The sequence below is a fragment of the Sminthopsis crassicaudata genome, chromosome 4 (assembly GCF_048593235.1).
Source record: "Sminthopsis crassicaudata isolate SCR6 chromosome 4, ASM4859323v1, whole genome shotgun sequence".
In the NCBI taxonomy this organism is placed as follows: domain Eukaryota; kingdom Metazoa; phylum Chordata; class Mammalia; order Dasyuromorphia; family Dasyuridae; genus Sminthopsis; species Sminthopsis crassicaudata.
Genome location: NC_133620.1, coordinates 294,414,189 through 294,556,731, shown reverse-complemented (window position 1 = coordinate 294,556,731; position 142,543 = coordinate 294,414,189). Strand labels below are relative to the sequence as shown.

Genomic DNA, 142,543 nt, shown 5'->3' with positions numbered 1-142,543 from the left:
ATGCAAAACAATTTGACTTGAAATGATTCCTTCCCTGGTGTGATTCTTCCTCTTAACTTTCCTCTCCTAGTATCCACCTGTTTCTAATAAGTTTAATGTAGTCTATGCTAACTTCTTTGTGTGTGATGTGTTCACTCCTCCTTTGTCAGGTTCAGATAAGAGTGAGGTTTATCTGATGCCCACTCCTTCCCGTAACCCTTTCTCCATTTTTCTCAAAAATCTCAGTCATGAGAAACTTCAAGTACCACCCCATTCTTCCTCCTTTATACAATGAATATACTCCTTTTACTCTCCTCTTTCTTCCATCTATTAAAATCTTAAGTGGGAAATCAGAAAAGGCTTCCTGCATCACATGAAATTTTAAATCGGTTTGGAGACCAAAAGATAGAGATGAGGAAGGAGAGCAATCCAGGCATGATAGATGTCTAATGAAAATGTTAGTCAGGAAATTGAATTTCCTATTTGAGGAACAATAAGAAGACTAGTATCACTGGTGATGTATAGATAGAGCCCCAGGTCTGAGGTCAGGAAAATTCTTTTTCTTGAGTTTAAATCAGGCCTCAGACACTTATTATCTATGTGACCCTGAGCAAGTCACTTAACTCTGTTAGCCTTAGTCTTCTTATTTCTAAGTGAGCTGGAGAAGGAAGTGGCAAATCACTTCAGTATCTTTGCCAAGAAAACTCCAAATGGGGTCATGAAGAGTCGGCCACAACTGAAATGGCTGAACAACAAATCACTGGAATGTAGAGTATGGAGCCTGGGAAGAGAAGAAAGTCAAGGGTCAAAAAGAGTTTATTTCTATCCTGAGTTTATTGAGTAGAGGGGAGTATCATGGTCAGACCTGTGATTTAAGATCACTTTAACAGCTGAGTGAAGAATGGACTGGAGTGGAATAAGGCAGATCAACCAGCAGACTATTGCAGTAGTTCAAGTGGGAGGTGATAAAGGCCTGTATCAGGGTGTCTCAGAGAAGAGAAAGAAAGCATATAAGAAATGTTACAAAGATAAAATCAAAAGCTAGACCATCCCCTATGAGGATGACAGAAGGTAGAGTTGAGGATGACACCTAGATTCTAGATTCTAGATCTGAGGGTTGAAAAGATGTTTTGTTTACCTAAATAAGATTTAGTTTTGATTGGTGTCCTCCTTTCCTATTACCCATAGAACTTCTGGCTGTCTTTTATACAGATTTGGGGTAGAAATAATATATTAGAAATTCTTATTGGAGTTTTTATCATCATGCCATCTGGTATAATTTTTAGGTTTGAACTAGGTATATGGGAACTGGGCTGCTTGTCTCTGGCAGTCATTTTGATTTGAAGTACCCCTCTTTATAAAAAGGGGAAAAAATTGAAGCCCAGAAATGTTAAGATGAATTAAGGTTTCATGGGTCATATAAATAAGTGTTTGTGCAGTATTTGAAATGAAGTCCATTTATTTTATATTCAATGTCTTTTCTACAATATGATTGAGATAGAACCCTGGGCTCCAATATCAAGGAATGATGATGGAATCTTGGAGATCAAAAGAACTTCTTAGATCATCTGCTCCACTCTGGACCTCACAAAGAATACCCTCTATGATTTCTATAGCTAGTAATCTTCCAGCTTTCACAAGAAGACGTCTAGGGGAGTTTACTGTCTTATGAGGAAGAAAAGAAGGAAACTTAACATTTATTAGGCACCTACCACAATATGTATGTAGCACTGTGCTATGTGTTTTGCAAATATATCATTTGATTTGAAGTTGGTATTATTATCTTACATTTGAGGAAACTGAAGCAGTATGTGACTTATCAAGGGTCACACAGCTAGGAAGAATCTGAATCCACTTTTAAACTAAGGTCTTCCTGATTCTAGTTCCCATCTCCACTAGCTACCTTTAGATAACTTGCATGGGATGGAAGGAGGGTTGCTAGTAGACAGCACTAAGGATTGAACCTGATCTACAGACATCTTCCCCCCATTCCTGCAAACCAGCCTTCTTTTTACTGTACTGTTCTGTAGGTTGGATTTTCTGGGGGTCTGGGGAACACAATATGATGTGGTGAAGATAGTTCTTGAACTATTGTCTCCAAATGAAGCCTACTCCATCATGAGGAATTTGTCATCTTCAAAACCTTCCTGACCTGCTTTGGATATGGGCACTGCCTCCTAAAAGAACTATGTACAGTCACTAACCTTCGTAATTTCATCTCCATACCAAACTGACATCCCTTTTGGCTTTTTCCTATGGGCAAGACTAGGCTAATCTGCTAGCAGGAATACTGCTCTAGCTGTTCAGGGATATTGTGCCCTATGATGGAAGAAAAGTTTAGTCATATCAGTGGCACAGCCAGGACAACTCTTTACTCATAATCTCCTACTAGAAGAGGCATCTAGGTGGCACAGCAGATAGATTGCCAAGCAAGGAAGTTTTAAATTCAAATCCACTTTTACTACCTGTTTGCTTCAGTTTCCTCTTCTGTAAAATAGGTATGATATCAGCACTTGGCAAATGAGATAATTTTTGTAGTGGATGGCATGAGTAGATGCTTAATGAGTGCTTATTTCCTTCCTTCTGTCAGAGGGCTAAACAATGGAAGTTATAGGAAGGCAGCTTTTGGCCCACTATAAGGACAACTTCTAAGGATCAGAGCTGTGCGACAACAGAATAGATTGATTTCACTGTGATGTTTCTATTACAAGAAGTATTCAACCAAAAGTATATCGATCATCTAGGAAATTGTAGAATTAGTATTTGCACTGGGTAGAAAGTTGACCTCTGAGGTCCTTCTCTTACTCTCACTTACCCATCTGTGAAGTGGAAATAATATTTGCAATAAATCTCCTGGTTTGCTATGAGAAAGGTGCTTTATAAATCTTAAAGCAATATGTAAATGTGAATGATGTTATAATTATGACATATCTAAAACTGAGGGTTTGAACAGAGATAACAGAAATGGATAACAATTTTCTGAGGCTATAATTTACATTAATGATCTCTATCAGTGGATGGATTTCCCCACATCAATGAAATCCCAAGTCTGAAACCCTCCTCCCCCATGGGGGGAAAAATATTTGCCGTTTGAAGCACAAGAAAGTATGGTGGCCCTATTACCAGAAGAGGGAAGTCAGGAAGAGGTTTCAAGGCATGTTCAGTTTAAGGAACTTGTGGCTTATCCAACTACTTATCTAGTAGTTGGAGTTATAGGACTGGAAAGACTCAGAAAATGTAGATTTGGATGATGAGCATTAGAGGGGCAGTTTTTGTTGAATGGTGAATAGAGGAGTAAACGGCATGCTGGTATTGTGGAGAGCCAAAGGATGGAGGGAAATTTTGTTTTAGAGTTGAGGAGATCTGAGAATGTTTAATGGTGAAAGAAAAGGAGTGGAAATTGAGAAAGAATTGAGAAAGGGAGTGATTTAGCACAAAAGAACTCATTTCTTTATAAGAAGCAGATATCTAATCCTTTAATGATCATCCTTCGCTCAGAATCCAAGTGTCTGCCCTTCAGCCTCCTTTTCTCCACAAACAGAAGTATCAGTCTGCTGGATCGATTCTCAGGTTCCCCTGGAATGACTGCTCTTTCTCACAAGATCCGAGATATGTTCTCCCATCAGAAGCTAGACCATGTATGGATGGATACTCATTATGTGGGGTTGAAATTTCCAGACCTGTGAGTTGGGAGGATGTTAGACCTGATCAGCTTTGCTCTGAAAGAGAATATGGTCTGGTAGAACAATGGGGACTAGGAAGAGGGTGAGGAATGGGAGGATTCCTGACTTTTTTCTCTTTATAGGATACGGCCAAACACACTGCATTGGGTTGATGGGTCTGGCAAAGTTTTGGGAGAGTTACATTTGGAGGATCCTGATGTCTATTATCCCTACAGTGCCAAAGGCAGTGCTATTGTAAGGGGATTTCCTGGGGCCCTGATGTTTCTTTCCAGCCCCACCTACATCCCTTTCGTTTCCACCGATTCAGACAAACTTGTTCTCTAGACTCCCTAACCCTCTCCTGGTGCCCTTTGGTCTCTTTTGGGCGCAGAAGTACTACCCTCTAGTTCTACATCTTTCTAATCCCTTATATGAGGGCCAGGATCAGGGTGGGGATGGGAGAGGAAGCTATTGATTTGGTTGCTGTTTGCCTTGCTGGACTCTGCAGGGAGGACTCATCTATGCCAACTATGGGAGACTGAAGGATATGGAAACTCTCCAAGAGAAGGATTGGACCCCAAAGGGCACCTGCTATTGGTGCGAATAAGACATGTCAACTTTGCAGAGAAGGTGAGGGATCTCTCTGAGACAGTGAAGACTGAAAAGGGAGGACAAAACCAGGCAACAGAGACAGACAACACAATTCCAGCAGCTTCTATTCCCTCCCAAAAAGTTTGCTAGAATTAGAGTTCTTATCATAGAAAGCTAGTGGAAAGTAGAGGGTGGAAAGAAATAAGAAAGAGCCTTGGACTTGGAATCAATAGACTTAGATTTGAGTTTCAACCACCAGTTGTGTGAATTTAGAGAAATCTAAGTTCTAACTTCTTTGAACTTCAATATCCTCCTCTGTTAATGAAGAATAACAACAATCCTCACAGAGTTCTCATGATTGCAGATGTGAAAACACTCTATAACCTTAAAGTGCTGCATAATGTGAGCTATTATTGATTGTTGTTTTTAGCAGGAAGTAGGCAATGGAAGGAAAATAGAAAAAATCAAAAAAATCTCTTTAGAAAGAGGAAATAACTTATGAAGAAAGAGAGAAGTAGTGGCTGTTAGAGAAGTAGGAACTATATAGAGAAACTGGAAATAGATTTTTTTGAGAAATAAATATGAGGAGTACAGGAAACAGGATGTGGATTCTTGAGGTTCAGAAATGGAAAACATGGGGATATAGCAAGGATTCAAAAGAGTCTGAGGACTGGGAATTTGGATGCAAGCTGATTTAGGAAAATTATGTTGCCTTATTTTTATACTAGGTATTGAATGCTGAGGCCTTTGGGGCTCTGGGTGTCCTCATTTACCCAGATCCTGCTGACATACACCTAGATACTCACAGGAAGCTAAGGCTGTCTAACCACACAGCTGTGTATGGGATACCTAGGAATCAAAGGATCATTCTTGCTTTTCAGGACCCTAACATCATCAGAAAGGAAGACCAGGAATGAGGTCCAATGCTCTCTAGATTCTATGATTTATGGAGGAGGAGGAGGACTGGATGGGGAATGGGAACAGGGAGATAAATATAAATATATTGCTATATAAATATAATATAATAATATATTATTATATAAATATAAATATATTATCAATAAATAGGGAGATGCTCAGTTGTGTTTCTATACTTATCAGATATGCCTCAACTCCCCCAACAGGTTCACTTGGGAACAGGGGACCCCTATACACCTGGCTTCCCCTCCAGTTCCCACCTGTGGAATCCTCTGGCCTCCCTAGTATCCCAGTACAACCCATCAGTGCCAACATCACTGCACAGCTGCTAGGGTGAGTAAGGGAAAGTCAGGGAGGGAAAAAAAAAGCCTTGATTTCTTCCTGGTCACAAGGATGACAAGACCCAAAGACAGAAAACATCTGTCTTTTCTATTTTTCTCTTCTTCTCAGTCCCACTCCATCCCTACTTACCCTCTGTGTCCCTGTGAAAGAGGTCAACTACTCATCCGGCTCAGCCATGATCACCTACTACCCTTAGACTTTGGCTGCTATGGTGATGTCATCTTGAAGCACATTGACAGACTCAATGAGTTTTCTGGAGATCTCAAGGTTAGATATTAGTCCCTGGCCATTGTTGAGATTTCTTCACTGGATCCTATATTTCCAACTTTCAGTCCCTTTGGGACTTGGTTCTGCCCCTATTTCTATTTATTTTCATTTTTCTGAACTTGTGTCCTGATCCCCTGCCTTTACCTTCTCTATTTCTTAAAGGCCCTAAATTATACTTCCAACTTCCTTAGCACTCTGGCACTATTTTTAGCCCCTTTCTACTCTCTAGGCCCGGGCCTGACTCTGCAGTGGATCTACTCAGCACGAGGAGACTACATCTGGTCAGCTGAGAAGCTGCAAAAGGAGATCCACAGTTCAGAAGAGAGCAATGAAAGATTGATTCGAATGTACAATATCCGAATCATGAGAGTGAGTCAGATTCACATGTTAGCCTCATTCTAATTACTAAAATAGGCAGCCTCAACCCCAGCAACCTCAGTTAGAAGTATTATTCTTTGACAACTTTTGCTGTTAATGCTTCTCTTCTCTGCTTTTGTGTCTTACATCCCAAGTCTCTTCCTCTGACTTTTTCCTATCTTCATTTCCTTTATTGTGCCTAACTCCAATCCCACCACTATCACTTCCCTGTTTTGTTTCCTGCTTTTATCTCCCCTCCCCTTTCCCATCTCTTTTCTCCAATTCTTTTATTCTTTCTCCTTTCCCTACTTGAATATCTTTCTTCTCTCTCACCTGGGATCACTAGAGAAGAATGAACAAAGAGAAAGAGAGTCAAGGATTAAAAATTGAGATTAGGGGAACATCCAGATTTGACAGGGATTAAATTATGGAAGTAGAGAGAATATTAAGAAAAAAGAATCAGGGAAAGACACCTACCCTTAGGCAGGAGAAAATTAAAGAATTAAAGAAAATCAGGAAAGAATAATGCCAAAGAAACCAATGGAATTCAAAGAGGATAAGGAATGAGAAAAGGCCATTGGATTTTGCAGCCATTCAGGGAAAAACTGGTTTAGAAGAGTAATAGGAGTTGAGCTATGGTTAATGAGGGTTGCCCTGGAAAGCTCAGATCATTTAAGGATGTGGAGGGGGACATTAAATGGAATTGGGAAGTGTTAATGAGGAAAATGGGAGAGAGGGTCAGGGTAGTTATAGAAACAAGTGGGGAAATGAGAAGTATTTGATTACCTTATGTGACACCAGGCAAATCTTTTTACCTCTCTGGCTTCTTCATTTAAAAAAAAAAAAAAAAAAAAAAAAGGATTCTGCTAGATGATCAATGGTTTTTTCCAGCTCTAAATTCTAAAAAAAGCAGGGGAACTTGGGAAAGATAAAGAGTTATGGGGAATTATTGGAGGAAGTTGGGAAAACTAGGCCTAGGCAAAGAGAAAATGACTAGGAATGCCTGAGAGGGGCTAAAGCTGTGATATTGATGGGGTGGTTAAAGTAAGGTTCAAGAAGAGAAGTGATCCTCTGCTTTCTTTCTGATCATTCTCTATGCCCTTGTGGCAGATAGAATTCTACTTCCTATCCCAGTATGTCACCAGCAATCTACCCATTCCGCCATATCTTCCTTGGTCAAGGGGACCACACTCTGAGGCCCTTGCTCGAGCACCTGCAGCTCCTGAGGGGTAAGAGGGCTGGGGCTGGCTCCCTAACATATTCAAGACCTCGTTTTGAAGAGGGTCTATTTGTTCAATCATTCTTATGTCCACTTTCCCTTTCCCAAGTTCTTGGCTTCCTCCAACCCCCCCAAAAAAATCAGAGGAAGAGGATTCAATTTCCAACTTGAAATCCTGTTTTTGTGCACTGGACCTTCTCTTGAGCTTGGAGGTCCAGGTCTGCCAATACTTTTCCTATGGAGAGAATCTGAGGATAGTCCTGCCTTTCCAGAGAAATCACTTTCCTGGCTTGCTTAGAGCTCTCCCAACAAGCTCTCTTTTCTCCTACCTACCTTCATTCCTTTTCTTAGGAAGCATTTCTACGTTTAATTCCATGGACTTATTCGATGACTGAGGATTTTATTTTATTTTTTTTACTTATAATTTTTTTTCACAGTACATATGCATGAGTAATTTTTTAAAATAACATTATCCCTTGTATTCATTTTTCCAAATTATCCCCTCCCTCCCTTTACTCCCTCCCCTTGATGACACGCAATCCCATACATTTTACATATGTTACAATATAACCTAGATAGAATATATGTGTGTAAATACCATTTTCTTGTTGCATATTAAGTATTAGATTCCGAATGTATGAGTAACCTGGGTAGATAGACAGTAGTGCTAACAATTTACATTCACTTCCCAGGGTTCCTTCTCTGGGTGTAGTTATTTCTGTCCATCATTGATCAACTGGAAGTGAGTTGGATCTTCTTTATGTTGAAGATATCTACTTCCATCAGAATACATCTTTATACAGTATTGTTGTTGAAGTGTACAGTGATCTTCTGGTTCTGCTCATTTCACTCAGCATCAGTTGATGTAAGTCTCTCCTAGCCTCTCTGTATTCCTCCTGCTGGTCATTTCTTACAGAACAATAATATTCCATAACATTCATATACAATAATTTACCCAACCATTCTCCAATTGATGGACATCCATTCATCTTCCAGTTTCTACAAAAAGAGCTGCCACAAACATTTTGGCACATACAGGTCCCTTTCTGTTCTTTAGTATTTCTTTGGGATATAAGCCCAATAGCAGCAATGCTGGGTCAAAGGGTATGCACAGTTTGATAACTTTTTGGGCATAGTTCCAAATTGCTCTCCAGAATGGCCGGATTCTTTCACAACTCCACCAACAATGTATCAGTGTCCCAGTTTTCCCACATCCCCTCCAACATTCATCATTATTTGTTCCTGTCATCTTAGCCAATCTGACAGGTGTGTAGTGGTATCTCAGAGCTGTCTTAATTTGCATTTCTCTGATCAGTAGTGATTTGGAACACTCTTTCATATGAGTGGATATAGTTTCAATTTCATCATCTGAGAATTGTCTGTTCATATCCTTTGACCATTTATCAATTGGAGAATGGTTTGATTTCTTATAAATTAGGGTCAGTTCTCTATATATTTTGAAAAGGAGACCTTTATCAGAACCTTTAACTGTAAAAATATTTTCCCAATTTGTTATTTCCCTTTTAGTCTTGTTTGCATTAGTATTGTTTGTACAGAAACTTTTAATTTGATGTAATCAAAATCTTCTATTTTCTGATCGATAATGATCTCTAGTTCTCCTCTGGTCATAAATTCCTTCCTCCTCCACAGGTCTGAGAGGTAAACTATTCTCTGTTCCTCTAATCTATTTATTATCTCATTCTTTATGCCTAAATCACGGACCCATTTTGATCTTATCTTGGTATATGGTGTTAAGTGTGGATCCATATCTAATTTCTGCCATACTAATTTCCAGTTTTCCCAATGATGACTGAGGATTTTAAAAAATTCTTCAACTAAAAATCACAACACTTGACAAAAAGCCTGGAATAGGGAAGGGAGCAGGGCAACAAAGGAAGTGTCTTTCCTTTTTTATTTCAGTGACTATTGTGATTAAATATGTGTTTTATACATGTGTACATCTAGGTAACAAAATTGGCCATGAATAGCCCTCAAACAAAGGTTATTATTATCAATTCAATTTCAATGAAAGCTTATTAAGCCTTATGCCTGGGGATAACAAAAAAGAAGAATCCCTGTTCTGTACTCCAGGCATGATTTGGACAGAAATCCTTCCTGTGAAGCTTTGCCTCTAATGGGAAAGAAGTTTGGCTCCCTTTTTTTCATCAAGGGTTTCCTCCAAAAGGGGAAGTTTAAAAAAAGAATACTCAGTTACAATGTGAACTGGGTAATTTAATCCTTTGGCCCATATAAAAGAAATGTTAAACATAAAAAAAAAATTTTTTTGCATTTAATAAAAGGACTTAAAACAGGATTCTGTAAAAACTTAGAACTACTATTAAAATCTGCTGAGAGGCTGAAACTGTAATGCTGGAGAAACTGAGGCAAAATAGAGATTGGAGAGTTTTTAATATTTTGTTTGAGAGGGAGAGATTGTGCTGTAGGCAAAATAGGATCTATGTTGCCCCAGGACTGGATTGGACTCGCATCTCAAAGAATACAGCAAGGAGTGAAGAATTCCAGGGATTCTCATAGGGCTTCAGCAATCATTGGAACAAAGCAGGGTGGGGTAGAGCTCTGTTGAATGGAAACTTCCAGGAATGGACCATAATTCAGTTCTGACAGGTTGGGGATGAGGACCATAAATTCTGATAACTTAGAAGGATCTAGAAGCCAGGATGTCTAGTTCAGAGGGTCCCACCATCTTCATTTTATGGCTGTATGAAATGCTATATTAGTCAGGACTAGTTATTTCTGTCCTAATTTATATCAGTTGTAATGGTCAGGAAAGGGGGTTGCCATTGAGGCAGAACAATTCAGGGAAACTGAAGTAGAACAATTTAGGGAAACTAAGGCAGAGAAATTAAAAGAAACTGTGGCATAACATTACCTAACCTCAGAAGGTAGAAAACAGGTTTTTAGGACTGTTAACTATGGGTTTTTTTTAGGGCCACAAGGTGGCACAGTGAATAAAACATCCACCTCTATTTTCCCTAACCATCCATACCCACACCCTAGTTGGGGAGGCCTGAGTTTAAATTCAACCTCAGACACTTACTAGATGTGGAACCCTGGGCAAGTCAGTTTACCTTGTTTGCCTCCATTTATCCATCTATAAAATGCACTGGAGAAGAAAACGAACGGCAAAGCCACTCCAGCATTTTTGCCAAGAAAACCCCAAATGGAGTCACAGATATAACTAAACAACTGTACATTGTACTTTTATTTAGTATCATCTCCCAAAAACTGCAAAAAAGGGCCAATTTTCTCTAAGAGAGCCAAAAAGGTTGCCATGGACTCTGCTCTTACCACTATTCAGTTCCATTTCATTGACTCAGGAACTCTATCATTTAGAAGATTGCCTCTGAGCCATTGTGGGATAAATATTTGCTTTTCCTAAAACCAGATAAGAATACACATACAAAAGCAGTCTAAACCCTTAGGCTTAGGCAAGAGAGACATTAGAAGCCATATGCTCATAGCTACATGGAAGTCAAGGTTGGAGTTAATTTTAATCTGCCTATCCCACAGAAATGACATGATTTGTCAACTAAATGGAAAGAAATGAGGGGGCAGTCTATCCCTACGTTCATGGTGTCGTCATCTCTTCCAGCTCCATATCTAATAAAAGGACTCATTTTCATTTCAAAGTGTAAGCCCTGAGTCACAAATAGCTGGAAGCAGGCTCCCAAAGTTTCCATCTGGTCAACCAGAACCAGTAATGGCAACTGAGCATTCTCTATGGATTAACCCCATAGGTCAATTCAACCTCACTACACACAGATGCACAACATAATTTGAGAGAGAAGAACACTACTAACTAGGAGATTTGGGAAAGCTTCCTGGAGGGTACAGTGACTGAACTATGTCCTAAAGAAAAATAAAGTTTCTGAAAATCAGAAGTAAAGAATGACAAGGGCAGGGGACAGTTTGTGAAAATGCATAAAGGTAAGCATGTTGAGTTTGTGGAGAGGTACATAGTTTATTTTGGTTGAAAGGTAGTAACTGTTTAGATAAAAAGTTGAGTCAAAGCCAGATTATGTTAAATGTTAAGGATAGAGGGTTTCTATTTTAACCAAAACATATTAGAGAGCCATTATAGATTTTTGGCTAGGGAAGTAGCATGGTCAAATGGTATTTCAATAGCTATGTGAAATAGATCCTGGACCAAGAGTGGAAGTTCTGAAAAAGAAGAGATTATGAAAGTATAATCAACCTGAACTTGACTGCTGATTGGATATGTAACGTGAAGGAGAGTGAAGAATCAAAGATGATGCTAAGACCATAAACTTTGTTGACTGAGAAGATGATGGTATCCTCAACACAAGCAAGGAAGTTTAGGCTCTTCCCCATTCCCTTATTTTTCTATGTGCTTATTTTTAATATTTTAAAAAAATTTTGTTTTCCAAATTTTCTTTACCCATTGAGAAGAAAGCAATATGCTATCAATTATACGCATGATGTCACACAAAACATAATAACCATGGAAGGTTGGTGGAAATCCCCTGGATTTGGGGCCAAGAGGGGTGAGGAGAAGCTAAGAGTTCCATTTTGACATTTTGAGTTTGAGATATTAATAAAACATACAGTTGGCATTGTAAAATGACTGAAATTCAGGAAAGAGATTATGACCAGATTTAGAGATATATCAAATAAAGGGATATATAAGTTTCCTGAACATTAACAAGAATTTAACTTAGGGGGAGTGAATGAGATCACCAAAAGACAAATTACAAGTAGTGGGTAGGAGAGGCATATCGAACATGCCAAGAAAAGAGAAAATATTTAGGCAAAAATAAGTCTGCTACACTTGTGTGGCAGGGCCAACAAAACAACTGTTTCAATGCTTTCCATAATGTCTGATTTCTGTAATTCTTTCTATACCCTTTTAATTATGATTTGTATTTCGTAACTTCTAGTTACACTGCCCAAATCTGTCATACTGCTATTCAATCTGGATGCAGATTTCAGCATCTGCAGCAGCCTACTCCCATCTCCAACTGCCTATTTCATAACCTCATCCTAAATGAATTGCTTGCTAATAACAAAAACAATAACAACTAATATTTTTATATGGCTTTAAGGTTTGTAAAACATTTTAAACATCTCATTTGTTCTTGTGGAATACATGCTGCTATTACAGCTAAGGAAACTGAGGCTAAGAGAGGTGGAGTTATTTGTCCAGGATCATATAGCAAGTAAAAGACTGCAAAGCCTATACGCACACATGTTATATATGTATGCATATATACAAAGAGCTACACATTATACATAACTATATTAATAAATCATATTTCTTTGTATATGAGAAGTTTATTCTTTCTCCACACCCCAATCCACATGAATTAACATTTCACTTATCAAATCCCCAAGGGGATAAAAATTGATAAGACATTTGTATGAGTGCTCCATAAGAGAGGAATCCAAGGCTGTTTTCCTGGCCTTAATTGGCATATAACCTGTGTTAATTGCCCCAGATTTTTTTGTTTCCAACCTTGAAATTAGCTGAAAGGTATCTCCATCTTTGCCTAGCAACAAATTTCCTGGGCCCAGGTAATCTCATAGCCCCTGGCATGATAAATAAGAACTTCCTAACTAGCCTTGACTAAAGGAACATTTCATTCCTATGTTCTCCTCCTCCTTAACTGACAACTATACTCCAAATTGTTGCTCTGGAAACAGGAATGGCAGATAATATCTTGGTCTCAACTAATCACTATCCTGACACCCAAGAAAAGGAGGAAATGAGCATGTCTAATACATCACAAAAATATGACACTTCCTATATAAAAATGGAAAGAGAAGAAGCTATCTTTGGAATAGCTACATTGTTCAAATCTGGGGTACTGCCAAACTAGTTACTCAATCTGGATGCATCTGCAGCAGCCCACTCCCATCTCCAACTGGCTGTAAAGAAGAATATATATATGAAATCTCCTTGATTAATTGAATTTTCATTATATTAGCAGGTGTAAAATCTACAACCAAAAAAATTGGAATAAGAAAGACCTCTGTGAAGTAATATAATTAAAAATCAACAAAACTCAATTTATGTACTCACATTTATTTCCTACTCTCCATTCAACCATCACCCTATTTAGACTCCCTCTTACTTGAACTATAGTAGTGCCTAATTGGAATCCCTAATTCTAGTCTAACTATCTCCCATCCCCATACCCTCTCTCCAAAACATTTGTGCTTTCTTAAGGCACAAATATGATCATGAATACTCTCAGCTTAAAAACTTCAAATGTCTCAAGGATTATTAAAGTATAAAAATATTAAGCAGCTACAGGTACCATGTTAGTGTTGGAGATACAAGTACAAAAGTGAGAGACTCTCACTTTTTGATCCTACAGTTAGATAAGAACTACGGGAAGGAAAGTGATATGATTAGACATATGTGTTAAAATAATATTCTGGAGAAAATGTGAATAAGTACATATGTTCACTTTATTTTTCCTTTTTGTTTTTTCTCTTAAAGCTTTTCCCTTTTGTTCTGATTTTTCTCCCCTCACACACTATTCATACAGAAATGTGTATTTTAAAATGTATGTACATGTGTAACTAGAAAAAAAATTCTCATAGTTCTATGGAAGATGGAATAGAAGATGGAGATAATGGATGCAAGAAGAACAATTGAGTAGGCAGTTGGAGACATAACACTGATGCTCAGAAGAGGGGTGAGTGCTAGATGTATATTCTTCATAGGTGATAGTTGAATCCATGGGAGTAAATGGGATCACTAAAAGAGAGGCTGTTCTAAGAAGAGAGGGCCAGAACAGACCCCTAGGTAGTATCCTTATACATGAGAAGCAAGAAACAAATTAACCATCTAAAAAGATAATGGTTTCAACAGGTAAAAAAAAAAGAACTATGACAGAACTTTTTTATAATAGGTTTTAATTTTTCAAAATACATGCAAAGATAGTTTTCAACATTCACCCTTGCAAACCTTATGTTCCAAATTTTTCTTCTTCCCTTCCTCCCACCCCCCTTCTCCTAGACAGCAAGCAATCTAATATAGGTTAAACATATGCAATTCTTCTAAACATATTTCCACATTTATCATGCTGCACAAGAAAAATCAGACAAAAAAGGAAAAAAAATTGAGAAAGAAAATAAAAAGCCAACAACAACAAAGAAAGATGAAAATACTATGTTGTGATGCACATTCATTCCTCATATTCCTTCTTCTGGATACAGATAATTCTCTCCATCACAAGTCTATTGGAATTGCCCTGAATCACCTCATTGTTTAAAAAAAAAAAAAAAAAAAAGCCACATCCATCAGAGTTGATCATTACATAATTTTGTTTTTGCTATGTCTAATGTTCTCTTGGTTCTACTCACTTTACTCTGTCCAGAGATCTATTTTTGCCTTTGTTTGACCTAAGATCAGGATTGCTACCTTGATTTTTTTTTTTTTTTTTAATTTCAGCTGTAGCATAATGTATTCTACTCCGGCTTTTTACCTTTACTCTGTATTCACTCTCCTTTAAATATGTTTCTTGTAAACAACATATTGTAGGATTCTGGCTTTTAATCTAGTCTGTTATCCACTTCTATTTTATGGGAGAGTTCATCCCATTCATATTCACAGCTAAAATTACTATTTCCTGCCATCCTATTTTTCCCCAAGTCAAACTTTTTTTTCTCCTTTTCCCTCCTCTCACCAGTAATTTATTTCTGACCACCACTTCTCTCAATTTGCCCTCCCTCTTTTTTCAGTTCTTCCCTCCTTTCTTATCCCTTTTCCTCTTTTATTTCTGCCCTCCTTTCTATTAGCCTTCTCCTTTCCTTTCCCCTTTCCACTCCTACTTTACTATAGGGTGAGATAAGTTTCTATAAAAACTAAATATGTACGACATTCCCTCTTTGAGCCAAATCTGATGAGATTAAGGTTCAAACAATGTTCCTCCCCCTTCCTTCTTTCCTTCAAATATAATAGGTCTTTTTTGCCTTTTCATGTGATGTAATTTACCTCATTTTACCTCCCCTTTCCCTTTCTTCCACCCCTAGTTTCTTTTTTAAAGTTTTTTAAACTTTCACATTAAAGTCAATTTATGCCTACACCCTCTACCTATACCCTTAACAAAGATATAGTTCTCAAGAGTAACACATATCATCTTCCTAAAAGATGTAAACATTTAATTTTTTCAAAATGGAGTTTTTCTTTCCTTTTTATCTTTTTATGCTTCTCTTGAATTCTATATTTGAAAATCAAATTTTCTGTTCAGCTTTTTTTTTTTTAATCAGAAATACTTGGAAATCCCCTATTTCATTGAATGTCATTTTTTCACTTGAAAGATAATGTTTAGTTTTGCTGGGTAGCTGATTCTTGGCTATAGTCCAAGCTCCTTTGCTCTCTAGAAAATATTGGGTCCTTCTATGTTCTGGATAATCCTGATTGTAGTTCCTTGATATTTGAATTATTTCTTTCTGGCTGCTTACAATATTTTCTCTTTGATTGATAATTCTGGAATTTAGTTACAATATTTCTTGGAGTTTTTATTTTGGGTTCTCTTTTAGGAAGTGATCAGTAGATTTTTTAAATTTTTTTTTAATATCCTCTTGGTTATTGTTTTCCTTGATGATTTCTTGAAAGATGTTGTCCAGGCTCTTTTTTTCCATCTTGATTTTCAGGTAGTGTTATTAAATTCTTAGATTGTTTCTCCTGGATCTATTTTCCAGGTCAGTTGTTTTTCCAATAAAGTATTTTACATTTTCTTCTATTTTTCTTTTTTCTTTTTGGCTTTGTTTGACTAATTCTTGATGTTTCATTGAATCATTCACTTCTGTTTGTCCATTTCTAATTTTTAGTGAATTATCTTCTTCAGTTAGCTTTTTTACCTCCTTTTGCACTTGGCCAGTTGTACTTTTGTTCATTGCATTTTGTTTTTTTTTTCCTATTTCACAATTCTATTTTTCAAATAGATTTTTTTTTCCATTTTTGCCAAACCTATTTTTTAAGAAGTGTTTTTCTTCAATATATATATATTTCCCCATTTCACCAAATGTGTTTTTTTTGTTTTGTTTTGTTTTTTCTGAGGCTGGGGTTAAGTGACTTGCCCAGGGTCACACAGCTAGGAAGTGTTAAGTGTCTGAGACCAGATTTGAACTCTGGTCCTCCTGAATTCAAGGCTGATGCTCTATCCACTGCACCACCTAGCTGCCCCCAACCAAATGTGTTTTTAAAGGAGTTTTTTCTTCAGTCAAGTTCTTTGTTTCTTTTTCCAAACTCTCCTGCAAAGCTCTCATTTCCTTTCCCCATCTTTCTTCTCTCTTTTAAGATCCTTTTTTAATTCTTCCAAGAGAGTCTTTTGAGTTGGAGACCAGTTCATATGCCTCTTTGAGGCTTCATTTGGAGGTGTTTTGCCTTTAGTGTCCTCAGGATTTGAGTCCTGTTTTTCCCTGACTCTATAATAGATATCTATGGTCACATCTCTTTTTGCTTTTTTTTTGCTCATTTTTAAAGGTTGAAGTCTGCTTCTAGGATATAAGCTTTCTCTACAGGGTGACAGGGACTCAAGCTGCCCTAGAGCTGGTGGTGCTGCAGGGTTCCCCCTTGTGCTGCATGAATCAAGGGCTCATTATTTGCCCTTTGTAGTCTCACAACTAGTTTGCTGATCCACTGGTCTTCTGAACCAGGACAGAGTAAGCAGCACTGCTGTATTTTGGCTAAAAGCCTCCCAGTAGATTCTCGGTGTGTGTAGCCTCTCCATCCTGGGCCTCCTGTGCTGGGCTTTGTCTCCCCCACACACACACACACACACAATTGAGACAAACCTCTCCTGAATTTCTTCCAAGAGATCTTCTGCTAGAAATTTGTTACACTCCAAATATTTTTGGGTTGTGCCACTTCAAAATCTGTTCAGAGGCTTGATCTTCTAGTGTGGATTCTGAGGGAAGTCAGGAAGAGCTCAGGTAAAAGTCCTGTTGACGTCTACCATTTTGGCTCTACCCTGCTAAAAGAATGGTAATAAAAAATCAAGGGAGAAGATAATTTCTTAGCCAAGTGTTTAAGGCCCTTATAATCAGAGTTCCATTTTTTAAGAAAAATATTGTTTTATCTGATTCCATGCATTCATGTGAACCTTCCTCACCCTCCTACCCCCAATATCTGGTGTTAACTTCCACCTGTCTTATCTTTCAATAAACAAAAATTGAATAAATCTTTACTATGTATAAAGGGATGAAACTCTGAAGAGGTGCACTGGAATCAGACAACCCAGCACTTAAGGCTAATTACCTATTGGACAATAACAACCATATGCTTGGGAAAATGGCCCTTCTCACTATTACGTGCTGGCTTGATCTTTGGTGTGTACACATAATTGTAGGAGGGATTAGAGGGTGGAATGAGACAAGTCAGAGTCACTTTGGAGGAGAATGAGGAGAAGGGAGGTTGGTGAAGAGCTTGTGGCAGTTTTGTCTATCCCCTTCACTTTTCCCCCTGAAGACAAAGGACTTTTGCTTATCCTGACTCCGGCTGATTCTGAGCCTCCAGGGAGCTAGCCTGGACTTCACAACTATGGGCCAAATATTGTATTAAATGCTAGGGATACAAAGAAATGAAATAACACAGTCCTGGCCTTCAAGGAACTAATTTTTTAATTGGAAATATAACATGCAAACAACTGAACACAAGATAAATATAGCATAAATGGAAAGTAATCTCAGAGGAACAAATACTTCATGGAGAATGGATGGAAAGGGAGATGAGGCAGCAGAGGAAAACTAGGAAATTGCCTTGCAGAAAGTGGAATTTGAGTCTTTGTTTTGCCATATCTTCTCTTAAGCAAGCATCTCTTAATTTCATGGCTGCAGTTGACATCTGCAATGACCTTTAAGTTCAAGAATATAAAATCTAATACTGTTTCCATTTTTTTTTCACCTTGATTTGCCAAGAAGTGACAGTTTTTTTTTCATATTAAGCATTAAGCCAGTTTTTATACTCTTCTCTTTCACCTTCTCTGAGAAACTTCTTAATTCCTCTTCATTTTCTGCTATCAGAATGGTATCATATCTAATATTATTGGTATTTCTCCTAGCAACCTGAATTCCGGCCTTTGATTCATACAGTCTGGCATTTCCTATAATGTACTCTGCATATGAATTAAATAAATAAGGTAACAAGATACAGCCTAGTATCCTCCTTTTCCAATCTTAAACCAAGTCTAATCAATTGTTCCATGTTTAGTTCTAACTGTCGCTTCCTCAGGAGACAAGTAGATGAATTTTTTATCTTCCTAAGTTCAGCAGTCTCTATTCACAAAGCCAGATTCTCTTTCATTTTTCACATGATACATGCTAATAAATTTTTATTCTTTTTGATAAGACAAATAGACTACATATATATATATATATGTACATATATATATGTATATACAAATATACAACACTTGATTTAGAAGCATCCCCATGGGAAAGATGTTTTTAACTTTTTTGTATCATGGACCACTATGAAACCCATATACTCCTCACAATGTTTTAAAATGTGTAAAATAAAATATAGGATTTCAGAAGGAAACCAATTATATTGAAATATAGTAATAAAATATTTTAAAAAGAAATTCAAGGACCCCAATTAAAAGAACCTATAGAATCTTGAAGTGACAACTTAATTATCATTTTATGAGTTATTTGTGAAGATTGTTTTGTGAAGATTGACTAGACTGAGGGAGGATCAGAAAAAGAGAAAGTCTTTGAAGAACTTAATTCTTGAGAAGGGATCTCTTGAGGTAACAATCTCTGGATTATATGACATAAATCAAGAGAAGTCAAGAATAACAGTAACAGACAAAGATAACTGACTCTGATCTTCTCACAGTTTAAGCATTGCAAATAAATCTAAGAGATTAGGAGTTTTGATACAAGGATAAAAGTAGCTGTTTATGTAGAGAGGTTTCTCTAGTTATTTTAGACAGACTACACAGATGAATTTTTTGGTGTATTTTTTGCTGTATAATTCTGCTTTGTTAAATGTTAAAGATTTCTATAAAAACCTAACTCCTGTAAAATGTATTCTAAAGAGATTATTAAAAAAAAAAAGAGAGAGAGGAAAGGACTCACATATATAAGCAAGCTCTCTTTGTGGTGGCAAAGAATTAGACATCAAGGGGATGCTCATCAATTGGAAAATGGCTGAACAAATTATGGTATATGAATAGAATATAATACTATGGTTCTATAAGAAATGTTAAGCAGATTTCAGAAAAAGCTGGAAAAGACTTATATAAATTGATGCTGAGGTAAATGAACAGAATCAGGAGAACATCATACATAATAACAGTACCATTGTTCGATGATCAGTTTTGAAAGAATTAGCTCTTCTCAGCAATACAATGATCTTAAGACAATTTCAAGAGACTCATGATGGAAAATGATAGCCATATCCAAAGAAATATGGAACCTGAACAAATGAAGCATACTATTTCACTTTTTTGTTGTTTTTCCTTTCATGGGGTTTTCTCCTTTTGTCCTGATTCTTCTTTTGTAACACTACTAATGTGGAAATATGTTTAATATTATTTTACATATATAACCTAACAGATATCATATTGCTTACTGCTATCTTGTGTGGGGAGGGAAAGAGAAAAAAATGGAAATCAAAAATCTTATAAAAATAAGGATGTAAGGATGAATATTGAAAATTATCCATGTATACATGTTTTGGAAAAAAAATTGGAAAAAAGAAGTCTTTTATAAGTACTTCCAAAAAAAAAAAAAAGTTGCAAGTATTGGAATAAAGGCTCAAAGCCCCCATTGATGCTAATATATAATTTGTAGAAAAAACAGTGTAGATAGAAAAGTGAATTTGATGAAAATCTTCTGTACCTCTGATATAGTCCAGAATAAATGTAGTAACGTTCATGTTTATGCAAAATATACCTTGTGATATATTCCAAGTGTTGGAAAGGGTTTGGAAAAAAAGGACTGTAGAATTCAACAGATAGTGAATATGGACTAAGTAATCACTGATTATTTTACTGCAAAACTTATGCATTTTAATGATGTGATCAAAACCTTGCAGCTTTTAAAGTTAGAAAAATTTTATTATAATCATTCTTATATTTGTCATTGTACATGTACGTAATAAACTACTGTGATTTTGTTGGGCTATTATTGTAATACTTCTACAATGAAATTAAACTTTTTTAAGAAATAAAATTGTGCCCTTAGGAAGAGGAAATTGAGGTTAGTTCCAGTGAAAATTGTTGAACTTGAAGGCAAGAGATAAGATTCACACTCCGGCTCTGTCACTGTCTATTGGACATTGCATAAATCACTTAACCTTTTCTTAACATGGTTTTCTTATCCATAAAATGGGTATAAAAGTACTACTTATATCCTATGGTAGTTATGAAGAAAGTGCTTTCACCCCAAAGTCCTCTATAAATTTATTTTATTGTTCCTGCTAAGGATGCATATTCTTTGTATAATACTGTATATCATTGGCATGAAGCAAACACTGAAAAATCTGTAGCCCAGTTCCTTCGACTATATCAACATATTTTGATATTAAAGTACTTCTATAACCTTTAAAAAATAAACAACTAAATATTGACAATTTTACATGTAATAAAAAAATAAAATATTAAGTATAGAAAAAAAGATAGTTCTCCCCCCCTCCCAAAAAAAAAGTACTGCTACCAAAATTATCCTGTATACTTTCTTTTTTTCATATCCTCCCCAGATTTAATGGGGGAAAAAAACCAAAAAAACAAAAAAACAAAAAAAAACAAAAACAAAAACAAACTTCCTCCAAGTATAATGTAGGTGTACCAGTTCCTAAATCTTGTTCTGATTTCACTTTATTCAGACAATCCTGATGGTTGAGAGCTTATCTTGTGGGATTCTCACATGCTCCTAGTGCCTTTTGCCCTGGTCCTGGAGATAGTTATGGGTGAGTATTAAAATTCTTACAAGGTGCTAAGTCAGTGGAATTGATAGGTTGTTTAGCAGGGTGCTTTAACAGTTCTCTAGATGTACTTAGTACTTCTTAGAGTTCTGCAAGATTTACACCTTTAAGAGAGCATGTATAAGGAGGAGCCCACAAAAGGACAAGCCCACTCTCGGAGGTGGAGTCAAATTCATTCCATATCCCACCTTTGTGCTGGCTGGAGATTCCAAGGGAGCTAGAGGCTGAAGCTGGCAGAGGCAAAGGACTAGCAGCAGGAACCAAGGAAGAGAGATAAGCCTCTAAGAAAGCTACGGGGCCCAAGGAAGGAAACAAGACTTAAAAGAAAATAATAAAGGATTTGGATTTTAACTCCTGGCTGCATTTGGGGTGATTATAACACTGAACTGAAAGGAAGGCTGCCTCCAGAAGTCCCTCAAGATCACAGAGAATGATATTTTAGGTAAGAATATTCCAGGGGGGAGTAGGGAGAGGTAATGGCAATGAAGCCAGAGAGAGAGAGAGAGGTGGGGGGGGAGGGGGAAGGGAAGGAGGGAAAGAAGGAAGGAAGGAAGGAAGGAAGGAAGGAAGGAAGGAAGGAAGGAAGGAAGGAAGGAAGGAAGGAAGGAAGGAAGGAAGGAAGGAAGGAAGGAAGGAAGGAAGGAAGGAAGGAAGGAAGGAAGGAAGGAAGGAAGGAAGGAAGGAAGGAAGGAAGGAAGGAAGGAAGGAAGGAAGGAAGGAAGGAAGGAAGGAAGGAAAGGAGAGAGAGAGAAAAGGGAAGGAGGGAAGGAAGGAAGGAAGGAAGAAAAAAATGATGAAACATTTTTAAAATATGCAAAAGAAATCACAAAACCATTTAGAAGGGGACACAAACAAACAGGACTAGTTAGGACTTCCATGTCAAATTTAATAGAAATTTAAGAAATTCAGAGTTTCATATTCAAACCTCTTTTTCTGTTCTTTGTATCTATATTTTTCTAGATATTTGTCAAGTTTATTACAAGAGAGATTAACTTACATTTACATAGTGTTTCAAAGTTTTAAAGGTATTTTCCTTCCAACCTAATAAAGGTAGTTATCTTTGTTTCACAGATGAGCAAAAAGAAATCACAAAACCATTTGGAAAGGGACACAGACAAACAGGACTTGTTAGGACTTCCATATCAAATTTAATAGACATTTAAGAATTCAAAATTTCATATTCAAACCTCTTTTTCTGTTCTTTGTATCTATACTTTTCCAGATATTTGTCAAGTTTATAACAAGAGAAATTAACTTACATTTACATAGTGTAAAGTTTTACACTTTAAAAGTTTTTAAGGCATTAAAAAGTTTTAAAGGCAGTTTCCTTCCAACCTAATTATTAGGTAATTATCTATTTCACAGATGAGCAAACTGATGCTCAGAAACATTAATTGGTACAAGTCAGTCAAGCAGTTGCTGGGATTTTATGTCAGATCTCTCTGAACTTCAAGTTCAGTGATCTTTTTATTCTTTTCAATATACTATACTGGTTCCTCTGAAAATGTCTACTGAAACTATAATATGTCATTTGCTTTATCTCAATTAACAGATATGAATAAAATGTCCTTGCTATGTGGGGATTCACATAATATTTTACCTATTAAAAAGCAGGTTTCTCATATTAAAGTTAATATTCTTTATTACAGCTTCTTAAAACCTTTTCTATTCTTCACCCCTTTGTGTACAAGAAATTTTTACATGACCCTGGACATAAAACTGATGAGGTTATAGTGGTAGTAAAAAGGTGAGAGAATTGGGGTGGGGAATCCTCTCTGGTCAGCCCAGGTCCAATTTGAAAAAATTCACAAACCCAAAAAGTGTGTGTGACAAAAGGGATTTTTATTGGCACTGAGAATCCAGCTTTGCTAGGAAGAAAGACTTCTTGGTGGGTAAAAGGTCCTGTTAGGGAAATAAAGGTTAACACTGAGAAGAGAATATCTTCACAGTGGGTAAAAGTCCTGGCAGGCAGCCTTGCCAAGAAGAGAGCTTCCTTGGCAAAGCAAATTCCTGTTTCAGACTTCTGCAAAGATTTGAGGTTCAGCATTGTCTTTTATTAGTAGTCTGAGGCTTGGGCTTCAATGCCCCAGGCTTATATTTCCAATTGAAAAGAGATTACTTATCTTGGAACCTTCTCAATAGGACTACTAGGCTGAGATCTCCAACTGAATAAGACCACTTAACTTGGGGAGGAGGGCATTGTCTGGGAAAGGTATACTTTTCCCAGGGGAGATCTTGAGACCCCAGTCATCTTTCTTTTACAGATTAAAGGGAACACAGTTAAAAGGTTCACTCCCATCATAACTATATAAAATAGATCTCCAAATCAGACATTTACTGATAATCATAATTTCTAGCCCTCACACATTCAGTTATGAGACCCATGGAACAGAATCACAACCCACAGTTTAAGAAGCTGGATTATAGATGAAAGCTCTACCTGAATAGCAGAGAGCTGAAGGCAGAATTTTAGGGTTAAGGGCAATTATGTAACATAGCTAAAGTTGGGCTCAAGTAAATTGTCCTGCTTCTGTCACTTGCTGACAAGGTAATTAGGGAAAGCCACTTAAAAATATTTTGCTGATTTTAAACTATGTTGTTTGGCTTTTTGTTGTTGCTTAACTTTCTCTTTATATAGAAGAAAACTGAGATTAATAAAGTAGAGGAACTTGCTAAAATCATACAAGTAATTCAGCTTAGGTCAACTGACTCTCCCAAATAGGAGCTCATTCTAAGAGTCATTAAACATCTAGATCTCAGGGACACTGAAAGGCAGACTATATTTCACTAGAAAGAAGAAAAAGGGTAAGTATAGGAATGGAAATAAGATTTTCTTCACATTGACTTTTTATATTTTTATTATTCATTCTGTAAAATTATTAAAAATTATCAGGCTCAAGAGATGTTGGGGAGGAAATACCTAGTACATGTCTGAATGAATAAATCAAAATGTCAATGTCTCTGATTGTTCTCAAACTCTACACCCAAAATAGAAGGGGAGATCTACATTTCAAAGAAAGCCACCGAGAAAAAGAGCAGGAAAGAGAGGCAAAAAAAAGGAAAGGGCATCAGAAGTCAGTTCCTTGCAAGGATTCAGTGTCCTGCCCACCCTTTCCAATCCCAACTCAATGATATTGAGAGGCTATTACTAGCATTCAAGACACTAATATTTGTCCCAGAGAATCATGTAGGATGTGGGGGGAGAAGGGACTGAATTGTCCATGCAGAAAAAGGAGTAGAAGTAGGTCACATATAGACTGTCAGAAGGTAAGAGAAGATAGATACTGGGGCTGAAGATGTCTGGGATATTCACTGTTTGCAGTTCCACCCGTTCTTCCCTTTCTCTTCTCCCCAAATGAGGCACTGGGTCCCAGAGATCCTACTCCAAGGGGCTCGTTGACTGACAGAATTCTTTATTTTTTTTTATTTTATTTAGAATTTTTTTCCACAGTATATATGCATGAGTAAATGAGTAATTTTTTTATATATAATATTATCCCTTGTATTCATTTTTCCAAATTATCCCCCCTCCCTCCACTCCCTCCCACCGATGACAGGTAATCCCATACATTTTACATATGTTACAATATAACCCAGATACAATATGTGTGTGTAAATACCATTTTCTTGTTGCACATTAAGTATTAGATTCCGAAGGTATAAGTAACCTGGGTAGATAGACAGTAGTGTAGTGCTAACAATTTACATTCATTTCCCAGTGTTCCTTTTCTCTGGGTGTAGTTATTTCTGTCCATCATTGATCAGCTGGAAGTGAGTTGGATCTTCTTTATGTTGAAGAAATCCACTTCCATCAGAATACATCTTCATACAGTATTGTTGTTGAACTGTATAGTGATCTTCTGGTTCTGTTCATTTCACTCAGCAACAGTTGATGTAAGTCTCTCCAAGCCTCTCTGTATTCCTCCTGCTGGTCATTTCTTACAGAACAATAATATTCCATAACCTTCATATACCATAATTTACCCAACCATTCTCCAATTGATGGACATCCATTCATCTTCCAGTTTCTAGCTACTACAAAAAGAGCTGCCACAAACATTTTGGCACACACAGGTCCCTTTCCGCTCTTTAGTATTTCCTTGGAATATAATCCCAGTAGTAGCGCTGCTGGGTCAAAGGGTATGCACAGTTTGATAACTTTTTGGGCATAATTCCAGATTGCTCTCCAGAATGGTTGGATTCTTTCACAACTCCACCAACAATGTATCAGTGTCCCAGTTTTCCCACAACCCCTCCAACATTCATCATTATTTGTTCCTGTCATCTTAGCCAATCTGACAGGTGTGTAATGGTATCTCAGAGTTGTCTTAATTTGCATTTCTCTGATCAATAGTGATTTGGAACACTCTTTCATGAGTGGAAATAGTTTTAATTTCATCATCTGAGAATTGTCTGTTCATTTCCTTTGACCATTTATCAATTGGAGAATGGTTTGATTTCTTATAAATTAGGGTCAGTTCTCTATATATTTTGGAAATGAGACCTTTGTGACTGACAGAATTCTGAGACAAGCAGTTGAGGGTTAGAGAGTAGAGCAGTCAGAGAAAAGAGGGAAGGGCCTAGCACGTTAGCATCATTACTCACCTCTTGGGGGCAGGGCCTACCTCTTCTGGTAAATGGCAGGACCTTAATGTTTCCTGATTAATTCATCAGCCTGTGGTCTAGGTCAGATGGTCTGTGAAGTAACTTTCATATTGACCCTTTCTCCAACCCCACCTGCTTCCAGCATCTCCATGTACACCCTCGCTGCCAAGAAACTGGTAGGTTTGATAGGGATAGTAGGTGCTGATCAAGTATGTGGCCTTGAGCATATCCCTATATGCTCACCACACAGGCTCCGGTTTCAACCCTAGGTCCCTCTCCCCTCCCCCCCATGGTAATGCTAGAGATGAGGACCGGATGATATACTATATCTTTCAAGAGGAGTTGAGGGGAGAAACGGGGATTAGAGAAAATGACAAATGATGGCTGTGGAGAAGCTCTAGAGCCTTCCAAAGAGTCTAGTGACAGGAGCTTGACACAATTGCTTCCCTGTCACACAGGAGGAACCGATAGGGTTACCTTAAGAGGCGATGGAATGTATACTTCAAAAGTCGATTGGGAACTAAGAGTCCCCACATCCTTCTGTCCCCAAGACTGTTGTCAGCAAAGATGGCGCGCTAAAACAGATCCCAGCTCAACCAAACCCTGGGGCTACGTTTCCAAGCAGGAGAGTAGGCTCCTAGTGCCTGCATGCGCAGTATTGCCGCCCGCCCCACCCTCACAAGGGAAGCGCAGGCCCGGAGGGGCCTCTCCACAGGCACGTTGGAAAGCCCAGTCCGGCAGACCAGGACCGGGACCAGGCGCCCGGGGAAGGGAGAGGAACGCCTTGGGCTCAACCCCAAACTACTGCAGGCACGAAATTTGAACAACAGAGGTTCCGGGAGGCCCCCATCCAGATAGAACTGATAGAAAGGGGGCGGGTTTAAGGATCAAATATTCTGATTGGGGAACGCTAGGGAACGCCCAAACTGGGATGCTAGCGGAGGGACGAGTTCAAGGACCAATGTCAGGAATGGGTGGAAACTACAGGAGGAGGATGCGCCTTCTGATTAATGGAGTTTGGCAAATGCGCGAGACGCCCTTCTGCAGAGGCCTCGCTTCTTCGGCTCCTAAGTCTTACCTATAATGTCTCGCCACAGACAATCCCCCCTCCCTTCTTAGACATTGGCTCAAGAATCTCATCCTCGCCCCTTCTCTCTAAAATGTCTCAGGTTATACCCTTTTGTACTGTCCGGCTAGTGGATTGACAATTTGGAGCCGTCAGTGACGCTTTTGTTTTTCCGGGAGATTCACCCCAGAGTCTCCAATTCTGTCTGTATTGTCAGACTCCGACCTAAGACTAGGGTTCAAAAATATCCAGCTTTAGTTCCGGGTTCAACCTTACTGGTTCACATTGGCTAAGAAAGCCGCCTACCAGCCCAGAGGGCCATTCAGCGCTGTTCGTCCCGTCCCTCCGGGTCACAGAACTATGCCTAGTGGTTAATAGAAAATTCCGAATCTCTACGTCCCGCCTAAGGGCACTTTTCATTGGCTCAAACACACGTACGTGGCAATCATTCAATTGGCGTCTGCTGGACGGGGAACGTAGGTCTTGGACTGTCCTGCTGGGATCGAGTGGAGTTCTAGGAAGTGACATTCGGCCCCTGCATTGACTGAACCTGACCCAGCTGGGGCATCTCCACGGAGAGGGGGCGCCTGGCCCGTCTTCCTTTTCTTTTAGGTTTCCCCTAACTAGGCTTCTTGCTGAGGTCCCCACACTGTCTTCCTTTCCCCCTAAGCCTAAGTCCTGAATCCAGCTGAGTTGATCTGGAAGGCTTACTCTGGTGGAGAAGGGATGAAAACCAATCAAGAGTTAACCTTTTTTTTGGGGGGAGGGGGGTTTAAGTTTCAGCAAACTAAGACGACCTTGACTTCCTCCCCCTTTGCCCTCCTCTCCTTCCCCCCAGTCTTCACCCTGACAAGTTCTGATTCTTTTTTTTGTCTAGGTGAACTTTATTTGTATTTATTAGAGAAAGTTTGGAGGTAAGGAAGAAATTAGGTAATAATTTGGTGCAGATCATCTCAGGCCCTGGCTGGAAGCTGGGACGGACACTTCTTTTTGCTCATGTTGGTAAGGATCTGGTCCTGGTTTGGTCGATAGAGTACCACAAAACTGTTGGGGTGGAGGACTGCGCTTCCTTCTTCATCCACACTACCCATCAGCAAGTAACTAGCCCCTAAAGGAAGAGTTGGAGAATCAGGCAAGAGGTTCTATGTCTCCTTCCCGTTTGTTCTTGGAACCCACAATATGTTATCCCCCACCCATACTTTATTCAGCTCTTCCAGAAGCTCGCTTACCTTTCTTTATTGGGGGACACTGCCGACAGAGTACATACAATTTAAGTGGGGATCCAGTGGAGGTGGAAGATAGGCCAAGAGCCCCTGCCTTGTAAACACCCGTGAGGGTGATGGTAACAGTGATGCCTTCCCCAGGACCTCGAACCATTGACTTCACTGTCCCTGTCACCACTTTAAAAAAAAGACAGGAAAAGATTAGAAAAATAAAATTTATAGGGAGGACTCATTAGGAGGCTCCATATGGTGGGCAGTATGACTAAAATAGCTCAAGTTAACATGATAGACCAAAGGTTAGGATGCTATTTTGTAGTAGGAAATAAAGCTTGGATAGGGAGGATATAAGGATTGGCAATGGAAAACGGGAGAGAGGGGAGGGGGGAGAAGAGGGGGAGAAAGGTGAAAGAGAAAGGTATTGAGGAGGGCAGGAAGACAAAGTCTTGCAAAGAGCAGGAGAAGGCTCCCGTCAGGAGGTATGAGGGAGTTCATTCTTGGCTTGCTTACCAAAGTCACTGGCACAGAAGTTGCTTTGTAGAGTGCCTGTTCTTCTGCATTGTTTTGGGCAAGGAGTCTTAGGAGTATCTATGGAGGAAATCAGCCTTATGATTTCCTCATCCCACACCCAGCCTTGCTTCATTCTTTCCCAATCCTCCAAGATCTAAGTTGTGTTTATGTGTCCAGTATCGAGACCCCAGATCCCTGTTTTATACACCTTCCTTATCCCCCAAACCCCTGCTCCCTAAACTCTGGTATTTAACTTAATCATGCTTACCGGACTCTGTGGCAAGGGTAGGTTTTAAGTTCTCTTGGACTGGGGTCTGGGGTTTGGTAGGTGGTTTGACTTTAGGTCGTGGTTGTGGAGAAGCTGGGACTGGTTGGTTGTTCCCCATGGAAATAATGCCCTCCTTCCCACCTCCTCTGGGTTGGGCTTTATAGGAGGCAAAAAATCCATCAGCAGTGACACTGAGATCAGAGACAAACTGGACCAGGAGTTCATTTCCTTCTGAAGTGATGGAACTGAGGGAAGGGAAGTTAGTAGGTTATCAGGGGAAGGAAGTGCCCAAGCTATAATGCCCTCAAAGTTTTCTCCAAAAGCCTCTGTTCCACCACTTCTCTTTTCTCCCTCTCTTCCTTCTAAACTTACCCAACCCATTCAACCCTCTTTTTAAGTCATGGTCCTTTCTATTTGATCCAACACCCCCCCCCCCACTTCATCCCAGCCACTAAAACTTGCTCTTCTAATGTCCTTACCCACTCACCTTGGGGCAGTGTCCCCACAATATTTCCCCACTCTTTTTGAATCATCACTTTGTGCTCCATTGAAAATGCTGACTGAATCATATCGGCAATAAGTGTCTGGCTCCAGGTCAAATTTCCCAAAAGTCAGAGAAATCACCTAGTAGAATAGAAATTAACTGGCTAACTAGATACTTGGGTTTCTAATTAATATAGCAGAGAGGCAGATGTTTGAGTTCCCCATGAAGAGCCTAGGGAATGTTGTTACCTGTTCTGGGGGAGCAATGATGAGCCAGGAACAGCTGACTCCAGGAGGATAATCAGATTCAGGCCAGTTGGGTGTGGTCAGGGTACCTTGGGGCTTCTCCAGCCGACCCCCACAGAACTGATGCTCTGGATAGAGAGATAGATATGGGGTGGGGGCAGGGAGAGGGAAAACTAGTGTTCAAGGATGGGGGGGGAGGAGGAAGATCAAATATATGGATTCCTGAATGGAGGAGGGTTGGGGGGAGATAAGGAGAGGGGGAAAATTAGCAAAAAGAGAGTAAAGAAAAGTAGGGACCTGGCTTTCAACATAAAGGCACCCTCAAATTTTCCCTACTTCTCCATCCTTAGAAAATGATAGGAATTAGCTGGAGTATTCTCGGTTCACTTCTCAAACTCGCCCACTTCCCAAACTCTCCCTCTCCCCATAATCTCCTCCTCTCTCTTATTCCCACTTTTTCCTTCTGTAAGGGAAGTCTTATACACCAAATTTAACAGAATTCTTCCAGATTTTTTTTAGTCTTCTCAGTTGGAAGTTTCACACATTTGAGGGCTCTCTCATCTCAAATGGGAGAATGCCTTTTCTAATGCTTCTCTCTGATCCAAGTGGTCCTCACATTTATTTTAAAGGTTGTTTTCTGCTATGGGAAAAGGATGATAGGGTCAGAATCCTAGGACTGGGTTTGGGGGGAGTGATAATTTAGGACAAGGGGAATATATTCATCTGCTTCCTCATCTCCATTCTCTCCATTCTCTCCCTCTTCCCACCTCTTCATTCTCTTTCCCCCCCTCCCCTCCCCAGCTAGGTGAGTTCTAACTGCAGAGGACATAAAGGGCTAAGGAAATTACTCACCATCCCAGTAACCCCACGCCGCCCAGTCCACCCGTGGGTCTGCGCCCCATTTCCGCCTTGCACCTGGGGGGGTGCCTAGAAGAGGGGGGTGGTGGGAGGGAGGGAAAGGAAGGATAGAAAAGATGGGGAGGTGGGACTGAAGGAGCAGTTAGTAAGGACAAAAGGAGAGGGGAGGATGCAAGGTGGAGGATGGGGATTAAGAAGAATAATAACCTGGAGACAAGGCCCTCTATATGGTATGGGATATACTAGCAGGGATAGGCTTCAGCCTCTTGGGAGAAGGGTTTGTATCTCATGGAGATGGACCTGTCTTTCTCTTTGGATTTTGGTAGAACCCAAGATAGAGGGTGGCAGGGCATGTGTTATACCCATGAGTGAGAAGTGAGGAGAGGGGTAATCTCACCATTGCCATTGGTAGCCCGCCCACTGTACCACAGCAGGAAGCCTCGTCCTCCTGTCCCCTCATCAGCCCTCATCCTCAGTGTCACCTGGTTGCCAGGGGCAACCACAGGCCCTGGCCTGAAGGTCCCACAGAAATGTCCAAGACGCTGGCCTGATGTCCCTGCCCCAGCAAAAATCTCTAGGGAATCATAGCGGCAGGAGGGATCCAATTCCAAGTCAAAGACTCGGAAGGAGAGAAAAACAGTCTGACCCTCAGGGACCTAGGGAAGAAAAGAAAAGGACAAAGAGGACAAGGGTTACACTTCAAGATTTAATTTCTTTTCATACCTATATTCCCAACTTCACCATTATTGAGGAGCTTTGTCCTTAGCTATGTGGAGTCATATTGGGAGATGGAACAGATTAGGTGTAGTTCAGGGAAAGAAGCAAAAATTTCCCTCTCTAGCAGTTAAGCCAAGGTAATATAGGGGTCCCAGGGTCCAAGATATAGAGAAGGGATCCCTAGATGTCTTTCTTTGGCCAGTGAGACTTCATTTTTGATAGGGATGAGGCTTGTTTTTACTCCCTTGATCTTGTTGCCCAGGAGTATTCTTTAGCAACAAGGCAAAGAAGAGCCATTACTTCTATAAATTCAAAAGCTTCAGAAAAATAAAGGACTCCAGAATCCTAAATGAGGAATTATATGCTAATGGAGTGCTAAGGCCTAGATTTAATAGGATATATCAAAATAAAGCATCATCTTTGGAGTGAGTGGGTAGGGAGAAGGCAGTAATCAGATCTAGTTTGATGATTAGCAGAGAGGATGGGGATTTTCTGGAACCTGACTGGAGGAAGGATCTTTAAGTCTTAGGGGAGGACTTGATCCCAAGAGAAGCTGTCCTGGTTCCAGAAGGTAGGAAATGGTTGAAAAGGCAGAGCACAAAACAGAGGGGACCACTCACCATGATTGTCCAGATGCATTCCTTGTTAGGGGGATAGTGATTGGGGAAGCCCTCACTTGCCACGTAGCCTGATTCCCCGGTCACATCCCCTCCACACAGGAACACGGGTCTAGGGGGTTGGTCAGACATAAATGAAGGGGGTGGGTAATCAGTATCAGTGAGAGTAGGCAGAACAAAAATAATGTATTAAGAATGGAAAGGTCAAGCTTTGAGGTACTAGTATACAAAGAAATGGGGATGAAACTCAGATGCAGGAGAAAGGTTGCAAAAGGAGAGGTGATAATACTAGAGTTTTTTCTAGAAATGGGTAAAAAGTTTGGCAAATGAGCAAAGCAAATGGCATTACAGCCAACTGGGATAGGAAGCAGAGGAAATAGTTTTGACTAGCTATTCCCAATATCCTTTCTACTCCCATTCCCCAAGGTCCTTCACCCCTACCCTGGCTAGAAGGCTGGAATTCTTGGAATTCTTTCCCTTTACCCTGCCTAGCAGCTGACTTAACTAGCACCAGATGTGTGGATATAGCCACAAGTCTGCTAAAACGAAGGGATAAGATTTAAGGGGAGAGGAAGCAACAATATCTCAATCCAGCCATCAAACTCCCCTTAACTACCACACTTGTCTCAGCTTCTGCTGAAGTCTGGGATTTGGGTATCAATTCCTCCTGACCCTCTAACCCACCCATCCCCCTTCAAAAGTCCTCTTAAATACTTAAGTTCCAATCCTCTAAAAGTGAGGTTGCTCCTTTCAGGTCACATTAATTGGAATAAGGGGTTGAAGGATAGAGAAAAAGAAGTAGAAGACAAAAGGCTCTGTGGAGAGGAGGGAAATTTCAAATGGGAAACTAAATTTAAAAGAACCAGAGAGCCAAAACAAGACGAAAGAGCACTTAGGATAAGTAATAGCCAAATAGGATGGGGGTGTCAAAGTGTGTGTGTGGAGTTAAGGGGTGAGACGGGGAAAAAAAAAAAAAACCTAATGGCTTCCCGGCAATATAAAATCCATAAAGCAGAGTTCCTTTATTGGATTCTGTGGACATTGGGAAGGGTACATTAAGAGTGGAAATAGACCTACCTGGTGTAGTTGGGGCTCTGGGCAGGAGCTCCCTGGGCCTGGGTGAGGGATAGCAGGGTGAAGGAAGTAAAAAAAGGCCCCAGAACGAAGAGTGGGATAAGAGGCAGCATGGCTAGGGGGAAGAGATGTCGGGGTCCCTGAAACAGAGGCAGCGGCTGAGTCCAGCAGCAACAGGATAATCAAAGCCAGATGGGTTGGCTTTGAGTGTGTGGGCGTGGGGACTGAACGAATTAGGAAGAGGAATGGGGGAAGGGAAGGAAGACAGGGATGTGAAAAAATAAGAGCCAAGTCTGGGGGCCTCTCAGGTCCAGTACACACAAATATTGACTTAACCTAAGTGACTGGGGTGGAGAGACGAAGTGGAAGCACCCTAGCTGTTGGCCAAGATCCAAATCTCTTATTTTACCACAAACTCATGTTGTTCTTTGAGGACTCCCCCATTCAGTTCCTATTTGGGACTCCTTCCTGCCTCATAGTTCCATCTGACTTCATCCCATACTAGCTCTTAATTCTACTTACTCCGATTTTCTGTTCCTTTTTTCCCTGCCCCCATTTCTATTCCTTGGTCCCAGGAATGGGGCTCTCCAGTCCAAGTCAGGGATAGGTAAATAGCTCCACCACCACCAGACAAGTTGAATATTAGGAGACAGAAAATTACACAAGAGTGGGAAGAAAGTACTATATGAAAGATTATATATTTGAGAATGACAAAAAAGTTAAGATAGCCTGAGTATATGGTGATAGAATCTGAGGAACAATGGGTGTGAGATAGATGGATATTAAAATTAATGTGAGCAGACAGGAGACTTTGGGGCAAAAAGATAAAGGATCTAATGGGGGAATCAGATGATGAGTGTTTTAGAATATAGAGTAGAACCTCAAAGGAATAGCATTTTCCCTACCATCTAGATCTTAGAAAGGTGCTTGCTGTGGCATAGGTAGAGTTGAAGAAAAAATAAGCCACCTCCTCTGACCATCTCTGCTGACCAGGTCTCCTACCTTCCCTTAGATGATCTTCCTAAGCTTCAAGCATTCTATTCTCAGGTTCCCTGCTTTCTCCTCTTTGAGCCCTTATTTCCCATGGGCATCCAAGGAAACAGTCATTACTATTCCCCTCCTAGGACCCAAGTATCCAGGGCTCTGCTGCAGCTTCTTTTATTGTATCCATCCATCAAATTTCTTTTGTCCATGATGCCCAGGTTGGGGGCCCCTCCTGGGAAATCCCCCCAACAATTTTACAAAACAACCCCGTCCCGACCCAGTGCGTGTCTCCTGTTCCCTCCCCCTTCCCCAAATCTCTCACATATATATAGTACACGCTTCAGCTCTTCTCTGACCTGGCCTGGCCCCTGGCCAGTCTCTCCCCTTCCTTTTGGGGGAATAAAGGGGGTCAGCTTTCAAGGGGTGTGGGTCCTGGGCCACTTCCCCCAGCAGCCCTCTGCAGCATGTCCAGTGCTTCCCAGAAGAAATCCTTCTGTGCAGCTAGCAGAGGCATCCAGCCCACAATCTCCTTCATCTTCTCCATCCGGTCCTGCAGGGTGGGACAGCTGTGAATCTGGCTCAGATACTCTTCACAGGCTCGGGCTGCCCCCCCAGGATCCTGGGATGTCCCCGTCCCCACAGTGGGCTCTGAAGTCCCTGTGGCCCTGCTGGCTGGTAGGTCACGGTAAGTGGGGCGGCGTTCAATGTCATGGCTGGAGAGCATGTAGAGGCATTCTCTCGTGGAGCAAAGAGAGCAAGCACAAAGAGGGACCTAAGTAGAGAGAACATGGTAGGCATCTGAGGCTAGAAGAGATACTAGGGAAGATGACTCTGTGTGTGGAGGAGGATGATGATAATAGGGGCCAGCTTCTTAAAACTGGTTTATGACCTCATATAGGGTCTTGTAATTGAATGTAAAGGGTCGAGAAATTATGATTTGTTATCAGTAAATGTTTGAACTGTATTCTATTTTATATACTTGTCACGTACAAATTTCTCGGGTGAAAAGGGATCGCGAGTGAAAAAAAGTTTAAGAAGTCCTGGGATAGGGCTGGAGTTTTGGAAGGGAAGGTGAAAGGCCTGGACTTTGGGAAGTCTGCTTCATTTTCCTACAGAGTCAACTAAATAGGAGAAACTAAATAGGCGTGGGGGAGGGACCAGGGAAGAATGAGGATTATTGGGTAGGGCCCCCATAACAAATGGAATACAATAGAAAAGGGATCAAGAAATAAGAGTTATGTGTGCATGTATACCACTTGGGGCAGGGAGGGTAGAAATCAAAAAAGCCTACTTTCTTGTTATCTATCTTGACCCGTACTTTCTTGATCCCTGATCTCAAAATCCCCCTCTGCTTCCCCCACCATGATCCCGACCTTGACATGGAGCTTGACGAAGGAGGCGCTCCCCTTGGGCCAGCCAGGGAGCCGACCTCCAGCTCCACAGCCACAACCCAGCAGCTCCTTGCTGAAATCCGAGCTCTGGCTCAACACGAGGGAATGATTCAGGCCACACCAGAGGGCAATGGGGCGCTGCAGGTAATGTACCTGGGGACAAGATGTCAGGATCCCTGAGGTGAGGAAAGACACCAAGGATTCTTGGGTTGGGGGGCAGGGAGGCTTGGGGAGTGGGAGGTAGGAAAGAAGAGACTTTCAGCTTGAATCCCACCTCCTGTGTGAAGCTTTCCCTGACTTGCTCCATATTTCCTTATCTTGAATTATACTGTACTGCAATCTGTACTACAGATTGGTCTAGAAGTTTTTGCCATTCTCCAGTTTCATTTTGTTTTTTTCTCCTCAATAGATTTTAAGTGAAGGAACCCTGACTTCTCCTTTTTATACTTTCCCTACATATCCCTTTACCAATACATTTCAGTTCCTGTATTCATCTGCTCATCTTAAACTTCAATCTTCTAGAAATAGGTGATCTGTTTTTAAGGTTTACCATACTACATATTAGTACAGTCCCTGTGACAGACTATAAATTAAAATCTTACCCCTCTTTCAGCTCTTCTTTTTCCATTGGCTTCTTTGCTGCTTCCTAATATGCCTTCCCTTGCTTCCACACAAACCTCTCACTATCTCCAGCTGCCTCTTAGAGTCAAATAAAGTGAGAAAAAGCTCTGGATTTGGAATCAGAAGATTTATATTTTAATCATGCCTCTAGGATTAGTTATCTGTATGATATGTGACTTTATCACCCTTGGGTGATAGTTTCCTCATCTTGGAAGATGAGAGTTTGAGACCAGGGGGAGAATTCTCTTTGGCTCCTCATGTAAGGCCAGTCTGTGGTCTTCTGATCCAAGTGCTAATACACTTTTATTATATTACTAAAAAATTACAAAAAAATTCAACCACTCAGTTTCTTCGAGCCTGTACTCTATTTTTTTCTATTATACAAAAGTGAAAAGATTAAATATTGTCCTGGATTGGTCATTCTGGTGACACTTTTTGCCATTCTCATTTTGCTAGAACTTAGATATACATAAGAACGTTGTCCACCCTGTTCTGGAAACTATTTCTTCCCTTAGCTTCTGTAATATCATCCTGGTTCTCTCTTTCTGCCACTCTGCTTTAAAAAAAAAATTTCCTTTTTTCTTCTTTAGTTTGTTTTTAGCTGCTCTTTTTCCTCTTTTCTTCCCCCCTTTTTCTCCCTTCTCCCTTTTTTCCTCTTTCGTACTTTCTCACCACTTCACTTATCACTTCTCTAAAAAGTAAGGTGGGACAGAAAAAAAGAAAGTAGATTGGGAGTCTCAGTTCCACCATCTGCTCACTAGCACTGAGATCTCTGACCATTCATTTATAGCTTCTTCAAACTTGTTCCCTCTTTTGTAAAATAGGAGAAATGGATTAGCAATACTGTCACTGTTTAATTCTTTGAATTCCTATTAGAATGAAATGAAATAATGTATATAAATGTTTTATAACTATCAAGTGTTCTCTAATCTAGAGTTTGCTAACTCTGTCCTGTCACCCAAACTGCAGGCATTATTTTTAATTACCTGCTAACACATTTTTAGTTAGCCTTCATTGTTAACTTTCACACATCCAAAGTGCAGCATTTATCTTTTAGTGCAGCTCATCTTTTCCCCCAAACCAGTTTTTTCTCCCAATAAAAGGAGGTAAAATTTTATCTCATAGTTACAGTTGAATCTTAGTGGGATAAGACTTCCTGGAATATGACTCTGGAGGAGTATACATTAAATCACTTAACTCTCTCTAAGCTTCAGTTTTTTCATGTGTAGATAAGAGGGAGATATCAGATTAGATGGCCTCTAAAGTCTCTTCTAACTCGGACTAAACCTTTCTGTTAGATGAAAAGGCACAGATTGGGGCCCAATAATATTGTATGTATATTAAGAAATTAAACTTGTATGAATAGATGCAAGATTTGCTTCTCTCTGGAGAGAGAAGCATAGTAGAAAGCATTCCAGTGAGGATATCAAGAGGCAGAAAAAGAAACAATATTGTCACTGAAGTATACCATAGACTACCAGGAAAGAAAGGGGACAAAGATGTGAATGCATGATATAGTGGTGCCAAGAACCTTTAGTTATCCAGATCTCAAGATGATCTTTTACATTTGAAGACAGAAATAAAAAGGCAAATAGGGAAATGATAGCCCTCTAAAATGGAGAGATAGTAAAAGAACACTTAGCTGATCTTGATGAGTTCAAGATTAAATGCTCAAGACCAAGTTCAACTGAATTACATCACTGGATACTGAAAGAAATGGTAGATAAGACTACTAATTCACTAAGTAAATGATCTTTGAAAATAATAGAGGGGCAGCTAAGTAGATAGAGCACCAGCCCTGAAATCAGGAGGACCTGAGTTCAAATTTGAGCTCAGACACTTAATACTTCCTAGCTGTATGGCCCTGGGCAAATCACTTGATCCCAACAGCCTCAGCAAAAAACCCCAAACAAACAAAAGGAAATAATGGAGAATATGAAATATCATAGGACTGAAGATAGGTTAATGTCTTAATTTTTTAGAAAGGGGAAAACTGAAATCTGCAAATCATAAGGTAGTGAGCTTGACTTTTGATGTCTGGCAAAAATCTGGAATTTTTTATTTAAAAGATATATAGTTAATGGATATCCAGAAAAGGAAGCAGCAATCACAAAGCACAGCTTAGCCAAGAACAGGTCATATGAGATTAACTTAGTTCCCTTTTGTGATAAGATTACTAAACTGTTAGAGGAATGGTGTAGGAATAGTTTACTTAGATTTTAGCAATATATTTTATAAAATTTCTATAGATTATACTATAATATAGTCAAATATTGACTGAATAGTCAGACTGAAATATCAGCTTGGAATATCAGTTCCATATCAGTTTTGAAGAAGAATTCTATGCAATTGTTTGGCCTTATTTTTAGATCCATTCATTCAACAAACATTTATTAAACACTAATTATGTGGCAGGCAGTTAGTTAGCTAGATCCCAGACATACGAAGATCTAGTCAGTTCTCATAGGTTTAACTCTTCATCCCTATTTAGATGACTCCCAGGATCTATGTTTCCAGCCCAAGTATTTTCCTCTAGTTTTGCATTATCAGCTATTAGACATTTCCAACTAAGAATCCCAGACATCTTAAATTGAACATGCCTTAAAAAATAACTCATCAGCCTCCCAAAACTCCTCCCTAACTTCCCTATTTCTACTGAAATTCTTAGTAACCAAGGTTTTCAACTTCAGTCTTCTTTGTTTTGTTTTTTTAATGTTATAAACAATAAATTATCAAGTCTTGGCAAAGTCTACCTTAGTAACATCTCAAACATCTAATTCCCTTTCTCTTCATTCATCCCTTATCAACTCCTATTTATATTATTACAATAGTCTTCTAATTGGTTTCTCTGCCTCAAGTCTCTTCCATTTCCAATTAATCCTTCAGACAATTGCCAAATTGATATTCCTAAAGCACAGATCTGACTATGCTACTCCCTTGCCCAGTGGTTTCCAAGTGACTTTGGAACCAAATACAAGACTCTTGACATTTAAAGACCATTGCAATGTGGCCTATTGCACATTATTTTCCCTTCACAAACTACTTTCCAGCCAAAATGCATGTTCTCCATACATGTTGTTATATTTCCTATCTTTTTGCCTTTCTATAGGCAATTTTTTTATACCAGTAATGCTCTCCCTTCTGTCCTTAGATTCTTTTAAAACTCAGTTCAGATGTCTCATCTTATAGGAGTGGTTTATTCTGATCCCCATCCCCATTCCCAGTTCTAGCCTTCTTTCCAGAAATCATTTTGTATTTATTTTCTACTTAAATCTAATACTCTTAATAGTATGCAAACTCTAAAAGGTATAAACTGCTTCATTTTTTGTTTTTGTAATGGCGCCTAACCATGTCTGGTGTTTAATACTTGATATACCCATTGATTAAAGAATGCCTAATCCAGTGTTTAACAGAGTGCCTGGTAGACTCTGAGCTTTTAATATGTACTCTATGTGAGTATGTGTGGTAATTTGGGTTAAGTGACTTGCTCAGGGTCACACAGCTAAGAAGTGTTAAGTGTCTGAGGCTGGATTTGAACTCAAGTCCTCCTGACTCCAGGAGCAGTGTACCATCTAACTGCCCCCCATTTAATAAATACTTGATTTGACTTGATCAAATACTGGTACATGAAAGTAATGGAATATTACTGTGCCATAAGAAATGAATATGAAGAATTCAAATAAGCATGGGAAGACTTGGGAAGACTTATATGAACTGATATAGTAAAGCAAATAGAACCAGAAAATAATATATATCACTACAACAATATTAATGGAAAGAAGAAAATGGAACTGAACAATATATATAATAATCAACTTTGGCCCCAGAGATTAGAAAATGCACCTCCCTACCTTCTTTGCAGAGGTGAGGGATTGTGGCTGTGGAACACTGCATATGCTGTCAAATATGCTGGCTAGTTTTGTTGAACTGCTTTTTTCCCTCTTTATTCTTTGTTACAAGGAATAGCTTGATGGGTAGGGGAGGGAGGAAGGATATATTCATAAATGAAGGTGATATAAAAATGAAAGATATCAACACAAATTGAAAAAAAAAATTTTTAATACTTGTTGGATGAGTGAAAGATCAAAACAAAAGAATCCCTAACCTCAAAGATCCTTACATTCTACTGTGGTAAAAACAGTACATATATAAAGAGATACAAACCAAAAAATATACATCATAATTGTATATGATGGGAGAAAGGTAGCTAGCAACTTTACTATGTAACATTTTCAGGAGAGACTGAAATATCATGTTTCTCAAACTAGGAAGCAGATAATGACAGATCAGAATTGTGAAAGACTTTGGCACAGACCATATCATAGAAGCAACAGGCTTGTTCAACTTCTTTTTATGGAAAGGGACAGGCAGGTGGTACAGTGGGTACCAGACTTAAGAGTCAGGAAGACCTGAGTGACCTAACTTCATATACAACTTTATTCACTTCCTACCAGTATAATCCTGATCAGATCACTTAATCCATTTGCATCAGTTTTCTCATCTTGTAAAATGGAGAAATCACCTACTTCTTAGGGTTGTTGTGAGGATCAAACAATAACTGTAAACCACCTACTTAGCACATTATCTGTAAATCTTGCCTCTTGAGTACCTGGCACAATCAATTGCTTAATAAATATTTATTGACTGACTGACTAGATGTGTGACCCTGAGGCAAATCATTAACTCATTCTGAGGGATTACACTCAGTGGTCTCCCATATGCTCATTTAGCTCCAAATCTAAAATCCTATGAACTAATAAGATGACATTTAATAGCAATATATCAAATTTTATTTTTTTGGAAGCTTAAAAAATCAAGTGAAAGTTGGGAGAATTATGGCTAAAATGGAGCTTACTTGAAAAAAGATCTCAGCTTAATATGTGTGATCAGTATAATGCAGATTCAGAGAATCTGAAGCTGTTTCAGAGAAGCATATTCTCCAAGATTAGGGAGGTGATGCTCCTGTTGTACTCTGTCATTGTAAGTCCATATTTAGAATATTGTATCTGGTTCTGGATGCCAACTGTTGGAAGGACATCAATAAGCTGGATAGCACTCAAAGGAGAGCCATCAGCATGGGGAAAGGTCTTAAGATCATGCCATATGAGAATCATTTGAAGGAACTGGGGACATTTAACCTAAAGAAGGAAAAGGTTATAATATAGAAGAAGGAGGATTAGCTTTCTCTGTACGGTGTGAGGTCAGAATAAGGAACAGGCAAATTTAGACTTGATATAAGGTATAACTTTCTATCACTTAGAGCTATCTAAAGAACAAGTTGTCTCAAGAGGTAGTAGTTTTTCTTTTTCATTGAAGATTTTCAGATTTTTGTTCAGATAGTGATTAGATTTAATAATTTCTAAGTACCTTCCAAATATTAAGATTCCATCTCTCTGTTGAAGGTACTATCAGTCTGAAAATCTTATTCATCTATACATTCATCTCTTGTCATATAATCAGTTACAAAGACATTTTTAAAAATATTTCTCACAATACTTCACTTATATTCCTAATGCCTTCCACCCTAGTCTAGGTTCTTATTAACTAATGGATGAATTATTTTTATGGACTTCTAGGCCCAACTTGAAATGTAACCTTTGAGTTCAAATTTAGCAAAAGAGACACTGCTATGTGACCCCAAACAAATCAATTAACCATATGCTTCAGTTTCCCCATATGTAAAATGGGACAAATAGCACCTACATTCCAGGACTGCTGTGAGGATAAAATATCTGTAAAGTGCTTTGAAAAATTTTAAATGCTCTATAAATGCTGTTATCATTATTAGTTACAGAGAACTTTTTTGGGATAGGAGAGCTTTCTTTGTACATCCAGCACTTGATACAGTGCCTTAGCACATAGTAGATGCTTAATATGTGGTTTTAACTTGATTACCTAAGAACCTGTACCCTTCTACAATGATGGAAATGGCACTTATATTAGGACTCTTCAGGTTCAAAACTAGAAGGGATCTTGGAGGTCATCTAGTCCAACCCTTACTGATGAGCAGACTGAAGCCCAAAGAGGCTAATCATGGGGCCCCCCCCCAAAATCACCTGGGGTAAATAATAAGAGTCAGGATTTAAATTTATTACATCCTATGTTACAAATTGTTTGTCCGTGTTTTATCTCATCTGCTAGAATAAGCTTCTTAAAAGCAGGGACTGCATCTTAATCCTCTAGTATCCTTTACAAAGCTCAGGGACATGAAATACTTAACATTAAAACTATAAAGTTGTAAAGACCTAAAAAAATCATACATTTGTGGAATGAATGACTTCCCTGACTATTCTTTCCCCTTTAGCAACCCATTTTTCTCACATCTGCCTGACTTCCTTTCTTTCTTTGTGTCACTTAAATTTTTTTAATGATATACTTTGCTTTTATATGACCTTCATTTCAGATATGTACCCTTCCTCCACCCCCTCACAAGCCATCCCCTTTGTAAATTTAAAAATGAAGGGGGAAAAAAAAAAAAAGCAGTTCAGCAAAACCAACCAACACATCAGTCACAGACTATTTCTTCATAAGAGATTGTGTAGTAGAATGGAAAGAGTACTTATGAATCAGGAGACAGAGGTTGTTCAAGGCGCAACCTTAGGATCCTGGAATGTCATAATTTCTTTGAGCTTGAGTTTCCTTATTTGTGAAAAAGAGATACTTGCTTCTGCCTAACATACAGGACAGTGAGAAAAGCATTTTGAAAATCAGAGAGTGGTACAGGAACAAATTATTATGAACTACCACTTTCATCACATCATGGCTCTACTTTAAAACCTCTGATGGTCACTTTACGCCACCATAAACTTTGTTCTTGGTCCATCATAATTTGGCCTATTCATTGCTGATTCAATCTTATTTCCAATGGACAATGAAATGAATTTGTGAGTCATAGAACCCTCTGCTGCTTATAAGCTACTCGTTTGACTTTAGGTAAGTCACTTACCTCTCTGGGCTTCAGTTTCCTCAACTATAAAATTGGGGGGGGGTGTAATTAAGTAGCCTCTGGCATCCTTAAAGCTCTAGATCCATGAACCATCGCCCTTACAAATCACACTTGTAAAAATGTCATGTCTTGTCTATTATTTCTTACTTGACTGTAAACCACATGTGGCCAAGATAGCCTGACTGATGTAAAATTTGTCTTCCTCAGAGCTTAGTACAAAGTTGAGTCACATATAAAGCACTGAATGTTTGTTCAATTGAATATTATCTTATACTGTTTTTCAGTTGTTTCAAGTGTTCAAAAATCTCCTACTTGGATTGTAACTCTTAAAAGACAAAAGCTTTTCCTATTCTTTTTTCCCCCCACAATACATTGCCATCCATACACAAGATTTTCAAGTAAATATCTTTTCATAGGTTGATATGATTAATGCTGTGCACAGAGAACAAGAAGTGATATATACCCCACTGAATTATTTCTTGCTTAGTTGGAGACTAGTACTCAATTCTGGGAGTATCTAATGGGAAAAGCAAGAAACCTAGGTTCTATAACAGAAGTCAGTAAGAGGGTGTGCATCCAGACACCTGGGTCAGCTATCCCAAATTTTGGGCATGGATCTCACCTGAGTCGGTTCCCCACGGTCCATCTTGTCCCCTGTCCCCAGCTGCCCGTACCGGTTGTTTCCCTGCATGAATATTCGTCCGAATTCATCTACCAGACCAAGATGATTGTAGCCAAGAGCACAGAATAATATCTAGAGAGGAAGATGAAGTAGAAGGGACAGTAGTAAGGCCAGGCATTGTGCTCCTTTGACTACAGTTCCCAAAACCAGATCCCTTTTTTTTTTTTTCTTTCCCATTTATTTTTAAGTTAACACCTCCTTAATAACTCCCCTTTCCCATTCTGAACAAATCTTTTTTCTCCATTTTTTCTATTACTTCTGCTTCCTAGCTCCCCCTCCTCTCCCCTTTAGAGGTTCTCCTACCTTAGCAGGTAGTGAGAGGGCAAGTGGCATCTGTTGGTCCAGAGGATCAAAGGCATGAAGGGTCCCAAAGAGATCACGATATACTCCAGGAGTGTGTACCTCAAAATACACTCCCCCCTGGTCTGGGGGGGTGGGGATTCTCAGCACTGAAGCTCCTAAAATACCCACATGTCCCAAGGGCAAGACTCCCATCCCTAGATGAAGGCTATCTCTAGATAAGACTGTTGGAGAAATGCAATAAGGGAGAAAGGGGATGGAGGACAGGATAAAAAAATTAGGGACACTAGTCCTTGGGTGAGTGGGGATTTTTAAAGTCTGTAGCAATACCAGGTACAGTAATGCTCAATTTACATATGAGTAATAATAACAATTAACTTATTCATAGGACCATGGGAGAGGGGAATGAGGATTTGAACTAAGCAAGGTTTTACAATGAAGTGGGGCCCTGGGAGATGTACCCGTAATGTAGAGTGTGCTGCTTTGATTGGAGGCCATTCGGGCCACTCGGAGATGGGGCAGACAACGAGACACTTTCCTCAGTGCCAGTTGCACTGTGTAAGACCGAGGCTGGTCTAGCTGTGTTTCATTCACCACGAGGGAGTAAATCTTTCCTTCCTCTGGAGAATGTAGGGGGATGGGCCAGGAAGAGGTTGTTAGGAATTTTGAGGGAATAGGAGATCCCCACTCCCACACCATTCAAACTGACCCTTCAAAACCAGGGAATAATTTCCTTTCCTATGAGATGCAAGATATGGCACACTAGGAAAGAGTGACTTAAACAAGTTCACCAAAGATTCTTCCCATCCTCCCCCCAACCCTAATTTGACAGTCTTCTCAAACTCAGTTGAGTTAGAAGGTTGGAGGCAGGGAGAATTTAGGTGTAACTAAATTGTCAAGATCCATGCTTCAAGGAATTTGAAGCAGAATTGAGGTCTAAATGGGATAATATTTAGGAACCTAGCAAGAGTTAATGATCTTTTTGATCAATCCATAAGCAAACATTTAGCACTTCTTGTATGCCAGGCAACTGTTAGGCTCAGGAGATACAAATATAAAATGAGATAATCCTTTTATCTAAGAAGCTTATGCATTTAAGTACTTTATTACATGCTTATAAGCACTTTGGCTTTTTACATTTATTTATTTTTGATGACATTTTGAATTCTGATTTATCTCCTCTCCTTCCCAACCCAGCTTAGAGAAGACTGACATTTGATATAGATATGGTTGCATAAATTTTTTACATTTCTAAGGCATTTACTTATCTATGCTTGTCTCCCCCAGTACTTAGTACTGATTTGTGATAAGTGTGGGCTTAACATGTCTATTTATTGGAATTATGGGAAAAAGAGACCAGCATGGCCTCTCAAAGTGCCCTGGACCAACTATCTGGATGTCTGATTCAGACTGTGTAATCTTAGGCAAATCACTTCCCCTCAGTTTTCTTATCTACTTAAAAATGAAGGAGAAGATAGAAGGAACTCCTAAGGCCTCTTCTGACTGACTGACATTCTGCAAATTTAGATTTGGGAGACGATGGTAGGACCCTACCAGTAAGCAGTAACAGAGCCCGCTGAGTCTCCTGACCAACCAGCACAATCTGCTTGAAGCGCATGGAGTGGTGGAATGTCATCTTGAAGACACGCTGCCCGCTGGACTGCAGATAAACCTCCACACAGTCGCAGGCTCTTCCACCAGGTCCCCCCAACCCTCCTGGCTGCTCCCTTGTGGCCAACACATACAGGTATTTACGATAGACAGTGTCACTCCGTGGATCTGAGGCAAACTAAGGAAGACAGGGATACCTGGGTTCCAGAGGGCACTTGGCAAAATGGTAGGGCAATTAGGATACCTTAATCTCAGAATAGGTAGAAATTACTAATCCCGAAGTCCTAGGGCTAGAAAGCAGTGGATTGGAGCTAAATTCCCACTTGCCTAGATCTAAGGGACATCAGTAGTAGCAGGCAGAAAGGGGACAGTCTACTTGGGTCTTAAGAATGAGTAGGAGAATTTGGCAGAGGGTCTGTAAGGGTCTCATTCTCTCACATCCTTGGCTCCCCGGCACAGCACAACATAGCGGCATGCCCGTTTCCATTGGATCTGGCCAAGAGTGGAAGACACCAGTGCATTCTTGAGGAAGAAGAGAGTCCCAGCATAATCAAGAATGAAGACATGGTCCTTGGTTGGCAGGAAGCGTCGGTATCCATGGGCAAGCAGAGGGGCCACGCTCTTACTGAGGCAGCGGCGGCGGCCCCCAAACGCCTGGAAGTATAGGCCTTTGGTGTCTGGGGGAGGGGGAAATTATATATGGCAGGGGGCAGTGGTTAAGAGTTGGGGTAAACTGGATTCTGCAACTCCATGGTTGTTAACTCCCTACCCCCCTCCCATTTATAGGATTAGGAATCATTTAAAAATCCATACCCATATTTTGTAATTCTTAGGTCACAGGCCTGGGCACTTCCTTCTTTCCCTTTCCCCCATGCCAAATCTCCCTGTCCCCAAAGACATGCTTAAAGGCTGCCTGTCCAAAACCCTCATACATACTGAGCCTAGAGTTAGAAATACAGAACCCAGGATCCTCCCCAGATTCATCCCTCAGAGAAAAATGGGTGAGAGAAGCAAAGCTAGAGATTGCCAAGGAATCTTTAGAGAGGTTTGGGCAAAATCTTGGATAATTCTATTTGTCAGAAATTTAGGATTAGTGATCTTTAAGTTTCTCTGGGAGAATGCTAAATTTCTGGACTTTTTAGGAGCAGGGAAGGAGAAAAAAAACAGAAGAAACATGTTATTGGACTGGATATTCAGAAGCAGGGCTTAGTGGATAGCCAAGAATTTTTAGATTACAGAAGGATTTTCTTGGAGAGCTACTAATTTCTACAATTCTAAGGCATTTAATGGCATTTCTAGGGTAAAGAAGTGGAGTAGGATTGAGAGGGCATACAGCTGAGTTCAGTAAATCTCTTCTAGGATATCGCTTAAGATCTTGGGAATCGTAAGGTAGATGGACTAAGAAAAAGAGCTTAGGGCCAAGCTGTAGGAATGGGGTTTGCTAGGGGTGGGGAATTCTGTTATTGAGTCATACAGTTTAGGATAGCAGCTCTTTTCCAGGGCCGGGCACCAGCACCCTGCTCCCTGAGTCGGGGGCTGAGCCGGCGACAGATTCTCCTCCATACACCCTCAGCATCACATACTTCCTGGAAGTAGCGACAGGTCTGACCCAGGGCCACAATGTCCCGGACTGGGAGGAAAGAGATAATATGTTCCACCTAGAGGATTTAGAGAAAGAAAGATATCAGTTGAGACATGTATGCCTGGCCCCAACCTCAGCACCAACCTTTCCCAAAGTCTCAGGCTCCTAGAAAAGTCCCTCAACTTACCAGCTCAGGGGGGAACAGCTGAACAGACACAGGGTTCCCTCTGCCCTTCTTCCCACCACTTCCAGGCTCTGGTCCACATGGGGGGCAGCTCCGCTTTACCTACCCAAGGAGAAGAAAAATGTCAAAATCATTTAGTCATGTTACCACGGTTTTTCTCCTTTATTTTCTTTCTTGTAGCTCTTGCCTGTTTCTTTCTTATCTTTCCCCTCTCTAGATTCATAGTTGTATTTCCCTCCCATTATGTCTATCTGTCCTTCAGGCCTGTTTCTGTGCAGAAGACATAGTTATTTCCCCACTACCCTACGCCCTGCCCCTGTCCCCCTCACCCTGAGCCCCTCCTCCCGACCGCACAGCCTTGTGAATCTCTGCAGCCTCCTTCTTCGGCTCCTCCTCACCATCCTGACCCCCCTCCCCCCCCTGCTCCTTCCCTTCCTTGGCCACCTGGGCCCCCCCCCTGCCCCCTTCACTCAGCTCCTGGGCCCCACCCGTGCTGCCCTTCCCACACCATGCCCCCAGCCTGGGCTTGGGGGCCCTTTGAGGCCCCTCCCCCTCTGCAGCCCCTCCCCCACATGGAGCACCAAGCAAACAAACTTCTCTGTGACCTCACCATCCAGCCACTGTGACCTGTGTACCCAACCTTACCCAGAACTGTATCTCTTAGCAAGCCCCTGGTAGTCTGACCAATATCTTACCTTATGGCCTCAGAGGACTCACAGCATGATTCATCAATAAAGGGATACTTCTTTCTTCCAGGATTTATTCAGGAGCAGTAGCCGAGATCTTCCTACACCACAACTTCCAATCCTCTAACTTCATACTCCAGTAATGACTAGGACTATATATCACAGGCCTGGGATAGCTAATCTCTCTTTCTTGCCAACTTTTACTGGGTTCTGGAAAATGGAGTCTTTTTGGGTGGCATGAGGGAGGGTTTTTTCCCCAATTCAGAAACATCCTAATAATGCTCAGTATCTGCTCCCTGTGTTGGCTAGCTGGCTCAATGGTTCATGGGTCCTGACGACAAGCCTAACCCAGCTAGCTTGGAGCTTTTGCTAAAATCAGTCAGCCTCACAAGAACTACCACCAGACAAAAACAAACCAAAAGTTCTGGATTAAGCTTTAGCAAAAACATCTTCATACCCGAAAGCACAGCTTTTTTTTTTGGGGGGGGGGGGGGAGAGAGAGAGGTAAGAGGGAGAAACTATGGAGATTTTTCATTCCTAATCCTTTTATCCAGTCCTAGAGCTGTTCCCCCGACTCCTGGGAAGCCTCTTGAGGGAATAGGTCATATGGGGAGTTTTCATTCTTAGGAGAAAGAAAGCCAGTTCAGCAGGAATAGGGATTTGTAGCCGGAGCTGGAAAGGAGAACAGCTTGGAGGCGGAGAATTCACCTGCCTCCTCTCCCTTCCAAAGACTGACAGCGGCAGCTTCCCGTGCAACCACCGTGGGCAGCAGCCCGTGCACCCTCTCCGTGTCTCTCTCAACACCTAGACCCTCATACTCCCCGCCCTTTGAGTTGCTTCAGGTCTCTGGCATTTTCCGGACACGCACATACACGTACTCTACCTCTACGACCTTCTCACAGGCACGCTCACCTCCCTTGCACCCTTAGATCACTGCCTGAGGAGTCCATCCGACTTTTGCACGCTCGCTCTGCCACACTCGGGCCTCCTTATCTGTAGCCAGTCTCCAGCACTTCTCACCAGTTCCTGCCCCTTTCGTCCCCCTGCTCCTCCTCTTTCAGTCCGTACATAAACCAGTCATCCTCCCTGGGCGCTCCCAACTTTCTCTAGCTCGCTCATCTTGCCCCCTAGTGGTAACAACCCATAGCTTCTCTCACATCCGTCCTCTTCCAAGATTAGTGGAACCTCAGCCTCCACCCAGCTTAACCCTGGCACCGCCCCCTTCTATTACTATTGGCCGGCAAAAACGTTCCTCAGAGCAGAGGCCACGCCCTCAACTCACGTCTCTTAGTTTTCTTCCTGAGGGTCTTCTGATTGGTTTGTTTGTCAGCCACTCGCTCACTGCTAGCCTATGATTGGCTACTGTGAGGAGAAGGTACAGCCTACTGTGTTCGCATCGTTTGACGTACCATTTTACTCAAGTGCTGGAGTCCCCGCCTTCTCGCTGGACCTGATTAGCTCTCCGCTCAGTTTCGGGCGTTATGATTGGATGCAGCATCGAGGGGTGTGACAGCCTCGAGCCGCGGCCGTTGGCGAGCACTCCATTCTATCCCTCCTCCCCTTCTCTTCTCGCTGAAGGGATAGAGTCATCTCCCCGTAGTCAGTCCTGATTGGCTGATCTCACCCGTCCCGCTACGGCGATTGCTCCGCGAGGTTTTTGACCCCTCTCTCTCTTCCCCGAGAGACTACGGCGGCTCCGAGGAGGGGGAGGGAGAGTCAGGCCGCTCCCGTTCTTCAGACAGTTGTGAAAATCGCCGGGAACTAATGGCTGCTGCAATTATAGCCCCACTTGCCGTCGGAGGCGAGGAGACCACGGCAGCGGCCCGGGTTCCGGGATCTATGGGGTTGCCGGGGAGCCGTAGCGCCGAGCGGGCTCTGGAAGAGGCTGTAGCCACTGGCACATTGAACCTGTCGAACCGACGTCTGAAGCAATTCCCCAGGGGCACGGCCAGTGGCTACGACTTATCTGATATCACCCAAGCTGGTAAGTGCACCCTTGCACCAGGCTTGGGACTGGTGGGTCCTTAATTGCATAACCACGCCCCTTACGTGGTTTTTCTCTGGAGAGCTTCTGCTCGTTTCTCTTTTGCATAGCTACGCCCCTCTGGCTTGGCCTGGGTTATCTGAGCTCCCTTTGCGTAAACTTTTACCACCTTCTTTCCAAACCTGGCACGTTTGCATTTGCTGTTCGTTTTTGCATAGTTATACTCCCAACTGGCTAAATTCTAGTTGGAACTTTTTGACCGCGCCTCTTGATTTGCATAACTTGACGTCCACTGCTTTGCATGGAGACTTGTCCCCTCACTTAGAGCCGGAAGAAATCATCTAACATCTCTTCCAACCTGCTCATTTTTTAAATGTCTCCTCATTTCGAAGTTCTGACTTTAATGACTTCTGAATACTTTTCTCTTTCCATACTAAGCTCTCATCTCACCCGAACTCACTTCCTTCTCCCAAGGACTGAACCTCTCGTTTTCTTGCAGGAATTTTAACACACTTCTAACCACCAATTCAATTTATTAAGTAAGCCTAATGGTAACCTTGTGAATTGAAGCCACCTTATCTAGACTTACCTGCCCTCTCCTACCCCGGGTTTCTTAATTGAGCTTCTCCTGCCCTCCACCCCTGAAGTCATTGAGAAGAGCCTGTGGCCTCAGAGGGCTCACAATTCAAATCTTTATAATTTCTGCTTTACTCACAAGTGAGTTGGAAGGTCGTTAAGATTAAAGTTAGATGGAGAAATCAGGTTCTGTAGAAGTGAGAGGAGAAAAGACTCATACTCCCTGTTTCTTTCCTGATATCCTTTCTTAGTTAAGATTCTAATATTTCACAACCAGGTCCTCCTTATTTTACAAATGAAGAAACAAAGCCGAAAGGAAAGTTGCTTGCCCATAGTTATCCAGGTTTACTACCTTTGTGTAATAGCTACTAGTTACTTACCAACTGGGATTAGAACCCAGGCTTCTTAACTCCATGGGCAGTCTAATTTCCGTCACATTACCTTCTTTCTCACACTTAACTCATGAGGAATAGACAATATTGCCTTCTAATCATAGTATCTGCTGAGCTGTTGGTAGCTGGGGAAACAGGGGAGCTCAGACCCAGCTGCTTGTTAAAGCAGGCTAGGACTTAGAGCTGTCAGCTGTCAGAAATGTGCATTCTTGGAGTCCTACCCAGGCCCAGCCTAGGGTGTAAAGAGCCAAGTCATCTTTCTCTTATTTTGATTTTAATTTGGGGCATCCTATACTTACTGAATGAGAAATCTTGCCACCAAATTCAAGGAGCTCCCCCCCCCCCCCCCGCCCCTTCCCATTTCTGAACTATAAAGAACGAGTGTGTCTCTCATTTCTTCAGTTTTCTTGGATATTGAGTGGCTGGTAGGCCCATCTCCTTAAATTAGCTTAGAGTTATCTGTCTTCCTACCCCACTCCCACCAATTCCTACTTTGAAGACATCTCTCATTATCTGTGGACCTCCTTGGCCTGTATAATAATAAGCTTTGTTGTTGTTTAGGAAATTTCCAGTCCTTCATAACTCCATTGATCATAGCTATCATGGGCATTTCTTGGCAAAGATATTGAAGTAGTTTATTATTTCCTATTCTAGTGAATGCTTTTGACAGTTAGAGGTTAAGTGATTTACCCAAGATCATACAGCTAGGAAATGTCTGAAGCTGGATTTGAACTCAGGTTTTCTTGACTCCAGGACATGCTTTATCTAGCTAACAGCTGTGTCTCTATTTTTCACATTGTAAAAGACCAAATGTCATCCATGGGTCTTGTTGGTGAGTTTTGTTTTTTTTTTTTTTTTGACAGGAGGCACTGGAGGTAAGGGAGAGAGGGAAGGGCCATTTAGAATCCACTTTCACTCTTTTTCCTTTTCTTTTTACCAGTTATTATCCGCTTTCTATACTCAAACAGCTCTCCCACTTCCCTCTTAGTCTTTTATCTGAGACTTCGGAATGTGTATCCACAATTGTGTGGCAGCTAGAGAGAGTGAGAAAATCTCAGCTCTCCTTGTAACAATTTCTCCTTCAAATACACCACCACTTGAATTCCTTCTGGTAGTTCTGTACGTACTAGACTGATGCTGCTATATCCAGGGTTCTTTCACAGACTTGGAAAGTAGTGTGGAAAAGGAAAGTGTCTAAAGCATTAGGCTTCTTCTTCCCTTTTTTGGGAGGAGAGAGAGGGAGGTTAAGTGACTTGTCCAGGGTCACACAGCTAGGAAGTGTTAAGTGTCTGAAGTTGGATTTGAATTCACCTCTTCCTGACTCCATGGCTGGTTGCTCTCAAGCTTTAGGCTTCTTAGAGGTAAATATCATATCATAGGATCATAAATGTAGAATGGAGGAACAAGTTATCTAATTTAATAGAAGCCCAAAGAAGTAAAGGGATTTTATGACTCTCAACATAGTACTCTTCCTAATATGTTTTCCTTCCTCATTTACTATCTTCTTTTATTTCTATTTCTCTCAACTCCCCAATTTCTGTTTCACAGACAGGTGCTGTGATTTTCCTCCAGGTTTAAGGAAGTAATTGAGGCCTCTCTGACCCTCCTTGGGAAGTTCTACATGTAACTCTGCCCTTTCCCCCATCAGCTTTACTCTTATGTTATTCTTACATTATTATTATGACAAATAAGCAGTCACCATCTCCATAGAGAAGAAAAGTAAACCTTACTTTCTTCAGAGATTCCTCTTAGAATTATCCCTTCTTTACTTTTCTTGACTTGAAAGCTAGAATTTGATTTTTGTCAGCTCTTTTGGAACCCAGAGAAATGAGTTCCCCATTTCTCTTGTCTTCCTCAAGCCCATCTATCTCAATACCTCCCTCTTCATACAGGAGAAATACTTTTATCTCCTCATTCCAGTGGATTCTCTTCCTTGGGGCCTAACACAAGGATGAACATGAAGTGGGGTTTGGGGAATAATTCTAGAAAAAGAGAAGTTGATGGCAGCTTGTTGTTGACCACATCCTGTCTTTGCTTTGCCCTCCTCTTCTCTTTCCTCCCCCCCCAAAAAAAAAAAAAAAAAAAAAAAAAAAAAGACTTGGGCTCCTTTTTCCTTCCTACTTTGAGGAGTTTTTTTTCCCCTGGCTCATCAAGCCAGGGGGTTGAATGAGATGGGAATTCTAGGTATTTCCAGAAATGTCTTCTCAGATGACACATAGCTTATCTTATACTTTGTGGAAACATAAAGCTGAATCTTCTGAGGCTTTCCCCTTCTGTTTGCCCTGTGAAAAACTGAGATGGTGGTGGATAGATTTTTTTAAAATTTCACTTTGTTATGAGGCCAATTTCCTTGGGAGTTAAATGTTCCCCTACCTCAGGAAAACTCTTCTTTCAGCACTGGAGAATGGGGGTAGGATAGAATCCCGAGAATTGTCCAAACCTTCCACTCTATATCCTGGCTAACCAGTAGAAATAAAAGGAGTTCTAGGTTTCTAGATTTCCTAGAGTTGGGGGGAGTCTGGCCTAAGTGAATTAGCTAGCTGATTAGACTCAAGTTAGTTAGGTTCTGCTGGGTCTTCAAGTTGAGAGAGATGGTTTCTGTGAAGACTAAACTTCTTCACATGGCAGGGTCAGGTGAAAGAGGAAGTGAAGCTAGTTATACAATCTTAACTGGAGAGGGAGGGCCAGACTGGGGAATGGGGATTGTAGAGAAGTAGCCATGTTAGCTTCTCTGGGCAAGCAGCCATCTGGGGCCAGTCTGGAGGGAATTGATTGAGAGGAAGGTTGGGGTTGTTTTGTTTTTTGTTGGTTTCATTTTCTTTTTTTAACCCAGTGGATCCTCACCTCTTAGCTCATTCCTGCTTGGAGAAGGAAGTACCTTTCTATTCTTTCTACATGATCAGCCCCAGGACACAGAGAATCTTGGATTCCCCTGAGATAGGCTTAGCCACCTCAGAGGGATGAGGTGAAGATGGAAAAGAATGAAATATAGAGAGATAGAGAACCCCTGTTTCCCTGTCTCAGGCTCTTCCTGTGCTCCCCTGCCAATAACCTCAACATTTTCTGTTTCCCTTTAGTATTTCATTCTCTTGCCTTCTCCTTTGTGGAGCCTAAGATATGTTAGGCTTAAGTAGTCATCTTCTTTTTATAGTAAGAGGTGGAGATACTTATGCTACCCCTGGATAAGTCAGGAACCTTGTTATATAGAAGATTGGACTTTCCCATAGCTATCCCATACTCTTAACTGATCCCCTCTAGACCTGTCCAGGAACCGGTTCCCTGAGGTGCCAGAGGCAGCATGTCAGCTGGTGTCCCTAGAGGGGCTGAGCCTCTATCACAACTGTCTTCGGTGTCTGAACCCAGCGCTGGGAAATCTTACAGCCCTTACTTACCTCAACCTAAGGTACAGTGGTATTTGGGGAGATCTCAGCTTTAGAAGTGAAGGGGAGTGGGAACATCCTGCCCCACTCTGAACCTCATGTATGGGTATTAAACCCTGGGATTGGATCCTGAACTATTAAATCTTATAGAACCTTCTAAAAGCAGGTAGGCATTCCATGGGCCATCTAGATCTTATCTTTTCCCCCCTCCCCTTTACAGCCGGAACCAACTGTTGTCGCTGCCTCCTTATATCTGCCAGCTGCCCCTTCGTGTGCTCATTGTCAGCAACAACAAGCTGGGATCCCTGCCTCCTGACATTGGGGCCTTGGGAAGTCTAAGACAGCTTGTGAGAATGGGACAATGAGGGAAGGGGAAAGTTGAGGAGAAATAATTGCTGGGAGTTGGGTTGAAGGTGGGGAATAGGTGATGATGCCAAAATACTAAATGGATTGGGTTAGAGGGGCTGGCCCAGGGTCACCTTTGGCCTCCAATCCCAACTTCTTAATTTCAGGATGTAAGCAGCAATGAGCTTCAGTCCCTTCCCCTCCAGTTGGGTAAACTCCACTCCTTGAGGGACCTTAATGTTCGGAGGAACCAGCTCAGCACTCTTCCTGATGGTGAGGGAGGTCAGGGCTTGGGTGGGCTAAAATCCTCGTTGTTCTTCCAGAAGTTTCTCTCTATTCACCACCCATTTCTTTCTCAAATTAACCGTCAGTCATTTAACAATCAATCATATGTGGTTCCTACCCTCACCAATCTAGTTGAAGAACGACAAACTAACAAACAAGAGACAAAGAAAAATACAAGACAGTGTGTAAATTAAATGCTAAATTATGTGGTTCTGATTATAAGTATACTAGGAGATCAGAGAAAGGAGAGACCAATGTGGGCTGGAAGAGCCAGGGAAAGCTTCATGGAAGAGGTGAAACTTGAGCTGAGCCTTGAAGGATGGTAGGATTTGGATAGAGAACCTTCCAAGTGGGGGTAACATGATGGAAGACACAAAGGCAGGAATGAGCATGGTGTGGACCAGTAGACAGGAGACCAGCCTGGTAGGAATGGAAGGTGTGTGGGGTGGGGGAGTAGTGGGAAATAGGGTTGGATAGTTAGGGTGGAGCTGACCTTCCATTCCATGGTCCAATCTCAAATCATTATTTGCTCTCCAGAGTTGGGAGACCTTCCTCTTGTCCGTTTGGACTTCTCCTGTAACCATGTTTCTCGAATCCCAAGCTCTTTCCGCCGCCTCAGGCACCTCCAAGTCATTCTGCTGGACAGCAACCCCCTTCAGAGCCCTCCTGCACAGGTGAAGTATCCTGGACCCAGAAGGGCAAGTGGGCAGGATACAGTATCTGTAGAGCCATTTTCAAAAGTTGGGAAGAGGGGAACGCTGAAGATTGCCCCTCATAGTTCTTTTTGCATTCTCCCTTTCTTCTAACCTCCAGATTTGCCTGAAGGGAAAGCTTCATATCTTCAAATATCTTTCATTAGAAGCTGGAGAACGGGGATTCTCTGGATTTGGAGACCTCCCACCCTCTCATTCAACAAGCTTCAGCCACTGGTAGGTCACAGGTTATAGCGGAGTTACATAGTTAATGAAAACCCATGTTATAGTTTTGTGGACCATGGTATTCAGGGTAGTTTTGGATTGGATTCTTTTGTAGATAAATGGAAAATTTAAGCTTGTGAATGATGTGGGAAAGGGGAGAATATAGCTCTATTCAGTTGATGTTTAATCCCCAACTCTAGCCCTGTGGAAGATTTGTTCCCTGGACGCCGGTATGATGGTGGGCTGGACTCTGGTTTCCACAGTGTTGACAGTGGAAGTAAGAGGTGGTCTGGAAATGAGGTAAAGACCTCCCCAAGTAGAACATTCCTTTCCCAGTCCCATGAGAGAACTTCTAGGAAAGAATCTTCTGAAACAAAGAAATCCACTGCCCCTACTGTCTTCCTTTATCAGAAGAAGAAAAAAGAAACCAGGACTAGGAGTCAAGAGACTTTGGTTTTTATTGGATGCTAAGGTTGTCTGTTTCCCCATACAAGGAGCTGAGAGTAGCAGTAGAAGAATCAGACTCATGGTCTGACACTTTTAATTTTCCACCCCAACTAATTTATACACACAAAACTAGACTCATGGTCTGACACTTTTAATTTTCCACCCCAACTAATTTATACACACAAAACTATCTGCTTCCTCCTTTCATCACACACATTAATTGTGATGTAGATCTCAGAGGTTCTCATTCTTCCTCTTTATAGCTGACAGATGAATTTTCAGAACTATCTTTTCGTATCTCAGAATTGACTCAAGAGCCTCGGGGGCTTAGGGAGCAGAGGGAAAATCATATAGGTGAGTGGTGCAGAGGTGGCAAAGAATGAAATAAAAATGGGGGCTGTTAGTGATTCTGGGATGGATAAGATGGAGCTGGGAAGCTAAATATTTCCTTGACTAACTCTCCCTTGGCCACCTCAGGTAATGGGGATCCTGAACAAATTGACTTCATAGACAGCAGTGTACCTGGTGAGGAGGAGGAGAGAGGTCCTGTTGAGGTGAGGGGGGCTCCAGCTTTAGTAATACTAGGGGAGATGGGAGGGCCAGATGGGCTCTTGAGGAAAATTCAACATAACAGGGTGGAGTATGGCTATGACAGATCTCTCAACATGACTATTGTGTACCTTCTTTTCCCAGGAACAACAGCTGGCAGAGCAAAAGATCCCAGAGATGCAAGTAGAAAAGCCTCCTACTGCCAGGTATCACTGCCCTAGTAACATTATCTGCTCACTGCCCCAGTATCACTCCATTACAAACACTCCTCATTATGCCCTTTCTCTTCTTTGACTTTTTTCCTCAATCCTTTTTCCCTCTGGACATCATGGACATCAACCCCTTTTTTTACTTCCCTGTGTGACCTTTCAGGTTGGAGGACCCAGCTGGGGAAGAACGTCGTCGGCCAGAGACTCTGCAGCTGTGGCAGGATCGAGAGAGGAGGCAACAGCAGCAGGGAGGCTTGTGGGGACTCCCCAGAAAGGAGAGGTATGAGAAATAGACAAGGGTGAGACTGGTGCAGAGTGGGGGATGAGATGGGACATAATGGGAACATAATGGCTATGTTTGGTTGTTGGTGATGGTGGAAGGTGGAAATAGAAGCAGCTGCCCCTATGTGTGTATCTCATTCACCTGCCATAGGCCCTAGGCTTTGATATGTTGTTAATTTTCCCATTTACCTTGGAAGAATATTCACATAGAGTGAGGGATTCATTCCTATATGAATATTCTTCCAATGTATATTTTCCATTCTCTATTTTTATGGTTTCTTTCTAGTATCCTGAAAATGGCAAACAAAAGTAATGATGGAAATGCTACTTGCATAGCCTCTTACAAGTAAGTCTTTTCTTCTTCATCTCTATTCTTAGATTACCTTTCATCCTTCCCAACATATCTTCTCCCAATTAACTTTCTCCCCCTAGTAATGCCTTTAAGAGAAGTGGTCCCCAGGTTGGAGCCCCTGAACCTAACCCTTCTTCCCTGGATCCTCACCAAACAGCCTGTCCAGGTGAGATAAAGGGCCCTTAAGGGTGAGGGGAAAAGGCATCTCTTAGATGGAGAGGGAATCTGCAGAACTATGGACATTAGTGGGATGGAGTACAACTTTGACATTCTAAGATTTCATCTTTTCCTTTCTTTTACTTCTTCATTTTCCTAGCCACTGGCCCATCTTTCCAGCCACTTGGTTCCTTCCAAAGGCCAAATAGTTTCCTATTCCGTTCATCTTCTCAGAGCAGCTCAGGTGAGGTGCAGGGCTGCTGAGCATCTTCCTATCTATGTTCTGTGTTAATCACTTCCCTTCCTACCCCCTTACAAATTTTTGAAATCTCAGGTATCATCCTAGACTTGTATAACTTGTATATAAGTATCTCTAATTTTAGTTGGAATGTTGAGGGAAAATGTGAGGGAGAGGAGAACATAGCATGGAGAAGTCAACTTTATCTTTATCTTCCTTCCCAGGTCCATTTTTATCAGAATCCATTCTGAAGCCAAGAAGGTCCCACCAGTCAATGGACAAGGAAGAATTGATGATTCAACTGCGACAGGTAGGTCTTCAGCTTTATCATTAACCCCAAGCAGAGAACAGTAGTTTCAGATTCCTTTTAGGAGCCCAAGAATTCTGCTCCAACCTCATTTGCAGATACTAGATTTTCTCTAACAATTTCCACTTTGTGGAATTCAAAAATAAAATGGAAAGGGAGAAAGCTTGTGCTGTAACCATCATGTGTTCTCAGGTCCTTGAATCTTGCTTACAACAATCCCTGCCTGAGGATTTAGGTGATGCTCTGGCCAATGGTGTTGTCCTATGTCAGTTAGCCAATCACCTCCGTCCACGTTCTGTGCCCTTCATCCATGTACCCTCACCTGCTGTGGTTAGTATATAGGGGAGAAGAAGGATTCAAGAAAGAGGGTGGGTCACTAGTCACCATGTTATGTTTCACCTCCAACTTTTCCTCATCCCCATCTCAGCCAAAACTTAGTGCTCTCAAGGCTCGAAAGAATGTGGAGAGTTTCTTAGAAGCCTGTCGAAAGATGGGAGTACCTGAGGTAGGGAGCAGGATGCTGTGGGACTTTACAGGGTGGGGTGCATGCTGTGAAAGGTTGGAGAGAGAGGTACATGGAGGAGGGCTGGGTGTGTTGCATGAAGGAAACAAAAGGGGTTGTAGATCCCACCAGAAAGCATGTCTATATGGGAAAAAAGCCTAGCTTATGGGTTTCTGTCAATATATCATCAGCATGTGAGGGAAATTTGGGAGGGGAAGGTTTTGCTGCTGCTGATGTCTGTCTGTCTGTTCTGCTTCCCTGCCCTTCTGACGTACCTCAGGCTGACCTGTGCCTGCCCTCCGACCTCCTCCAGGGTACCACACAGGGGCTACGTACCACGATGGAGGCTGTGAAGTGTGGTGGGAGGGAGGGCCCCCTGCCCCTTGGGCTCTCTCCCAGCCTGGGTGGCTTCGCCTTATTCTACGTGGTCCTCATGTTCCTGCTCTATGTCACCTACGCTGGGCTCCTAGGCTCCTAGGACCTTGGAGTCTGAATATCCTCAAACCTCTTGTGCCTATTTATGACAATTCCTTCCCCCACTACCCCACTCCCCTCAAAAAAAATTTTGACTATGGGGACTTAGTTCAGTTACCCTTTTCCTATTCTTTCTGACCAATGATGCCTTTTGCCTTCACAAAGCTTTACTGCTTCCCCTTTCCATATATGTATACAATGACTTCAGAAGTCTCATGCTGCCTCATCCCCCTTCACCATGGGCCCTTATCCTCACTTATTGAGGGTTCTCTTCATTCCTTCTGGTTCTGGATTCTTTAGAGAGGCTTTGGGCCCCTGCACTCTGTTCTACCTCTCTTCTCCCTTTTCCTCTTCCCTTCCCCCTTCCCCCAATCCTCTCCTGTTAAATTATCTTTATTTTGTAGAGAAATCATTATATTTTTAGGGGATGGTAGGGCCCTTGCCCAAGACTCCCTCTTTGTTTATAAATTATATAGACCTTGACCACTGCCTCTGTGTGGTGTTATGTGTATTTTGTATCTGCTCTGTGTTACTCTGATACCATCTTCCCACTCGCTTCTTTTTTCTAGCCAATAAATAGGAAGTCTCCTGAGTCAAAAACATTGCCCCACTCCACTGCCACTTAGTACATTTTAAAGTGTAGTCCTCCAAAACTGCTTCAGATATTCTCTCCTTCAGACATAAAGGTTTATTCCATACTGCAATTAACAGTTGATGAGCACTTTGTGTTAAGCACTGACCTATCTCATCCTTTCTAGACTTCTTTGCAGTCTATGTGCAGTGTCTGTATGCAGGGCTAGATACAGGAGTGGTGTTGGCTAAGGACAAAAAGTGTGCTTCCAGGCCAGACTGGGGTCTCTTATTTACTTCACCAGGAGTGGGTGGGCTAGAGAAGTTAGTTTATGAAGACTAACATAGAATCCTTCATTTCCCCTTCCCCCTCCCCCCAGGAGTCCCTGTGCCAGCCCCACCACATCTTAGAAGAAGAGGGGATCCCTGAAAAGGGCCTCCCCAACATCGCCACTGCTGTCCATGCCTTGCTGGAGCAGGCAGGGTCCCATGGGCATCCTTAGGAGAGGGGAAGGGAAAATCAGACAAGACATCCAGGAACCCAAATACTCTTCTCCCTCCATCCGCAAACATGAATATTTATAGGTTACTGCCATTCACAAATCAGTTGGAAGTTGGATGAAGCTGAGGGACCTTCCCTCAGTCCTGTTCCCCTCCCTGCCTCCCACTCCCTCCCAGACTCTTAGATGGGAAGACCTCAAGCTCTGACCCCAGCCCCCTCAGATGTTGTTTCTAGATTGTTACTGGTGTAGGGAGCAGTAACTCCTAGTGAAATGATGAAGCACCCACCACAGAACTCCCCTTGGCCAGCTGAAGAAATGGCTGGACTGGATTCTGAGGAGAAAGGCAAGTGAAGGCTGGGATATAGAGCAAGGAGGTATATATATGGACTAAATCTTCCTAGACACCTCAGGCTGTGTCAAGTCCCCCAATAAAGGATAGCCTGGAGCCTCCTGGGTTGATTTTCAGTTAGGCTGCCTGTGAATCAATTGTCTTGAAATTTTTTTTTTTAATAATGGGGGAGGGGAGGTAAGGAGGGGGAAAGAGGGATATTAGGAGGCTTCTAGTGTACGTTTTACTCGGACTATCTCCATTACCTCTCCCTCTTCTCAGTTTTTCCGGCATTTTGCTCTGCCCCGCCCTTCTTTCTCACCCGCTTTTGCTATTGCCCCACCTCCATCAGTGACGTGTGACTTCCCTAAGGGGAATCCCAAAAGGTAAAAGGGCCATCCCCTTGGTCTTGGCCTCCTGCCCTTCGGTTCTTTCTGACCTGTTTGCGGATCTGCTCTCTAAAAAATTTTTTGGAAACCCCTACCCCATGCGTGTGCCTCGCCCTGCGGGATTAGTGTCTCCTCCGCCCTGATTCAGTTGGGGGGGGGAGGTATCCCGGGATGCGTCCGGCAGCCTTACCCCTTTTTCTTAGGTAAGACTTGTCGGGTCTTTGAGCTACTCCGACAACTGTCTGGGGTATCCTACCTGGTGGGACTCGAGGGCACCCAGGGTGGAAAAGGGATTGTTGGCTCAAGGTTATGACCCCAGTTAAGTGTGGCAGAGGAACCAGAATCTGAGAGAACACGGTGGGAACAGAGCGCCAAGAAAGCAGGAGGAAAGTTGGGGGAGACAATATATCCAGATAGGTGGAGGAAAAATTAGGAAGCAAGACTACTAAGTGTGTTAACGGTATAGAGGACGGAGCTTTTTGTACTCAACCTCCCCTCCCCCCTAAAATGATCCCCTGCCTCCCCCCTGGGAGAGGAGAGGATGATCGAGATAAAGACCCTTATGATCAAGAAGAGGACTGCGACTCAGGAGAAGAGAGTCTAGGAGACAACAGCGATCGGCCATCATACAGGTCAGTGTATGTTAGGGTAAAGCTCAAAGTCGGTGGGGGTCAGGCTTAGAATAAATGGAAGAGATAAAAGGTGAAGTTCTAGGAGGTCAACTTAGTATTTCTCTTGACATTCAGCCCCCAACCTGGATCCTTTCCTGGACCTCAACTCCATAGGGATCAAATTCAGCCACCAGTCACTATATTTCACTGTGGTCAACAGAATCTAGGGGATCAGAGTAAGTGAGCCAACATTTTCCATCCCATTAAAATTTTGAACCTAAAGTGCCTTCTTTCCTTTTCTGGTTTTTGGCCCATTCTGACTATACTTTCCTTTCTTCCTAGCCCCAGTTCTCAACCAGAACCTCAACAAGGGAAGGCTGGCAGCTCCCTGGGAGTCTGACTATAAGAAAGGAGCAGTAACTGAAATGGTGATGGGGGGTGTGAGAGGGGAAATAACAGAACACGGGGATCAAAACTGGGGCTTAAGAATGGTTTGGAATTTGAGAAGTGATCCTGGGAGGGAGAGGGTCAATGTTGAATTTAAAAATAAAAATCTTTTCCTAGGCAGGGAATTCTGGATCTGGTAACTCAATCTCCTTCAGAACCATCTGGCATCCATCATTCTGTGCCTTGTTTGATGCTCAGGGCAATGACACCCAATCCTTAGCTTTACCTGAAGTAAAAAGGAAAAGAGAGAGCTCCCAGAATGACAAAGGTACTGAACTAGGTTCCTAATTAACTAGGTTATAAACTGATGGAGATCTGGACATATGTTAATGGATTGAGGAACCTGGCTTTTCTGTCTCTTTGAAGGCTGAATCTTAGGAACCCCCCTTCAATTCAACTCCAGCTTTTAGCAATTTCTGTTATGAACTCTGTACTATGCTAAATTCTGGATTCCAAAGAAAACATCAACTCCTCTTGGGAATCAGGGAAGACTTTCTATAGCAGGTGACCACTCAAGCATATTCCAAAGAAAACTAGGGATTCCAAAGAAATGATGAGTAGAAGCATTTGGGACGGTGGACAAAGAAAAAGGACAGCAAGTAGTGATGAGGTGAACCAAATGATAAGGTCTAGATTTAGGGAACCAAAATGAGATTAGTATTTCTGGTGGTCAGTTGGCAGGTTCAGAGTTCAGGGAATTAAATGGAGAGATTTGGCTCCCCTACATCCCCTTGGGGTTCGGTGCAGAGTAGGGAGTTTTGGGGAACTCCCTTCTGGCAGCACAGAGATTCTCTGTAAAGGAATTTAGAAACCTGAAAGCCTAGATTTATCAATCTAGTTATAGAGGTTTATTATAGGAACTAGGAAGTAAATTAGAAATCCTGACAGGCATAAAGTCTCGTTAGGAAAATAGGTGAGGGTAAGGAGAGGATAACACTGGAAAAGAATATTATTCCAGTGAGCAAAGGCTTCCTTGGCAAAGAGATGATTTTAGATTGGCTCTTTTATAATAGGATCTATGGCTACAAGCTGAAGGGGGCTTGTGGGTGGAGTTCCAGACTAGCTCATCTACAAGTTTAGGCTGGAATTTGAATAGAATTCAATGAGTTTCTTTAATTCTATAGGGTTGGAATTCTTTTGCTCCAGACTGAACTGACCCCACCTCGATAACAATGAAATTGTTTGTCTTGTTTCCCTGGGGGAGTGGGGGTTGTCCCTCATTGAGGCAGAGTTGAAGGAGATTTCGAGTTTCTGGGTCCCTTCTGGTCTGTTCAGTTGGTTGAACTACATAAGAGTAAATGAAAATAGGGAGTAGTTAGTTCAAAAAGCTAGGTTGGCGCTAGATTGTTTTGTGAACTCCATACGGGAGTTTGTACTTTATAGAATAAAAACAAACACAGTAAAGGCAACAACTATAGTTTCTTTAGGCTTCTTCAGACCTGTCCTTTAGGAATATCAACTTGGTACCAGTTGTGAAGAGCAATTTGTTATATTTGTAAAGTGCTTTGTACTCTGTAAATACTAGCTATTAAAATTAAGTCTTCACAGAGCAGAGTCTTGACGAGAAGAATTTGGTGGGAGTATAAAGGATAAAGGGCATTTAGGCATATGACACAGCTTGTATAAATACATGAAGCGGAGATAAAATGTCCAGTTAATGTTCAATTTGCCCAGAAAAAAAAGAGCTTGCAAAGGAGAATAATGGAAGTTAAAGCTGGAAAGGTAGGATCTGGGCCCTTTTGTGGAGAGCCTTAGATGTGAGGAAGAGGAATTAATCTCATCCTAGAAATAGTTAGGAAACACTGAAAGCTTTTGCATATCTGAACTAAGCTTTAGGATTCTTTTGTTGCTTGAAGCAATTAAAAATACATAATTGCCTTTTTGTGTTGTGGAGGGCCTGAATTAAGATTGACTCTGTGGAAAAGATGCAATTGAGAGATGTTTAAATTAGAATCTGTGCAGTTTACCTACTGATTGGATTTGGCTGGGTGAAAGAGTCCTCAAGGGTGAATTCAAGGTTAGATAATAATCACTCCATACCATGCTTTGTGAAACTGAAGTACCCTATGAATGTTAATCACTCTCTTAAGGTTTTCCAGCTCTTTGCTCAGAAGATTTCTTTTTCTCCGACCCTCTCTTGCCTTCTGTTACTCGGATTCCTCTTGGCCTTTCCCAACCTCCCCAACAGGTGAGAAATCCTTTACAATCCAGGACCTGGAATAAGGCTTTTTTGCATGTTCAAGACATTCAAGGATCTTCCATGTTAACCCAAATATTGTTGTTTCTTCAGATCCTAAGGAAGTCTAGGCAGCTTCTTACCCCACCACCCATAATGTCATCCTGGATACAGCCAAACCCAGCCTCCATCTTGACTTGGCAGTGTGGCCCAGAAATAACAGCTGTTACCAGCTTACTTGAGATGAACCGAGGGGAGACCAAATCTACCACCACCACTCCAAAGTCTTCCCTAACCCCGCCCATTCAGCCCACCTAGCTAAAGGTGGATTCTATCATCACATTCCCATCCTACCCCTCTATGCACTTCTCATTGCAAATTGAGGAAAGCTGCTACTCGTTTCTTGTTGTACTATGTTGGGAATGAATAAAAGGGGCTCCCTTTGCTCTTTTGCTGTATTTGGTTGAATAAAGAGTCAGGGTAATGTTTGCTTAACTGTCTCACTGTCAAAATTATGCCATGCATATTATATTGTTAGGTGCTAACAAATACAAAGAATAAAAATTCCTACTTTCAGGGGGCAGCTAGGTGGCGCAATGGATAGAGCACCAGCCCTGAATTCAGGAGGACCCGAGTTCAAATCTGCTCTCAGACACTTAACACTTCCTAGCTGTGTGACCCTGGGCAAGTCACTTAATCCCAGCGGAGGGGGGGGGGGGGAATTCCTACTCTCAAGCTATTTACAATCTATTTGTTACATAGGCTTATAGTCAAAGAAGACAAGTAGTGGTTCCAATTTGATCCTATGGGGATGATAAATCATCCAGTTTTTTCCCCTTTTCCTCAGCTTGTTCTATTGGATTTGGGTATTTAGGGAAGGTGGCAAATGGGGAAATCACTGTAGAGTACAGATGGCAGGATAGGCTGCAACCAGTCTGAGGTAAAAGGTTCTGTCATATACTTGGGAGTCATTATTTTGGGCAGATTTTGTTGAGAGGTCCCCATTGAAACTGAAACTTCAACTTCTCAAGTTAGAGGTTAAAAAGGGCCACTTCCAGAGTTATATATAGGATACCTTTATGGCCTCTAACTGGCAAGGAAGAAAGACTTTTCCCTGGCTCATGGAAATTTGGCTAGGAATACAGTGGAGGGACTGATCTGTAGAAAAGCACTAGGACATTGACTTTACAAATGTGTGGGTCAGGATGCAGGAATTTGAAATAATTTGGAGTAGGTTGGGAATAAGGAAGCACCTCTGGAGAGTTGCTACAGTAGAATTCTCTGTGTTTTTGTTGTCCAGATTCCAGAGAGAAAAAGAATTAATCTTACATATGGGTAGTTTTTTAAAAAAAATTTTTATTTAATGGCATTCTTTCTAAAATTTTTTTTGGCTAGTACTCTATCCACTGCACCATCTAACTACTTATTTGATGTCATTTTTCCAAGAGGAAATTATTGGATTTTTGAAGGTGCATTTTCTAGGTCATCTTTTAGAGTTTTAAAGGAAGCAAGCCTAGCTAGGCTTGAGGGATTAACTGGATGACTTTACTGCGGAAAGATATTAGGTTAAATCTCTTTAGTTCCTCGATCTCCTTCTAAAAGGACAGGGATAGCACTGTACATACACTGTTCTGCTCTCCCAATCGCTATTAAATCCAATTGCAGCCCAACTAACTGGAAGAAAGCATTACTCAAGATTGTAAAGGAGTGAAAGGTTGACAAGGACACTGGTCTACAAGTTTAACCTGGACCTTCTGAATTTGATTCTTTGTCCGTAAGAATCTGAGGATGAATCTAAACCTGGCTATTGAGACTTGTTTCAGATCCAGGTCGATCTAGTTGAGATTACCTCTTTTCTGCTCTAGTTCTCATGACTGAGTCTGAATCTTTAATGCCCATGTATTCCACCACTGGGAGCCCAGGAGTTTGTCAGTTTGACAGCCAGGTGGAATGCCAGGGGAAAGAGCTTTTTTTCACTGTGCTGGCATTCCCGAGGAGTGGGGCAAGGGATCTGGGGGTCCGAGGTGATTCTGGGAGAGATGGGACTTCGATGATCATCTACTCAGTCATGGCAATCTGAGTCACCGCATCCTCAATATTACAGGAAGCCATGTACCCCTCTAGCACAATTCCATCACCACAATGTACCCCTTGGCCTTGATGTCTGTGAGGGCCTCCATCGTTAGTCTCTCCTCTCTACCACTACCATGTGGCTCTAACGGTAACCTCAGAACCTGAGGGGTGGGAGTGATGAGTAAACTGAGGTTCTAAACAGAGATGGGTCGGTTCCTTTTCTCTCTCTCCTTCCTTCCCCAAAGTAACCAAGGGTGGGGTTCGGCAGCAAAGGAATTTGCTACTTAATGCTGTATGGAAACATAGTCTTTATTGATTAGAATGGAAACACCCGGAGAGCCGGTGGGCAAAATGACTGCATGGTACAAGGCCCATTTTGCAAAGAGTAGATTTTTGAGGACTCTGTTTTATACAAGAGCACAATCATTCAGATGCAGTGATGTAAGGAGGTTCTGGAGAGTGATGTAAATAAGATAAGGATTCTCTTGTTATCTTTTGGGGACAGACAGAAGTCTCTTCCCAAAAAGGAATTTCCTGCTGGCATTTGATCTGAGCAGATTAGAATGGGGGCTGTAAAAACCCCAGCCAGCTCAGATAGCCCAAACTAGTTTGACCAGATCTTGTATCAAAGGTACAAGTCCCAAAGGAAGTTGGAGACCAAACAAGGAATATCAAGGGGCTACCGCCCTCAACAGGAGGATGTAATCTTGGCTAAGCGTTGGGTCTTAGGGGCCCTCAGATGCTGGATTCTTGGGGGTCCTTGGAGAAGGGTCCTGCAAGGAACTGCTCATTGCTTAACCCGGTCCTACTAGGTCACTTTAGAACGTCTGGCACAGTCTTATGGATACTACAGCTGCCCAGCTCCAGGAAAAAGCTAGTATGCTTACACTGCCACAGGCTTAGTAGGAGCAATGCCTGGTAGGGTACCCTGCGAGGGACATGGCCTTCCCTGTGTCCGAGTGCCGTTACAGCGAGTAACAGACTAGTATGCCGCCCGTTTCCTGAGAGTATAAGCGTTACGGGTCACCACCTGGCAACAACAGTGCCTCGAACCCGGGATCTCTCCCAGACTGCAACCCTGGAGGAAAGGAAGGCCTTGGGGAGGCAGAATGGACAAACAGGAAAGGCCCTTGTAAAGAGACCCGTGGTGTTATTTCTGCCATGTCCCGAGAGAGGGAAATTAAGAGGGATCTAAAATAAAAGGGACCTGCAGATAAAAGAAACATCGTTCACAGGCCTGAACTTCTTCCCTCGGAGTGCCTGGCGGGGCTCCCTGGCCCTCTTTTAGACTTCCCAGAGCGGAGGCCCTCAGCGGTGCTTGTGCCCTGGGCGGCCAATGCGGGGGTGGCGCCACACCATGACTGCCACGTGCTTTCCCAGACTGCTGTAGTGAGTCAGTGCTCCAGAAGCGCACGGGCACATCCGCCAAACTCACTCGCCCCTACGTTCGGAGCATTCTAGCCATGGAGGGCGCGCAGAGTATGAAGAAGCGGAGCAGCTGCGGCTTTTGCTTCCACAGGCTCTGTGTCAGGATGACAAAGCCAGGGCCGGGACTGAGTCTGAGGCTCAGCAGAGGGTTTGAGGCGCTGAAGTCCTCCAGCCCCTCTCCCCCACCCCAGTGCGGCCTGTCCCCAGCTCCACCTCCGGGCACAGGGGTCAAGAATGGAGCTTAAAGGCAGCTAGGGGAAGGGAGGTGGAGGAAGTTAAGTGGAGATGAATACGGACTTCATATTCTAATTTACATACACTGCCAAGGGAGACTAAGTCCCTTAAATGGGGCCAGTTCAGGGCAGCTCTCGGCCAGCTCACTGCTGTCTCCTAGCCCTCGACTTGAAGGGCGTGCAATCTTGAATCTGGGGGAGGAGGGGGAAGTGGTACAGTGGTGCCCGGCTAGGCGTTGTCTGCCTTCCCGGTGAGTTTCTTAGAGACCCTGAGCGGTCGGTGGATCTTGTAGCTGGAGAGATGTTAAGACAGTGGACGCTGCGGCGGCTCAGAGTTCTAAACTCCTGGGGCTTAATCCCCACGGCCTGGAGTGAAAGCGAGGCTTGGTAGCTGTGAAGCAGGGGGAGAATTGACTTAAAGCAGGGCACGTGTCACAGGGCAGCATTGCAGGGAATTGCTTAGAGTCACTTTACAGGCGAGAGCAAAAAGTCTGGGGATTGCGGAGGGGCTAGAAAAGGCGCATTGTATTCACAACTTAATTGGAGGATTTAGCCGCCGGCCAATCATCTTTGGACAAGTCGGCCAAACACGGACCAATAGGCGCTCGCCGCTACCATCTCGCTCTCCCATCCTTATTTACATGTCTCCTTTGCTATCTTGTATCTAAGCGACTCTACCTCAGCTACAATCAACCGACCCCTGCAGTCTCCCACCCGGGACTCCCCTTTCCCACTCCCAAGTAACCGCGAAGGCTGAGTTGAGGCATGTTCAGCTGTATTAGTTGCTTGTAGTTGGTCAGGGAAGAGTTTAGCTTAGCTTTTATTTCCGGTGGGCCCCAGTATGTGAGAGGTCCCGCAGCGGTCCCCAGCGGTAGGCCAGACCCACCAGAACCCCTGTCAAATGTCCGCTGAAGGAGACCCTGTGGAGGAAAAAAGAGGTTCTCGGTTGCGGCTTCTCGGTGCTCTCCTCGAGTCTGATCTTGGGTGGCATCCGAATGGCTCCCGGAATTTTCTCATTACTTGGAGAAATAAATGCTGATCAATTACATAACCTTTCCTAAGAGCCGTTTGGATGAGAGTTGTCTGAAATCACTGGGCTTGCTTTTGAGCTGGGAGCCCTGGCGAAGGAGCGTGTACAGAAAAAAAAAAAGATACAGTGTAGTGTATTGGCAAGTCCACAGAACCAATAATCATAAAATCTGCGTTGTGGTCCCACCTGTGATATATTAGCTATGATTACCACATGTCAGCTCGTCTCTAGGATATGAATCCCCAGCCCAAGGGCCCCACTCACTTGGGGGCGAAGTAGCTGGCCACCAAAGATTCTGCTAGGCACAATAATAGATTTCCCACAAGGGAGTTCTCGGAACTGGACATCACCTGCATGGCAAACAGGACACCTTGGGGGTGGAGGGGAAGAGGACTCCATGGGTTCACTACCCTCCAGGAGCCCCAGATTTTCTTTCCATCCCATCCCCTTTTCTTACACAGCTAGTATCAAGTGTCTGGGGGCAGATTTGAACTCAGGTCCTCCTGACTTCAAGGGCGATGCTCTATCCACTGCGCCACCTAGCTGCCCCTCCCTCTCCTTTTGAAAACATGAAAATCCCTAACTATACAGCATTATAAAGTTCCTCCTTGTGAGAAATACTATATATAGCTAAGGTGAAACAATTTTCTCTGGATATTCTAGCCTCGGTTTGTGTGGAGGATCAGAATAACTAGAGCAATCCAGAATTTAGCTGACCTGAGCAATGGAATTTTCACCCGTGAAACCACCCTTCCCCACCTCCCAGGGGGGGAGGGTTTCTCCTTGCTTGAAATGGGGTTTTCCTGTCTCCCCCCACCCCACCCCCTGTACCGGAGAAGCCAAGCGCACAGTCAGCTCGGTAACTACTTTCTTGGAGTGTGACCTCCATGGCCAAGTTGAGGGCAAGGTGAAGGAAACCAGTGAATAGGGCAGCAGAGGTCATCAGGACTAGCAATAAGCCTGTGCCCATAGAAAGTTCCAAACGACGCCCAGTCAGCCATAGTCCCACCACATTGCAGGCCAGGTGCCAGGGGTTCTCATGGTGCACGGGAGCTAGCAGCAGCAGCCACCAGTGGTTGACTGTATCTAGTGAGAGGCAGGCATTGCCGGGGTCCACGAGTGGCCACAGGAACAGGCTTATAAGGAAGGATATGGTCCCTATTGTGGCTTGGGGCCAAGGTGCTGACCCCCTTTGTTGTTTTGCAAGCACCATAGGTGGAGGGAGGGAACATAGAAATTAGGGAACTCAAAGCATTTCCTCCACTCAGATCAAATTCTTGTGGGTGGTCTTGTCCTCCCTAGCCCTAGATCTTCTCACAGGGACCCAGGTGCCCATTCCAATTTCCCTATTTCCAATCATGGGAAGGGGGTCCCTCCCCAGACTTCTCTGCTGTCTGTTCCTTTGTGACGGCAGCTGTGATTTCACAGAGATATACGCCTCAGAGCATAATAGCAAAGTGGGAGGGCACTAGGAAACTAGGGTAATGGGGTAAAATTGAGTGAAGGACCAGAATTAATGTGTGTGTTTGGGGGGTGGGAGAGGCATGGCTCTCAGGACTAGGGGGAAAAAAAAGCAATGGTCTAATCCCTACCTTCTTAAAACTGGGTTTTGATCCCATATGGGGTTTCATAATGTGGGGGTTGTAAAATTTTTATTGGATATTAATATCAGTAAATGTTTGATTCATACACCTGTTATATATAGCCAGCATCATGTAAAAATTTCTTGGGTAGGGCAAGAAGGGATTCCCAGTGGAAAAATTTTTTAAAGCCCTAATCTAACCATTTGCCCTCTAATTCATCCATCCTATTGTCTTGTTAACTTGAGCTAAGTGGGTGTAGGAAAACTGTTTAGAGCTATAAGCATCTTCATTCCTGTAGACAGGAGAGAGTGAGCAAGCACAGAATATGAAATACTGAGTTAACTAGGTTGTGGTGGAGTCATGATTCATCTCAGATTTGCCCAATCATTTTGGTGATTCTGAGAAAAAAATCTACCAAAGTAGATTTCCTAAAAGTTAGGCTTTTATTTATCCATGTTATCCCAATTTAGCTTCTTGAATTTTAACCCAACCCACATCTAAGACAGTTCTGACCCACTAAATCATTTTCTAATCTCAGGGATACAGTGAAACCTGACAAGAGAAATAACTAATTCTAATGGATAATTTGTGATATTTATTTTTGGTCTGTGGGTCCAGGATAGAAGACACATATCCTTTTCCCCCTGTCTCTACCTCACCCCCATTGATAAACTTACTAAAAGAGATGTGAATGAATGGGTAACTGATTCTAAAAGAGAATACAGGATAACCAATAGGGGACAAGTAGGAAACAATACCTCAAAATTGTAGATCATTTGATAACTTTCAAAATAACTTTTCAAAATCTGGAGGGTGATTTCATCTCAGAATTGCACCAAAGCAGCCAGAATTCTCACAGGCTATTTAGGAAAGGGAATCTGCCCCAAAATACTAGTGCCAGAAGCTTATTAAATAAGATGGAAGAGTCCCAGTTCAACCAGAGACCACCTACACCTGACTTGTCTTTGTACCCAAGAGAGGTAGCCCAAGATAACTGAAAATATCTAACATAGATGTTTGGAAAAGATTTGGAATAAACCCACCTAGAAGCCAAAGGAAAAGAGTAGTAAACATTACCCAAGTAATGGAATCCTGGAAAATTAGAACAGACAAAAAAAAAAAAAAAAAAAAAAAAAAAAAGCAATGACAATGACAAACATAAGAACAAAATTAAGGCGATTTTAATAATGAGAAAAGTTACCTACTATTTTTTTTAAATTAAATGTTGAGCAGGAGTCAAAGCCGTAATAAGGGGAAATTTTATATCTCTAGAGGCCTACTTATATAAAATAGAGAAAGAGAAGGCCAATGAATTGGGCTTGCAACTAAAAAAGCTAGAAAAGGAGCAAATTAAAACCCTCCATTCAAACACTAAATTTAAAATTCTAAAAATAAAAGGAGAGATTAATAAAATTGAAAGTAAAATAAACTATTGAATTAATAAAATTGGGAGTTGGTTCTATGAAAAAACCAACAAAATAGATAAACCCTTGGTAAATTTGATTAGAAAAAGGAAAGAGGAAAATCAAATTGTTAGTCTTAAAAATGAAAAGGGAGAACTTTTCACTAATGAAGAGGAAATTAGAGCAATAATTAGGAGTTACTTTGCCCAACTTTATGCCAATAAATTCAATAACTTAAATGAGATGGATGAATATCTTCAAAAATATAGCTCGCCCAGATTAACAGAGGAAGAAGTAAATTGGTTAAACAGTCCCATTTTAGAAAAATAGAACAAGAATCAACTCCTTAAGAAAAAATCCCCAGGACCAGATGGATTTACATATGAATTCTACAAAATATTTAAAGAACAATTAACTCCAATGCTACATAAACTATTTGAAAAAATAGGTGTTGTAGGAGTCCTGCCAAATTCCTTTTATGACACAGGCATGGTACTGATACCTAAACCAGGTAGGTTGAAAACAGAGAAAGAAAATTATAGACCAATCTTCCTAATAATATTGATGCAAAAATCTTAAATAAAACACTAGCAAAAAGATTATAGAAAATCATCCCCAGGAAAATACACCAAGACCAAGTGGGATTTATACCAGGAATGCAGGGGTGGTTCAATATTAGGAAAACTGTTAGCATAATTGACTATATCAATAACCAAATTAACTAAAACCATATGATCATCTCAATGGATGCAGAAAAAGCATTTGATAAAATCCAACAACCATTCCTATTAAAAATACTTGTATTAGTATTAGTATAGGAATAAATGGACTTTTCCTTTAAATAGCCAGAAACATCTATTTAAACTGTCAGTAAGCATCATGTGTAATGGGGATAAACTAGAACCATCCCCAGTAAGATCAGAAGTGAAACAAGGTTGCCCACTATCATCATTACTATTCAATATTGTATTAAAAATAATAGCTTTGGGAATAAGAATTGAGAAAAAGAGTAAAGGAATTAGAGTAGGTAATGAAGAAAACAAGTTATTCTTTGCAGATGATATGATGTATAGAGAACTCCAGAGATTCTACTAAAAAGCTATTAGAAATAATCTACAACTTAGCAAAGTTGCAGGATACTAAATAAATCCACATAAATCCTCAGTATTTTTATACATCACCAACAAAATCAAACATGAAGAGATACAAAGAGAAATTCCATTTAAAATAACTGTCAATAACATAAAATACTTGGGAATCTATCTGCCAAAGGAAAGTCAGGAACTATATGAGCAAAACTACAAAACACTTTTCACACAAATAAAGTCAGATCTAAACAATTGGAAAAATATTAAATGCTCTTGGATTGGGCGAGCAAATATAATAAAGCTGACGACAATACTACCTAAACTAATCTATTTATTTAGCTCTATACCAATCAGACTGCCAAAAAACTATTTTAATGACCTAGAAAAAATAACAAAATTCATATGGAAGAACAAATGTTAGGATTCTTACAAGGTGCTAAGTAAGTGGAATTGAGAAGACAGTGGTTAAATCTAGTTTAGCATTGATTTACTCCTACAACAAAATAATGGTTTCCTAATGATATAATGATTGGTATATACTCAGTGTGGAACATATAAGGAGGAGCTTTCAGGGCCAGAAAGGACAGCACACTAGAAGCTTTCTGAGGCTGAGACAGATTCATTCCATCTTCCACCTTTCTGATGGCTGGAGGTTAACAAGCTGGCTGATGCAAAAGCAGCAGGAGCTCTTGGAACCAAGGAAAGAGATAGGCCTCTAAGAAAACTAACCAGGCCCAAAGAAGGAGATAAGACATGGAAAGAGACAATAAAAGATTTGGGACTTTAACTCCTGGCTGCATCTGGGGTGATTACACTGAACTGAAACGAAGGCTGCCTCCAGAAGCCCCCCAAAGAAACTTGCTCCCAGAGAACATTACCCTTTAGAGAAGAATATTACAAATAAAAGGTCAAGAATTTCAAGGGAACTAATGGAAAAAAATCAAATGAAGGTAGCCTAGCTGTATCTGATCTAAAACTATATTACAAAGGAGCAGTCACCAAAACCATTTGGCATTGGCTAAGAAATAGACTAGTTAATCAGTGGAAGAGGTTAGGTTCACATGACAAAACAGTCAATAACTATAGCATAGCAATCTAGTGTCTGACAAACCCAAAGATCCCAATTTTTGGGATAAGAATTCACTATTTGACAAAAACTGCCGGGAAAACTGGAAATTAGTGTGGCAGAAACTAGGCATAGACCCACACTTAACACCATACACCAAGATAAGATCAAAATGGGTTCATGATTTAGGCATAAAGAATGAGATTATAAATAAATTAGAAGAACATAGGATAGTTTTACCTCTTAGACTTGTGGAGGAGGAAGGAATTTGTAATCAAAGAAGAACTAGAGATCATTATTGATCACAAAATAGAAAATTTTGATTATATTAAGTTAAAAAGCTTTTGTACAAACAAAACTAATGCAACTAACATTAGAAGGGAAGCAATAAACTAAGAAAACATTTTTTACAGTTAAAGGTTCTGAAAGGCCTCATTTCCAAAATATATAGAGAATTGACTCTAATTTATAAGAAATCAAGCCATTCTCCAATTGATAAATGGTCAGAGAATATTAAGAGACAATTTTTAGATGATGAAATTGAAACTACTTCTACCCATATGAAAAGATGCTCCAAATCACTATTGATCAGAGAAATGCAAATTAAGACAACTCTGAGATACCACTACACACCTGTCAGATTGGCTAAAATGACAGGAAAAGATAATGATGAATATTGGAGGGAATACAGGAAAACTGGGTAGTGATGCACTGTTGGTGGAGTTGTGAATAGATCCAACCATTCTGGAGAACAATTTGGAACTATGGTCAAAAAGTTGTCAAACTGTGCATTCCCTTTGATCTAGAAGTGTTACTACTAGGCTTATATCCCAAAGAGATCTTAAAGGAGGGAAAGGGACCCACATGTGCAAAAATGTTTGTGGCAGCCCTTTTTGTAGAGGCTAGAAACTGGAAATTGAATGGATACCCATCAATCGGAGAATGGTTAGGTAAATTGTGGTATATTAATGTTGAGGAATATTATTGTTCTCTAAGAAATGACCAGCAGGATAAATACTGAGAGGCTTTGAAAAACTTACATCAACTGATGCTGAGTGAAATGAGCAGAACCAGGAGATCATTATACACTTCAACAACAATACTATATAAGGCTATATTTTGATGGAAGTGGATATCTTCGACAATGAAAAGATCCAATTCAGTTCCAATTGATCAATGATGGACAGAACCAGCTACACCCAGAGAAAGAACACTGGGAAATGAATGTGGACTACTTGCATTTTTGTTTTTCTTCCCAGGTTATTTTTACCTTCTGAATTCATTTTTTTCTTGTGCAACAAGAGAACTGTATGGATGTGTACACATATATTGTATTTAAGATATATTTTAATATATTTAACATGTATGAGATTGCCTGCTATCTAGGGGAGAGGATAGAGGGAGGGAAGGGAAAAGTTGGAACAGAAGTGATTAAAAGGGACAATGTTGAAAAACTGCCCATGCATGTGTTCTGTCAATAAAGAGCTATAATAAAAAAAAATTTTTTTTAATGCTGACCAGGAAAACAGGTTAAGAAAAGGTGTTTTGGACTTTCTAAAAACCATTTTTAAAAAATGTAAAAGCCGGAATACTTTATTTGAAGTCATTAATGATAAATGAAAAGTTCTCAGTTTTTCAGAACCAAAAGGTATAATGAAAATGCAAGAATCCACCCATTGCTTCCTGAAAGAAATCCCAAAAGGAAAAATCCCATGAATTCTATAGTCAAAATCCAGATCAAATTAAATTGCAAATAGTACCAAGAGTTTTAGCACCAAAGAACCAAAATACCTTGGTACATAAAGCTTGACAGATTCTCTTTGAGATCTTAGAATACAGTTTCCCAAGGGGCAAAAAGATAGGAATAAGTTACTTAAATGGTCTTTTTAAAAAAAATGACACACTTGATGAAAAAGGAGAGTTGAGTAGGAACTCTGAAATGCAAGGTAAATTTTTATGAGCATTTTAAAAGGACTGCATAATGATGAAGTGCTAACATTCTGATGGAACAAACAAGTGTTTCCTCAGAATATTAACATCTTAATAGGAGAGAAGACAAATGGAAAACTTGGGTTCTGTTTCATGGGTTGTAAGAAGGAAAAGAAAAGAATAAAGGGGATACATACAATAAGTATAGAAAGGAGGTAGAAGAGTACAATGTACTCTCATAATTGGGATACCTCAGAATATATTCACATGGAGATGGGTGGGTGGCATTGGATGAATCTTTTATCTAAACTGGATAAAAGAAGGTTGAAATATATAAAACTCGAGCAGAGAAAAGGGGTTTAGGGTTAAAAAAGAAAGATTCTATTAGGGAGGGAGCAATGGCAATCAAACTTCAGTTTTGGAGAGTATGTCCTGAAGGGAGTTACAGAAAAAAACCAGAAACTAAAGGGATATATCATCTGCAGATCAGCTAAACAAGCTGTGACATATGGATATATTGGTGCATTACTGTGCAATACGTTTCAGAGAATCCTGGGAAGATGTATGAACTGATAAAAGATGAAGTCAGCAAAAGAATAATTTAGATTAAAAACAACAGTGCAAAGAAATACAACTTTGAGACACCTAAAAATCCTAATTTTCAAAGCCTCTATGGTGAAGCATGTTGAATACCTTCTGACATAACATTTCTGGACATGGCCAATATAGATTTGTTTTGCTTGACTATACCTATTTGCTATGAATTTATTTTTGTTGGTGGAGGAGATGAAATTATGATATCAAAAGGAAAAAAAATTGGCCATTGAAATGCTTTTAAAATTCATAGGAGGATATTCAGGACATAAGACATAGACAAAAGGAGAACAGCTTTGAAAGCAATGCAAATTTATTGTATACATTTTTAAAAAGCAAGCAGTATGGAATTGTCGGTTTCAGAAGCAAAAATCCTGACATACAGTATATACTTTTTTTTTTTGGTATATTAAAAAAAAAAAAAATCCCAACAACTCATGATTCCAGAGCTACTGCTCTTATCCTGCATCAGTAAAGATCAGACCTTCAGTTTCCATTGAACTCACATAAATAAGACTAGGAATGGAGAAGACTGATTGTAAGCATTTAGTCTCACTCTTTCTAAAGTACCCTTATTCTCTCTACCCTGGGATCTGGGGCTGACTCAGCACTATCACCTATGACTATCTTCCCTGAAAAATCTAAGAGTCCTGGGACCAGAATGGAGAAAAGATAACAGAGTACATTATCTGGCTCAGTAAATGCTGGGGGAAAGTTGGAGGGAGCCACTGAATCTAGGGCACCAAGCACCAAGGAAAGAATGATATCTCATATCTTAGGATCCTTTTAAATTAGTTCTAACTAATCCTTGGTAAATGAAGAATGGGGAATAAAAAAAGATGGCAGCAAGCTATGAGGAAAAAAAAAAAAAAAGAAAGAAAGAAAAGGCTTAGATAGAATATAGCTCTTGCCACAGCATGTCAACCAGGCCCTTGACTCTTACTAATTATCTCAAAGTACCCAAATAGCCAATAAAATGAGATAAGTAAATAGACACAAAACAAATGGAGAAGTTACAGAAACACAATATGACTCGGGGAGAAAAAAAGTCAAGATGGGAGAAATGGAAATATAGCATATCAAGGTCAGAGTTTTAGAAGCAACAGTGTGAAGAAATGTTCTTCTATGAGTTGCCTTTCCTTTAAAGGAGAAATTCATTAGGCTTCTGCAATGGAAACCCTTAATTCATTCTCATATTTGCCTGTGTGTGTGACCAACTGGAGAAAGGGATTTGGGGATCTGGTTGTGTACCTATTCTGCTTCCTTGACTTGGCCTTGAAGGAAAACTTAACAGCATGAGTTTCTCCCTTTCTTGGGCATAACTGCCTATAATGGTGGAGTAGACCTTTGCAAAAGGAGTGGGGTGGGACTGGGAAGGAACCAGAGAGAGTGTAAACAGATTATATATAAGAGGAAGAAGTGACAACAGTTCTTCAGTGCTTAGATTTCCTGTCTTATACGTACCAGAAATAGGGAATAGAGATGAATTAGGAATTTAAAAGGACAACAACATATGGATTCTGTTCCACAATGAAGATGAGGTGAAATTGATCCTGCCTACAGAAATTACACCCAACTACAGGCATTATTCCAGAAAACTTCCCCAAATCTACTAAGATAACCATTCTTCTACATCCTTAAAGCTACTGCAGGTTAAACATTTAGTGGCAAGTGTTCTTATCCTATCACATTGATCTAAATAGCAGTCATAATCTTTTATCTCATTAGAAGCAGAAAGTTTACCCTAAGGAGATACCTACGTCCCCTAAAACAGTTCAGCCCTCAAAGCTACTAACATAATATACAATGGACTAGGCAGTATAAGGAGTTGTGTTTGTCTGAGATGATTGTCAGATAATGCCAACACTAAGGCCATCCTTGTTTCTGTTTATATTTCCACCCTGATCTAGTCCTATCCTGGTGCCCTCTCCTCCAACCCTATCCCAATCCACTCTTTGGAGTCACTTTGCTGTTGTCTGGACAAAACAACAATAAAAAAGTTAAATTAAGTAATCAGGCAAGTAAGTTTGCTATTATATGAAACCAAGGGATCCAAAAACTAGATAACAAGCAGCATGTTTTTTCCTTTTTCTTTCAAATGAAAAATTATTTTTCAACATTACCTTTTGTGCAAGAATCAAGGTCAGGGCAGAATGGGAAGTGTGAAAAAACAAAGCAGCAACTACACAAAAATTTCTCTCCTGTCCAGGAGATGTAAATTCTGGGAGAGATCTTGGAACATGGCTGATGGAATGATGGTCAAGAGTAGATAAAGCATACCTTTATTACCCATAAATATCTGTTACCTGATGATTCTTGGGGGAAGAGAGCACAGGTTGTATAAGATATACATATGTATTGTGTGTATACATACACACATATGTAGAATAGGCTATATTAGAAAACTTTGTGTTTATAAAACACTGTTATCCAAACATCAAACCAACAGTTAACTAAAGTGCCTAACATGAATTTGGGGGAAGAGAAAAGAACCTAAGGGGTTCTACACTTCTAAAACACTTTTGCAAACAAATAGGAAAAGAACAGAAATAGTTTTGATAAGAGGGAAAAGAACCTTTCTTTCATTCATTCCATGTACAGACAGGGTAACTGGGTCAAATTTGTGCAAGAGAGAAAGTCTTTTTGGAACCAGTGGCACAACCATGTGGAAGATGATTGGAGGTGCCCAGCTAATGCAGACAGAAGCCAGGAAATGAAGGTGCTCTAACTGTGGTGCCATTCCTTCCCATATGCTTGCCATGCCTTGGTCTGAACAACCATATTTGTCACTATTTTAGCTTGCAATGAGGCCCTTTAGAATGTAGGTTAAGGTCCTATTGTGTAGGTTCAGCTTCCCAAAGTCTAATAGCAGTTTGACTAGAGTACTAAGAGAAGTAAATCTTTTTCAGCCTATACTTTATTATAATAACTTTCTCCACAGGAGAAGGCTTTGGGAAGCTGATGAATCATTTGTGTGTGAGGGAGAGAGGAGATAAGAGAAGAAAAAAAATTTAGAATAATAAAACAAAGGAGGGGCCACTCCCACAGTTCTCACTGCTCTGGGAGGGGGCTACTGGCTTAGGGGCTAGTGTTTTATCGGCAAGCCCAAGGCAAAACATTAGCACTTTCATTATACCCAAGATACCATTATACCACCCAAAAGTAAGGCAAGTCATTCCCTATCTTGGGCTGAGACCATGGTAATGCCAAAAAACCAAATATGGCCACCAGGGTTCTAGGGAACAGAAGGATACTTGGGGGTAGAGAGAGCAGGAAGAATGTAGTCCTCCTGGGCACAGTGCTACAAGAAGGGATTAGTAGGAGGAAGTTTGGAGGCAAATGGACTTGATGAGGATCCAGTCTGAAGAGAAAAAACAAAATAAATAATAATCATATTTGGGAAGAGGAAATGAGTCCCCACCCCCAATCTCAGGAAGAAGTAGTATAAAAAAACCAGGATATAAAGAGGATAGGTTCAAAGAAACAAACAGGATAGAGGGCCTAACTTAGATTGCAGCAAACACAACACAGTGGGGAAAGATTCATTCCTAATTATGTTTGCTGGCCCAGGCCCCTATCCCCAACACTCCACATGAGTTTATCATCTAAACTCTTTTTTCTAGACTTCTTCAAAGCTCATTCTCTTCTTTCCTTACCATGAAAGGATTGGTAGAAATCCCTACTGGATGGTTCATAGGCCTTTGTCCCAGTTTAGCTGTTCCTAATCCTACAAAGCCTGAGCCTGAAAGATAAAAAACAAAAACAAAATTTAGCTTTAATGAATAAGTAGCATTCATCAGAACTTAACCAGACTTAGGAACCAGGACAATCTTTGTCATTGTAGGCACAATTGCACATTCCCAGCTGGAACTGGGGGGATGACACTCCCAAACTGGGGAGATGTATATTCCTAGAGTCTTTTACTTGGGGATAGACAGATTTTTCATCCTTTTTTATTCCTTTATGTCTATCTTAGAAAATGAATAGTTTTAAAAAATTCATCTGCTGAACAGAAATAAGAGTCTTTTACCATTTTGCTGCTGAACCAGCAAGGTTTGTGGAGGGAAGAGATTAGGAGAGAAAGTTCCTGGGAAGCCACCAGGGGTCGGTGCAGAAGAGAAGCTAGGTACTACAGAGTTCATTCCCAAACCAAGCCCTGTGGAAACAAAGCAGATGAACTGGAACTGAGAAAGAAGGGATTTAGGACAATATTATCAAGACTCAAACTGATGAGAGAAACATGCTTCTCTAGGCCAAAAATCAGATCACTGAATTATCCTGAATACAACTGTAATTTTCAGCTTCCAGATTTATCCTGGCTTCCCAAAGACACTACTGTCCTCCTGTTGTCTCTCTATATAGTAATAAGACTTCCACCTACGGTTTTTTGGGTTTTTTTTTCCCTGAGGCTGGGGTTAAGTGACTTGCCCAGGGTCACACAGCTAGGAAGTGTTAAGTATCTGAGATCACATTTGAACTCGGGTCCTCCTGAATTCAAGGCTGGTGCTCTATCCACTTCGCCATGTAGCTGCCCCCCACCTATGTTTTTAAGGACTCTTAATTTCTTTGAGAATGTGGGAGTGGAAAGGCTAAGACCACTGGGGTTGGGAAAGTCTGGAAGTACAATGGAAAAGTTTAAAGGCTAAGGTGAGGATAACATGAATCACATATCCTGCCTGAGGTGGTTTAAGGAATTAAGATGTTAGGATAGACACAGGATTGAATAAAAGATAAAGATTATAATAATTAAAACCTGGGGGTAGGAAAAAAGAAAGCCCCCCCCCCCCCCCTTAGGAAGCACCACTGAAAATGACTTCAGAAGTACCAAAAGGATACAAGTATAAGGACTCCAATTTAAGAAGAAAGGTGATTCACTCACAGGGGATTTAACTCATGGTGAGTGAGCATGAGATTAGGAGAAATTTGATTTGCCTACGGTTTTCAGTGACTGAAAAAAGGTTAGAAGAAAAGATTACCTAAAAGATGTTTGGAAATCTGGGAAAGATAGAAGACAATTAAAGAAAGACTTACCAGAGGCCATGCCATTAGACTGGAATGGGTTGGTAGAAGGCAACTGTGAGTGAGGAGCCGCCGGTGCAATGAAAGGGTTGGTGAAAGCTAAATATTGGGGGAATAAGGGAAGGCAGAGTTAATCTTTTCTTATTGGACTGATATAACAAACATTTCTAAATTTTCCTTAGCCTATTTTCCACCCTCTTTTTCCTTTTCCAGTCTTGTAGCTTTCTACAAGTCTTGTACCCCTAAACTCCTTTGGCTTTATTGGTCCTCTCTTATATCCCTAGGTTTCCATATCACCTTAGCTCTCTACGTAGAACTTACCCCCAAATCCAAGTCCAGTGCTGCTGCTATTACTGCCAGAAACAGCAGTGTGGAGTCCAGAGACATGGCCAACAGTCCCAAAGGCTCTGTGAGAGAAAGAGAAATTGCAACATTGATATCAGAGAAATATCCTTCACTATGAGCTAAGCATTTTTGAATGCCCATACAAGCATACTCTGGTCCTTTGTCTTCAAAAGTATTAAACAGAAAGCATTGAGAAGGGAAAAAAAGGAAAAAGTTAAGGACTACATGGGACAGGAAGAATCATGGTTTAAAAAAAAAAAAAAAAAAAAAAAAAAAAAAAAAAAGCCTAGGCTTTTCTTCCTCATAGCTGTGGAACCAATAACCTCAACCTACCTGCTAGGAATACCACCAGTTGACATCCCAGTTCCCATGACATTGCTCATATCTGAAAGGACACTTGGCTGGGTAGCAGAAACAAGAGGAGAAGTACCAAATGGGACCACCTGGCTGCTGCCTGTGACAAAAAACAGGTACAAAAACTTGAAAAGAGAGGTAAAGAAAAAAGGTAGACTATTCCTTAAGAGGAGATAGCTAGGCTTTCCTATTACTATTCTATGCCTCCCCCAATCCATTCTAATAAACAAATGTGGGAGTATAGGGTTACATTGTGGTGACCATTCCCAGAGATCCAGAATCTTTGTTTTTACTTTTCCAGTGTCTGAGGGATCTTACCCCTAGAAGCGATTTTCGTTATACTTTGCTCTAATTTCATCCACATTTTCCCATTTCTGACTTCAAAAGATGAGAAAACTTGTTCTTGCCCAACATCCTAATTGTCTCATCTCTTCAAATTCAAATCATATTGTTATGCCACAGTTCTCTTTTATTGTCCTGACTCAGTTTCCTTAATTGTTCTGCTCAGTCCGGCAAAACTACTTCTCCCTCTTAATCAGAATATTTGATAAGGATAAAAGATCTTATATTTTAGAATATCAGAATGCCTCTCCCCATCCCAAGCTATCAGAATATCAGATACTGGTTTATCAAGATGCCTCTCCCCATCTCTGGGGTTCCTCCCCCCCATTATGTCATCCCATCTCCAGAGGCTCACCCCATCCTATCAAAGTCCCATTCCTGTTCTCAGCACCCTGAATCTGCCCCCACCTCGATCTACTCCCTGGTAGCTTGGAGCCACGTGTATATATGTCATTAAGAACTCACATTGGCTGCTGGATTCTTGGAGAGGATAGTTTCATTCAGCCCTGGGACCAAACCATGGATCCATTTGGTCCCAGTAAATCTCTCCCTTTTAAATAAATTATTAAATTGTTCTCTAATCTTTACCTTGCCTCAGTTTCTTAGGCATTACATTTTGCAGGTTTCCCATTCAGATATTAGAAAATGAGAGCAGGATTAGAGAATAGAGACCTTCAGGTCTCCACCTTAGGCCTTAGGGCGCCTGGGGATCTGGGTTCTTTGCTTGGAGAGTCCTGCCCTCTGGATTTTTTTTTCCAGAGCCTCTGGGGAAAAAGTAGTTTCCAGCCACAACCGTGTCTGATGCCTGATGGTGGACACTTCATTTGGCCAAAGGAGAATCTGGTTTCAAGCCCCTGCAGGGTAAGTTTTCTGTCTGGTCTGATTGCTAGCAAATCTGGTCCCCAGAAAAAGTTGGATTGACAAGCCATACAACTCTGGGAAATGCCAATAGGATGCTACATGGCATTTAGTTCTGAATACCCTTTGGGTACCTGCGTGTCTTTTGGTACTATAGTACCTTTTGGGTACTGTCTGGTTCTGAGTACCTTTTGATGCTACCTGGTTTTAACCTGGGCATTCTTTGTCAAGGCAGAGAAATGCACCAAACTGGAATTTAAAAAAAAAAAAAAAAATGTTCCTTTGGATTCAGTTGTCCAGCTGACAACTTCCCTCAGGGATATTCTAAGGTTTCCAGACAGCCCCTGGTCTGTGTGTAAAATGTATTGACTAAGCAGTCTATATCTGTGTGTCTTATCTGGGTGATTTGTCTGTCTGTCCTGTTGGTTGGGAACTCTGCTACATTAAGAAATTTGGGAATTAGTTATTTCAGTGTTGCAACTGTACTTAGTATAAATTTGCTTGTGATTTTATTTTATTTTATTTTCCCTTTTTTTTTTTTTTTTCTGAGGCTGGGTTTAAGTGACTTGCCCAGGGTCACACAGCTAGGAAATGTTAAGTGTCTGAGATCACATTTGAACTCTAGTTCTCCTGAATTCAAGGCTGGTGCTCTATCCACTGCGCCACCTAGCTGCCCCATGATTTTAAACTTTTAAAAACAGGCCCTAGGATTTTTCTTTGGAGTAGATTAAAATTCAGGCATGGCTTGGGTTGAGTTAGCCTAGATAAGGCCTCTGGAGAACAATATATGCTATTTGCTTTGAACTCTGGCTGGAGAGAATATTTGATTAGGAATTTTAGAATGATTGTGAAATTGTAGGAAATAATTTTACTATTGCCTTTGCATGCCAGATTTGTTCTAAGTATTCTTTTGGGCCGTTTTAAAATTGTGGGAAATAATTTTACTGTTCCCTATGCAGGCTAGATTTAGTTACCTTTGAATGTAAGATCTTAAGAACTTGTTGGAGTGAAGTTCTATTAACTTGCCTGAAAGGGGTCATGTTCCTCTAATTAGGTAATGAAGGGTCTGACTTTTCTAAAGGCTCCAACTCTGGCCACAGTTAGAGCTTAGGAAAAGTCCACTGGGAATAATGGCCACATGGAATCCTCCCTCCCACTCCACCCCCACTGCTTTCTGCTATTTTAAAAGTTGGGTTAGGTAGGGATCTTTTGTCTTCAAAACACTTCCCACTGCTCTCTGCTAGTTAGCCTGGGGTGCAGTTTAGCTAGCCTTCCCTCTTTGGAGGTGAAGTGAGGGAAAGGGGGCTATGTGGAATCCCCCTTTCTCTTCCCCCCCTCCTTCAAGTCTGTTCCAGCCTCTTCAGAGGTTTGGCTTTGGCAAATGATTTCAAGACATAGGCTCAATTTTAAGTTAATTGACTGATCTATAATGTGGTAGGGCTATTTCTAAAAGTTTAAAGAATCTTTCAGATGCTTTTATGTAAAATTGAGTAATTCTACATAGGATATTCTAGATTTTAATTGATTGTATTGGGTCATTCTGAGGTCATTTAAAGAGTCTGAAAATAATTTTTTTTGTCCTTTTAAAACTGTTATGGACAATATATAATTTGGGATGTTTATCTATGTATTGGGTATTTTTAAACGCAAAGTGATTTGTATGTATAATGTTCACTTATGGAAACATCTATTTAGATATGAAAGAAGTGAACTTGCTGAGACAGATTCTTACTGTTATAAATATAAGGTTATAGTAAATATCTGTTTAGGATTTTATCTGAAACTTTAGTTAATGGGATTTGTTATTAGAAGTAAAATTTCTCAGGCTTGTAATTAATATTATTTGAGAGTTTTAAAGCTCTATTGGGACAATTATCTGGAGTAAACTGAGTTAAAGTGGCTTATTTATCCTGTATGAGTTTAGGGATCAGTTTTGATTGCTTATGTTATGTTATAGTCATGTCCCTGCAGTTTTCCTCCTGTAACTAATTTCTATAATCAGAGCAATGATCAATAAGAAACTGTTAATGCAATTCAATTATGTCATATCTTGCTGTTTCCAACCTAGTTATATGTAATCATTATATCCTAAATACTTGGCAAATGAGTATTTACCCTGTTCATCTATCTGTTACTGAATATTTATGTCTGTGGATATTCAGATTTTTAAAGGTTTCTAAATAATGAGAGGACAATAAGCACAGTGAAACCTAACTGCTATTTATTTATGGGGACTATAGCTGACAGCAGTTTGCCTGTCCTGTGAAGCTGCTGGACAATTCATACTGGCCTTTTCACATTTTGTATCAATCTGTTCTAACTTTTGTTTGTTAGATTTGTACTTTTTGTTCCAGATTTTGGTCAAATTACAGGTATTGACTTGCTTCTGAGACATAGATCAGTCCATCTGAAGCTTTAGTAGCAGGCTACATGGCCACACCCATCCCCTCCCTGGACTGAGCATCTGGGACCATCCTCAGCATGAAGCAGTTTTTGAGAGACTGCTCCTGATATAATTTGGACTGATATAGGGGAGTGGGAAAGTGGTTGAATTACTGTTAAAATTTTAACTATATTACTGTTTTTGAGATTTGTTAAAACTGTGTAACTATTGCTGTATGTCTGAGGGATTTTTAAGAAACTTACTGTACTAGTCTGTTATGTATAGGAATTTTGATTCACTTTTGGGATTTATGTGTATAATACTTATTTGATAATTCCTTTCCAAGAGAAAAAAAAAGGGAGGAAAAAACTGGTTAGGAAATTAGGAAAACTGATGTATTTTTCTTAGGCATTTCTGCCCTGCCCCCTATCTCATTAGTTCAGATTGAGTTGGAAATTATTTAAATAGTCTTTTTTGTTTTTTACTCCTTGCTTAAAATTTACTGGACTATAATTTGCTGGTTATGTTTTAACTTTGAAATCCCTTATTCTGCTGGAATTGCCCTGACAGACTCATTCATTTTGGGGATTATTTTTTAGAAACAAGCAGAAATCAGACACTTGTCTGAGGATTGGCAGTCTCTCTGATCTGTTTCTCCACTCCTGTAACCCCAATTCCTTAATTAGTATATCAGTATTCTCAAAGATTGGTATTAGACCTCTAATAATTAAACCTCTAAGAGTTGCCTGCTCTGGACTAACTGCATAATTTGTTCAGAAATCTGGATGATAGTAGCAGCTCCTGTTCTATTGAGAGGGGACAGGTGGAGCTACTCCAGGCCCCACTTCTTTCCCCTTTTAGAGTCCCTGATAGACTTGGGGTGCTCTCTTAGGATGGGCAGCAGGACAGTCTTGAGCACTGCTACTTAGCAGAGGCTGAGTTAAATGCACAAATGACCATAGACCTAACTCAGAGTGAACTGCAGAGGACCTGCTATTTCTGCAACTGGGAGGCCTGTGTGCTTCCCTAAATGAGGAATATTGTTTTTATGCTAACAATTCTAAGATTATCAGGGAGAGACTTGTCCTTGCCATAAGTCCTTGCATTTTTCTAGTTTTAGTTTGATTTGCTTTACATAGGGTTGGTCAAAATTATGGTGCTAAGACCATCTAGAGGAAGCTAATTCATATACCATAATTTACCCAACCATTCTCCAATTGATGGACATCCATTCATCTTCCAGCTTCTAGCCACTATGAAAAGGGCTGCTACAAACATTTTGGCACATACAGGTCCCTTTCCCTTCTTTAGTATTTCCTTGGGATATAAGCCCAGTAGTAGTATGGCTGGGTCAAAGGGTATGCACATTTTGATAACTTTTTGGGCATAATTCCAGATTGCTCTCCAGAATGGTTGGCTTCTTTCACAACTCCACCAACAATGCATCAGTGTCCCAGTTTTCCCACAGCCCCTCCAACATTCATCGTTATTTGTTCCTGTCATCTTAGCCAATCTGACAGGTGTGTAATGATATCTCAGAGTTGTCTTAATTTGCATTTCTCTGATTTAGAACACTCTTTCATATGAGTGGAAATAGTTTTAATTTCATCATCTGAAAATTGTCTGTTCATATCCTTTGACCATTTATCAATTGGAGAATGGCTTGATTTCTTATAAATTAGTTAATTCTCTGTATATTTTGGAGATGAGGCCTTTATCAGAAACTTTAACTGTAAAAATGTTTTCCCAATTTGTCACTTCCCTTCTAATCTTGTTTGCATTAGTTTTGTTTGTGCAGAAACTTTTTAATTTGGTGTAATCAAAATTTTCTATTTTGTGATCAATAATGGTCTCTAGTTCTCCCTTGGACACAAACTCCTTCCTCCTCCACAAGTCTGAGAGGTAAACCATCCCATGTTCCTCCAATTTATTTATGATTTCGTTTTTTATGCCTAAATCTTGGACCCATTTTGATCTAATCTTTGTATGTGGTGATAAATGTGGGTCCATGCCTAGTTTCTGCAATACTAATTTCCAGTTTTCCCAGCAGTTTTTGTCAAATAATGAATTCTTATCCCAAAATTTGGGGTCTTTGGGTTTGTCAAACACTAGATTGCTATTTTTATTCACTATCTTGCCCCGTGAACCTAACCTATGCCACTGATCAACTAGTCTATTTCTTAGCCAATACCAAATGGTTTTGGTGACTGTTGCTTTATAATATAGTTCTAGATCAGGTACAGCTAGACCACCTTCACTTAATTTTTTTTTTCATTACTTCCCTTGAAATTCTTGACCTTTTGTTGTTCCATATGAATTCTGTTGTTATTTTTTCTAGGTTACTTAAATAGTTTCTTGGAAGTCTGATTGGAATAGCACTAAATAAATAGATTAGTTTAGGGACTATTGTCATCTTAATTATATTCGCTCGGCCTATCCAAGAGCACTGAATGTCTTTCCAATTATTTAAATCTGACTTTATTTTTGTGGCAAGTGTTTTGTAATTTTGCTCATATAATTCCTGACTCTCCTTTGGTAGATATATTCCCAAATATTTTATACTATCGACCGTTATTTTGAATGGAATTTCTCTTTGTATCTCTTGCTGTTGGATTGTGTTGTTAATGTATAAAAATGCTGATGATTTATGCGGATTTATTTTGTATCCTGCAACTTTGCTAAAATTTTGAATTATTTCTAATGCTTTTTAGCAGAGTCTTTGGGGTTCTCTAAGTATACCATCATGTCATCTGCAAAAAGTGATAATTTGATTTTAGAGGAAGGTAATTCAATTCAATGATTTGAATATTCCAAAGAGAATACTGACAGTTTCCCTAATTATCCCTACTCAGTTTCCCTAATTGTTTTGTCTTCAGTTTATAATTGTTCTGCTCAATCCTGCAAAACTACCCCTCCCTCTTAATCAGAATATTTGATAAGGATAAAAGATCTTATATTTTAGAATATCAGAATGCCTCTCCCCATCCCAAGCTATCAGAATATCAGATACTGGTTTATCAAGATGCCTTCCTATCTCTGGGGTTCCTCCCCCCCATTATGTCATCTCATCTCCAGAGGCTCACCCCATCCTATCAAAGTCCCATTCCTGTTCTCAGCACCCTGACTCCGCCCCCGCCTCGATCTACTCCCTGGTAGCTGGGAGCCACGTGTATATATGTCATTGAGAACTCAACATTGGCTGCTGGATTCTTGGAGAGGATAGTCTCATTCAGCCCTGGGACCAAACCATGGACCCATTTGGTCCCAGTAAATCTCTCCCTTTTAAATAAATTATTAAATACTCTCTAATCTCCATCTTGCCTCAGTTTTTCTGGGATTACAATATTAAAGGGCAAATATAAAGAACATAAGAAACAGAAGTAAATCACCTGAAATGAGTTGAGGTTTCTATATTTGTATCAATCAAACATGTCAGAAAGAAGTTTTATAACTTGTTATGGGCCAGAACAAGGTACTAAGTGGAATTGAGGAGACAATGGTTAAATCTAGTTTAGCACTGATTTAATCCTGTAATAAATAATGGTTTCCTAGTGATATAATAATTGATGTATACTCAGTGTGGAGCATATAAGCAGGGACTGAGAGCCATAGAGGGGAAGCTCTCAGGGCCAGAGAAGACAAGCGCACTAGAAGCTCTGGGAGGCTGAGACAGATTCATTCCACCGTCCACTTTTGTGGAGACTGGAGGCTGAAGCACAAACCTTTGGATTTGGAGACATTCAGAGGGTAGAGAAGACAGGCAAGATCCTGTCTTCTTGAAACCAAAGAAAGCGGTAGGCCTTTAAGAAAGCTAGCCGAGTCCCAAGTGAAGGAGATAGGACTGTGAAGGAGACAATAAAGGATTTGGACTTTTAACACTGGCTGTTGTGGTGATTATTGAACTGAAATGAAAGCTGCTCCCAGAGACCCCCAAAAAACCAAAACAGAGAACATTACATTTTGGCATCCGAACGTAGGACCAAGAGTCTTCATCTGTGACCCAGAAATTAGGGTAAGTACAAAAAGAGACAAGGAAACGGTTAAGGGCTAAAGTAATATTCCAGCTAAAATGAAACAAATGTTTAGAAAGGAGATTTCTCTGCAAATTAAGACAACTCTAAGATACCACTGTACACCTGTAAGATTGGCTAAGATGACAAGAAAAAATAATGATGGATGTTGGAGGGGATGTAGGAAAACTGGGACACTGATGCATTGTTGGTGGAGTTGTGAAAGAATCCAACCATTCTGGAGAGCAATCTGGAATTATGCCCAAAAAGTTATCAAACTGTGCATACCCTTTGATCCAGCAGGGCTACTACTGGGCTTATATTCCAAGGAAATACTAAAGAAGGGAAAGGGACCTGTATGTGCCAAAATGTTTGTGGCAGCCCTTTTTATAGTGGCTAGAAACTGGAAAATGAACGGATGTCCATCAATTGGAGAATGGCTGGGTAAATTGTGGTATATGAATGGTATAGAATATTATTGTTCTATAAGAAATGACCAGCAGGATAAATACTGAGAGGCTTTGAGAGACTTACATCAACTGATGCTGAGTGAAATGAGCAGAACCAGGAGATCATTATACACTTCAACAATGATACTGTATGAGGAGGTATTCTGATGGAAGTGGATATCTTCAACAAAGAGAAGATCTAACTCAGATCCAATTGATCAATGATGGACAGAATCAGCTACAACCAGAGAAGGAACACTGGGAAATGAGTGTAAACTGTTTGCATTTTTGTTTTTCTTCCCAGGTTATTTTTACCTTCTGAATCCATTTCTTCCTTAGCAACAACAACAAAAAATTCGGTTCTGCACACATATATTGTATCTAGGATATAACATATTTAATATGTATGGGAATGCATGCCATTTAGGGGAGAGGGTGGAGGGAAGGAAGGGAAAATTTGGAACAGAAGGGAGTGCAAGGGATAATGTAAAAAATTACCTATGCATATGTACTGTCAAAAAAAAATGTTATAATTATAAAATTAATTTTAAAAAATTATATCTCTACGGAAAAGGAAAATTTGTCGAAAGCTTGGTTAAATTCATTAAAAGCCAAGATTTTATTGTAACTTGGGAGCAGATCATTGAACTTTTAGAAACATTACAATACATATTTCCTTGGTTCTCTAAGGAAAAAGAATTAGATCTAGAGGAATGGAAATTAGTAGGAGAGCAACTATGTGAATACTACTATAATAATGGACCTGACTCAATTTCCAAAGAAACACTTTATACATATAACTTAATACAATTGTCTTTAGGAAATTATATAAGTTATAGAATAAGGAAAAAGAAGAAAGTGCAGGAGGGGGAGGAAACTGATAAACTAGGTGAAAAGGATGAAGAATTAGACAAGAAAGAAGTTAAGTACAATTCTGAGTGTAGTGCTTCACAGGAGAAGCCATTTTTTAATATGTGTATATAATGTTTAAGATTCACATCAACAATAGGGTAGCTCAAAATAAAGTTTGGCAGAGTAAAGGTAAAAATAGTAATCATATTATACAAATGAGGAACAGAGGAAGAATAGACAGAGAAGCATCAGAGGGGGGAGGAGGGCTCTTAGTTCTGAAAACCTACTCACATCGGGAATGGGTTAAATAGGCAACACTTCATAGATACCATGAATAGTATAGTACCCTTCAAATTTATAAAGAAATAAGGAGAGGAGGAATGGGTAAATGGAGAAGAAAAGGGTGAGGGAAGAAGACAAAGGGGGAATCTTTGGGTGGGGGGAAGTTAAATAGTAACACGGCAAGTTATGGAGCAGAACTTCATTAAAGAGGCAGTAGGGATAAGAAAGACATGTGTGTATGTGGGGGAATGTGTGAGTGAGTGTGTGTATGTGTGTGTATATATATATACATATGTGTGTGTATATGTGTGTGTGTATATATATATGTATATATGTATATACATGTATATATACATAAATATATTTTTTCTTAATTATACCTTGCTTGGAGTTGGGGGGGAATGAAAGGGGAAAAAAAAAAAAGTAAATAAGGTGCATAGCTGAGAACCGAAGAACAATTTATAAGGAAGAAAAAATGGACATTCATGGATATAATTTCTTCTACTAATATATATGCTTTCTTGGTATTTTGTTGTTATTTGATTGTAATATTTGTTATATATTTGGTAATTTGTTATATATTTTCATGTTCTTCTGGACATACAATGTTCTCTTTTGTTTTGCTTTATTTTATTTTGTATTTCTTTTCTGTTTTTCTGTTTTTCTTACTCTAACAAAAAGTTAAAAATTTCTATTAATCAAACCCAAACTTAACAGAAAATTCAACATATACATGCCAAAATCAAAGATCAGTTTTAAGGAACTCAATATAAACATGGACAAATTGTTCTTTTTTTTTTTTTTTTTTTTTTTTTTTAAACATGGGAAATGTAATGTATATTTTATGTTTAAGATTCACATCAACAATAGGATAGAAACAATAATATGGTAGATCAAAAGAAAGACTGGGGCAGAGTTAAGGTAAAAATAATAATTATGTCATACATACGGGCATTAGAGAAGGGAGGAGAGGGGAGAGGAGGGCTCCTAATTCTGAAAACCTACTCACATCAGGAATGGGTGAAATAGGCAACATTACATATATAACATGGAGAGTATAGCACCTTCCAAAATTTATAAAGAAATAAGGGGAGAGGAATGGTCAGGTGGGGGAAGCAAAAGGTAAGGGTAGAAGACAAGGGAGGGATCTATGGGTGTGGAGAGGTTAAACAATAGCAAGTTAAATTAAGGAGCAGAGTTAAAGCAGAATTAATAGGGATAGAAAAGGCTCAAGCCTCTGTGTGTGTGTGGGGGGGGGGTGTGTGGGGGTGTGTGGGGGTGTGTGGGGGTGTGTGTTTATCTACATATGTATATATAAATACATCCTTTCTTAATTATAGCCTGCTTGGAGGGTGGGGAGGGGGGCAGGCAGGGAAATGAAATACATATATACATATACACTTTTTTGAACTTTTAAAAATTTTTATATATTTTGAATCGTCCCTGATGTTCTGCTGGGCACATGACAATGTTCTCTTTTGTTTTGTTTCACTTTGTTTTCTATTCCTTTTCTCTCTCTTTTTTTTTTCTTATTCTGTTTCTTTAAATAAAATAAATTTGGGAGGAAAAAGTAGAATTGACCAAATGGAATAGAAAGTACGAAAGCTCACTGAAGAAAATAATTCCTTAAAAGTTAGGCTTTATGACACAGCAAGAAACAATACAAATCAAAAGAAGAAAAATAGAAGAAAATGTGAACTATCTCATAGGAAAGATAACTGACCTGCAAAACAGAGTAGAAGGAAAACAGACTGAGGAGAGACAAATTATTGGACTACCTGAAAACCATGCTCAAAAAAAGAGCTTAGACATCATCTTTCAAGTCCTGGAGTCCTGGTGCTCTATCTACTGTGCCCATTTAGCTGACCCAAGAGGATAATTATCTAAAAAATAAAAATGAGAGGAGAGAAAGAAGAATGCACTGGGAGAAAGGGAAAAAGAGGTGGAATGGAATAAATTATCTGAAATAAACAGAGGCATAAAATAGCTTTTATAGGGGAGGGGAATGAGGAAGGGAGCAGAGAAGACCACTTGACCCTTAGTTTGAATGGAATTACTTCAAATAGAAAATTACATACATACTCAGTGGGATGTAGAAATCTATCTACAGGAAAGTAGGAAATGAAGGGGATAACAAAAGGGGAAAGAGGGAAAGGCTGATAGAAAGGAGATTGGGCAATTTTAAAAAAGCAAAAAAATTTTAAGAATAAATAGGATTAAAAGTGAGTAGGATAAATAGGGAAAATAGGGTGGAGGAAAAAAAGTCATAATAACTGAAAAAATTTTTTTACAATAAATTTCTCTGATAAAGATTCCATTTCTCTAATATATAGAGAACTAAATCAAATTTACAGAAAAATAATTGCTCTTGAAAAGCTGAAAAATGGTCAAGGATATAAACAAGCAGTTTTCAGATAAAGTAATAAAAGCTATCTATAGTTACATGAAAAAAATGCAAAGTGAAAATCACTTTTGACAGGAGAAATCAAATTAAAACAACTCTATCAGATTGCCTAATATGACAAGAAAGAAAAACAACAAATACTGGAGGGAATGTGGGAAAATTGAGACACTAAAAATGTACTATTGTTGAAGTAATATACTGATTAAACCATGTTGCAGAGCAATTATGAACTATGCCCAAAGGACTAAAATGCCAAGCATATCCATTACTATCCCAGAAATTAAAAAACAAAAAGAAAAATGATCTGTATATATAAAAATATTTACAGCAGTTCTTTTTGTGGTGACAAAGAATTGGAAATAAAGGGAATATTACATCAATTGGGGAATGGCAGAACAAATAATTGTCTATGATTGTGATGATACCATTGTGCTATGAGAAATGAGGAGCAGGATATTCTTAGAAAAACCTGGAAAAGCTTACATGAACTGCTAAAAAATGAAATAAACAGAACCAGGTAAATAGTGTGTACAGTAATAGCTATACTGTATGATAATCAATTGTGAATGATTTAGTTATTCTTAGCAATACAATGATCTAACACTGAAGGACTTAAAATAAAAAATGTTATCTACTTCCAAAGAAAGAACTGATGGAATTTAAATGCAGATCAAAACATACTTTTTATTTTTCTTCTTTTTTCTATCAGAATAGTTATTTTTTTTCTTTACAACATGACTAACAAGGGAAACTGAATGATTGTAATGTGTAACCTATGTTAAACTGGTTGCAATTAGGAGCAGAAATGGAAGAAGGGGGAAAAGGGAGAGAATTTGGAATTCTAAAATTAAAAAAAAAAGAATGCTAGAAACTATTTTTTACATGTAATTGGAAAAAATGTTAAATTCTTCTTTAAAAACTCCTATTAGGTTTTAACTTTCTCATCTATAATAATGCTTTCTAGTATTATTAGACCTTCTGGTCTAACAAGGGGATCTTTAAATATGAGGTTATTTCTGCTTTATGGTTCTGAGGAAGGAAACTTACCCAAGCTGTAACTTCCAGTAAGCATCTGACTGGCTAGCAATAGAGAGGAAATAGGAAAGAGTGAAAGAAAATCAACAGAGAAAAGCAGTCAATTTATCATTTCTTCTCTTTTAAACAAGAGGCTTGTCAATTCTGGGGCTCATTCATTAAGTGTCTTAAGTAGTCATTGCACAAGGAGAGAGTAAGGGTAGGGCAGAGACCACATGAGGAAAAATGTTAGACCTGCCTTTTAACATCTATGAATGATCTTGGATCAGACACCTATGCTAAGTCTTTGTTTTTTCATCCACAAAATGAGGAGAATGGACTGGATGGCCCTGAGTGTATTTTTATTCTTAGTCTGACATTCACTCTCTAATGAGGTGGGACATTGTCAATCTTGAGAAATAAATTATGCCCAGGCTTGCTCTCATGTTCTCAAACTGCCTGATCTTTCTAGTCAGAAATGGAGTCCTGGCTGAATTCAGCTTTTTTCAGAGGACCTAATGCAATGTCAGTCTTTCTCTTTGGTCTTAAATGGAAGAAGCAAATTGTGGAGTCTTCATCTTTTGAAAAGGCCAGCCATATAATTATTATTAAAAGATTCATTAGTCTTTTCTTTAACTTAACCCCAGTTGTAATATTCTTCTAACCAAATCTTGGACTCAGTGATGAAATGAGAATGAGGAAAGTGGGGAAGGAAGGGCAAGGAGTAGAGAGCAAAACAGTGAACTCTAGTTACCTATGGGAATTGGCTGGGTCTGGAATAAAGCCTGGCCAGCTGAGGGGAGTGTAGAGGAGAAAGGGCTGCTCCCAAAGGCATCAAAGTTGGCAAAGCCTCCATGGGAAGTCCCCTGGCCTGTAAGTAAAGGGAACAGGGAAATTAGCAGCATTAGAGCTAGAAAGCAATGCTTAAAGAATTTCTGCTTTACCTCACATCTGTCTTCTTTGGGTTTTGCCTTCCTCAACTGCAAAATAAGGCAGCTGAAATGAATATTCAAAGCCCCACAATTTTGGACATACCCAGGTATATGTAGACCGAGATACTTTAAAGGAGCTCAAGTTTTCTGAGTTCCATCTTTTCACTGAATGAGAATTACTAAATTTCAGAGGCAAAAGCTATTTTAGAGGCCATATAGTCTCACACCTGCCTAACATAGAATCCATTTTACAACTTTTAAACCATCATCCAACCTTTGCTTGAAGATCAAAAACCTTTTTTTTTTTTAGTTTTAGGAATATGTATATATAAAAATAAATTTATTTCTTTTTCTAATTTAAGAACTCTAGATCTCTTCTTAGGGTAGGCTAGATCAAAAACAAAAAACAACTTAAGATTTTAAGAGTAGGAACCCAACCTTGAAAAAAAACTTTAAATCCTTGCTGTCCTCAACCCTGTAATTGGCCTATAAAAATGTCAGGAAAGTACCCTCTTTTCTACTTAGAACAATGGATTCAGAAAAGATCATGATACTGATAACAAGAGGGGCCAAGTTAAGAATTGAGTAGTTTCAAAGATAAGTGACTACTGCTGCAGAATATTAATTGCTAAACTGCATTTTAACATGCTGAGATTTTTCTTTTCAAGATTCTCATATTATTTCATCATACTGGGGTATGTATCCAAGAGCATGTGCAAAAGAAAGCTGTCTAAGGGCATGGGGGTGGAGCCTATGTCAGGTTGGACATCTTTCTCTAAACTAGAAATGTCTGGAAATTACAATCTAGACTAAGACCAGTCTAGTCTTCCCCCTCCCCCCCAACAAAGGGAACCTACTTCTTCCTATTACATTTCTGGCCAAATTTTAACTATTAAGTCTTCCCTTTTATGGCATATACACCTACCTCCCTGAAACTTTTACTCACTGCTTCTAGTTCTGCATTTTAAAAATATAAATAATGTTGCTTTTCTAACTAATGTTGAATTATTCTAATACACCTGATAATAATTTCTTTGATGAATTTATATCATCTTAACAGGATTTTATTTAAATTTTTTGAATCAATATTCACTAAAGTTATAAGTCTATAGTTCTATTGTGTTTTATCTTTCCCTGCATGTATTAGTTTAAGTGCTAGGACTTCTTCTCTGGTACAATGTTTTCTTTCCCTGTTTTTGAGAATTTGTATAGTAGGTACTAAGTGCAAGTTTAATAGAATTCTCCTGTGAATTAAACAGGATAACGAATTTTTTCCTATAGTAGTTCCTTTACTGCTACCATTTCTTTTTCTAAGATTAATATTTGGTGTTGTGTTGGATCTTTTATATTTTTAAATATTTTTGTAGGTATTCCTCTATTTCTTTTGTATTTCATTTTGTTACAATATAACTACCTGTACATAATAGTGATCATACCTTTTTATTTCTCTTGGTTTTGTTGTAATATCAATTTACTATGTGCTGATTTGTTTTCTTTTTAATCAGATTGGCTAAAAATTTACCGATTTCATTAGTTTTTTCAAAGAACAAACTTTTAGTTTTATTGGTCTTTTCTATAGTTTTTTGGTTTCCAATTTTATCTATTTCTCCTTTAATTTTTAATATCTCCTCTTTTGTGCTTATTTTAAGTTTGCTAATTTGCTGGCTTAAAAAAAAGCATATTTACTTCATTAATCTCACCTTTTTCTATTTTGCAAATATATGTCTGTAGACATGCTTTTCCTGAGACTGCTTTAACTCCATCTAAGAATTTTGGTACTTTGTTTTATTATCTCTCATCCTCCTTTCCTTCCTGCCAAATAATTGTTGTTCCTATTTGTTCTTTGACCCACTCATTATTTAGGAATTCACTATTAAGTTTCCATTTGTGTGTATGGTTTTTGTTTATACTCTGAACTGATTGCTAGATGTGTTTACTAATTCTGTCTTTGACATTTGTTTTCTATTTCTATACAAGTTTCAGGTAGTGTTAAAAAAATACTTATATTCTTAAGCAGTCTCATTTGGAATTGTGTTTCAGCTCTAGATTCGCCAACAATCTGTTCAATTCTTTATTTTCCATTTTATTTATCTTTCTTTTAGATTTGTGTGAAACAGAGTAAAAACAGAAATCTTACCATTATTGTATTACTCTCTATATCTTCCAGTAGTTAACTATTTTCTATTATGAATTTTTATGGTAAGGCATTTAATGGAGCTCAAATTTAATACTGATATTGGTTAAGTTTTGGTTACTTTCATTCATACAATAGTTTGTTTTTCCTTTTTTATGTTACTTTAAGATTTGCAAAGCACTTTATATAAATTGTTTCACTTGAATCTCACAATAATTCTGTAAGATAGGTACAAGGAAATCAAAGCACTGAGAGGTTAAATAATTTGCCCGTAGTCACTCAAGGAATTGTCATTAGGATGAGATTTGAATACAGTTTTTCTGCTATCATAAAGGCTTTTCAAATCCTTAAAAAGTGCTATTATTTCCCCTAAGTTATCTCCTTTCTCTGCTAACTATCCTCTATATGATATTGCAATCTTTTCGAATTCCTCTCTCCTTTAAGTATTTTTCCTAAAGTGTGATGCCACACACAATGCTTTAGATTATTGTCTGTCCATTAGATTAATCTTTAAGTCAATCAACACACTTTTACTAAATGAAGTCTGAGAACTTAAAACTGTATTTTAGTATAACTAATGTCTTTTTAATAATGTACTTAAAAACATATTCCTAGAAGAATTCTATAGTCTTTAGGGTTTTAGGACACAAAGCAGGTTCAAGAATCCCTGCAGTATTATTTCTCTCAAGATATTTATAATCTAGTGGGGAATACAATGTTTCAGAAATGTAGGCTATAAAAAGAAACAGTAAAGGAGGAGGGGATTCTTATACAACTATGGAAGTTAGGAAAAATCTTGTAGGAAGTGGCACCTGAGTTTAAGCTTTGGAGGGAGCTAGGGATTCAAAGAGATGGAGGTGAGAAGAAAGCACATCCTAAATATGGGGGACATAAAGTCTTTGCAAAGGTATGGAAGTGACAAATGAATACAGTGAGGATCAAATAAGGCAGTTTGGAGCACAGAGAGCATGTGGGGGAATAAAGTATAAAAAGCCTAGAAAGACAGGCAGATTGGAAGAATTTAAATGTCAAACAAAATTTGTAGTTTATCCTAAGGCAATGGGGAAACAATGAGCTTCCTGTGCAGAGAAGTGTCATGTTTATCCCTGTACTTTACAACAATTATTTTATATTATAATTATATCAATTTTGGTAACTGCATGGAAGGCACATTAGAAAGGAAAAAATCTTGAAGGAGAAAGATCCATTAGGAAACTACTGTTCAAGCAAGATGTGATGAATGCATGAATTAAGTTGGCTGTATTATGAGTTGAGAGAAAGGAACTGATGAAAGATATACTGAACAAAAAGAATTGGTATGATTGGTCACTAATCAGGGAGGTATGAGAGAATTGAAGGTAACTTCAAGGTTGCAAATTTGAGCAACTAGAAGAATGGTGTTTCCCTTGAGAGGAAGGATGTGTATAAGAGAAAGATAATGAATGATTCTGTGTAAAATATGTTGAACTTGAGATATCCAGGTAGATATATCAGATAAGCCCATAGAGAAAAGATAGGCACTCTGAAGAGAAATGAGGAATGAATGGGTTGATTTGGAAATCATTTGCACAGAGATTATAGTTGAGAAGCCATGGAAGCTAAAGAGATCACCAAGAGAAAAGGAGGGAGGAAAGAGGGATCCAGACCAAAGCCATGAGTTATACCTACACATAAGCAGGCAGAATATGATTAAACTGGAAAAAAAAAATGAATGGCTTGTCAGGTAGAAAGAAACTATGATTTTAAGAAGTATTACGAAAACTCAAAGATAAGAGAAAAATAGAAGAGGATGATCAATAGTGCTGAATATGAGGACCTAGAAAATGTCATTGGATTTAACAGTAAAATGATCACTAAAGACCTTGGAGAGTATGTGTTGTATTATAGAATGAAAAGTGTAACTGCAAGTTGAGGAATGTGTGGAAGGAGATGATGTAATGAGTGTAGAAAGTTTTCTCTCAAAAGTCTGGCTTGTGAAGGAGAAAGAGACAAAGAGAAAAACAGACATAGACACCAAGATCAGGTGAATAACCAGGATGTGGGTGACTATTTTGCCTCCTTTTCCATTTGGCCAAATGAACATCTAAAGGAGTTGTTTTGTTCATTGGACATTTTTTTTCCCATTTCATCAATTCTGTTTTTTAAGAAATTGATCTCTTTCAGGGGCAGCTAGGTGGCGCAGTGGATAGAGCACCAGCCCTGAATTCAGGAGGACCTGAATTCAAATCTGGTCTCAGACACTTAACATTTCCTAGCTGTGTGACCCTGGGCAAGTCACTTAACCCCAACCTCAGGGGGAAAAAAAAAAAAAAAAAGAAAAAAAGAAATTGATCTCTTTCCATTTCACCAATGCTATTTCTCAAGGATTTGTTTTCTTTTTCCATTTCATCAAATTTATTTTTTAAAATGTGGTTTTCTTTAATATATATTTTATTTATTTATTTAAATATTATTTTCAAAAGTTTAAGAGGAAGCTCTAGGATTCCTCCTCCTCTTATTTTGTGCCTCCCCCCAAATTATTTAGTACCTCAACTAGCTCCCAATGTTATGACTTTTTTTTCCCTCAATAGTATTTTACTCTTCCAATTACACATAGATAGTTTTTAACATTCATTTTTGTAAGATTTTAAATTCCAATTTTTTCTCTCCCTTCCTTACCTTCCTTCTCCCCAAGACAACAAGCAATCTGATATAGGTTATACCTGTATAATAATTTTAAACAGATTTCCATATTAATTTGTAAATTCAATTCCGAAGATCAAACAAAAGGCAATTTATCCCAAAAGAATGGCTTCTATTAGACCTGATGTGTTTTGAGTACATGAAAGTTTGTTTTTTAAAATTTGGACCCAACTTACCCCCAAAGACAGCAAAATTCGATGCCGGTTGGGGAGCAGCAAAAGGGTCTCCACCAATATCAGCCAGAAGGTCAGTGCTAGCTTTCTTGACTGAAGGGAGGGAGGGTGGTTGGTAGCATGGATGTTGGGAGAGTCGAGCCTGAGGGACAGACTAGGGAGAAATGAATTATTGTAATTAGGGAGGTAAGAATCCTGAAAAATTCCCAGGACTTCCTCTAATTTTATACTATTGTAAAACAGAGGTGCACTGGAAATCATGGAGTCTCTGTGCTGAAAAAATTCCAGGGAGCAAGACAAGATGGTTTCCTTTACATTCCAGTTTCTAAATTCAAAGTATCTTAGGTTTTGGAGTTCATATAGGAAAGGCAATAGTCTCAGTGAAAGATTGTCAGCAAATAACACAATAATCAGTTCCAAACAGTTTTTAATCAATCATATTCCTATCTTTCTCAAGTTGCTAAAGAAGTAACAATTTAAGTGCCCTTCTATGGCTCCCTCCAAATGTAAAATCACTAGGTCTGCTTTGACTTTCCTCCACCCTACTTAGATGCTATCTACAAATTAATTTTTTATATCTGATACCTACCTGGTTAGTGCTGGAGATGGCAACAGAGGGCACAGGGTCCCCAAGAAGAGTCCTCAGGGGCTTTACATCTGGAGTAGAATCCTGGGTGGGAGTAGAGGTGCTGCTTTTGGTGTGGGATGGCCCCTTGACTTGGTCTGGGGGGACATACCTTCAAGGAACAAACAGTCTAAGTAGAATAAGAAGGAGTAACACCTTATGGTATCCCCAGTTTATGTGATCCTTCAACTCCTAGGAAAGCAGACATTGCAGTATCTGAAGTAAATCATGGTGTTTTCAGAGTTGGAAAAGAATTTAGATATTTTCTAGTCCAACATCTTAATCAATGCAAGGATGCCCTTTACAACAGCGATGTCAAAACATGCAGCCTGTAGATGTGAAGCTTTAAGTGAGGCACATTTAAATGTAATAGGGAAATATTTAACACAATTTTAAAAAATACAATAAAAATAACATGTCTCAAAACTAAGTTAACATGCAGTCTGTCAGGATCCTTAGGAAGAGATTAGTGGCCTTTTATTTGAGCTCGACAATGCTGACCTAGAATATTTCTGACAGTGGTCATACAACTGCTACAAAAATTATTTGAGTGACAAGGAATCTACATAAGTACAATAATGATAATGAGCACCCTCTTCATTCTAATACCTGGGTTAATCACCTGGGTTCTCAGCAAGCTCCTACTCTAAAATGAATCACCTGAATTCTGAGAGAAATACTTCTATATTCGCCGACATGGAGATTGCCCAACTTTTTCTTGTATGGACTTATCTCCCCTTCTAATTTTAAGGCCTCTTTCCCACATATATCAGTCACATCATCATTCCTAAGCATCCAATTCTGCATCTCCATTTGTCACTCCTGCTTTTATCTTTCCTATCTCTAATTATCCTCTCTTGCCTCTGTGTATATATTTTGTGCTACCCTTCTCAAAATAATGTTTATTGCCTACATTCATAATTAAAGGAAAGGCTAACTTCAATAAGAGGTTAGTAAAAATCAAGATGTAATTTTACCTTCTTGTTCACAGAAATCATGAAATCAGTATTTGGTTAAGCACTGTTCAGAAGGTCAAGTCCCTTGGAACATCTAAAATACTATCCCTATTCAAATTAATCTGCATTCTCCCATTTATCCTCCAACTAGGAATCAAAACTGAAAAGAAAAAAAAAAACTTGAAGAGAACAGAACTTCTATTACAATATGAAAAAACTGTTCTTCTTTGAGAAAATAATAATTGTCAGTATATCCCCTAATGATTTATAAGGGATAAAGTAAATACTGTTAAATTTAATATCATTAAAAAAGTATTAACATAATGAAGTTCCAGATTTTACTTGGCAAAATACTTGCCTCTAATTTCTCTCTCCCTACAAAAGATAGCAATTTGGTATGAATAAATACACATTGCTGCCTACATGCTCCCATAATTCTAACTAATCCACTTCCTCCATTAAACTTGAGGAATATCAACTGTATGTGATAAATGACTAAGGACAAGAAATATTATCATGCTGATCCTGTAGAATTATAACAGGACTTAGCTGTGGTTGAGGAGCTCCAAATTCATTTCTGGAAAGAGAGGAAGAATATATTCCACACATATCTAGGTAACTATTTTCTCCCTCCTCCATGATTACCATCGCTTCTTCTCATATTTCTCCTGAAGAAACTCCTTCACCTTTTGAGGGTCCCTGGAGTCTGGCACTAAGGAGGTTTGTGAATCAAAAAGACCCAGCCAGATCTTCCTGCAAACCTGTGGTATAATAACAGAGATAAGAATAGGTGAAGAAAATAGCTTAGAACTAAAAAACACATACCTCCAACCAGAAGCAAGCTGAAAAATTTTCATTCATTTCAGTGAGCATTTATACCTTAGAAATTAGGAGATGCAGGACTTGATTTATTGTTTTGCTGACTGTCTAGACTTAAGAAAGTATGGAAAAGATATTAATACACAGATTAAACTCAAAACTATCATGAAAGTGTCCCTCTTTATCTTCCCCCACCAGAACTATTAAACATTTATCAGCATAATGAAGCCTTTAATAGAGAGAGGCCCTTGTCCTCATGATCTAAAGTTCCTCTTATTTACTCTTACTAACTAGAATTCTACAAACCTTTTGGCTTACTTGAGTAAGGAGGAGGAATTTACTTGTAAAAGAAGGTGAATTCAACAAATATTTATTAAGAATATGTACAGGACACTGCTCTAGGCACAATAGGAGACACAAAGTCTATACAAAAACATTTCAGCTTTGCTTCAATCTCTTCTGAATTATGCAGCAGCATAATCTTTTCCTTTTTCTTTTTTTTTTTTTTCCCTGAGGCTGGGGTTAAGTGACTTGCCCAGGGTCACACAGCTAGGAAGTGTTAAGTGTCTGAGACCATATTTGAACTCGGGTCCTCCTGAATTCAGGGCTGGTGCTCTATCCACTTTGCCACCTAGCTGCCCCTAGCAGCATAATCTAGAAGAACCTTAAATCTAGAAGATATAGGAGAATTTATGAGTCAATACTTATTTGAAAATTTCCTTTAGGGGGTGAGTTTTTAATACAGTTTAGTCATACCTTTACTCAATTTCCCAGATTAATAGAGTTCTGACCTAATCACAGGGTTGTGCACTTGTGAGTGATGGTCAGGTTTTGATCAGGACCTGATTGTCAAAAAAAAAAAAAAAAAAGGCCAGAAATTTCATGTCACACAATAATAAATTAGTAATACCTATTACCTTCAGTCTGGGGTAGGTGGATTAGCTAAAGTTCCTTGTATCAAGACAAAATTACAGCTATCTCTAAAAGAGGCCATTTAATCCAATCCTTTCATGTAATAGGTGAGCAAACTGAGGCCAAGAGAAGTTTAGTTATTTAGATGTTAAGATGTTAGAAAAACAATTCCAATAAGCCAATTATTCTCAAGATGAACTTTTTAAATTCTACAATTACAAAAGAGAAGTTAAAATTTAAATGTAGATAATTTTGCCCAAAGAGTAAGTTTCACAAAGATTTTATACCTTACACCAAAAGGGAACAAAATGTTATCAATTAAGACAATTTATGGATTGCAGAAGGGCCAAGAAGAAAGCATCTTCAAAGAAAAGGAACCTCAAACAAAGGATAGCTGTCTTAACTTCCTGGAACTATTTCACATTCTTGTTATCAGCAAGGTCTTTCAGAGTTAGGACAAAGAATCTCTTAAGCTTAAAAATAACATTTTGAATTCTTACTGTTCATTTGAGAATTAGAGCTTTTTATATCAGTAACAGAAACAAGAGACAAACTTGGTCCTTGTACTCCAAACCTGATATATAACTTCCACTGTACCATATGCGGCCTCCTTGGAATAATATTCATTTTCAGAGTTCAGGTTTATGCATGATGAAATCATTTTATTTATTTTTTATTATGAATTTCTCAAACATCAAGTATAAACACTAAAATTTCATATATAAAGAATAAGAAAATCTGTATATGACACCAAGTATATTATTTACAATTTTTTTTCTTTGAAAAGTACATATTAAATTTAATCCAGCAATCTCAGCACTATCCTCTTGTCTCAGTCCTCTTCAGAACTTCTTCTGCTGTCTTCTATATATATTTTAAAATACTTCTCCTTTTCTTTCTTTCTTTCTTTTTGCTGAGCCAATCGAGGTTAAATGACTGGCCCAGGGTCACACAGCTAGGAAATATTAAGTGTTTCAGACCAAATTTGAACTCAGGTCCTCCTGACTTCAGGGCTGGTGCTCTATCCACTGCACCATCTAGCTGCCTCTATTTCCCCTTTTTCTTATTTCTTCTGGCAATGAATTAGCTTTAATAATTTGAATTTGTACTGATGTAAATTGTGTCCTCTTTAACCTTTGGTGGGGTGTCTTGAAATTGCTTCCCCTTTAATCTGTGGGGAAAGAGTGATTAGGGATCTCAAACCCTCCTCTGGAAGAGGCACACTGTTCTGTTCATAAGGGAAACTCCCAACATAAGTAATCTCATTCAATTTTGAACTGAATTGAAAATCAGTCTCTCAGATTCATCCACAGATTAGGCCTCTTGCAAACTCATCTTTGCAATAGTCCTGACAGGACCTTGCCCATTAAGAAAGTTGTCTTCTTAGTGTAAATAAATCCCCTTTTGCTACACAGATTTCGGGTTTGCAAATTTTTTCATGAGGGATCTGCGACATCAACCAGAGGGGATCTCTTATCCTCAATTCTCCCACCTCATCGGTACTACACTCAAAAAAGTAAAAGTCACACCTTGTTAAGATTTTTGCCCAATATTTAAAAACAGCCTTCCTTCTATACTTAATCTACATGAAAAAACAATTTGAGTTTCTCTACAAAGGATCTGATTTATCTACTTTCTCATGCCTGTACCTCTAATTTACCTAGACACACACAATATACCCTGAAAAGGGGGTGAAGCATGGCCCTGCTTCAAAATCCCTGAGGAAAATACAAGTATCAAAGCTTATTGCAAATCTGGGCAAAGCCAAGACATCAGAGTGGTAGGGAGAAATGTGATGAATTCTCATCTGCAAACTCCTCCAATAGATCTAAAAAATACAGATTGAATCTTGATGAAGAAATTGATGGACCCACATTTAATACCACATACTAAGATAAGATCAAAATGGGTCCATGATTTAGACAGGCTTATAGTCATGAATAATTCACCCTGTTCCCTCTTCTTTCCCCTCCCCCCAGTATCCAAACTGAGTATAATATTATAGAAGGAAAAATACTTTTAATTAAATAGAGCACTTCCAAGTATTTCTGATGAAAAGATCAGAATACTGGGAAATTCTGAAGTTTAAATACAAAACTAAAGAGCAAGATAAAAAGGAAGACATGAATGAACAATATTAAATGATGATAAAAAATGGGGAGATAATATATGTAAACTCTCATCCCAAATCCAAAGAATTAAAATAGACATGGTCTAGGAATGGTTGTAGTCTATATTACTGATCTGAGGGAAAAAATAGAAAGAAAAGAGAACTACCTTGGGGGACTGGGAAAAGGAAAGGAAGATTAAATAAAATTATCTCACAAAATCAGGGTATACAAATAAATATCTATATACATGAGAGGATTGAGGAGAAAGGGGGCAGCTGACACTGGAACCAAACTATTAACTGAACTCTTCAAAAGAAGGAAACACATACCTCCATCCCCACCCCTACTCCCACCTCCACAGAGTTGAGTCTAGAATTACTGTTCACTCAACAGGAAAACAGAAGGGAAAGAGAGGGTGAATGAGAGGAGAGTATTAGAAGCAGGGAAGATTAAGAGTGCTGAACACATAGTAGGCATTTAATAAATGATTAAGTAGATGTACAAAAATATTAAGCTCTTTTGGAGATTTCAAAAAATAAGGAAGGCCCAGAAAATGAGGAATAAATGAACAAATACTATATAAATGAGACAGAATAGTATTGTGCTGAACACATAGATGAATCTGATGTAAGAATACATGAAACTACACAGAATAGGAAGAGATGAGGATTAAGAAGGAGGAACTAAAGAGGAAATTATCACAAACTTTTAGATGCTAAAAGATTACAAGGAAAAAAACCATAGAAACTAAAAGAATACACTTTAAATTGCCTCTTAGACAATTGGGGCATCCTAAACAAATTATGGTATAAGAATGTATTAGAAAACTGCTGTTGTTCAGTCTTTTCCCAGTCATGTCCAACTCTTCATGACTCCCATTTGGGGTTTTCTTGACAAAGATTCTGTAATTATTTGCTGTTTTCTTCTCCAGATAAAGAAAATAGAACAAAAAGGATCAAGTATCTTGCTAAGGTCACATAAGACTAAATAGTTTTTGAGACAAGATCTGAATTCATGCAAGATGAGTCTTCTTGACTCAAGGACCTACCTTCTAGCCACTCTGCCATCTACCTGCCTATTAGAATCCACTATTAAAAATTACAAAAAATGATAGAGAATACTGGTTAAGCACAAACTGTTACACTGAGTGAAGTATACTGAATCAGGAGAATTTATAAAAGATAATATTTTAAAGAAAAAAACTTTGAAAGACGTAAGAATTCTGATCAAACTAATGACTATCTCCGGAGGATCTATCATGAAGCATCTTTACCTATCTCCCAAGATGGACATGAGATTCAAAAACAGATTTTGGACATGACCACTATGTGGATTTGTTTTGCTTAACTATGCTTATTTGTTACTTTTTTTTTTTTCATCTTTCTTTCAGTTAATTTAGGGGTAAGAGGAAAACAGGTAAGAAGGAATTCCAGAAGGAACAGCAATATTGATACCAAAAAAAATAAGGGCCATTTATTTTTTTAAATATACAGAAAAGAAGAAATTCTAAAGGAAACAGATAAAGTAGTCTGAAAGCAGGTAACATGCAAATTTTGTTGTTTTTTACACAAGTAGTCTAAAATAGAGTTTAATTTCATATAAAATCACTTTTGTATATTGAACTATGTGAATGGAAATATTATTTTGTGTATGTTTAAATTCAGAATAAAAAAATTTTGTCCTTCCTCCCAAAAATAGACAAGAAAATTTTAACAAAAAGAAAAAATACATATACTAACTTCAGAAACACAGAAATCCTTTGTAGCAAGCTTCAGGCCTCTAAGGCCTAATATATTTTATCTGTGTCACCTCACCTCATTTCCACGAGACTGGAGGAATATCACTTCAGGCTCAGTAAAGGTTGTCATGGAGATGGACTTGACTCGGTGAGGAGGATTCAGGCCTCTCCTGTATGAGGAAAGGCAAGATAAGGTATGTGGTTAGCACTACTAGGCTATTTAAAGGCAAAGAGAAAACAGTAAAAACATTATGGAAGGAAGAGAAGAAGGAAGACTTTGAAGACTGCTAGAGAGGTTTAGAAAACAATAGCCAAGAACATCTGAGGATCTGTCACTCTGAAAAGGAAACAACCTGCATATCTTTTTTTCCTGCAGACTGGCAGATCAACATCTCTAGTGTTCTAACTATGAAATATAAAACACTTCTTGGGGCAGGACGATCAATTTCCATTTTTCTCAGTTTGTCTGTTCCCTGCCTACCCTTTCCCCATCTCCACTTCTGAGGTCCTCACAGCAGGTAGGGCTCTTTCTCCAGCTTTCTTCATTATCAGATCGTACACTAGGAAACCCATTCCAGAAAGATCTAAAAGCCTTTATAAAGCCATGCTTTTAATGGAGATGCTTTTATAACTGCTGTGGATTGGTCGAAAGAATCCTGTAGAGACCACATGGCCAATGGGACAATATTTTCTTTAAGTCACATAACCAATTCTCCTATGGGGAAGTGCTCTAACAGGAAAGCTACAATAGCTCTCCTTTTATTAGTCCTACTAATCCTGTTATTCTAATAACAACAATCAGACAAAAACTATTCTTTGGGACAGAGAATGGAGTACTAATTTATTTTCTTCAAGAAAAAGAATTTTTTTCCTACTCCTAAAATATTTTAAAGCATAGAGGTAACAGAGACAAAGGAATAAGTTAGAGGAACCATTTCAGATAATGCATATATAAAAAAAAAAAGTTTCCCAATTCCCCAAAACCTTGGCCAAAAGTTTGATATTAAATAATAGAACAGAATGCATGTGCCTCCCCTTTCTTACATATGGAAATCTACATACGGTCAAGATTGTGTGGATGTGGTAGGAAGCTAGAACCATGCTTTTTTAAAAATAATTTTTATTTACAAAATATATGCATGGATAAATTTTCAGCATTAATCCGTGTAAAAAATCTTCTGTTCCAACTTTTCCCTTCCTTCCCCCCATCCCCTCCCCTAGATGGCAGGTAGACCCATTTATGTTAAACATGTTAAAGTATATGTTAAATACAATATATGTTTACATATTCATAGTTATTTTGCTGTACATGAAAAATCGGACTAAGATACAAGGTAAAAATAACCTGAGAAGGAAATCAAAAAATGCAAGTGGACAAAAGCAGAGGGAGTAGAGATGCTATGTTGCTGTTCACACTCATTTCCTACAGTTTTTTTTTTCCTGGGTGTAGCTGGTTCTCTTCATTATTGAACAAATGGAACTGATTTGGTTCATTTCATTGTTGAAGAGAGCCATGTCCATCAGAGTTGATCATCATATAGTATTATTGTTGAAGTATATAATGATCTCTTGGCCTGTTCACTTCACTCAGCATCAGTTCATGTAAGTCTTTCCAGGCCTTTCTGAAATCATTCTGCTGGTCATTTCTTACAGAACAATAATATTCCATAACATTCATATACCATAATTTACCCAACCATTCTCCAATTGATGGGCATCCATTCAATTTCCAGTTTCTGGCCACTACAAAAAGAGCTGCCACAAACATTCTTACACATACATGTCCCTTTCCCTTCTTTAAGATCTCTTTGGGATATAAGCCTAGTAGTAACACTGCTGGATCAAGAGGTACACACAGTTTGATAACTTTTAAAGCATAGTTCCAAATTGCTCTCCAGAATGATTGGATTCATTCACAATTCCACCAACAATGCATCAGTGTCCCAGTTTTCCCACATCCCCTCCCAAAATTCAGCATTATCTTTTCCTGTCATTCTAGCCAACTTGACAGGTGTGTAGTGGTATCTCAGTTGTCTTAATTTACATTTTTCTGATAATGACTTGGAGCATCTTTTCATATGGTTGAAAATAGTTTCTATTTCTTTATCCGAAAATTTTGTGTTCATAAACTTTGACCATTTATCAATTGGAGAATGGCTTTATTTCTCTCTATATTTTGGAAATGAGGCCTTTATCAGAACCTTTGATTGTAAAAGTTTTCCCAGTTTATTGCTTCCCTTCTAATCTTGTCTGCATTAGTTTTGTTTGTACAATAACTTTTCAATTTGATATAATCAAAGTTTTCTATTTTGTGATAAATAAGGATCTCTAGCTTTGGTCACAAATTCCTTCCTCCTCCACAGGTCTGAGAGGTAAATTATCCTATGTTCTTCTAATTTATTTATATTCTCATTCTTTATGCCTAGATCAAGGACCCATTTTGACCTTATCTTGGTATATGGTGTTAAGTATGAATCAATGCCTAGTTTCTGCCATACTAGTTTCCAATTTTCCCAGCAGTTTTTATCAATTCTTATCCCAAAAGCTGGGGTCTTTGGGTTTGTCTAACATTAGATTATTGACGTGATTGACTATTTTGTCCTCTGAACCTAATCTATTCCACTGATCAACTAGTCTATTTCTTAGCCAATATCAAATGGTTTATAATATAGTTTTAGATCTGGTACAGCTAGGCCACTTTCATTTGATTTTTTTTTTTCCATTAGTTCCCTTAAAAGTCTTGATCTTCTTGAAGAATTCTTCATCTTCTTCCAGATGAATTTTCTAAGTCATTAAAATAGTTTTTTGGGAGTCTGATTGATATAGTTCTAAATAAATAGATTAGTTTAGGTAGTATTGTCAGTTTATTATATTCACTTGGCCCATCCAAGAGCACTTAATATTTTTCCAATTGGTTAGATCTGACTTTATTTTTGTGGAAAGTGTTTTGTAATTTTACTCATATAGTTCCTGACTTTCCCTTGGCAGATAAGATTCCCTAATATTTTATACTATCAACAGTTACTTTAAGTGGAATTTCTCTTTGTATCTCTAACTGTTGGATTTTGGTTACTGATATATTAAGAATGCTGATCATTTATATGGGTTTATATATTGCAACTTTGCTAAAGGTGTGGATTATTTCTAATAGCTTTTTAGTAGAATCTCTGGGGTTCTCTAAGTATACCATCATATTATCTGCAAAGAGTTATAATTTGGTTTCCTCATTACCTACTCTAATTCCTTTAATCTTTTTCTCAACTCTTACTGCCGAAGCTAGAATTTCTAATACAATATTGAATAGTAATAGTGATAGTGGGCAACCTTGTTTCACTCCTGATCTTACTGGGGATGATTCCAGTTTATCCCCATTACACATGATGCTTAAATAGATGCTACTTTTTTTTTTTTTTTAAAGAAAAGCCCATTTATTCCTATACTTTCAAGTATTTTTAATATGAATGGATATTAGGTTTTATCAAATGCCTTTTCTGCATCTATTGATATGGTTTTTGTTAATTTGGTTATTGATATAGTCAATTATGCTAATAGTTTTCCTAATATTGAATCAGCCCTGCATTCCTGGTATAAATCCTACTTGGTCATGATGTATTATCCTGGGGATGATTTTCTATAATCTTTTTGCTAATATTTTATTTTTGCATCAATATTCATTGGTCTACACTTTTCTTTCTCAGTTTTCAACCTACCTGGTTTAGGTATCAGTACCATGTCTGTATCATAAAAGGAATTTGGTAGGATTCCTTCATTCCCCATTTTTTCAAATAGTTTATATAACATTGGAGTTAATTGTTCTTTAAATGTTTGGTAGAATTCCCATTTAAATCCATCTGGTCCTGGGGATTTTTTTTTTAGCGAGTTGATTAATAGCTTGTTCCATTTCTTTTTCTGAAATGGGACTATTTAAGCAATTTACTTTCTCCTCTGTTAATCTGGGTAGCCTATATTTTTGAAGTCATTTATTTCACTTAGGTTATCAAATTTATTGGCATAAAGTTGGCCAAAGTAACTCCTAATTATTGCTCTAATGTCTTCTTCATTGGTGGAAAGTAGAACCATGCTTTCAATGGAGATGCTTATATAATTTCAGTGGGCAGTTTATTCCCTGGGAGTTCAACTATGTCAAAGGAGCCCTCTGGAGACCATATGGCTGTAGGAATAGTATTTTTTGAGGTCAAAAAACCAGTTCTGGAAAAGGCTTAGTGATTACAATCAATATAATTGATTAGATTGGTTAGATCTGATTTTATTTTCTAGGTCATTAAAATAGTTTTTTGGGAGTCTGATTGGTATAATTCTAAATAAATAGATTAGTTTAGGTAGTATTGTCATCTTTATTATATTCACTCGACCCATCCAAGAGCACTTAATATTTTTCCAATTGGTTAGATCTGGCTTTATTTTTGTGGAAAGTGTTCTGTAGTTTTGCTCATATAGTTTCTGACTTTCCCTTGGCAGATAGATTCCCAAATATTTTATACTATCGGCAGTTACTTTAAATAATGATCTATGACAACTGCAAAGGATTCTGATGAAACAACACTATCTACTTCCAGAGAACTGATAAACTTTTAGTGGAAAGAGATACATAGTTTTTTCCACTTTACTTTTCTTGACACATCTTTTCTTCTCTCCTTCCTTCTCTCCCCCCACCCCCCCCCCCCGGCCTCCCTAGAAAAATGATATATAATGGGAAAAAATGACTGTATTGATGCGCTGGTTAATAAGTTGAAAAGCATTTCCATTTCCTATGTTTTATTCTTTCTTATAAGGGATAGCTCCCTAAGTGGGGGAAGGAGAACATATTGGGAAATAAAAGTGATATAATAGCAAAAATATGTAATAGGAAAAAAAAAAGAAAGAAGGAAATACTTAACCAAAATCAATACTTTAACAAAGAATTTAATGATAGTCTATCCTAGTTAATGTTTCTAGCAAGGTAACAGGAAGAAGAAAAAAAAATGCACATTTTATATACTTTTAAAGCAAGTAGTATGAAATGGAGAGTCAGTTTAATATAAAATTCTCCTGTATTTTTCTGAATCTAAGGGAATCCTTGGAAACTTTACAATTTCATAAATAGAAACTAATTTTCAAAAGGCAGGAGGAAGATAGGGACATATATACAAAGGAAAAAAGGATGTCATTGCCAAGTTTAGAATAATAGCATTATTTATGAAAGTAAAGGCTCTAGGGGTAGAACAGATGATACAGAACAAAGTGAAAAAATAACTGCTTTCTTTCCTGAAATTCTTCCCTATTGGACAGATGCTGATTAAGAATAGATCTGATAATGATGTAAATTGTGTCCCCTTTAACCTTTTGAGAGGAAAGCTGATTCAGGATCTCAAGCTCTACCCAAAGGAAAGCACAACTTTCCCAGACTACACCCTTTCCAAGTTATGTGGTCTCATTCAATTGGAGATCTTGCCAGGGGCATAATCACCATCTTCTATTGAATTGAAGATTAGTTCCTGGGAACACTTACTCCCAGCTCTGGCCAAGCCCCAAAAAAGCCTCAGAAGGCTAAATAAAAGGTGACTCTGAATCTTGACTCTTTACAGAAGTCTTAACAGGATTATGCCAACTGCTGAAGATATTTTCTTCTTCGTGCAACCCACCTTTGCTATATTCCTTGCCCACTAAGAAGTCTGTTTTCCTAGCAAGCTGGCTTCTTAGTGCAATAAACCTCATTCTCTGTCACAAACCTCCTGCCTGTATTCATTAGGGTCTGCGAATTCCTTTGCAATGCCTGCCATGAGCCAAGGGGATCCCGTTGCTGTTAGGGGATCTCTTTCTCTCTATTCTTGCACCTCATCAGATCCATGGTTGTAACAGTTCAGTTGTACAGAAATACCCAGAAATGTGTAACTCAGGACTTCCAAGATCTTTAAACCTATCCAGGAAAGGGAGTAGTCAGCAGAGAAAACTGCTTCCCCAAGAGTATATAAGGAATAGAGAAGTTAGTATTCTTTATTTTAACAATATTTGATCTGCCCCAGATATGCTGAATGTCCCTAGATCACAGTTTCCATCTTCTCAGGACATTTTAGCTATTCCTATAAATGCCACAGGTTATTTCCCTTGCTTTATTCTTTCACCAGGTCTTGACCCCTCAAGAATAGAAAGAATACTAGACTTAGGGCCCAGGAGGAATCTGGGTTCAAATCCTGCATGATTGAAAGAACAAATGAAACTAGTAAAAATTTACCTCACTAACTTACTTGTGAATCTTAAAGCTGACATATACCATCTATTGTTATTCTTGTCATGATTTTTCCTTGTGACCAAATTAAAGTTCAACAGAAATATTCCACAACTCAGCAGAAATGATTTCTCAACCTTATGGTTTAATCTACTTTTATGACTTTATCCTTTCCCCCAAAAATTCTTCCCTTTCACCTTTCATTTAGCAGCTGATTGTCTATTGTACATGAAACTTTGTGCTAGGTGGAACACAATCATATTAAGACTGAGGCTGTCTAAGAGTTTACAAGGAGCTTTCATAACCAAGTTGAACCAACAATTAGCATGGCACCATTCCAGGCAGTGATAGCCTATATAGAATATAATTCTAATTTGCCATGTGGGAGTGGGAGGAGGAAAAGGGGAAGAGGGAAGGAGGGAGGAAGAGAAATTGAGAAGGCATTTATTTTGTGTTTTCTAGTTTCTTAACATTAATAAACACATCACAAAAGGAGTTCTGATACGGACAATTCATGGCTATTAAAAGAGTCTGGCAGCATAAACAAATGTATTTTCTTGCTTAAGGGAAAATCCAACAAAAAATATTGAAAGAATCATGAACCCAGTGGGGTATTGGGAGGGAGTGACAGTGAAGGAAAAGATGATAAAGTAAATAGAGTCCCAAGTACGTTAGTTTAAATGAGTTTGATCAAACAAGATATTCCTAGGGCACTCTGGCAAAGATTAATTTGTCTTTGGTATCCATTAAACAGGTACATACTGTCAGGGAACATGATACAGATACACTATTCAGATCTAAAAGCAAGGTCAAGTTAGAAAAATCTGAATCTCAAGATGGCTTAGTTAGACAAACTTGTTCTCCACCTCTAGGAATTGTCACAGATCATTTCTCAAATGAACTTTCACTTCTTCCTTGTTATATCTTTTTTTTTTTTTTTTTCTCCCAGCTTAAGGTCAGGAGCTACCTTTCCTCCCTTCTCTGGCAGATCAAATATTGTTAAAGAATATTAGTTTCTCTATTCCTCTACTCTCAGGGAAGCAACTTTTTCTGCTGACTGCTCCCTTTCTTGGATATGTTTAAAGATCTATCTCTTTGGTCTTGATTTACACATTTCTGGATATTTCTATACCTCCCTTCTCCCTAATAAACCTCACCCTCCAGGACTGAACCTCTTGACCATTCTCCTTAAGTATTCATTCCCTCCTCACATTTTCTTTGTATATTTTGCACAGATCTCTTCTGTGTACTTCTCATACTCTATATTGTATTTAATTATGTAGAGTTTTATCCATCCAAATAAGGAGGTTCAAATTCAGGAGGACAGGGACTTTTGTTATTTTTCATCTTTGCAATTCCAGACACTTGTCCATAGTAGGCACTAGATTGGTTGGGTAGATAACAGATTCAGGGAAAAGAGCTCCCCAGAACTAAAGAGCACATGACCCAATTTCAGAAAAAGTGAAAATATGTGAACCAGAGGCCACTCAACTTGACTTCTGCCAAAGTTCTAAAGTAAACAGTGAATACCAAGCAAAGGATTACAAAGATTCAATATAGGCTTCATCAAGAACAAGTCAGGCAAAACTAAAGTAATTTCCTTTGTTCAGAATTAATTGTCAACTGACTAGTATATTTATATTTAGAAACTAGATTTTAGCAAAATGAAGCATATCATACTATTTTTGTGAAAAAGATTAGATGGCAATAAAATCAAGACTTGGAAGGAATTGAATCCTTCAAGAGTTAGTAAGAGCTGGCATTTATTGTCTTAAAAGAGTTGTCTAGAACATTTAACAGAATAAATGACTTGTCCAGGATCATATCAGCATTATCAGAGATTGGAACTTTAGCCCAGGTTTTCCTGGCTCTAAAGCCAACACTATCCTCCCTGTGTTAAAGTGACTGAAAACTAAATTGAATAGAGCTCTGTACAATTCTAAGCTAAGCCTAAGAGAGACATGAAAATACCTTCTCTTTCACAAAAGTGGAGAAAAAGTCCATGGGTAAGGAGCATTGTCATTAGATAATGATAGATTTCTGCATTGTATTCCTTTTCTTAACAAAATTCTTTGTTATTATATACAGCTTCAGAAAAGATGAGGACTATGGAGGGGGAGAACTAGGATATATGTAAAAGCAAGCATCAACAGCAAACAAATAAAAATAACCAAAATCTATTTTGAAAGGCAAATTCAAATTTAGGTTAAAACCTAAAACTTAAAGCCTCACAAATATAGAATGGGGGGAAAGCATTTTTGTCTGAAAAAGATCTGAGTTTTAATGGACTTCAATTTTAATATGAGTCAGTAATGTGTGATATGGCAATCAAAAAGCTAAATTGCTATTGTGTTCCATTAAGGAAGCCACAGTCTTCATGAATAAGAGGATAATAGTGTCAAAACACTTTGCTTTGGTCAATCACTTCTAGAGGACGGTATTCCAGTTCATGTCAATGTAAGGACATTGATAAGTGGAATTGTGCTCAAAGGAAGGCAATCACAATAATATATATTCTTGAGTCTATGTTATAGAAGACACCAAAACTTATTTAAATAATGCTTTAAACAAATATTTAATCTAGAGAAGAGCTTGGGGGGAGGGGAAGAGGAAATGATAGCCATATTCAAGTATCTGAATGGAAAAGAGTTGAGACTTGTTCTGTATAATCCCAGAGATCAGAATCAGGAACTGGTGGGAGTTGCAAAGTGTTTCCACATTTAGGTTTGATGTCAGGGAAAACTTCCTGATAACTAGAGCTGAACTAAAGTATTTGCTAGAGGAGATGGACTGTTCCTCCTCCTTGGAGGTCTTCAATCAGAGGCTGGAACTGATCAGCTCTCTCTCAAGTGTCATGGCTCTTCTTGATTCCCCCAGCTGCTATTGCTTTCCCACGAAAAATAATATACTTACATGTCTACAAGTTTTGTTTTGTTTTTTTCCCTGGTAGAACCTAAGTTCCTGGAGAGCAAATAATAAATGTTTTATGTGTTAGACTGGATGGCCAACAAGGTCCTTTTCAAATCTAAATTCTATGATTCTGTTATCCAAAAGGGTGGATGTCAGTCCCTGGCTTCACACTAAGCAAAGTCAATTTAATTTGTTTCCCATTCTTTAACAAAAAGTAGAGATCATGTGAGGGGAAATTGTTAAGTGTTGGAATCAGAGGATCTGGGGTCAAATCCTGCCTCTGAATGACTAGGAGGACAAGTCAATTAACCTCATTTTGGGGGGGCTGAACAAGGTGGTTTCTGAAATTCTTTTTAGCTCTATTATCTATGATCTATGGGTCCTTGATGTCTCAGTTATCACAACTCAATTATTTTTTCTGACAAGGAGCTATAGAGGAATAGAGACAACCAGGTTCAACAAAATCCTCATACCACTTTAAGAACTTCAGTTTTTATTTAACCTACCACCCATAGCAATGAGTTCCTTATTACCAAGGCAGTTCATTCCATAGTTGAAGAGCCCTAATCACTAGGTCAATCTTCCTTATATAACATCAAAACTTGTGTAATTCTAACTTCCATTCACTAATTTTGATTTTGTATTGAAAAATGAATCAACATTGAAAACTTTCTCATATTTAACAACTCTGAAGTCTTGTCAAAATCCTTTCTAAATATGTTGCTCCATTACTTGAGCATTGGACAATCTAATCAAAGATGACAGTCATTGTCAGAAATCAAGATCAGTCTAGATGGCAACTCAGCACTGGACTGCAGTCAAAAATATCTGAATTCATATCCTATCTCTAACACTTGTTAGTTGTATGACCCTGGGTAAGTCACTTAACCTCTCTTCAACTATAAAATAGTGATAAAAAATAGCACCTACCTCCCAGGGTTAGTTTGATGATCAAATTAGATATCTATAAATTCTCAGCATAGTTGGGGCAGCTAGGTGGCGCAGTGGATAGAGCACCAGCCCTGAATTCAGGAGGACCAGAGTTCAAATGTGATCTCAGACACTTAACACTACCTAGCTGTGTGACCCTGGGCAAGTCACTTAACCCCAGCCTAAAAAAAAAAAAAAAAAAAAAAAAAAAATTCTCAGCATAGTGCCTGGCATCTTCTAGATGCTTAACACTAGTTTCAGCTCAACCACATGCCATTACCTTAGATGAAATACTAAATTGCATCTTAATTACCCAGCAGACAGCATATTATATTTGATGGTCTCTTATTTAGTCCATTATATAAATACATTTGCACCAGTTCTAGAAGTCTATGAAAGGTGCCTTTCAGATTTACACAATCCTTTTCTTTCAGTTGAGCCAGATTTGTAGCATTGATACCCTTTGTCCTTAGACACTTGAATCCAATGAAACACACCCTAATTACTTCTGGGAATAAAGGAGATTCACTTTAGAATCAGTCTCAGAATTGGAAAGGGATATATTGACAGGTCTGCAGCTAAACTAGGCCAGCACTTAAGTTTTTGGCTTTCTGTATAACATTGTATTTTTTAAAGCTTCCAGGTTTGTACCTGATTTTTTCTGGCCTCCTATGCTTTTAAAATGTTACAATGGCTTTTCTTCTCTTTTGCCACCTTCTCCCTAACCTTCCAGCCCTACATTCCTAATTAGAAAAAAAAGAAAAAAGAAACCAAACTCTTGTAACCAACATACAGAATCCAGCAAAATCAATTCCCACATTAGTAATGTCTGAAAATGTATGTCTGATTCTGCATCTTGGTTTTATCCATCATGACTCTGTTAAATGGTATATAGCTACATGTTGCTTCCAAATAATTCTATAGGAAGAATCCAATTTCTACCCTGGTTCTAATTCAATGTTACTTATTCTTTTGAAAGTTTTTTAAGCTAATAAATTTAGTCTTTTCTCTCTTTTTCTAATTTCAGAGGCAAGAGTAAAGAGTCTTTTCTAAAACTTAAGTCTAAAAACACAAAATCCAATACCTTTTTCCTGTACTCATGTCTTTTAAATTAAGTTCTCATTGATCTTTGTCTAATTACATCATCATAATTTCCCCATGTAGCCTTCCTGACTCCCAGAGATCCATCCCATATAACAAATAGTACTTTTAAAGACCAAAAATAAAAAAATAAAAGGGGGGGGGAGGCAGAAAGAGAAGATAACTGATCAATACATTGAAAAAGTCTGAAGACTTATGCAATGTTCTTTTGAGGATCTCCAACTTCTGCAAAACCATTTAGTTACTTATATTGCTTTTTAAAAACTAATTAATACTGAATAATCTAACCAAAAAAAAAAAAATCACACAGAAAATTAGGATAATGTTCTGCGAGAGGAATGGGATCAAATGGAACCACAAAGTTCCCTTCAAACATGCCAGCTCAGATGCATGAAAACACTTTATTATTAATTGTTTATACCTTTCTTCCAATAAAACCAAAGTGCATTAGCCAAGATTTCCCTTCTGTTGGATAGATTTGATGTCAGAGATGAGATTTAAATCAAAGTCTTTATCATATATTAAGTTTCTAAGGATCAGTAAATTATAAGGGTAGGGAGGGTACCGTTGCCCTCAAGTAGACAAAAGCACATTTTTCCTTTGCTCTATTCACAAGTTGTTAGATTAGCAGAATTAAGGAAACTGAGGAGTTGAAGGAAACCCAAAGCTATCCTTCTCAGGAAAGGTTACCATAAGTCCATCCTCCCACTATAAAAGGAGATGCAACCAAAGAAGAGGAAAAAAAAAGGAGTCAGCCCCCTGGATTATATTTTAATTCCAATTTTCTATTATTCTATTAAAACAACTCATTAACCCATTACCACCCAAATACCTTACATTTACAAGCATGGAGCACTTCTTGCCTCATTCCAAGCCTCAGGGGCTGATTCAATCTACAATGGCACTGCAAGAAAAATAACTTTTCCAAAATATTAGGGGTACAAAAATGGAATCTACATCTGGAATACAGAAATTAGGTTTGCAGATTGGGGCTGGAGAAAAAAAACAATTAAAAAGGAGATCAGACTCAAGACTGACAACTGTGTCAACAATCTTATAAATTTAGAAAGTCAACCCCATTTGCCTTTCTTTCTGGCTACTACACTAAAAACAATTCACTTATCTTCTATTTGCCTCAAGTTTCCTCAACTGTAAAATGGAAGTGATGGCAACTATCTCCAACTATTTTTGTTATTGTGAGGATTTAAAAAAAAAAATCTTTAAAACTTTTTAATTTTAAGGATAGTGCCTCTCTTCTCCACCCCTACTTTACACTGAAATCTCAACCTTATGAAAACCACAGTTGAAGGGGGGAGAAAAAACATTTCCCACCAGGGAAACAAAACAGGTATCCAAAGGAAATTTTCAAAAATCCAGATATACTTTTTATTATATCTCCCTCCTCAAAGCCCTAGAGAAATTGTTTTGGGATCCATCAATCAGAAAGTAAACTCAACCACTCTTTTCAGGTTTTTTTTTTTTTTTTTTTTTAAACAACTAGGCAAGATTCTGTATTCCTGAAAAGGACCAACAGATTTTTAAAATCAGACACAATGGCTTTTTAAAACAAAACCAAACTTTCTTTCCCTGAACTTAGTGTACTTAGTTCCCTGAACTTGTACTTAGTGACTCAGCCAAGTGTCTTTGAATGTTTTTATTATTCTTGGACATCTTCCCAATCCCTTCTTCCCTTTTCCCCCTGCTCATTTTCTACTTTTCTTTAATACCTAGTTCCAAAAGTTGACAAAAGTCAAAAAATATGTTAAGCTGATTTTAATCGACATGAATGCTGTCACTCTGACTCCTCTATGTAAATATGAATTGGCACAACTTTTAATCAACATCTGTTCAGCAAGTCACCTTTCTCCCAACCATATAGAACTAGAACTTGGTACACTTCCTTTAAAAAGCTGTCAATTAATTCTATTCTAGGGTAAAATTTAGCTATACAGACTCTTCCTCAGTTTCTTCCCCCATTTTAGATTTAGCCTTGCCTCAGTCTCAAGGTCACCTTTACCTTGATCCAGGTTTCCTTTGTGAAGTAAAAGTGTAACTTTATTCTCAGTATCTGTGGTCAAGTGATTCTTTCTGGAAACAATCAAGTTCCTTTTCCAACAATTAAACCATCCCTCCCCTAAAAAAAATCTATCATTTTTAAACACATTAAAAATAGTTTCCTCTATCTTCTTTAAAACCAAAACCAGAAATTCCATTGTTTCCTTGAAACTAAGTTCCTAGAAGCAAGGCTTAGTGCTGTATATTCTGGACTATGCCTAGGCAGTTATAATTGTTGTCAATATTAAACAAATCAGGTCCCATCACATTCTGCACAAAACCATTCCTATTTATTCAGCTGGAAGCATGATGAAGACAAGTCCTAAAGGAGGCTAATAGTGGCCACCAGTAGAAACACAAATTTGATTGTTCATGTGAAAAGTGAACTTCCTACAAAAGTAATTTTTAAAAAAAGAGTATCCCAAATTATCTCCCCTCCCCCACCTCATTTGAGAACTATTCATCCAAGGCAGAAAATTAATTCTTACCTATACATGTTAAATTGCTTATTTTTATAGCATCTGATGTGGTCACAGAACAAGAGCTAGAAATACTATTTTTATAAGATTTATCAGAACAAAAAACTTGATAGCAATGCCAAAGCCAGTTATTTACCATAACTTTTTTGTAAAGGAAATTACAGTTCAACTATGGCAACAAATCAACTTACAGCTTTCCTTATGCTTTCTTTTCAGGACCCCTTGCACAACTAACCAATCAATTTTGTCATTCCTTCCCTTTTTGTCCTATCCTAAGTCCTACAGCCACAATTTCCTTGTCTTCCTACTTTTGTTCTCTAAACAATCTCTAAACCTCATTTCCAGTCAATCAATTATTGTTTATTAAGCACCTACTAAGTGGCACACTAAATCTTGGGGATACAAAGATTTAAGGCACGAACTGTCCTGGCTGTCAAGAAGTTCACATCCCAGTGGGGGAGACAACTTTGTATAAACAAGCTATATACAAGATAAGGTGGAAGCAGTCTCAGAGGGAAAGCACTAAGATTCAGGAAGACTGGGAAAGGCTTTTTGCCTTTCTCATAAGAGGCGCTATATAAAAATGTTTATTCTCTCTCCTCCCCTACATTATACTGCCATCTCAACCTTATGAAAATCACAGTTGGAAAAAAAAAAATTTCCCATGGATCATGAACTGAGAGTTTAAGGGAGAAGTTAGGAAGAGATGGGGAAGGAGATAGATAGTTGCAGACATGTAAAAATCTATGATGTCAGACCAAGGGAGTGTTTTGTATAAGAAATAAGTCAGTGTTCCTGATTGTCTAACCAAAAACAGATTCAATACTCTATCCTGTTTCTATCCCTACTGACAAAATACCCATAGGTTCTAGTAATATTTCATGAATCACAACAGACTTCGTTTAGTTAGGAGTGAAAGATCTAGTTCATTCTCACAATATAACTATTCAGAATGTAAGAGGGCAAGTTTGATAAAAAGGAAATAATATTCCAGGGAGGAAAAAAATTTACTCTTGGAAAACCTGTTTTATAAATCTGATTTCCCATAAACAAAACAAAAAAAAAAAATTTCAAAGAATAAACAGCGCCTCAATAGTGGAACAGTTGATAAAGGTCTCATCTTATTTCTCCCCAGCATGGAAACATGAGAAGAATTAAGAATGTCCTCTTCAGTTTCTTGAGGCCAAGAAAAATAAAGCCTTATATTTAAATAAATAAAATATACTAGATGATAATCATAGTAAATCACTGTCCAGCTCATACAAACTTAAGACTTGCAATTAAAATCCAGCAATCTAACTTTAGTCATGTTTTTGTCTTACCTTTCAAGAAAAGCACTTCAACATATCCAGGCCTACAGAACTATCACTGTAGATTCAAATTAGACAGGTTATGTCTTTAAAGAACAAGTATCACCTAAGCACTTTAGTACAAACCCATCAAAACCTGGGATGGGACCTGTTTGTTGGTTCAATGTCTACTGGTCAGATGAGAGGTAGGAATTAGTTTGGGTTAGCATACCTAAACTTCCACATCTTTTACATTCCCTTCATAGAATCAAAGGGGAATTTAAATTACTTCAGACTGGATTGGCAGGTTTAGGAAAATTCCTTAAATAGTACTTTATATTTTACAACATTCCTGCGCATTTAGGTGGCACCTAATATGGCCATGATGCCAACTTATATGAAGAAGCATATCTAAAACAGGTTTCTAAACCTGTATCCAGGGAAGGACATAACCCAGAAGGAGAAAAGCTAGTGTTTTTATACTGTGAGGAAGAAAACCTTCCCTTGGAATTGGGAAGATTCCTTTTACTCCTTGCTGAATATTCTTTTTGTCAGTGAGCATTTCATTGTTTTCTGACTTTTCTTCCTTTCTAGTCCTGGATTCCACACTTTGGGCACAACCCCTTCCCTCAGTTCTACCCCATGTCCCTGTCTTTTATTACAGGGTTTCTCCTACTACACCTCCCTTCTTCCCCTTTTATTCCACCTCTCTTATGTCTCTTTTCTCTAAGAGGAGAGTTTTTCTCTCCACTACTCAAGGAAAACAATAATTATCCCACTAAAAAAAATATATATATATGTATATATTTGTACTGGTATATTTTGTTTACATATGTATATGAATACATACATATACATCCATTCTCTCCTTCCCCTCCTACAGAGCAATCCCGTAATAGAAAAATGGGAGATAACAGTTCATTAAAAACTAACCAACTTTTTTTTTTTTTTTTTTCCAGTCTGACAGTTTTATGCAGTGCTCCCCACCCATAATCCCTCACTTCAGCAAAGAAGGTATGGAGGTGCTTTCTTATCTCTTCGTGGCGGCCAAGCTTGTTTATTATTTCACAGCATTCAATTCCTATGTTTGGTTTTTGTTGCTCTTTTCATTTACAGAGTCGTAGACATTGTATGTTCTGCTGGCTTTGTTTTCTTCACTTTGCATCAGTTCATTAAATCTTCTCATGCTTCTCTCAATTCATGTAAGTCTTCCCATGCTTCTTTATCATATTTTTTACAGCTGTAATCTTTCATTATTATGACAACTATTTAGCTATTCCCACAGATGGGCAGCTATTCCCACAGATGGGCAGCTATTCCGGATCCAGGTCTTTGCTATTACATATAATAAAAAGAACTGCTATAAGCATTTTGAAATAGGCAGGATCTTTCTTTTACTCTTTGAATTCCTTGGGGTCAAAATAATTAAAGTTTATGTAGTCACTTAATACGCTTAAGGGCGTAATTTCTGATCAAAGGGTATGAGCACTTTAGTCACTTTCTTAGCATAATTCCCAATTGCTTTCCAGAATGATTGGACCAATTCACAATTCCGGCAACTTTCATTAACAGTTCACAATTGTTCCAAAATCGAGTATTCGACAACCCAATTCTGATAGTCTCCCACCCCTGGAAATTCCCTTGAAATGGGGCTCCTTGCCTTCTCTTATTCACCCCAAAGCTCCTCATCTCCGCCCCTAGAATCCCCCACGCCGGGCTCTTCTTCCTCCAAAAGCCCCCTCCCTCCCGGATCTCCCAGCAGACAGGCCTGCAGCCCCTCCGAAACTGAAAGACTCACAGGAGGCCAGAGCAGGAGGTGCAGACAAAGCTGCCCACGGTGATGTCCACGTATGTGACCCCACGTTGGGCACACTCGAAACAGTGGCGGTTTCCGGCCTGGCTGCTGCCACCCAGCTCCCGCACCCGGCGACACCACACTTCCGAAGCTGCCTCCGCCTCCGCTTTCCCGTCGCCGCCGCCAGGGCCCGAGCCCTTCTTCGTAGCCATCATCGCCGCTTTTTCCCCACCCCCTGCCCCTCTTCAGCCGGCTCTCCTCAGTCACTAGCACTGCCACCTTCTCACCCACTGGGCACGCTCCTCACCCACGGGTCCCGCAACTAAGCCTAGCTCGCGCAGGCGTCGCCGCACCTCAAACGCCTTCCGCTACCTCTCCCCGGGCTCTGATTGGACGGCCTCTCCACTCCGCCCCTCTCATTGGTCCGCTTATAAGGAAGCCACGGGATATAGCAACTCATCTAGCTTCTCTAGGCCCTGCCCCCAACTTCATGACCTTCGTGCCTTCCGATTGGTCTGAGGGAGAGAACGAATAGTGTCGCTTTTTCTTTGGCCTTGCCCCTTCTCCCGGGTAATTGGTGCTCTCATTGGCGGCACGCTCCTTCTCTTTATTTCTCGGACTAGGAAGTTTCTAAGATTCTACAAATCTGGGCGGATGATGTCTGCGCGTGCAACGGGCGTTCTTACTCTCCGCTTTTCCGCTCTTCGCACTAACTTCACCGCACTGATCCCGTTCGCTTTCAGTTAAAGCAGCGACACTTTAAAGGGACACTGTAACAAGGCTCCACGCACCTTGCAGAAGCAAAGGCCTGGGACCAGGGGCGGAATACTGGCTTCTAGCTCTAGATCTAGCACCAATGTGCTGCGTCAGCCAGTCAGCAAACATTTATGTAGCGGCCTACTGTGATAGCGTTACAGCTACGTTGTATAAGTACTGGAGCTAGAGAGAAAGGGAAAAGACAGCTTCTGCCCTGCAGGATCTTACTAGAGAGAAGGAGCACAACATGCAAATAAATATATTCAAAGCAAGCTCTATGCAGGGAAAAAAGGAAATAAAAAAGAGGGAAGGCGTGGGAATTAAGAAGGGCTACGGCAGAAGGTGGGACTTTAGTTGGGATGGGAAGCCAGGAGCTGCGGAGAAGGAGAAAGCTCACTTTGGGCGTGACAGCCGGAGAGAATGCCTAGGACCTTGAGATGAAGCGTCTTGTTTGTGGCACTGCCTGGAGTAGTGAGGGAGAAAGGTATAAGAAGACTGGAAACATAGGGCTTAGTAGTAAAGGGCTTTGTAGACCAAGAAGCACTCTGTATCTGCTTCTGGATGAGGAGGGAAGGAGATAGCGTGGGAAGAATTAAGGACAAACGAGATAAATAGAAGATAAAGTGGGATAGGAGAGGTAGAGGTCAAGTTTTGAGCGGGACTTAAAAGGAGGGAGTTAAAGCCAGGAGGCAGAGGTAAGGATGGAGAGCTCCGCTCATAGGGTACCATTAGTGAAAATGCTTAGCTAATAGGGAGATGTCTAAAATTCAGATATTCAAGAGGCAGTTGGAGACAGGAGAATGAAGGTCTCAGCAGGGGAGTTAGAACTGGGTAAGTAGAGTTGAGAATAATCCATGGCAATTAATGACATCACCAAATGAAGTAGAATAGAGGAAGGAGAGAAGAGGGCTTAGGACTGAGTGAGTACTGTGTGGTAGCAGCAATTAGCAGGCATCACCTGGAAAACAGGAGTGTATAAAAAGAAAAAAGGCAAACATTGGGGAAGTGAGGGATTTGTTCCAGGACAAAAGCATCAAAGAATGGGAGAAATTTCCTTCTAACTTCATTCAGTCCCTTTGCCAATCCTATGGCATTTACCTCAAACATTCTCTCTCTTGATATCTCTATCCCATTCCCTTTCTTGAACTCAGACCCTCCTCTAACCCTTCAGCCCTAACCTCTCTCAGGCCCACTTTTTTTAGCCACTATTCTAATCCATTATACTCAATTGAGACTGATTCCCAAGCCAAATGATATATTTGGGATCAGAGGTGATAGCTGCCTGAATCACTGGTCCCAAGAGTGATCTTGTGGTCTTTGCTCTCAAACCAACTGAATGTGTCTTAGATCCTACATGTTACTGTAATTCCTGATTATCCCTCTGAATGGTAGCACACCTCCCTGATATCATGGTCTTCTTCAAGAATGAAGGACACAGTAACTTCTGTGACTAGAGCTGTCCCACTGGGGATGATGAGGTTCAAAAATTCAAGAATGGACCAAGTTATCTCTGATGAATTCATAGAATCAAGCCTGTCTTCCATTCCATGTAAGAGTTGGAAGTCAGGCACAGTGCAAACAGGAAGTAAACGGAGGCATTATAGCCCTGAGACCCCAGAAGTCTCATGGGTGAGAACTCTGGCCACATTGAGATCGGCATCATTAACGGGAGATGTCTCCTTCTCTGATTGGCTTGCGGATGACCTCATAGATCCTATTTAAGTGTGGGGAGAGGAAGCAGGTCCTCTCTGACTGGGAGTTCATCAGGAGTTCGATGGCTGTTCACAAGCACTCTATCGTGTATTTAAACCATTGTTCCTATGAAATGATGGCCAGAGATCTCTGAAGACCTCAGACAGATCTAAGCTTGGTAAAACTGGTTTAAGCACCGCAAAAGACAGTGACTGGAGATTTCTCTGAGGGCCCTGGGATTATCAAGCCTTGGGGTATCCAGATTAAGGGGTTCTGTTAACTATCCTTGTGGGCATTCCCAATGCAAGGGGCAAAAAGCTTTATTTTGATGTCATAAAATACAAAGTTTCTAATGAACTCACTATTTACCAAGGGGAAATGTAAAGTACAGAGTAGCTCCCTGGAGGGCCTTAGACTTCAGAGTTTTAGCCCTCTACAGGGAAAGACACCCTGAATTGGGCAAAGTTCTCTAGTGGAACTCTCAATTAATAGGGTGAAATGGGGGACCTTATATACTTAAGAAATATACTTAACTTTATGACATCTAAAAAAGCCTCTGGTTTTATTCAGCAACTATGAGGTCAAAATAATATTTTTAATGCAAGGAATTCAATAAGAGCTCACTGCAACAAAGGCCCACTTAAGGATAAAATTATATTGCTAATGCCCCTCCCTGCTTTCCTTAGATAACAAAGGTCCACTTAAATTTTAAAAAAGCCTTCTCCTGTCAATGCTCTTGCCCACCTAGATAGATATTCAGTCGCTAGTCTTTTGTTTACCCCATCATTCCCCCCTCAAACAAATGGGAACCAAAATCTTTTGGGGTATGGGTTAAAGAGTCTTCTGAAACTGTTTCCTGATAAGATTGGGCAAATTTGTTGTCCTGCTTTACAGGTCACTCTTGAAAGGGTGATGAACTGAAGGGCCTGGAAGCTAGTCAAAGCAGGATCTAATGTGTACTAAGTCTCAGGATCAGAATTAGGATGGTATCCAGTGTTGACCAGTGAATCAGTTGGAGATTAAAGGAAACAAATCTAAAGAAATGAAGTAGGGAAAATAGTGTTGTAAATAGTAAGGCTGCTCAGTTGGCCAAGTATATATGTGTCAAAGTATTTAAAAGGGATTAGACATTGATAGTCTGAGGGGTGTAGGATGGGTGCTAGACCCCCTTTCCCAAATTAACTAATCAGAGACATTTTTATGTACAAAGAGAAAGCATTTATTTAGTCCCTACAGGGAGAGGCCCAGACACACACCTGGGAACCATGTGCTGCTAAACCTGACCAACTTCTACTTGTCCAAGATTTAAAAAGCAAAAGACCCAAAGCTTTTCATTGGATAGACTAAAAGGAGGTAACCATCCTTTGCCAATGTCCTCTGCTTCCTGTGGGTCAGGTCACTTCCTATGAGTCTGACCTTTAGAGACTGATGTAAACTGTGTCCTCTTTGGAGGAAAGGGCTCCTGACTCTCAAACCCTCCTGCCTTTCCAGACAACTTCCAAGATAAATAATCTTAATTGGAAATCTCAGCCTGGGGCATAGTCAGTCATTCAAACTGCTCCCCAGTTCTAGGCCAAGACTAACCCAATATACAAGGGTTTGTCAACCCTTCTTTGCTAAATGCCTTCTGGATTTAGCCCACCGATGAAGATATTTTCTCCTCAGTGTAAACCCATCTTTGCTAAATTCCTAATCAGGCATTTGCTTACTAAGAAAGCTGTCTTCTTAGTATACTGTTTTCTTAGCGCAAATAAACCCATTCTTTGCACAAACCTCATGCCTGTATTTATTGGGGTTTGTGAATTCTTTCTCAAAACCTGCACAAACAGCCAAGGGGATCTCAATGCTGTTAGGGGATCTCTTATCCTCAATTCTCACACCTCATCAAGACCATGTGACTCCCTGTAACCCAGGGTTCTAGACTGGGTATAGGGATCATGTGACTTAGGTATTGTCTCATAAACTGAGAAAACTTCATCCAATCAGTCCCATTCAATGGAAATATGATTAACAACTTGTTGCAGGTCAAATTCTCTTTTCTGAATGTTTCTGATTTAGTTTCAATAATCAATATTGAAAAAAAGATCTCAAAAACAGTTGATCAACCCCTATTCTTACATAATTTTAAAACACAGATATAGATTTAGTCATAGGTAGATGACTAAATCGAATACTTATTTACCTGATTGTTTAAGATGCAATTGATGGGGGCGCAGCCCCCTTTAAGATTCCTTGTCTGATTTCCAACTTCCTTTGAGACTGATCTTTGATTTACAAGATCTGGTCAAAACCACCTTTTTTTTTCCTAGGAGAAAAGATCCGTATCTTAGCCAGTTTTGGGCTTTTACCCAGCCCCCACCGGATCTGAGCTGGCTTGGATTTTCTCAACCTCCAACTATCTGCTCAGGTTTCCCCAAAACAGTTTCTTCCTTATCTGAAAAGCATGCCAAGAATTTGGCACTGCCCTAGGCTTCTTGAAGCAAATAAAAGAGCTGAGGTGGAATCATCCCTTGGTGGAGAGTTGAAAGATACCAGCAAACATGCTTTGCATTGGAGACTTTCTGTCCCCTCACTTTTGGTGTGTGTCTTCCTCTACCTAATGCCTTTTACTAACCAGACTTTAACCTTGCTTCCAAACTTTGCACTCGGTGCACACCAGCCTAGTGTCTGACAACTGGCGTCCCCTTGCCAGGCAACTTGGCCTTCCTGGAGGCCAAATGCCTGTCTATCCTTTTATTATCAATAAAGACTTTGTTACTATATAGCCTTGAGTAGCGAAATTCATTTGCTACCGAACCAGCCCTGTGGTTACTTTGGGAAGGAGAGAGATAATCAGACCCAGGAGGAAAGGACTATCTCAGTTTAGAACCTCAATTTACTCCTCATCATCCTTAATTCTGTTTGACTTCAGATAAGTCACAGCTAACAACTAAACATGCAGTAACAAGTCCACCTAAAATTCAGACTAGGAATGATTAGGTAGGAAAACAGAAACACAATTGGAAAATTGAGGTTGAAAGCTCCCACCTTAAGTAAAGCCAAAGGTTGTCCTCCTGGAATAGGCTCCAGCAAGGCCTTTGTTAGTTCCTATGTAAGCAGTTGACCACAGAGAACAGAAAAATAGTATGTAGTTGCCCAACCATCCAGGTAGAGGGAGCTTGGGATAAGGTAAACAGCATGCAGCTGTCTACTCAGCCATTTGTAAGAAGCTTAGGTCCTCTAAATGTTTCAAAATCTAGGATCCCAATAGATCTTTGTTAGTTTACGTCCCAACCAAATATTCAAGAGTAACTTCCCTTGGGAGGAGATAATCATTACCTTATGTAATAAACACCCCTCATGAGCTACCTCTGACCAACCAGTACCCTAATACTGTTTGATTCTGTCTGCTTTTACAACAATAAAGCTCCTTCCTTTGAGTTTGCCCTCTTGGTAATTTTTATCAATGAAACATATAATCCTACTGAATTCCAGCTTTTGACCAGACATAGGCCTTTATCTGTAACAGTTCATTATCATGTCCTTTTGAATAGCTTGTGATATTTCTCTTAAATGGTTAGTTACTGATTTAAAGTCATATCTGAATTTAAAACACAAAACAATAAAAATTATAGACCCAAGAGATTTTATCTCAAATAGCAAGTCTCACACCAATCAGAGCTTCAGTTCCCAAGGATCATATATTCTAAATAATAAGTATTGACTATAATCTTACATTGGTAACCATCTAACTCCCCAAAATATTATCCTAGTTACCACCTTCTTCAGTTTTCATAAGCCAAAAAGAAAAAAATTAATAAGGTCTATCAGAACTCACACAAATTTTTTTTTTATTCATTTTTCCAAATTATCCCCTCCCTCCCTCCACTCCCCCTCCCCCCCATGGCAGGCAATCCCATACATTTTACATGTGTTACAATATAACCTAGATACAATATATGTGTGTAAATACCATTTTCTTGTTGCACATTAATTATTAGCTTCCGAAGGTATAAGTAACCTGGGTAGATAGACAGTAGTGCTAACAATTTACATTCGCTTCCCAGTGTTCCTTCTCTGGGTATTGTTATCTCTGTCCATCATTGATCAACTGGAAGTGAGAACTCACACAAATTTTGCTAACATTTTTTCGCTTTTTTCTTCTCTAGTTTAAAGTCAGCCTGGTGTAAATACCAATCATTAGAAATCACTTCTATGTAATAAACAGAGTTGCAAAAACATAAGCCAAGTTCATTGTTTAGAAATTTCATAATTTAAAACTATTTTATTTCCCAGGATGGATGATCTTGCCCACATCAATGGGTTCAAGAAACCTTAGCCCTTAGGCCATGTGGGACTAGATAAAGCTGTTCTAGCCTGCTGAATTCTCAGTATCAAATAAACTTTTTTTTTTTTTTTTTTTTTTTTTTTTTTTTTTTTTGCCATCTTAACTTAGAGACTGGGACTGTGAATTTTTTTGCAATACCTGTGATATTCACTTGGGGATCCCCAAACACTGTTAAGGTGTCTCATCCCTCAACATTCCTTCCTTCATTTTCTTTCTTTCCCTTTTTTCTTCTTTCCACATAGGGTATCATATCCTAACTCTACCATACAGAGTGTGATGTACTCTGTACACACAAAATGTACATTTTGATCACTGAAACCTCACAAGTTATCTTGAAGTTTTCTAGCTAGATTTCTTTCCAAATGACACAAAGTAAAACTAAATAACAATTGTGTCTGCTTTGATCAAAAACTCTGAGGGTCTTCCCCTTCTAAATATACTTTTTTTCAATTTTTTTTTCTAGGTAAAGAAGTCATTCTTTACCTCATTTCTTACTTAGTCTTAATCACTGGTAGGGCATTATGTCAATCAAACTGAGACCTGTTAAAAATCTTTAAGAGATACAGTACATCCTGACTTAGATTCAACTCACTCACATGTCATAGTGATGAGATACTGATTGTCCAGGTGGGCATTATTAGAGAAAGCCTGAGTCACTATATGCAGTCTGAAAGCCTAACTACTTCCTGTGGCAATCTGGGAGGAGCACTGATAGGACCATCTCAGCCTTAAGGCCCTTTTGTTTTTAAGTAGGCTTTTTGTTCAAGTGGACTTTTGATTACAGTATCACCTTTGGTAGAGGTCTATGTATTCAATCAAAAAGCCAAGTTATGATATAAAACTTTCAAAAAGCTATATTTTCCCTATAAAAGAATTTAATAGTACTGTTAGAAACATACTTGATATTGAAATTCAGATATCAAAGAAAATTTATTAAAGAAGAATCTTAAGGAATTGTCTTAACATTTTCGGGCCAGAAGTGGGCTCCACTCCTCTTCTAGAAGAGGAAGTGCTGAGCATGGGCAAAAGAAGCTTTATACTTGTTAGTTCAGCACAGTCTCCTCAGAGAATGTATTGGTCATTTCCTTTTGGGTTACAATCTTTCTGATATGTGCACTATTGTAGAGGGTCACAGTCAGTGGGGAAACTCTGGGTAAGATATAAGACCTTTCAGCCCAGAGAGAACCTACTATTAATGTCTGGTTCGGCTCCTCATCTCCCCTATGGGCTCTTGGCCTTCCTGAGATGTTAGGGGGCAGTGACAACCTATGTTGAGATTGAAGCAGAGTGATACCAGGTGGTAAATTACGTACAATAGCAAGTTTTTTATGTGGTCCCATGTGTACAGTGTTGTTTTTGTTACGTTATATAAAGGGGAAAGTCCTTGAAATAAACAGACTCCATTTTTCCACCATCCTCTGGAGCCCCACCTCATCACTTCTCCTCTAAGAAGGTATATTTTAATTACCCTGGTGTGGGGGCTTTGGAAAGCAACAGTACATTTTGTCATCCCAACTTGGGGACTCTAGAAAGCAGGACACAACACACTATATGTTTTCCTTAATTATGTATGATACATTTAATATTAAATTATCCTATTAAGAAAGCAGAGAAGTAATGCGGTGAGTTAACTCATTGACTCAAACCAGTTTGAACTGGACCAGCTATTATCTTGACTTTGTGGTTTTCTCAAAGCCACAAGACTCTCTCTGATTAGCTGAGTGCACCTGTACCTTCCTGGCTCCCCAATTCCTTGTTTGCTCAAGGTTTCTGAGAGATTGAAATTAATTGTCTTGTGGAAACTGAATCTTTGTTAAATTTTCACTTTCTGAAAACTCATTCCTCAGGGCTATTTACAAGTGATATCTTACATTACCTTGAAGCTTGCACCATTCTGTGGAAACCTAACATTTCGTATTTCTCAAAGTACCTTACTGCTGAATTATGGGACCCTGCCAAGAGGGAATACTAAGGCCACCTTGACCTTTGATGCATAATAAGTTTTCTGACACGTTGCAGAAATACCCTAGTTAAGTTATTTGTGATCATGGGAACAAGTATAAGCCAAGGGTCACAACCAGTGGCTATGTGAGCAGGGGTGCCTGAACAGGGCCTCTCTTCTGTGAGTAAGTTGTTGAATTGCTGGATTGGCTCTACTCCCATTGGTAGATACCGTGCATATGCAAAGCCCACAAGCTGCTTCTCTGAATGGTGATTGGGGATTGTCTACTATTCACATGCTGATAATCTTGCAAAAATGTATATCAACTAGGCTGTAAACTAGGCATAGTAAATTGGAGCTCTTTTCATACCCTATGAGTCTCCCTCTTCATTCATCTGGCCTCTGAGATCACAGGGCTCATATGTCATGAGCTCTTAGGCTACAACAACTGGCGCCCAAACAGGGACAGGAATCTAGAAGGGTGCCAGAATAACACTGCTCAGTCAAGCACTGCCATGTGTTCAAGACAACCTCTATGAGGCCTCCAGAGGAAGAGCCCATCAAACTGCACTGTTTCCAGACCAGGAAGAGTGCAGTAGAGAGTGGTTAAGTAACCCAATGGGGCAGAAAACAAAAACCCTACTGCCTTTAGACAGGGAAGCATATGAAAAGACTATATATAAATGTATAAAAGAGCAGGAGTGCACAGTTCAATTAGGAGACATTAGGAAATTCCTGGATATTGCTTATAAAGTTTCTCCAGGGTTACCTGAGGAGGATGATAATGAATGGCCTCCCCACCTCCACCACCTTCGGCCCCACCTTATTTTTGTGTCTATCCAGACCTACAGGTTTTCAAAGGCTCTCCTAATGTAATAAATAAAATAAGAATCGAAGAAAAGCAGGATCAGAAATATAAAACAAAGACTGCAGTGACACTTAGTGAGCAAAAAGAAAAAGGTAATCAGACATATTCTTTACCTTCACTTCAAAAAGTTTTGCAGCTGGCTAGAGATCAAGAATATAAGGAGGGGTGGGAAGAATTATATTCTATTATAGAGGAGGATGACCCTTTTAACCCAGGGCAGAGAAGATGTGAACCATTTCCCTTTAAAGTTCTAACCCCAATTTAAGGACTCAATTCATGTTACAAGTTTTGTACCCCATTGTTGGAAAGCAGTCTCATGGGCAGTGTTGATTCCAGGCCAGGCAGTGTTCTGGATAACAGAATTTTTAAAACAGACTTGGTTGATAAATCAGGAATGGAGGAACAGGTATGCAGAGTTAGATGACAAGGGACACTCACAATAATACAGGACTATGGTGGCAGCTTCTCAATGGCCCCCTTGGCAGAGGTAGGGGCAGTAAGGAGGCTTTAATGACTGCTGAACCAGTAAATTGACAAAAAGATGGAAAGACAGGAACCATTTTTCCTTTAATAATAGATGGCTTACATATTAACTTATGGGGTAGAGATATATTAATTTAGGGATGATATATCACCATAGAATTTTTGGAGGGGTCATTGCTGTTGCGGCTTCCACCACTCTAAAATGATTACCAATGCACCGGTATGGGTGGAGCAATAAATGGTTCTTGACCAAAGAATAAACAGATGTTCTACATGAATTAGTATACAAACAATTATGAGGCAACTAGGTGGTATAGTGGATAGAGCACCAGCTTTGTGAGTCAGGAGGACCTGAGTTCAAATATGGTCTCAGACACTTAACACTTCTTAGCTGTGTGACCCTGGGCAAGTCATTTAACCCCAGCTTCAGAAAAACAAACAAACAAACAAACAAACAAAAAAAACAATTACAATTAGGGCATATTGAGGAAACAAACAGCCCATGGATTTCTCCTGTATTTGTTATAAAGAAAAGACATGACAGCAGAAATAGCAAGGAAAATATTACTCAGAAATATCCAATTAACTGGAGAAACAGGAATTATATGTATTAACATAGACAAGGATAGATTAGATTGCTTAATAGCTACTCAGGAAACCTGGATCATTTTGGTAGTTGTTAAATATAATGTAATATATGATATAATAAATATAATATAATATAAATATAGATACAATAAGTGAAAATAGAGAATAACTCAAAGATAATACCCCATCTTCATTAAGAAGGCCCCTAAGAATGAGACCATGGTAATGAAAAAGGGTCCTGAAGGATGGGAAGGACCCTGTAGGGTTCTAATGTGGGGGCCAGGATATGCTTGTATCTTCACAAGAGAAAACCTTCAGCAGTAGATGCCCACCAGACATCTCAAAGTTGTCCATAGAACAGAAGAGGAAAGGAAGGAAGAAGAGGTTTCTGTCCAGGAGGAGAACATATCCCCAAGACCACTAGCAAGATGCTTTTTATATATGGTTTGTGTTTCTATATATGCTTTGTGTTACATACACTCAGGATTGGAAACAGAGGCCAAAAGATGGTTTATCATGATGGATCCATCATGGCATAGAATTGTCTCATGGGGGGAATGCATACTGGATGTAGTGCTAACAGGAGATGTGTCCCAAATAATAGAGAATGAATTTCACCTTGAGAAATACAATGGAGGGGCAGCTAGGTGGCACAGTGGATAGAGTAATAACCCTGAAGTCTGGAGGTTCTGAGTTCAAATCTGAACTCATACACTTAACACTTCCTAGCTGTGTGATCCTAGGCAAGTCACTTAACCCCAATTGCCTCAGCAAAAAGAGAGAGAAATACAATGGAACTATGGCAAAGGTAAAGTACACTTTGCTGGATTTGTGAATAGGCTTCCTTTATGCTGGTTATGAAGGAATAGTACCTATTGCGCACAAGAATGTGACTTTACAAATACCAATTTTGGGTTATGGGGTATCATGTGACACACATGCTGGACATGAAGGGACACCCTCATTCGTGCAGGAAGGCTGCGGTGGTGTGTCTATACAAAGGGGTCATCAGGCTGGCCCCTCATATCTGTGTGCTGTGCCCATACTCGTACTTGTTATACAATTGAAACTGGGCATTACAGTTGTGGTATAAGACTAAAAAAATGACTTATGACAGTCTCCCAGTACCTGTTTGGGTACCTTACAAAGGCAATGCCTGGAAAGGTTTATGGAAAGCGCAAGTCTCCATGGGACACATTCTTGTCACTCAAGAATTGGGCCTGCAGTTTGGCACATGGAAAAACATCTTGGGCCCTGGTTCTTAGACAACTAGCACAATAAATGGATACCAGTTCTACACTAAAGCCTGTCTGGGAGGGAAATATGCCTTCTTGTGGGGAGACTCTGTAACTGTTACCAAAGAAACATTAGATTTTTACAATGTTACTTGTTGGAATTGTACAGTCAGTGATTGCTTGGATACTGAAATTGAAAATCAGACTGTATTTGTGATCACTAGAGCTCATGCTTCCTGTCAAAAGTGAGAAGTGGTATCATATTAAGACTGATCATATGTACAATACCATAATAGAAAAGAGGAAACAGATCTCAGTCCATTAGAAAAAAGAGATGTTAGGTATCACAGTTGATTTCACTTATAGCTTTAGCAATCTCTCTTGCAATGTCCATATCTAATATGCAAAACATCATAGTACAAGCTAGGATATATAGAGGAACTAGCCAGGAATATGTCAGTGAGTTTTGTCCGACAGGCTAAGATAGATGAACAATTGTATCAGATGATAAAAGATTTAAGAGAAGTTATCATTGGAAATAGGAGCAGAAGTAGAATTATTGAACCTCCAGGTTCAATTACAATGTGATTACAGATATACAAAGGTTTGTGTATAATCATACAGGATAAAATCATGATTGGGACAGTATCAAGAGGCTTTTGAATGATTTATTTCTCAATAACACACTTGAAGATGACATAGAAAGTTTATAAAAATTAACATCTGATATAGAGAAAGCTTCTCATGGAGATTTGAATCCAGATAAAACTGCTGAAAAAAATCATACATTGGTTTGATAATACCTCTTCATGGTGGTTAAAATTAGATCATGGATTGCCCTGTGTGCTATATTGTTACTGTTTTGTTGTTGTCCTGTAATATTAGGATGCTTTTATGGATCTTTCTCCACCATCCTTTCAGAGGTTGCAGCTCAAGAAAGGACTTTTTATCTAAAAGATAAAAAGGGGAATTGCTGAATTATGGGAACCTGCTGAGAGGGACTACTGAGGCTACCTCGACTTTTGGTGAACAATAAGTTTTCTGCCACCTTGCAGAAACACCCTTGTTAAGCAAGGAGGATTGATTTTTTATCAATGTGTATATTGGGAACATAAGCTGAGGGTCACAGCCAGGGACTATGTGATAGTGATGCCTGAACAGGGGCTCTTGCCGGAGAGCGAGTTGCTAAATCACTGGATTGGCTCTCCTCCCATTGGCAGATACCATGCATATGCAAAGCCCATGAGTTACTTCTCTGAATGGTGACTGGGGATTGTTACTCTTCACATGCTGATCAGGCTTGCAAAAATGTATATTAACAAGGCTACATGTCATAATAAACTAGAGTTCTTTTCACACTCTATGAGTCTCTCCCCTCATTCATCTCATCTATGAGATCAAAGGGTTCACATGCCATGAGCTCTTAAAAGATAGCCGCAACACCTTACCAACTTGCTAACTCCTTTATGGGGCTAACCCAAGTCAATGATGTACTCCCACCTTGTGGCCTCTTTTCTCCTTGTTATGCTTAATTTCTTTTAGGGTTAGTAGGCTTGTTAAACTTCATGATGGTTAACACCTATTAGGATCCTCAACTCCTTTTCTAGTTAGTCCCATAATTCTTCACTTGCCATGTTTTAATGGCATCTTCCTCCTGATTATTTGTGAATGCCATTAGGAAACTTGTCTTTCGTCTTGTTAATTTATCAAAACCCCTTTCCTTGGTAACTTCTCTTAGAATTTAGCCCATTCTTAACAGCATAATAAAATATTTGCCCCCTTTGGAAAATGCCTTCTACATTCAGAGAGAAAACTATGGAAATTTAATGTGGATCAAAGCATAGTAGAAATACTAAGGGAGAGAGGGAGAAAAATTTGGAACACAGTCTTACAAAAATGGATATTGAAAACTATCTTTACATGTATTTGGAACAATAAAATATTAATGTGGATCAAAGCATAGTATTTCTACCTTTGTTTGCTTTTTTTTCCTTGGGGTTTTTTCACTTTTGGTCTGGTTTTTCTTGCACAACAGGACAAATATGGAAATGTGTTTAAAAGAATTGCTATCAAATTGCTATCTTGGGGAGGGAATGGGTAAGGGAGAGAGAGAGAAAAATTTGGAACACAGTCTTACAAAAATGGATATTGAAAACTATCTTTACATGTATTTGGAACAATAAAATACTAAGAGAAAAAATTCTTTGCTTCTTGATTTGGAGGCTAAGGCCTACAAATTCTTTTGAGAGGACTTGTAACACCAACTCTTAATCCCAATATGCTTCTGAGGTATCACCTCATACACCATCATTTTGGTGGATAACCTCATCAATGGCATTACCTCCTTGATAATGTGGTCTTCTTCAAGAAGAAAAACAAGCAACAACCATTCACCCATGCCATTTATTTAACAAATGGTTTGCTGTAATTTGTACAAAAAGATATCAATTTAAGGTCAATTGTTAACTTTACAATGTCTTGCTTTATGTGATATAGATCTTTGATGTATAAATCATTATTTTTCCTTATTTGTTCTTTGAAATTCTGTTGTAACCATTTCACTTGTGTAACTAAAATTATATAATGTGTCTTAAAACTGATGCTCATAACTCACTGATTTGTTGTTATTTAATGATACCTGGGTTCTGAGAATAATAAACTGTGGTTTTCCCCTATCTTTGCATTATTTATTATATGATTGGCAGCAGTATCAAATCAATAGATCCTTGGACAATTCCCCCTCCCACACACACAATTATTGGTGACTCCCAGACAGGACTAATTAAGTTGATCATGACTGAGTTTTCTAGCCCAGAATACTTCCATTGCTCATAAGCTAAAATTGACCTAAAAAGAATTTTGGGCAGGAAAAGTGACTGACTGTAAAGTTGATATATTGATGTTCTTGTACTTGTTTCTATTGTTTGTTTATTTGTCTATCACACCTATTAGACATAAACTGTCAGACTCTGTAGTGACCAGCCTGGCAGCTGCTCTATTGATAGCATACTATTATTCAAAAGTCAAAAGCAAGAGTTAGGGTGAGAAATTGAGGTCTTAATGGAAAGGCCTCCTTTTCCTTCTTTTTCTGGGTGAATACCTGGAGAAGAACTAGGATTTGTCTGAATCTGTGCCCTTTCCTTATTCTTCATAGGCAGATAAACAAGAGACTTGTCTTGATGGGGTGAATGGATTACAGAAAAAGACCGTATCCTTGGCAGTAAGCCAGTATCTGAATGCACCCCAGTGAGGAGCAAACTGGTTTTGTAGAATTACCTTGTAAAGACAAAATTATCACAAATAAATACACTCACTTGTTACCTTTGGAGGTTAAGCTCTAGCCATCAACTTCGGAGATTATTTTGTGTTAATAGGATAGCCACAATCCCAGTTGATTTACTGACCTAAACACTTAACATAGTTGATGAACCTTGTTTAGAGTCCTTTTCCCTATCAGTTCCCACCTCCCCCTTTGTTAATTGCAAGTCCAACAGGAATTTTGCCTGCTTAGTAAGCATATTATATATAATAATTATATCATTATTATTATATTATATTTTATTATTTATATTATATTTATATTATTATAATTATGTACATAATTATAATAAAGCTTTGTCACTTGACATGAAAGTGATTTGAGTCAGCAAATTCATTCTGAAGGATTCTCCACCTTTATGACTTGCTGGACCTCATACTTGTCATTATCTATCTGTCATTTATAATCACCATATTGTCTTGGCTACCTTTCCTATCAAATTCTGGGGGAGTCATGGCCTGGTTTGGACTGATATAAATCTCAACTTGTCAGCAGTCATTACGGGATTACTCAGGTTCTAGTAATTCTGATTTGTGGAAATTTGCCTCTATTTTCAGAAACTACATTAATCTTGATCAAATCTATTTACTTTCTAAAGATAACCTTTTGAGGGAGAGCTAGGTAATATGGTAAATAGAGCAGCAGCCCTGGAGTCAGAAGGATCTCAGTTCAAATCCAGCCTCAGACATTTAATACTTACTAGCTAGGTGAGTCACTTAACTCCAATTGCCTCACAAAAAACCCCAAAATAAACAAATAGTAAAGATAGATCTTTGGGTTGACTACTGATTATTTGAAAGAAAATTTCTTTCAAATAAACCAATCTATCCAAAACCTAGTTTGGACATCTTTGTAAAAATGTCTAGATCCAATTAATTTCTGAAATTAGACATCCTTGACTCCAGAGAAGGTCTTTTGAAAATGAAATACTGACCAATTGTTAATTAAGTAAAATTACTTAGTGAAGTTTCATATCCAAATTAATTCTTTCTATTTATTGCAATTCTGAAGTGAAACTCAACTTCACAATAAGCAGGGAATTCTGCTAATTCTGATTAAACTTTCAATAGGAGATAAATTTTATGAACAGACAGGAAGAGAATAGAAACTTCTTTTGATAAAAGTTTCAAAGCTTTCAAAAAGTTATAATCTCATCTTTGTGTTCCTAATTCTAATCAGTTTAGGAATGCATAGAGAATTAGATAAGAGGGAGTAGAGTTTTCCCTTTGCAGAAATTTATTGCATTGCAAACTAATTAAGAGACTGAATTTGTGAATTGAAAGGAAATGTGTTTACCATATATTTCCACAAATTGGGATGGAAATGTGGTTTAAATATTTTATATGCTGAAATATCCTTGTAGGTTTTAGGGGTTGCAGCTCCTTGGGACTTTCCCACACAAATAGCATACTCATCTATGGCTCTTTTTTTTCTCCCTTGAAAATGACAGAAATTTCTCAGTTCTTACGCAAAACTAAAGCTGGTATCTAAAGAGTCTAAAGAAAATTTAGGAGAAATTCTCCTCGAGGACTTTCCAGAGGAAAGAAAAAGAGGAGGGCAAATGGTTTGGCAGTGTTTAAGTGGGTGCTTAGGAACCTCCTGTTATTAATTCTTCTCTCCACCTTGGAAAATTTAGATGTTTGTCTAAATCAGGAAGCAAATAATTTCAAATTAATTTTCAAAATAAGTAAAATTTAATTTTAAGAGATTTTATCCCACTCTCATAGTGTTTTTTTTTCAGTGACTAATTTAACAGAAATTAATTGCCTAGGTAAATTAAAATCAAAAGCTCTAAATTTAGGGAATTGGAAATCAACTTTGTATTTGTAAGCTCTTAAAAACCCAAACTGAATAAAACTGGGGGTTTCTAAAATGGGAAAGATCTGGTATCTGGGACAGAAAGTTTCTAATTAATCCTATCAGAATAGATAGGAAGGTCAGGAAATCTCTCAAAATAGTGATCTCCTTTAAGATAGAAACAATACCTTTAACTCATTGTTCAATAAAATGAAGATTGAGAACAGTCTTTATTTATACAACATTGTAATTTTTTTTTTAAACCTCTGAGTGCTTTTTCTGGGAATTACATGTTTTCAACAAACTTACAGAAGTTTTGACAGGGAAAAGTAAAAACTTTATTGTTATTGTTTTATCCTTTATTCTCAAAGAGGACCCTGACATCAGGGAGCTAATGCCACTGTTGAGGTTGAGAAGGGAGTGGTCCCAGACCAATGTTGCAAAGTGTGTCAAAAGAATTTGCAGGCTTGAACTCATCTCCTTAGCCAAAGGGAAAAGCTTTTTTGCAATAGTAATGCCATTACAAAGCCGGCTGAATTGTAAGGTAATTCAATACAGAAACAGAAGCAAGAAGACACTTTTAGCCAGCTTTCAGTCATAG

The 142,543-nt window shown here is 39.2% G+C and overlaps 7 protein-coding genes across 19 annotated transcripts in view; 3 read left to right on the top strand and 4 right to left on the bottom strand.

Moving 5' to 3' along the window:
- TFR2 (transferrin receptor 2) overlaps positions 1–7,506 on the top strand; it is a 15,743-nt gene extending 8,237 nt beyond the window's left edge. Inside the window, 11 exon segments of the mRNA XM_074264729.1 lie at positions 3,521–3,661; positions 3,785–3,896; positions 4,150–4,207; positions 4,210–4,271; positions 4,961–5,076; positions 5,353–5,396; positions 5,399–5,483; positions 5,543–5,764; positions 5,993–6,128; positions 7,227–7,252; positions 7,254–7,506. Coding sequence (XP_074120830.1) covers positions 3,521–3,661; positions 3,785–3,896; positions 4,150–4,207; positions 4,210–4,271; positions 4,961–5,076; positions 5,353–5,396; positions 5,399–5,483; positions 5,543–5,764; positions 5,993–6,128; positions 7,227–7,252; positions 7,254–7,506 — 1,255 coding nt within the window.
- A 20,287-nt stretch (positions 7,507–27,793) lies between these two features.
- PCOLCE (procollagen C-endopeptidase enhancer) lies at positions 27,794–33,143 on the bottom strand. Its single transcript, XM_074311644.1, has 9 exons — positions 32,927–33,143; positions 31,853–31,961; positions 30,913–31,171; positions 29,661–29,785; positions 29,416–29,552; positions 28,929–29,173; positions 28,661–28,738; positions 28,160–28,330; positions 27,794–28,038 (listed from the first exon to the last, which is right to left on the bottom strand). Exons 1-9 carry the CDS (start codon positions 33,034–33,036, stop codon positions 27,884–27,886), a joined length of 1,389 nt encoding a protein of 462 aa, XP_074167745.1. The 5' UTR covers positions 33,037–33,143; the 3' UTR covers positions 27,794–27,883.
- On the bottom strand, positions 31,868–49,438 carry FBXO24 (F-box protein 24). Of its 2 annotated transcripts, none has more exons than XM_074311637.1 (11): positions 49,320–49,438; positions 47,228–47,326; positions 46,933–47,116; positions 45,897–46,135; positions 45,402–45,636; positions 44,309–44,467; positions 43,851–43,972; positions 43,488–43,619; positions 35,281–35,451; positions 34,264–34,679; positions 31,868–31,961 (listed from the first exon to the last, which is right to left on the bottom strand). In XM_074311637.1, the coding sequence occupies exons 1-10, from the start codon at positions 49,320–49,322 to the stop codon at positions 34,317–34,319; spliced, it is 1,707 nt and encodes a 568-aa protein (XP_074167738.1). In that variant the 5' UTR covers positions 49,323–49,438; the 3' UTR covers positions 31,868–31,961; positions 34,264–34,316. The 2 variants fall into 2 exon arrangements, with proteins under 2 accessions (XP_074167738.1, XP_074167737.1); XM_074311636.1 differs by lacking the exon at positions 49,320–49,438 and adding an exon at positions 47,554–47,746.
- A 90-nt stretch (positions 49,439–49,528) lies between these two features.
- LRCH4 (leucine rich repeats and calponin homology domain containing 4) lies at positions 49,529–60,860 on the top strand. 3 transcript variants are annotated; one of them, XM_074311634.1, is made up of 18 exons: positions 49,529–49,894; positions 54,121–54,265; positions 54,463–54,589; positions 54,755–54,860; positions 55,410–55,546; positions 55,686–55,801; positions 55,990–56,089; positions 56,500–56,590; positions 56,714–56,790; positions 56,930–56,991; positions 57,158–57,274; positions 57,563–57,622; positions 57,709–57,794; positions 57,945–58,028; positions 58,247–58,332; positions 58,522–58,659; positions 58,757–58,834; positions 60,256–60,860. In XM_074311634.1, the coding sequence occupies exons 1-18, from the start codon at positions 49,675–49,677 to the stop codon at positions 60,376–60,378; spliced, it is 1,953 nt and encodes a 650-aa protein (XP_074167735.1). In that variant the 5' UTR covers positions 49,529–49,674; the 3' UTR covers positions 60,379–60,860. The 3 variants fall into 3 exon arrangements, with proteins under 3 accessions (XP_074167735.1, XP_074167734.1, XP_074167736.1); XM_074311633.1 differs by lacking the exon at positions 60,256–60,860 and adding an exon at positions 59,112–59,788; XM_074311635.1 differs by lacking the exons at positions 57,945–58,028; positions 60,256–60,860 and adding an exon at positions 59,112–59,788.
- Positions 60,855–64,824, top strand: SAP25 (Sin3A associated protein 25). The gene is made up of 6 exons (XM_074311645.1): positions 60,855–61,727; positions 61,842–61,942; positions 62,049–62,134; positions 62,271–62,421; positions 64,244–64,341; positions 64,444–64,824. Exons 1-6 carry the CDS (start codon positions 61,603–61,605, stop codon positions 64,645–64,647), a joined length of 765 nt encoding a protein of 254 aa, XP_074167746.1. The 5' UTR covers positions 60,855–61,602; the 3' UTR covers positions 64,648–64,824.
- Positions 64,825–68,260: 3,436 nt separating this feature from the next.
- On the bottom strand, positions 68,261–70,453 carry LOC141566702 (rhomboid-related protein 4-like). Of its 6 annotated transcripts, none has more exons than XM_074311646.1 (4): positions 69,925–70,447; positions 69,358–69,443; positions 68,809–68,983; positions 68,261–68,454 (listed from the first exon to the last, which is right to left on the bottom strand). In XM_074311646.1, the coding sequence occupies exons 1-4, from the start codon at positions 70,304–70,306 to the stop codon at positions 68,393–68,395; spliced, it is 705 nt and encodes a 234-aa protein (XP_074167747.1). In that variant the 5' UTR covers positions 70,307–70,447; the 3' UTR covers positions 68,261–68,392. The 6 variants fall into 6 exon arrangements, with proteins under 6 accessions (XP_074167747.1, XP_074167748.1, XP_074167749.1 ...); XM_074311647.1 differs by having other exon boundaries at positions 69,943–70,447; XM_074311648.1 differs by having other exon boundaries at positions 69,961–70,447.
- Positions 70,454–78,880: 8,427 nt separating this feature from the next.
- Positions 78,881–125,294, bottom strand: AGFG2 (ArfGAP with FG repeats 2). 5 transcript variants are annotated; one of them, XM_074311638.1, is made up of 13 exons: positions 124,939–125,264; positions 108,227–108,320; positions 103,216–103,331; positions 101,579–101,726; positions 100,993–101,143; positions 95,823–95,939; positions 95,102–95,134; positions 82,454–82,574; positions 82,097–82,182; positions 81,788–81,874; positions 80,787–80,912; positions 80,413–80,498; positions 78,881–80,117 (listed from the first exon to the last, which is right to left on the bottom strand). In XM_074311638.1, exons 1-13 carry the CDS (start codon positions 125,148–125,150, stop codon positions 80,058–80,060), a joined length of 1,437 nt encoding a protein of 478 aa, XP_074167739.1. In that variant the 5' UTR covers positions 125,151–125,264; the 3' UTR covers positions 78,881–80,057. The 5 variants fall into 5 exon arrangements, with proteins under 5 accessions (XP_074167739.1, XP_074167741.1, XP_074167742.1 ...); XM_074311640.1 differs by lacking the exon at positions 95,102–95,134 and having other exon boundaries at positions 124,939–125,294; XM_074311641.1 differs by lacking the exon at positions 80,787–80,912.
- Positions 125,295–142,543: the final 17,249 nt, after the last annotated feature.

Coding starts and splice junctions, on each gene's coding strand:
- FBXO24 (XM_074311636.1), bottom strand. CDS start 47,625: ATGGTGAGGAGGAGCCGAAGAAGGAGGCTGCAGAGATTCACAAGGCTG. Junction 43,620..43,850: donor CCCTCTCACTACCTGCTAAG/GTAGGAGAACCT, acceptor CTTCCTCTCTAG/ATATTATTCTGTGCTCTTGG. Junction 34,680..35,280: donor TCGTCAAGCTCCATGTCAAG/GTCGGGATCATG, acceptor CTCTCTACTTAG/GTCCCTCTTTGTGCTTGCTC.
- SAP25 (XM_074311645.1), top strand. CDS start 61,603: ATGATCCCCTGCCTCCCCCCTGGGAGAGGAGAGGATGATCGAGATAAA. Junction 62,422..64,243: donor GAGCTCCCAGAATGACAAAG/GTACTGAACTAG, acceptor CACTCTCTTAAG/GTTTTCCAGCTCTTTGCTCA. Junction 64,342..64,443: donor TTTCCCAACCTCCCCAACAG/GTGAGAAATCCT, acceptor TTGTTTCTTCAG/ATCCTAAGGAAGTCTAGGCA.
- AGFG2 (XM_074311638.1), bottom strand. CDS start 125,150: ATGATGGCTACGAAGAAGGGCTCGGGCCCTGGCGGCGGCGACGGGAAA. Junction 108,321..124,938: donor ACCTCCTGCTCTGGCCTCCT/GTGAGTCTTTCA, acceptor TTCCTCATACAG/GAGAGGCCTGAATCCTCCTC. Junction 103,332..108,226: donor TCCAGTCTCGTGGAAATGAG/GTGAGGTGACAC, acceptor ATTATACCACAG/GTTTGCAGGAAGATCTGGCT.
- LOC141566702 (XM_074311646.1), bottom strand. CDS start 70,306: ATGGTGCTTGCAAAACAACAAAGGGGGTCAGCACCTTGGCCCCAAGCC. Junction 69,444..69,924: donor CTGTGCGCTTGGCTTCTCCG/GTACAGGGGGTG, acceptor TTTGCCATGCAG/GTGATGTCCAGTTCCGAGAA. Junction 68,455..68,808: donor GCCTCAACTCAGCCTTCGCG/GTTACTTGGGAG, acceptor CCTGCTTCACAG/CTACCAAGCCTCGCTTTCAC.
- PCOLCE (XM_074311644.1), bottom strand. CDS start 33,036: ATGCTGCCTCTTATCCCACTCTTCGTTCTGGGGCCTTTTTTTACTTCC. Junction 29,786..30,912: donor GCGGGCTACCAATGGCAATG/GTGAGATTACCC, acceptor CTCTCTATCCAG/AGCATCAGTTCTGTGGGGGT. Junction 28,331..28,660: donor CTTCTGTGCCAGTGACTTTG/GTAAGCAAGCCA, acceptor TTTTTTTTAAAG/TGGTGACAGGGACAGTGAAG.
- LRCH4 (XM_074311633.1), top strand. CDS start 49,675: ATGGCTGCTGCAATTATAGCCCCACTTGCCGTCGGAGGCGAGGAGACC. Junction 54,861..55,409: donor GCTCAGCACTCTTCCTGATG/GTGAGGGAGGTC, acceptor TTTGCTCTCCAG/AGTTGGGAGACCTTCCTCTT. Junction 57,623..57,708: donor ACTTGCATAGCCTCTTACAA/GTAAGTCTTTTC, acceptor TTCTCCCCCTAG/TAATGCCTTTAAGAGAAGTG.